The 144179-nt window shown below is 36.2% G+C and overlaps 1 long non-coding RNA gene across 1 annotated transcript; it reads right to left on the bottom strand.

Annotated features, from left to right (window-relative positions):
- Positions 1-44643: 44643 nt before the first annotated feature.
- On the bottom strand, positions 44644-113553 carry LOC115485299 (uncharacterized). Its single transcript, XR_003946049.2, has 3 exons — positions 113480-113553; positions 108201-108310; positions 44644-44929 (listed from the first exon to the last, which is right to left on the bottom strand). It is a non-coding gene; the product is annotated as an uncharacterized LOC115485299 (long non-coding RNA).
- Between the last annotated feature and the right edge of the window lie 30626 nt (positions 113554-144179).

Here is a 144179-nt window from a genome sequence, read left to right as displayed (position 1 = left end):
GAAGAATCTCTTTATAAGCAAAGAACACTTAATTAAGTCTCAGAACATCCATTTTAAGCAGAAAAGTAGGATCTGCTTTACAGATAGGGAATTTCATGAGTTCACAGAAGTAAAACAAGGTCATATATGGTCAGCTGTGGAACAGCCACTGAATTAAAGGTTAATCTCAAACTGTGGCAAAGCTCATGTTAAATTGAGAGGAGACAAATTTTACTGCAGTTTCCAGATTCACAGTGCCAGGCACTAACTTGTAATTACAAGGATTTTGAACTAACGCTGGCTTGGTCTTTTTTCTCCCAACATAGATAATTTCCATGTTCTTTAAAGTTTGCTCTCTTTTTCAGATCAATTACCCCCAAGCATTTGGTTAATCAGTAGATACCTGCTCTGGCTCTCTCTGCAAAGCAGTGAACTGTCAAATAAACTGCATAATTGCTACTTCCTGATCCTAGCACTGTTATGCTCCAGTTCTAATTTTGATAGATTTCCTATAGCACCTTACATTTACAGTCCGAGTTACACCAGTTATAAAACGACGTATCATTTAAGCAGGAATGTGCTTTATTGTCACCTGAAAGCACATAAACTTTTTTTAATATATTTAGATTCCAAAGGCAATTGTATCATTGATTTCAATTCACTCAGCAGTTTTGATATTCAACTCAAATTTTACTTTCATTTAGACATATTTTTGCAGCCTTATTTTGTGTTTCTTCTCAAATCACATATGTTGCCTATTTAATTAATAGGTTGCATTTACTAAGACTTGTATCTTCAGGTAAATGCTGACAATGTGAATTCCTCTCATGTGTAGAAATTGTCATTTCACTGGACCAAACTCAGATTTTATGTATCGGCAGTTTTGTAAGGTTTTAAGACATGAGCATGGTTTGGAATGCTCTTTAATAATAACCCCACAAGGGCAGGTTTATTTAGTTCCAAACAACATTAATTTCCTATCTCCCAGCCTCACATTATTAGTGGGCCATGCACACCAGTAAGCTCCAATGTTTCATTATGTTTACTTGCACGATATGCCATGGCTTCTCACTGAACAGTGTACAGAGGTGACTGACAGCCAATCTGACACCTGTACTATCACTGGATGGCTCTTCTCTCCTTATTGACATTACCTGAAACCTCACCAGAGGGTTTCAGCTGGGAAACTGTTTAAACACTTGCTTGTACTCTCCTCTAAGTCGGTGAGCCTATTAACCAAGCTCCTCAGTGTAGATAATAAGATTGAGGTGTGTACTCAAGTAGAGTGTCTAGTTAATTGTGCAGTGAAAACATGCTGCTAAACACCGATATCAAACCACTTGCAAATTCCAACTTAATTTTTCTTACTTTAGCTAAAGGAACTAGGATGGTTTTAACTTAGAGCCTGACAGAAGAGAGGAGTAAGTAAACAAATAGAAGTAGGTTTTAGCTTTCTTTTAAAACCAAAATAAAGCAAGCCTTTTAGACTTTCACACCTTCCAATAAAAAATTAATTAGTACTATCTAAATTGGCATACATAAATAGTGCAAAAGATTGCAATTGCATTTACTTAATTAAAAGTCAGGCCTAGTTTATAAACCAGACTTGAGTTCAGCTCAAGTGAATCCAAACTAATTGGAACTGGTGTATTTCCTATATTTATATAAGGCCCTGGATTAATTTGAAAAAATCCCTACTTGTGATCTCCACACATGATGTATTAAATGATGCAGCTATTGGCCATATTGTTTTGACAACTTTTAAGCAGAGTTCTCCCTTAATCATTATAAAACCTTCTATTAAGAAAAAAAAAATGGTTCCACATGACCAGACCTTTCAAGAGGATGTGGAGATAATTCTTTAGTTATTCTCCTTGGGCAACTCCTTATTCTCCACAGCAACTCATGTTATCTTCTGTCTCAGTTTATCAATTTCTTCTGGAAAATGCTATTTTTTGTCTCGCCTTCATAGAATACTCACTTGCAGGAAGCAACAAATGTAAGAATGGTGGCACAGGAATGGTTTAACCCTTCTCAAATTAATATGGCTCTTGGGTTAAACTTTTCTCTGTGTAAGCAAAGCTATACAGCATCATTACCTTTCTATGAGCTACTTAAGCTCTTTTTCTTTACACTGGCAATCAGATATTTTCTTCCCCTTTTTTTTAAAGAATGATGTTGACAATAGTCAGAAGTAAGTTCAGCAAAGACAATAACAAAATGAAGTTTTCCCATAGTTTTTTAACATTTGGAAAAGCCATTCTCACAAATGCAGCATGTGTCACAACACCAGGGTACCCAGAGCTCCAATTGGCTTACAATGATTTATAATAAACAATAATTCTGCATCCTAGCAGCTGCTGGAGCAAGGCTGTGCTGGAGGCCTTTGCATATACATATTGGAATTAATGAAGCAGAAGTTTATGCTGTTGCAAACAGCTGGGGGTGCTTAACTTGTTTTTCTCTACAGAACTTTTGGATTTCATTTGTTTCTGGCAGTTATGGAATGCAATAAAAGGAATAATGGTGAATGAAGAGAAATAGAACTATATAAACCAGCAAAATCTAGACCTAGGTCAACAAAATATGCTCCTCTGATAATACGGATACATTTGTTTTCATATTTTGCATTGTTTCATCAGTTCTACTTTCCCCCAAAATGCTGCATTTGATATCAGTAAGGTTAAAGATAGCTACACATATATCAGCAAAATATACCAGGCAGCACAAAACCAACCTTCCTCCTTTTGCTGATCAAATCTGCCTCAGAGCTAGAAGGAAAATAGAAATGGGATTTTAGCTGGGATGGCATGTTCTTCATATTGTTCTATTGTTTCTAGACCTGTGCTATTATTGTGTCCAAGGCTCTTAAAAACCTTGGAACTGCACTGTGCTGTGAAGATATGACACCTCTGGTTTGCCTTCCCTGGAATTTCTTTCCTCCTGAAGCCACTGCTGCAGATAAAGTGTACTCACAGCAGCAATTTGTGGGGGTTACTGTGGGCAGCCCCACGGCTCAAGTGCATTCTCAGGGCAGCTGCTATGTTCTCACTTTTAAAGTTCTTAGCAGAATAAAATTTAAAAGAAGAAATAATGGGGCAGTAAATGTAAAACAGTGCACCTGAGAGTGGATTTTAGTATCCAGTTGCTGAAGAACAGCCAAAGAGTCCTGAGCTGCTGCTGCAGAGCACTCGTTAGGATCAGAAAGAGGGAGGCAAAACGAGAGCTTCAGCAGCTGAAGGGAGGTTGAAGGGCAGCTGCAGAAACTGGAATGTACGTGATGCTTCATGCAGAGACTGTGGGATGTGCAGCTGTTTCATTCTCTATGGAACGTTCCTTCTCTCATGAATATTCCTTTATTCACTGTATCTCCTCCAGAGGGTTTGGCAGTGCCACATCACAGGATTCTGTCTAGTACTCTTCAGAGCCTAACTTGCTATCGCTTTTTAAGTCAGCTAAAGCTCTGAAATGATTGCTTATAGCTGGGGCATGTTTTGATTGCTCTCCTGTCTTCCTCAGGCTATTCAAATGAAGGCAGCAGCTGCATTTTGCCATTCACAGTCATTTATGCCTAAAGGCTCATGTTTCCTGTCAAAAGCTGGAAGCAGTCATTGTATATGATTTTTGTGCTTCAGTTTAATCGTACATCACCAATGTGTTCTCATAACATATTCCATCTAGTAATGACTTTATTGATCCACACTTCAGTCTTTCATCTTTCCATGCAGCTAAGCACATTGTAACAAAACTTCCACTGATCATTTTGTATCTTAAATTACACATAAATACATATTAGAGAGCTATTCAATAATCACTCAGTATCAACAGGCTTACTATACAAGGGCCCAAGACAACCTTAACCGTCACTGGAAATAATCACAGCTAAAAAGGAACAGAACTAGGTTGCTACCATCTGCTTGGGCTGTTTCCCATTGCAGAATAAATGAAAAGTAAAAAGTATAAATGAAAAAAAAAAAAGAAATTGGAAATAATAAGCAAACATGAAAGGAAAAGAAGCCTATGATCAAAACAGCAAACCATAAAAAAGCTTTCTTTTTTCTTAAAGATAATATTAATTTGTGTGCAGCAATTTTGACATTTAAATTTATTTGTTAAAAACATTTTTGACAATTAATAACTTTATATTCTTACATTCTAGACATCCTGATCAAGATACACTTCCATATCTAAAATACTTACTCAGATATACTGCCTTCTTTTTCTCCCGTATTTTTCCAAAGAATTGAACATATCTGTGTTTAAATAAATCTTCTTCTACTGCATCCATGCTTACGGTTTCTATCACATCCTATTGCCTCACAGCCCACAGTGCTGGATTTCTAATATTGCTAATATCACTTCCATAGCAACACACTAAGATATCATAAACTTGGCATTACAGCTTCATTCCTAGATTAGGTCTAAGGTGGAGCTGATTTCAAAAAGCAGCTCTTATTAAAGCATACATACACTTAATAATCAAAAGTAATTGCCATTGGGATAGGGATAATGGCTTTCAGAGTATTGCAAATCAATTTGTTGTCCCTTTTCAACTTTGACCAAGAAAAAAGAACTTGTTTTGTTAGTGATGTTTAGAATACATTTCCCCAGCCATCCTTAAAGAGAGAACCATATAATCATAGGGATACAATTACTGAAAAAGACAGTCTTATGGTTTTCACATGCTGGATTCAGTCCATTACACAGTGGATACAGCACAGTGTAAAATGAGGGCATGGTCTAGGTCCATCCTTTAGCTGCAAATCTTAAGTATGCACAAATGAATGCACAGAATGAATAAGTGAATGAGAAGGAATTCAACTTCAAACACTGCCAAAATAATTTTATCAATAAATCTCTTTACTTTTAAGCACAAAATACAATACATTAAGTAGAACACATATCATTTGGTCAGCGTTCTGGCATGTCTTATGATATATAATGACTAGGGACAAATGGGCTACACTTGTTACTTCCTGACTGGACTTCTAAGTAAAATTGTAAAAGAGTACAATGCAAGAAACCATATACAGTCTGTACTGCCACAGGCCTTGCAAATGGGTGAATATCTCAGAAATGCAGGATGCTATTTTAGCAGTAACTAAGTCTGCAGTGGTTTTGCTCAGTACAAGTTTCATTGGCATCAGGCACGATCACAGAGGAAAATACTTCTACTCCACCGGTCTCAACACAGGTTTTCTTTGAGGTTCATCAGGAAAACAGAACATCCAGATCTCTTGACTGAAATAGGATAGGGAAAAGAAAAATCCACTTGTCTATTTATGAGATATTCAAGAAAGTTCCTCTCACACCATTAGATAATGGTGAAGGCTCTGTAAGAATGAATTCAAAGTGGGGAAAAAAAAGCTGTAAAAGGAATGACCAGTTTTCAGCAGAGAATACCTCTGGATTTGTTCTAGTTGTTACTTGTTTAGTATACCCACAACTTATCTGAGAAGGTGAAGAACCAAGTTTCGCAATACAAGGTTATTGAGGATAGTAAGGAAGGAGCCAAATGTGCATAATTTCAGGGAGGAAGAAAGACTGAACAATTATACCATAAAATGGCAGTTAGAAATAGGTGTAGAAAGATAGTGATGCATATGGAAAAAAAAATCTGGATTTCACATACGAAATAATTAATGCTATGCTTTCTCAGGAGTGGTTTTCACTACTTTGGTTCAAAGCTCAGGAACAATGGAAAAAAAAAAGGAATTGAACTGAAGAAACAATAAAGAAAAGAGCAAAGTGGAATGCATCATGCACTGATGTCTGGGATACCGTATACAGTTGGATTTCATCTCAGTAAATTTATGGAGTAAATAGGAAGTTTCTCTGAAAAAATGGGAAGTCTCTCTGGAAATTTATGGAGTAACGGGGAAGCTTCTCTGGAAAAGTCCAGAGAAAAGAAATTGATATGACTTATAACTAGAATTCTTCAGTCTGGAAATGGCAGTTTACAGGAAGATGAACACCTGTATATTATTTAAAAAAAATGAAAAGAGACAAAAGGAAAACAGTAATTACCAACCTTTTCCAAGAATTATGCAAAATCAAATTAAACAAGGAAGCAGATAGAAAACAATGGTAGTGGGTTTTGCTTAATTTTTGTTGTTTGGTTCAGGGTTTTTTGGTTTAACTTGTTTGTTTGTTAGGTCTCGGTTTGTTTGTTTTGTTGGGTTTTTTTATAACTGCATGGTCACACAATTAAGCTGCGGAACTTCTTGCTGTAAGATCTGGAAGGCCCTAAAATGGAGACACAAAAATCGTACAAGGGTTATATCTCCCTAGAACTGAACAGTGCAAGGACTGTTAAAAAGCTGAGAAAATACATGGCTTAATGATGATCTGAGGCACAAACTGTGGGCTGGAAGAGGCATGCTTGGGAGCTCAGGCTAACACCCTGCCCTTGCCAATCTTTGCTTTTATAATACACCACTGCCAGTGGGCAGCATGGCTGGCATTTCCAAAGAGATCTAATACATTTTCCCAAAGGTCACTGGATGTCTTTCTGGGCTCCTGTGAAACTTTTAAGTGCTGTTACTTCACATATATCCTTTTTTTTTTTTTTTTTTTTTTAATAGCAATTTTCCCCTCTGCAGTGTTAGAATTATTTGTATCAAGCTCATGTATGCCGGAAGAACGTCAGGCCAGGTCCAATTTCTTGCACGTTTCCCCAAGGCACAGGGTCAAGCAAACACAAAACTGGAGAAGCACTGCAGTTTGTGCTGCCAGTACTGCAAAGTGGGAGAAGGGACACAGGCTGCATGCTACTCAAAAAGTGAGCGATGCCTACAAAACCTGAAATACAAGTTCTGCCTTACAAATTGTAAACAGAGGAGTGATTAAGAAGGCAAGACAGAACCAAGCCACAGCTTCACATCTGTTTAGTCTATGATTTGTCCTTAAAACATGGATTAAAGGAACTGACAACTCCTTACATCTTTCAGGAAAAAAAAACCAGTAATTTTTCACTGTCAGGGAGAGCATATTAATTAATTATGAATTAAAACATGACAAACAAGGATTTTAACAGTCAGAAATCTTCATATTAGTATCTGAGTACCATGCAGATGTATATATTGAAATTCATTGAAAAAAGTATAACTTAGAAAATGCCCTGGAAAAGGGAATTTCTACTTATGCATGTTAATAATCCTAATTGCCTTGGTTTGCAGTTATTATTTTATTTGGAGAAATAAAGAAAGGGTTGGGTGTTTTTTTTTGGCCAGTGTTCCTTCAAAATAAATATTTTTGTATAAGAAAGTGAGAACATGAATTATTGAGCAGGATAAAAAGATTCTTATCCCCGGTTTCTTATTTCTGCATCTTTGTGATATTCAAGCCCTTTTTATTTTGCTTTTCTATGCTCATAATTAAATATGTCTAATTTACACTTGCATTTACAGACATACAAATGGTAAAGGTGATCTTTGAATTTCAGATGCTACATGAAAAAAGCCTTATAGTTCACGTCATTGTATATATTAATTTAAAAATGAAATCTTAAAAGATGTTTTTTTCCTATCTGCATGGATTAAGTTGTTTCTGCAACTGAAAGTATGAAAGTATTCTGCCTAGATGAAAAAATAACACTTCGGGGGCTCAGCCTCATTCTCCACTGAGACACTATGCCTGATCTTGGTTGTGTTCCAAGGAACTTCTACTTTTATTTGATTGGGAAACATATCAAGATCTAAACCTGATATACTGAGTGCACTGATTTACCCAGCAGGTCCAGAATCATATCACTCCCATTTAAGAACAAGGTTATATGCTTAAATATGACATAATTCCAGAATTTGATAAAAAAACAAATCTGTAAAGTCACTCAGGGAGGTGTTAAGATCCAAAATTAACACTGCTCAAAGATTTATGACTGGTTACTGTTTTTGTCAAGCACCCAGTAAAACTACATTCCTAGACATTTCTTCTTTTGCAGAAGCAAAAAAATACCAGTCATGTATCTACTTTTGTGCTTCATTCACCAGAACCACTGTAAAGGACTATAGTGATTTTGAGATAATACTGTACTTTCTTTATCTCCTTCATCCATTGTGATCTAAATGTTATTCTAAAATATGCAGGGTTTTTGTCTTAAAACCAAGAAAAAAGGGAGGAGGGTCACACATGTGCTTTGCAATTCTATTTCACATTAAATACAGTTCTTTTCCTGCTTAAGATGTCAAATACTGGGTCTCATTTGTCACTACTCTCTCAGCATATTTAGTTTTCTGGACAAATGTTTTACTTTTGCAGATAAAACCATAGTTCTGCTATGCTGCTGAAAGGAGGTTTAAAATATAGATACATATTTTGCAAGGTTGTCATATATTTACTTTCAAATTCAGAGAAATAGGACTCTCTTTTCTGAATTTCACAGATATCTATGAGCTGTAGTCTCTTGTCCTCCACTCTTGTCCTCACTCATAGCTACAACAGGATAGTAAGTGGCTCAATGCCACACAAGTTACCATTTCAGATTACCATTTAAAGCAATTGCTTTCTCACCAAGACTTGCTTAAAACACAACAAAGAAATTCAGTTAAACTAATCTGCATTCTCATGACATAATATGTTATTTTTCTTCACCTTTTGCCTTTAATAGTTATTTGTTGCTTCTGTAACATTCAAGTGATAAAAGCATGTTTCCTGCATTTACTTGAATTATTTCACCTAAAATGCTCATGGCACTCCTTCAATTAGCAGTTGAAAAGTCCACTACAATAACTTATTTATTATAGAATTTTTCACTGGTACTGAGAAAGTGTTGTAAAACCTGATGCATTTGAGAGTTACTTTCTTTTTCCTGAAGAGGTGATTTTCCCCCTCAAATAGCTCAATACCTATTTCCACTTGTTAACAAAGTGAATGAGAAAATAGGTGAGCAGCTGAAATAAAATATCCTGCAAATGAAGAGTATCCTGATGGAAAAGCTCATTTAAACACCACAAGCAGATTTCAAAGCATGGCTCTAAAAATAGACTCACGCAGGACGAATAAGCTAAATATTTGAACTCCTGAAATTTATATTTGGTTTAAATATTTTGACAGACTTTTTAGTTTAGAATGATTTTTCTCTATTTCTGTGATAATGGAAATTGTAATGAAATACTTTATCTATCTTAGTGAGAAGGCTCATCTTGTCTGACTGGCTTTTGATAAATAGCGGGAGCACAGACTGGAAAAGAATTGAACTAATAGATAAACCTACTTATAGCTGGAACCTGGTACAAATCTTGTAACTAGAAGCTCTCATTGATACAGCATTCAAAAGATCAGGTCATTGAAAAAGTCTACAGTTTTCTTTCAATCAGAACAGTAATTTTTCAATATCTCATAAGAATTTTTTTTATGTTAACCTAGTCATCCCATACACCCAGACTCCAATGATATTTTCTAACTCAGGTACAGAATCAACAGATTAAGAGAAACTGCTCATAAATATAAACTTAAAATTTATTCTCTTCCTTATGCTGAACTATAAAAGACACCTCTTGCCAGACAGGATTAAAAAAAAAAAATCACTTTCAGTTTCAACTATTGCAATCAATAGTAAATATTGTTAAGATAGTAATACATTTTAGATATAGCACGTCTCACATTCCTATGTGTAATGCACATTCCTTTAAATATCTGTGGTTTAGTTTTCTTCAGTGGTTTGCATTTTTTGTAATAAATACATTCTTTCTACTAAGCATATTTTATGTGCAGCATAACTATTACAAAAGCTGTAAGACTGTAACTAAGCCCAGTTAGCCATAAAATGGGTGTTTTGGTGAATGTAAGAAAGCATGGAATGGAGAGGGTAGGACAGGAAACAGCCAGTGTTCTTCATTACTACTCACTTTTTCTTTTTTCTCTGGGTTCCTCTTTCCAATATCGAGGTCCAGTCAGTCCTGGATCTGTGTGTGGAGAGAACTCATAGAATGCCAACGAGTCAGAGGACAGCAGTTGGGGATGCTTATTATAGGGTTCAGTTCTTCAAAACTGACTGGTCTGATCCCATAAGAGCTAGAAACATGGAGGGCTTGTTGCTCAAACAGATATGACTAAGCAAGTAAAATTCAAAATATTTGCTTTATTTTCTAAAATATTTTATACTAACATCTGTATACCTTATCAGAAATGGGACATTGGATACAGTATTTTTTTAAATTAGAGTAAGTTATAAGTACAAACTAACTTTTCTACCATGCTATGTAGTACGTTAACATGTTATGATCTGAACAAAATAATTTTAAATTGTTCTGTGCTACCTCTACCTTTGTTACTGACCCACATGAAACAGGTGTGGCACAAAGCACAACCATTCTGAAAAATCTGATTATCCTGAAAAAAAAGTAGACAGGTCTTTTTGTAATCAATTCCTTCTTTGCCTAAACATAGGGAGGCATAACTGTAAAACTTTAGTTTTGCTATATATTCTATTTTTAGTTATAAAAATACAGAAGTTGCTCAATTTTCATTAAATATTCTGATACTGTCCTCATAAACCAAGCACAAAGTTAAATAGGAAAATTGTTTTAAATGGGCTTGCAACCTTTTGAGAAACAACCAGAAAAACCCCCTAAAACCCCACAAAGAGGATAAAACAATACCTAAAAAAAATTGCTTATATTGCTTTTTTCTATTAATAAATAGCATAAGAACTGAAAGCTTGATAAAATTGGCTTTGATACAAGAAATTAAAACCACTGCTCTTCTCAAGTAATTTCCTAAGCTTTTATTATAGCTACATAAATGAAAGAAGTTCCAGTGCCATATCTAATATATGGTAGATTACTCAATATATATCTTTGATGTAATAATATTAATACCTTTGTTTCCAGATTCATTCAATCATCTCCCTGATGAAAGAGTCTGCATGCTAATTTATAATCTGTCCAGAAGATTTATTGATTAAGCTAGATTTGTTGCTTGTCTCTTGCCTGTTTAGAAAAAAAAAATTGCTCTCAGGAGGAAACCTTGTGGCTATTCTACCATTAGTCATAGCTGGTTGTCTCCTACACTGGAAAGACATTCACAGCTCTTTGTGCTGCATATGGAATTTTGTTAATGTCGCTAGTTGGAATAGCAAAGACATATTTAACTCTAAGATATTTACTACTGTTGTTGGGTTTTTTTCCAGAATTTTCATCATTTGTGAGCATTTTTATGTGTTAAGAATAGTAATGACCATGGGAAAAGTGGAAATGATAAAAAGTATGGATTCTTCAGCTCTAACACAGAAAAGCTTTGATTAATTCCCATATATGTTTTCATGTGTCACTGAATTTCTTTACTTAGAAAAATAACTAACAGTAATAAAACCTTAAAGAATGGTTTATACTCACTGTGCTTTTCATTTGAACTGAAACATTTTGCCACAAATGCTTGCCAGAACACACATTCTTTAGAAGTTCTTGAACAGTTTGTCACAGTAAGTAGTTTCACGATGTTAATATCAGAGAATCACCACAGTGTTAATAACTTTTGATAAAATCCCATGTAAAAGGAGGGAATTGGGACACTTCCAAACACAAGTTACAAATCTTCAGGGCTATGATTCAGTTCAGTAAATAGCAATAGCACCATGTTTAGACATGGGAATATTTACAATGAGACTTCCTGATGAAAAGCTAAAAGCTAAATAATCAATGGTTCCTGCTGTTTCAGTAATAGGTGCGTGACCATGAAAGTCAGTGCCTAGTAAAAATAGAAAGATTCTGGCTGTGAAACAGAGAAAACATATTTTTTGCCAGAAGAATGTGTCCCACCACAAAAAAAAAAAAAAAAAAAAGGAAAAAGAAATAAAGTAGTGAAAATATGAAAATAAATCCATTGATTCACTTTAAAACTTCAAACATATAAAGCCATTTAGCTTGATATAATAAACAAAAACTGTCAATGAAAAAATTGTGTGTATTGCTATTCATTTGAATCTAATCAAAATGTCTTGGTTATACAAGTTCTTAAACAAATATTAGAGAAGTAGAACTGTTCCCTTCTCACTCAAAATTTTAGCCCAAAATACCATCTCCTGTAGAGAATATGAACGTCCGAATATGAACATATTAACTTATTTTAAAATCACTCTAAATTTTTCAGTGATTGGGAAAAATAAAGTACAAAACTCATATATTTAGCAACAGAATGCTTTCTTCATGATGACTTACTGAGGAGCTTGAAATCCTCATGGTTAATGAAACAGAATCCTAACTTATAGTTATTCTAGGCAAAATAATTTCAAATTTGATCTCTCTGAACTTCAGTGGATACCAACAGTCTTTGATTATTTGACCTGGTTCCAACAAAAATAACTTAGACTGAATTTTTTTTTAATTTAAACTGAATTTGATTCTACTTAATGATCATGGTAATTACAAGGCAGTGACAACAACACGGTGGTGATATGTGCTTTAATTCAATGTACACTCACTTGCAAAGCCGTATAGAAAACATAGCTCCTATAAAGTACATTAATACAGAAATCTGAAATGTATAAAAAGATCCTGTATATTTGCTTGACCTCTTAGGTTTTATGTTGAGACACTGGAAGGTCTTTCAGGCTATTGTACCATGTGTCCCTGTTTCACCAGCCATGAACTACTGCAGGAAGTTTGAGAGTACCTGATTAAATGCCTGCACGTTTCTCCTTCATCCTCTTTCCAAGAGTCTTCTTGATATAGATGACCATATCTATTTCTCTCCCTATTTTGCTACAAACATGTCCTTCCTCTAGAACCAGAGAAGAGTTGACACTGTTTTATTCCTGAATGACAAGTCATCAATGTTACTTGCATCATCTCGATTTAATAAGTGGGGTCACATCAAGTACATTATATCCCCCAGGCAGCAAAAATTTAACAGCTCCATAAATGTGTCAAGATGACAAAAACCTCATAAAGTTGATATAAATTTAATATGAGTGACCAGTATTCTAGATTTTCCTGCAGGTATCAGTAAAATGACTTTTTTTTCTTTCCTTTTTTCTTTCTTTATATTAACAGCTTCCTGAGTTACCACACAGAAGAATGCTTAAATTATAGTACAGTGCATTCTCACTTATCTTAGAAAGCATTTTAAATAAATTGATATCCATACCCTGTAAAACATGCTGTTGGCAGCCTTCTTTGTTTTGTTCAGTAGCTGAGGTAGACATTTTAAATAAGCAGAGCAATATTTCACAAGATAAGGACAAAAAAGTTTATTTATTTAGTTATTGAAAACACACAATAAAAAAAGTTGTATCTTTCGGAGCTTCAATATTGTCTTTCCAACTCCACCTGTCCCCCAAGAAAATAAAAGTCAATATTAGAGAAGAATACTCATAAAATTAAAAGTTAGACTTGAATTCCATAGCCTTTAGTAACAGCAAATGCCTACATGCCAAAGACACAAAGTTATTTCCTTTCTACATTTGTCTTGAGCTTTTTTTGTGAATAGTAAGGATTACTGTTAAAAAGAAATTGGGTATCCTGATAAGACTGTAGAAAATAAGGCATCTGAAAACAGCCTGAGATTTTTATTAAAATGAAGAGCTAGTATGGTATGCAACATCGTTTTCAGTTCCACACCAAATCACAGACTAATAAATAAGAGTAAGAGGTACTTTTCCTTTTCGTCCTTGTCTTTCCTCTTTTCCTTGGAATATGCCTCATGTTGTGAAGAATTGTGACAGCGGTAAAGAATTTTACTATTTTGTTGTCTCACCATTTGATTTCCAAAATCAAGACAATCTGGTGACCTTATCATAGAATCACAGAATATCCTGAGTTGGAAAGGACCCACCAGGATCATCAAGTCCAAATCCTGGCCCGGCACAGGGCAACCTCAAGAATCACACCGTGCACCTGAGAGCATGCACTTGTCCAAACACTTCTGGAACTCCGGCATGGCCAGTTCCCTGGGGAGCCTGTTCCAGTGCCCAGTCACCCTCTTGGTGAAGAACTTCTGAGTGAAGACCCTTGCCTTTGCCTTGCTGGTGATGCTGTGGGACATCACTGGTCCTTTTGGCTGCCAGGCCACTGCTGACATCAATTTGCCACCAACTAGGACCAGCAAGTCCCTGTTTGTGGTGCTGCTCTCCAGCCTTTCATTCCCTACTCCATCTGCACTTTCAGGGTTGCCCTGTCCCACATAGAGAAACTGCAACTTGCCCTAGCAATTTTCATTAAAAAATCTGACCATGTTATAACTCCATCCTCTTCAAAAGAGGTCTCTATTCACTTTATGAAAGTGACTGCATGGATCAAACCTAGATTATCTTAGATGTCAGTAGAACCATGATTTTACCTGTCTGCTTTTGTAGTCCAACTCCAATTTTCCTTATGATGATATTTAGTTACTATTTTATTTTTAAGCTCCTTTTGTTCTCTACTCAATGGGATTGACAAAATCAACAAAAATGTTAATGTTGCTATTTTGATGGATCGGTGAAAAGAATCTTGTCACATGAGCTACCTATATAGAAATACTTATTTCAAACAAAGCTGTTTAAAACAGATATTATTTTTTTAAAAAATGGCATAAGACTGTAGTTTCTATTATATTCCATTAATACCCCCATTAGCTCAGATGGCCCATTATTACTGCTGTTATGTTAACTATTTTTTGCTGCCAGACAAAATAAAACCAATTTCAATTTACACAACAGAAGATTTGCTGTTCATAGTAAGAACAATTTCAAGTTTCTCAGAGAAAAATAATGGATACTTCCCACAGGATTACCTGAGTCTTGACAAAACTGTTAGCAGGAAAAGAATTCAAGTGTAGCATATTGCCTTGAATTATTGGAACCCATCTGAATTGTAAAAGTAGAAGTAGGTGTCTGCTGCACCTGTTTCACACTTGCTCCTGGATCATTCACATTACTGAGGGCTCCCTATGTTCCCCAAATTTGCGTTTTCCATCATAGGCAAGGTCTTCATCTGTCAGATGCTCATTAGCTAGGGTTTATGGAATGGGTTGTAAAAGTTAATCCATATTTTTTGGCATTGCAAAGAGTTATGATTAAAGTGTTACCATATACCTCCTGAATGGAAGTAATTTCCTAATTTTTATACAACATGACTGCTTGCAATGATGCAATCAAACCTTCATGCAGATGCAAAATACTATGTGTATTATTTAAGTTAGACCTAGTAACTAAAGTAATTGAAGTCATTAAATGCAAATATTATGAGAAATCCACTAAAAATGGATGATATTGCAGTAATTACAGTAATGTTTTGTAAAGGCTTTTACGAAAAGAAATGCAATTGAAAAAAACCCCAAAAAAAAAGAAAAAAAAGGAGATTAAGGATCTACAAGAAAGTGGTCTAGGCGGAATAGAGGTGCAGTGCAAAGGAACAAAAAAAGCCAAAACTGACCTCAGAGCTGTTGCAAAAGCAGGGCAAAAATCAAGGAGGCAAAACCAACTTGGTGGGGAAGATAAGAGGGATATGGCATAGATACTTGAAAAAAAGAAAAAAAAGGAAAAAAAAATCTTGGACAACGTCACAGTCATCAAAAGGCAACGGGAAACAAAATCTTGCGATTTCAATGGGGATCAAAAGGGAAAGCTTTGGTGCAAGTCCCAGCACTTGATGGCTTTTAGGTTGGCCAAGATATTTTTTTTCCTTTTTTTCTTTTTTTCAAGTATCTATGCCATATCCCTCTTATCTTCCCCTCCAAGTTATGCCTGTCTCCTGGACTTTTGCCCTGCTTTTGCAACAGCTCTGAGGTGAGTTTTGGCCTCTTTTGGTCCTTTGCACTTCACCTCATTTTTGCCCAGACCACTTTCTTAGAGTCACTAAATTTCAAAAATTTTTTTTTTTCTCCTTCAATTTCATTTCTTTTGATGCTATCTCCATTCCAGAGTGTTTCTAAGTCCTTCCTATTTGTTTTGACCTTCAGTGGGGATCAATTTTGGCCAGCCTTGGTGTATGTGGTGCATGTCCCTGCACTTGATGGCATGTCATGCCTTTTGATAACTGTGACCTTGGCCAATTTTTTTTTCTTTTTTTCTTTTTTTTAAGTATCCATGCCATGTCCCTCATATCTTCCCCTCCAAGTTATGTCTGCCTCCTTGTGTTTTCCCCTGAATTTCCAACAGCTCTGAGGTGAGTTTTTGGCCTTTTTTGGTGGTTTGCACTGTACTTCATTTTGGCCCAGAGCACATTTTTGTAGTCACTAAATCTCCCCATTTTCTATTTTTTGGGGTGTTTTTCCAATTGCATTTCTTTTGATCATATCCTCTTCCTGCAGTGTTTGTAAGCCTTTCTTTTCAGGCTCGCAAGATTTCGTTTCCCGTCCCGAAAGGAAATTTCATTTCCTTTCGGGACGGGAAACGAAATCTTGCGATTTCAATGGGGATCAAAGGGGAAAGCTTTGGTGCAAGTCCCAGCACTTGATGGCATGTCATGCCTTTTGATGGCTTTTAGGTTGGCCAAGATATTTTTTTTCCTTTTTTTTTTTTTTCAAGTATCTATGCCATATCCCTCTTATCTTCCCCTCCAAGTTATGCCTGTCACCTGGACTTTTGCCCTGCTTTTGCAACAGCTCTGAGGTGAGTTTTGGCCTCTTTTGGTCCTTTGCACTTCACCTCATTTTTGCCCAGACCACTTTCTTAGAGTCACTAAATTTCAAAAATTTTTTTTTTTTCTCCTTCAATTTCATTTCTTTTGATGCTGTCTCCATTCCAGAGTGTTCCTAAGTCCTTCTTATTTGTTTTGACCTTCAGTGGGGATCAATTTTGGCCAGCCTTGGTCATGTGGTGCATGTCCCTGCACTTGATGGCAAGTCATGCCTTTTGATAACTGTGATGTTGGCCAAAATTTTTTTTTCTTTTTTTTTTTTTTTAAGTATCCATGCCATGTCCCTCATATCTTCCCCTCCAAGTTTTGTCTGCCTCCCTGTGTTTTTCCCTGCTTTTGCAACAGCTCTGAGGTGAGTTTTGGCCTCTTTTGGTCCTTTGCACTTCACCTCATTTTGGCCCAGACCACTTTCTTAGAGTCACTAAATTTCAAAAATTTTTTTTTTTTCTCCTTCAATTTCATTTCTTTTGATGCTATCTCCATTCCAGAGTGTTTCTAAGTCCTTCCTATTTGTTTTGACCTTCAGTGGGGATCAATTTTGGCCAGCCTTGGTGTATGTGGTGCATGTCCCTGCACTTGATGGCATGTCATGCCTTTTGATAACTGTGATGTTGGCCAAAATTTTTTTTTCTTTTTATCTTTTTTTTAAGTATCCATGCTATGTCCCTCATATCTTCCCCTCCAAGTTATGTCTGCCTCCTTGTGTTTTCCCCTGAATTTCCAACAGCTCTGAGGTGAGTTTTTGGCCTTTTTTGGTGGTTTGCACTGTACTTCATTTTGGCCCAGACCACATTTTTGTAGTCACTAAATCTCCCCATTTTCCATTTTTTGGGTTTTTTTTCCAATTGCATTTCTTTTGATCATATCCTCTTCCTGCAGTGTTTGTAAGCCTTTCTTTTCAGGGTCGCAAGATTTCGTTTCCCGTCCCGAAAGGAAATTTCATTTCCTTTCGGGACGGGAAACGAAATCTTGCGATTTCAATGGGGATCAAAGGGGAAAGCTTTGGTGCAAGTCCCAGCACTTGATGGCATGTCATGCCTTTTGATGGCTTTTAGGTTGGCCAAGATATTTTTTTTCCTTTTTTTCTTTTTTTCAAGTATCTATGCCATATCCCTCTTATCTTCCCCTCCAAGTTATGCCTGTCTCCTGGACTTTTGCCCTGCTTTTGCAACAGCTCTGAGGTGAGTTTTGGCCTCTTTTGATCCTTTGTACTTCACCTCATTTTGGCCCAGACCACTTTCTTAGATTCACTAAATTTCAAAAATTTTTTTTTTTTCTCCTTCAATTTCATTTCTTTTGATGCTATCTCCATTCCAGAGTGTTCCTAAGTCCTTCCTATTTGTTTTGACCTTCAGTGGGGATCAATTTTGGCCAGCCTTGGTGTATGTGATTCATGTCCCTGCACTTGATGGCATGTCATGCCTTTTGATAACTGTGACGTTGGCCAAATTTTTTTTTCTTTTTTTCTTTTTTTTAAGTATCCATGCCATGTCCCTCATATCTTCCCCTCCAAGTTATGTCTGCCTCCTGTGTTTTCCCCTGCTTTTGCAACAGCTCTGAGGTGAGTTTTGGCCTCTTTTGGTCCTTTGCACTGTACCTCATTTTTGCCCAGACCACTTTCTTAGAGTCACTAAATTTCAAAAATTTTTTTTTTTTCTCCTTCAATTTCATTTCTTTTGATGCTGTCTCCATTCCAGAGTGTTTCGAAGTCCTTCCTATTTGTTTTGACCTTCAGTGGGGATCAATTTTGGCCAGCCTTGGTCATGTGGTGCATGTCCCTGCACTTGATGGCATGTCACGCCTTTTGATAACTGTGACGTTGGCCAAATTTTTTTTTTCTTTTTTTCTTTTTTTAAGTATCCATGCTATGTCCCTCATATCTTCCCCTCCAAGTTATGTCTGCCTCCTTGTGTGTTCCCCTGAATTTCCAACAGCTCTGAGGTGAGTTTTTGGCCTTTTTTGGTGGTTTGCACTGTACTTCATTTTGGCCCAGACCACATTTTTGTAGTCACTAAATCTCCCCATTTTCCATTTTTTGGGTTTTTTTTCCAATTGCATTTCTTTTGATCATATCCTCTTCCTGCAGTGTTTGTAAGCCTTTCTTTTCAGGCTCGCAAGATTTCGTTTCCCGTCCCGAAAGGAAATTTCATTTCCTTTCGGGACGGGAAACGAAATCTTGCGATTTCAATGGGGATCAAAGGGGAAAGCTTTGGTGCAAGTCCCAGCACTTGATGGCATGTCATGCCTTTTGATGGCTTTTAGGTTGGCCAAAATATTTTTTTTCTTTTTTTTTTTTTTTTAAGTATCCATGCCATATCCCTCTTATCTTCCCCTCCAAGTTATGCCTGTCACCTGGACTTTTGCCCTGCTTTTGCAACAGCTCTGAGGTGAGTTTTGGCCTCTTTTGGTCCTTTGCTCTTCACCTCATTTTTGCCCAGACCACTTTCTTAGAGTCACTAAATTTCAAAAATTTTTTTTTTTTCTCCTTCAATTTCATTTCTTTTGATGCTATCTCCATTCCAGAGTGTTCCTAAGTCCTTCCTATTTGTTTTGACCTTCAGTGGGGATCAATTTTGGCCAGCCTTGGTGTATGTGATTCATGTCCCAGCACTTGATGGCATGTCATGCCTTTTGATGGCTTTTAGGTTGGCCAAGATATTTTTTTTCCTTTTTTTTTTTTTTTAAGTATCCATGCCATGTCCCTCATATCTTCCCCGGAAAGTTATGCCTGTCTCCTGGACTTTTGCCCTGCTTTTGCAACAGCTCTGAGGTGAGTTTTGGCCTCTTTTGGTCCTTTGCACTTCACCTCATTTTGGCCCAGACCACTTTCTTAGAGTCACTAAATTTCAAAAATTTTTTTTTTTTCTCCTTCAATTTCATTTCTTTTGATGCTGTCTCCATTCCAGAGTGTTTCTAAGTCCTTCCTATTTGTTTTGACCTTCAGTGGGGATCAATTTTGGCCAGCCTTGGTGTATGTGATTCATGTCCCTGCACTTGATGGCATGTCACGCCTTTTGATAACTGTGACCTTGGCCAATTTTTTTTTCTTTTTTTTTTTTTTTTAAGTATCCATGCTATGTCCCTCATATCTTCCCCTCCAAGTTATGTCTGCCTCCTTGTGTTTTCCCCTGAATTTCCAACAGCTCTGAGGTGAGTTTTTGGTTTTTTTTGGTGGTTTGCACTGTACTTCATTTTGGCCCAGAGCACATTTTTGTAGTCACTAAATCTCCCCATTTTCCATTTTTTGGGGTGTTTTTCCAATTGCATTTCATATGATCATATCCTCTTCCTGCAGTGTTTGTAAGCCTTTCTTTTCAGGGTCGCAAGATTTCGTTTCCCGTCCCGAAAGGAAATTTCATTTCCTTTCGGGACGGGAAACGAAATCTTGCGATTTCAATGGGGATCAAAGGGGAAAGCTTTGGTGCAAGTCCCAGCACTTGATGGCATGTCATGCCTTTTGATGGCTTTTAGGTTGGCCAAGATATTTTTTTTCCTTTTTTTCTTTTTTTCAAGTATCTATGCCATATCCCTCTTATCTTCCCCTCCAAGTTATGCCTGTCTCCTGGACTTTTGCCCTGCTTTTGCAACAGCTCTGAGGTGAGTTTTGGCCTCTTTTGGTCCTTTGCACTGTACCTCATTTTGGCCCAGACCACTTTCTTAGAGTCACTAAATTTCAAAAATTTTTTTTTTTTCTCCTTCAATTTCATTTCTTTTGATGCTATCTCCATTCCAGAGTGTTTCTAAGTCCTTCCTATTTGTTTTGACCTTCAGTGGGGATCAATTTTGGCCAGCCTTGGTGTATGTGGTGCATGTCCCTGCACTTGATGGCATGTCATGCCTTTTGATAACTGTGATGTTGGCCAAAATTTTTTTTTCTTTTTTTCTTTTTTTTAAGTATCCATGCCATGTCCCTCATATCTTCCCCTCCAAGTTTTGTCTGCCTCCCTGTGTTTTCCCCTGCTTTTGCAACAGCTCTGAGCTGAGTTTTGGCCTCTTTTGATCCTTTGTACTTCACCTCATTTTGGCCCAGACCACTTTCTTAGAGTCACTAAATTTCAAAAATTTTTTTTTTTTCTCCTTCAATTTCATTTCTTTTGATGCTATCTCCATTCCAGAGTGTTCCTAAGTCCTTCTTATTTGTTTTGACCTTCAGTGGGGATCAATTTTGGCCAGCCTTGGTCATGTGGTGCATGTCCCTGCACTTGATGGCATGTCATGCCTTTTGATAACTGTGACGTTGGCCAAATTTTTTTTTCTTTTTTTCTTTTTTTAAGTATCCATGCCATGTCCCTCATATCTTCCCCTCCAAGTTTTGTCTGCCTCCCTGTGTTTTCCCCTGCTTTTGCAACAGCTCTGAGGTGAGTTTTGGCCTCTTTTGGTCCTTTGCACTTCACCTCATTTTGGCCCAGACCACTTTCTTAGAGTCACTAAATTTCAAAGATTTTTTTTTTCTCCTTCAATTTCATTACTTTTGATGCTATCTCCCTTCCAGAGTGTTCCTAAGTCCTTCTTATTTGTTTTGACCTTCAGTGGGGATCAATTTTGGCCAGCCTTGGTGTATGTGGTGCATGTCCCTGCACTTGATGGCATGTCACGCCTTTTGATAACTGTGACGTTGGCCAAATTTTTTTTTCTTTTTTTCTTTTTTTAAGTATCCATGCCATGTCCCTCATATCTTCCCCTGAAAGTTATGCCTGTCTCCTGGACTTTTGCCCTGCTTTTGCAACAGCTCTGAGGTGAGTTTTGGCCTCTTTTGGTCCTTTGCACTGTACCTCATTTTTGCCCAGACCACTTTCTTAGAGTCACTAAATTTCAAAAATTTTTTTTTTTTCTCCTTCAATTTCATTACTTTTGATGCTATCTCCATTCCAGAGTGTTTCTAAGTCCTTCCTATTTGTTTTGACCTTCAGTGGGGATCAATTTTGGCCAGCCTTGGTGTATGTGGTGCATGTCCCTGCACTTGATGGCATGTCATGCCTTTTGATAACTGTGACGTTGGCCAATTTTTTTTTCTTTTTTTCTTTTTTTAAGTATCCATGCCATGTCCCTCATATCTTCCCCGGAAAGTTATGCCTGTCTCCTGGACTTTTGCACTGCTTTTGCAAGAGCTCTGAGGTGAGTTTTGGCCTCGTTTGGTCTTTGCACTGTCACCTCATTTTGGCCCAGACCACTTTCTTAGAGTCACTAAATTCAAAAAATTTTTTTTTTTCTCCTTCAATTTCATTTCTTTTGATGCTATCTCCATTCCAGAGTGTTTCTAAGTCCTTCCTATTTGTTTTGACCTTCAGTGGGGATCATTTTTGGCCAGCCTTGGTGTATGTGGTGCATGTCCCTGCACTTGATGGCATGTCATGCCTTTTGATAACGGTGACTTGGCCAAATTTTTTTTTTCTTTTTGTCTTTTTTTTAAGTATCCATGCCCATGTCCCTCATATCTTCCCCGGAAAGTTATGCCTGCTCCTGGACTTTTGCCTGCTTTTGCAACAGCTCTGAGGTGAGTTTTGGCCTCTTTTGGTCCTTTGCACTGTACCTCATTTTTGCCCAGACCACTTTCTTAGAGTCACTAAATTTCAAAAATTTTTTTTTTTTCTCCTTCAATTTCATTTCTTTTGATGCTGTCTCCATTCCAGAGTGTTCCTAAGTCCTTCCTATTTGTTTTGACCTTCAGTGGGGATCAATTTTGGCCAGCCTTGGTGTATGTGGTGCATGTCCCTGCACTTGATGGCATGTCATGCCTTTTGATAACTGTGACGTTGGCCAATTTTTTTTTTTTTTTTTCTTTTTTTAAGTATCCATGCCATGTCCCTCATATCTTCCCCTGAAAGTTATGCCTGTCTCCTGGACTTTTGCCCTGCTTTTGCAACAGCTCTGAGGTGAGTTTTGGCCTCTTTTGGTCCTTTGCACTTCACCTCATTTTGGCCCAGACCACTTTCTTAGAGTCACTAAATTTCAAAAATTTTTTTTTTTTCTCCTTCAATTTCATTTCTTTTGATGCTGTCTCCATTCCAGAGTGTTCCTAAGTCCTTCCTATTTGTTTTGACCTTCAGTGGGGATCAATCTTGGCCAGCCTTGGTGTATGTGGTGCATGTCCCTGCACTTGATGGCATGTCACGCCTTTTGATAACTGTGACGTTGGCCAAATTTTTTTTTTCTTTTTTTCTTTTTTTAAGTATCCATGCCATGCCCCTGATATCTTCCCCTGAAAGTTATGCCTGTCTCCTGGACTTTTGCCCTGCTTTTGCAACAGCTCTGAGGTGAGTTTTGGCCTCTTTTGGCCCTTTGCACTTCACCTCATTTTTGCCCAGACCACTTTCTTAGAGTCACTAAATTTCAAAAATTTTTTTTTTTTCTCCTTCAATTTCATTTCTTTTGATGCTATCTCCATTCCAGAGTGTTCCTAAGTCCTTCTTATTTGTTTTGACCTTCAGTGGGGATCAATTTTGGCCAGCCTTGGTGTATGTGATGCATGTCCCTGCACTTGATGGCATGTCACGCCATTTGATAACTGTGACGTTGGCCAAATTTTTTTTTTCTTTTTTTCTTTTTTTAAGTATCCATGCCATGTCCCTCATATCTTCCCCTCCAAGTTATGTCTGCCTCCTTGTGTTTTCCCCTGAATTTCCAACAGCTCTGAGGTGAGTTTTTGGCCTTTTTTGGTGGTTTGCACTGTACTTCATTTTGGCCCAGACCACATTTTTGTAGTCACTAAATCTCTCCATTTTCCTTTTTTTGGGTTGTTTTTCCAATTGCATTTCTTTTGATCATATCCTCTTCCTGCAGTGTTTGTAAGCCTTTCTTTTCAGGGTCGCAAGATTTCGTTTCCCGTCCCGAAAGGAAATTTCATTTCCTTTCGGGACGGGAAACGAAATCTTGCGATTTCAATGGGGATCAAAGGGGAAAGCTTTGGTGCAAGTCCCAGCACTTGATGGCATGTCATGCCTTTTGATGGCTTTTAGGTTGGCCAAGATATTTTTTTTCCTTTTTTCTTTTTTTCAAGTATCTATGCCATATCCCTCTTATCTTCCCCTCCAAGTTATGCCTGTCTCCTGGACTTTTGCCCTGCTTTTGCAACAGCTCTGAGGTGAGTTTTGGCCTCTTTTGGTCCTTTGCACTTCACCTCATTTTGGCCCAGACCACTTTCTTAGATTCACTAAATTTCAAAAATTTTTTTTTTTTCTCCTTCAATTTCATTTCTTTTGATGCTATCTCCATTCCAGAGTGTTCCTAAGTCCTTCTTATTTGTTTTGACCTTCAGTGGGGATCAATTTTGGCCAGCCTTGGTGTATGTGGTGCATGTCCCTGCACTTGATGGCATGTCATGCCTTTTGATAACTGTGACGTTGGCCAAATTTTTTTTTCTTTTTTTCTTTTTTTAAGTATCCATGCCATGTCCCTCATATCTTCCCCTCCAAGTTTTGTCTGCCTCCTGTGTTTTCCCCTGCTTTTGCAACAGCTCTGAGGTGAGTTTTGGCCTCTTTTGGTCCTTTGCACTGTCACCTCATTTTTGCCCAGACCACTTTCTTAGAGTCACTAAATTTCAAAAATTTTTTTTTTTCTCCTTCAATTTCATTTCTTTTGATGCTATCTCCATTCCAGAGTGTTCCTAAGTCCTTCCTATTTGTTTTGACCTTCAGTGGGGATCAATTTTGGCCAGCCTTGGTGTATGTGGTGCATGTCCCTGCACTTGATGGCATGTCATGCCTTTTGATAACTGTGACTTTGGCCAAGGTTTTTTTTTGATTGTTTTTTTTTTTAATGTATCCATTTCATGTCCATCATTTCTTCCCCTCCAAGTTGTGTCTGCCTCCTTGATTTTTCCCTTGCTTTTGCAACATCTCTGAGGTGAGTTTTGGCCAGTTGTCAGGGTCACAACTTTTCGTTTCCCGTCCCAAATGGAAATTTTAAAATAACAGTTCCAAATAAATGGAAAATTTTTAAATTGTGTGACTACAATAAAGTGATCTGGGCTAATATGAGGTGCAGTGCCAAGGGCAGAAGAGGCCAAAACTCACCTGACCGGTGTTGCAAAAGCAGGGGAAAAATCAAGGAGGCAGACACAACTTGGTGGGGAAGAAATGAGAGATATGGCATGGATACTTATAAAATAAAAAAAAAATAAAAATCTTGGCCCAAGTCAAAGCCATCAAAAGGCTTGGCATGCCATCAAGTCTGGGTCTTGCACCAACGCTTTGCCCCTTTGATTCCCATTCAAATTACAAGATTTTATTTCCTGTCCCGAAAGGATATTTCATTTTCTTTTGGGGATGGCGAACGAAATCTTGCGACCCTGAAAGGAAAAGCTAACAAACACTTCAGAAAGGAGATATGACAAAAAAAAAAGCAGTTGAAAGTAGCTCCAAAAAAATAGAATATAGGGAGATTTAGGGATACAAGAATGTGGTCTGGGTGGGAGATAGGTGCAGTTTAAAGGACCTAAGTTTGCCAAAAGTCACCTCACAGATGTTGCAAATGTATTACCTGAGTCTTGACAAAACTGTTAGCAGGAAAGGAATTTAAGTGTAGCATATTGCCTTGAATTAATGGTACCCATGTGAATTGTAAAAGTAGAAGGTTTGTTTCTGGTGCACCTGTTTCACACTTGCTCCTGGATCATTCACATTTCTGAGGGCTCCCTATCTTCCCCAAATTTGTGTTTTCCACCATAGGCAAGGTCTTCATCTGTCCGCTGCTCATTAGTAGGGTTTATTGAATGGATTGCAGAAGCGAATCCATATTTTTCGGCATTGTAATGAGTTATGATTACAGTGTTACCATATACCTCCTGAATGGAAGTAATTTCCTAATTTTTATAGAACATGACTGCTTGCAATGCTGCAATCACACCTTCATGCAGATGCAAAATACGATGTGTATTATCTAAGTTAGTCCTAGTAACTAAAGTGATTGAAGTCATTAAATGCAACTACTATGTGAAATTCACTAAAAATGGATTATATTACCTTTATTACAGTAATAATTTGCTAAGGCTTATGATTAGAGAAAAAGTGCACAAAGCCATGGTTTTCCCTCTACAAAACTATATCTGGACTGTGAGAAATTCATGAAGGTCCTCCATCAGTTCCAAAAGACAATCAACACAGCAAGAAGTAGTATTGTCACATCACTCAGTAGTGGCATGGGTCCTGACACCAAGGATGTGTCTGAATTAACACTGAGAATTAAATAATGTACCTAGTCATTAGCAACACCTCATTTAAATAAATGGGGGAAAATCCCTAATACTAAACTAAATACCTAAAAATAAATGAAATACTAAATTCATGCTAGTTATTGAAATAGAAATTATAGAAATAAAGATGCCACAGAAAGCATTTGATTTTTAAAAATAAGTTTCTGAATTCTATCTATCCCAGAAGCAGGTAATCTAAAGTTATATCTGATGGCATATAAAGTATTTTTTTCAATATTTTTCCCTCAGATATTTTCATTTGCCTCTATTTGGTTTTGAGCCTTCTGCCTCTGAATTTCTTTCCAAAGCGTTCTCTAATAATGAAATATGTAAGCAATCCCTCTTCAATTGCAGTGATACATTTGAAAGAATTGGTGAAATAAAATGCTCCCAGTTTTAGTATCAGAAGAGATAAAAAATGGCAGAGGTATTACAACATGAATGGTAATTTCAGGAGATGATTCCAAGTAGAAGTATAGTGTTCAACTGGGTACTTAGGTCTCTTATGCTGACCACTTCAGATAGTGTATCAACTCAATATACAAATGTTAAATAACCCTGGCACAGCAATTGAATACCAACTATTGCACATCCAATACTAATGGAAAAAAAAAAAGAAAAAAAATTAAATGGAAGGTTCAATTTTAAAGGATGGAAACCACCTTTTCTTGGTGTATTCAAGTGCATTTTGAAGACTTTCAGTATCTACTAATACTAATGTCTTGCTAAGTATATTCTACAGCTGGTTAATCAGCCTCTCAACCTGTACCTTTCTGCCTCTCATTCAGTGGAACAACATAAATAACTTGTAGTCCAATCATAAAAAACTGCTGGCCTGGTCTCTCAGCTTTGCTCAGCCCCTGTAAGCACCTCAAACCGCAAATCCCTGGAATTTAGTTTTCCTCAAGTCCCTCACTGGTTCAAAGTAGATAAGGAACTTTTTTTTAGTGGGATTGTAATATGCACACTTTCTTCCTTTCCCTAAATGCCACAATATCAAGAGAAAATACCGCAACAAGGACAAAGTCAAGCTTGCAGGCAAACCCTATGCTTATATCAGTGTTATTTGATAAGTGACCTGTTTACATAAAGCATGTGTGCTTATCAGCTCTTCAGATTGAGCTGCTTCAATCTAAAGAAACCTATTCCAGTCTGCTTTCCCTGACCTACTGCAAGGACTGTGAAGTTCAAGATAATAACACAGCCCTGCCAGCCAGGCTGTCTTAAGATATATATATAATAGTAATTCTCTGAAGATAACTTAAAGATAATGAATTGAAACTGTAAGAGGTACTTCTAGTAGATTTTCCTTACTTCCAACACTAAACTTAAATTCAAGAATTTATGGAATTTGACCCATGTGACCATTCCTCTTATTGCTCTGTAATTACCATAAGTACAGGAAATTTCAAACCATCAAAAATAAAATTAAGATGAAAATTAGTAACTTAATTTTAAATTATTCTAGATGTTCTCCTAAATAATTAGTCTGCTGATGGGAATATTTATTCACTTTATCACAAGAAGTGAAATGAAAAAGGCAATCAATTTTAAATATTAAGAACAAGAAGAAAGTTATCAAAACACAAAAGAAGACAATGACTAAGGAAGCATGTAAAAGACAGTTGAACTAATATCTTATTTTTAATTCTCCTTAGCAATTGAGCTCTTTCATCCAGAAATTTTAGTTAATTCATGAAAAGACATCTCAAAAATTAAGGACTCTTCTTTTGCATGCAAAAAATACATGGGAGAATTAAAAAAATTTTTGATAGGAATTTCATACATTGATGAAGGGTTAAAAATGAGAATGGCAGCTGATGAGATTTATGTGTTTTACATGAGCAAAGAATATGAAAACTGAAAAATACTTGCATACATTGATTGACTAACAAGAATAAAAGTGATGCAGCATTGCTGAGAATTCAATATAACTACAGTAAACACATATGAATTTAACCAATATATTAGAGAAATATTGCCAAGGCGATAATTTAGTTGCCAGCCAGGTGACGATGACAACGGGGGCGCAACAGATCCCCCTCACAAGCTCCTCCGTAAATCCCAGCTCCCAGCAGTGGTTCGGCGCAGGAACAAAAGGCAGCAGCACAGGTCTTGGGGATAAAGCAGGGATGGCTTTATTTACCCATGGGGAGGACCAAAGATCTCAAGAACGCAAGACAAAGACTTGAGGCAAACAAGAGCTTTTATAACTTCAGTCAGAAGGAGGGGTCTCAGGGTAACGAGCCAATAGGGGTATGGCTGGGGAGGGGTTGAAGGTAGGACATTTTACACTTAAACCAATAAAGGAGCAATAGGGAGGAACCTAACTTGGGTAAACCAATAGGGTGGTAAAAGACACAGGATAGATAGGGAGTTTTCCAGAAGGGAGGGCAGGTTCAAAGGAGGATTGACACTCTGGGGGAGGAAGGGACAAGAGGGATTGACAACTGGGGAGACTGGGTATCAACCTAGGTAGGGAGTGGCTGGGTGGCAAACAAGGAGATTGACACTTAACCGAACTGAATGACAGTAAGGGAGCAGGTCTAATTTTAGAAACACAAGATACAAAATGAGGCACCTGTGCCACTCCAAAGGGAGGGGGAGAACAATACAGGGGAATTACAGAACCAACAGATCAAACAGTGAACAAAAACCACAAATTAAGCAGCAAACCTGTCAAACAAAGAAAACACACTGCAACAAAATATATTAACTTAATTTCCAGAACAAACTCCTCAAGCTGGATGATTCCCAAATTCATTCACATTTTTCAGGATCCAAGTCCAGAATTTAACTTCTAAGTTAGCCATCTCTATAACCTGTAGCAAACTCACCATTTTTAATCAGGTTCTCTTTTACTAAGGAATTGAGTATTGCAAGTTAATTTCTGGGTACAGGAATTCCAGTCTCATTCAATTACACACTGCAAGACTGACCAGTCTGTTTAGCCTTAGCACTTGGCTTGGGATGAGTTACAGTCCATGATCACCAGCAGGAGCCAGGAAAAATAGAAGAAAGAGATCTGTGCTGTGCAGGGTGAGGGAGAGTTAGAGGTACTGCAGCTGGGATAGAGGGGGAAGGACACAGAACTGCAGGCAACCAGAACTCACTGGCTTTTGTGCCCAGGGAGCAGCTTCTGAGCCATTGAAGTTTGGAAGCTGGTAACCTGTTCTTGTCAATAAACTGGGCAGAAGGGTGAGTTTTTAAAAGAGAAAAGCAAGATACATGCAGACAAAATGCAAAAGTATAGAGACATTAAGCATCCATTTCACTTGAAAGGTATCCACCAGTAATGTTAAATTTTAAAGTAATTCACTTGCCTATATTCACAAAAAGTAAATTCCGTTTGCCTAAACCTTGAAGAAAAGAGTATGTAAAAGGCAAAAAAATAATTCCAAACAACTTCCTTGCCATGACTTAAAAACCCTAGCTCTGACCAGGACAGCAAAATAGTGTTTTGGATGCAGAAATTCAACAGACACTGGGCTTTCACAAGCTCAATTTTCTGTCCCATATCATTCAACAACGGGACTATACTCTCTTCAGTTTTGTTATTCCTGGTTTCTATTCACTTGTGAGAGGTTAGATCATGAAACCTTTGCAAAACATACTGTGCATCTTGTTCACTTTTTTAATAAAAGGAAAATATAATAACAGTAATAATAGCAATTTTAGTAGACCACAATAGTACTGGATGATAATATCACATATTTGAAACACAGACATTCAACAAGAAGTAAAACAATACAAAAAAAGAAGTCAGATCAGCAGCTTTCAATTGTAGTTTAAAGAGTTGGCCCAATGTGAGAACTGTGAATTATTTTTTTCCTGTTTTAAGGTCATAAAATTGCTGTTTCCCAGCACAAAGTACAACAGAGATATTTTTTTTTCTATCTTCAGTCTGTTTTTCTCTTTTTTTGAGAGTACTTCGATAGAGTAAGCTCCACACCTTCTGTTATTGAGGCAATACCAACTATACATCCTTTCATCTACAAATGCATAATTTAATCCACTGTAATCAATACAGTTAATGTTAAACTGACAGGAACTGAATAAAATGAATGTCATGTCTCCTATGAAGGAAAAAGTGCAAACATGGTAATCTTCAAAAATAATTCACATTGCATTTTCAAAAATAAAACCAATGCAGTATTAGCAATTGTATTGAACAAAAAAAAAATCTTTTCAACATTTAAAAAATCACAGCTTGGTTTATCCCTATTAAAGTGATTGAACTAGGAGGGCACATGCTGTACTGCACAGCTGTTGCAAATCTTTTTCAGTGAATATTTCTTGGCATTTTGGTAGGTAACTAAGTGATTATATACCCCAAAGACACCAACTAATGCTTTCTCTGTAGTTTTTTACTTTCTGCACAGTCTAACACTCAGACCACAGAGACCCAAAATACCATGAGACCTAAACAGGAGCTATTCTAGGCCAGTATTTAATTGACTGGAACTCAGAAACTAATTACAGATATGCACAAAACTTCACAGAAAAATAAAGGTTTAATGAAAGACTGTTTGCTTAAAAAGTAGGGGGTGGTTTTTTCACATGAAGCAGAGGAAATGAGTTGCTACTAAGAGTGTGAAGAGCAAATGGAAGCCTCTCATACAGCTTCCCCTCAAGGCCACCATCTTTGTGGCTCTCCTTTAGATGCTCTCTAATAGCTCTACAGCCCTCTTGAGTTATAGCTACCAAACCTGCACAGAGTAAATGAGGTGGGGCTACATCAGTGCAGAGAAGAGTGTGACAATCACAACACTTGACTGACTAGCAATTCATCCATTTAAAATCAGCAAGGACAGTTTTTGTGGCAACATCTGGATTTTTTTACTCAATATACAAACAAGGTAGGATGTTTATTGCTATTTTTTTCCTATTTGATTTGACAGAATCACTATTTTCTCCTACCTTCTGTGTCACATATATCTGTTGCTCAGCAGCTCCCAAGGACAAGGGCTTTACAAAGCATGAATATTATGGGGAGTGCAGGAACCTTGTCCAAAACTCACCTGGCACCTTTGTAAACATTCATTTTGGCTATACTTGAATTGATGGCATCCCTAGAAATAATTGATTGGTACACATGTTAGATATGGGGAGTGTAATAATTATTAGTTCCATGTATGGGCTATTCTAAACGTTAACAAGGAAGGAGCCATTCATCAAAAAATGGGGAACCTCTTCTAAGCACTAAGAAAAAGTTTGCAAATAATTCTAGGAAGGAAGAATTTAAAGCAAAGATACAAGGAAATCATTTGCAGTTGAAGAATGGAACCTTTGGAAATGAATACTTCTGAAAATAGGATATGTACAGATATTTTCCACTGGAAGAAAAGGATATGGGATCAAGAAGGAAATTAAACGTGTCACTGGTGATAACTATTAACTATTAATTCAAAATCTTAAAAATAATAGGGTTTTTTTTCATTTGTCAGTGAAATATGTTTGCCTGTGTTTATTTTTACTGTGTATAATTTGTGATGATGACAACCCTGTAAGAAGAAAAGAGCTAGCAGCAAACCTTTAATGTGGCTAAAAGATTACCCATATTAAGTTTAATTTGAAAATCTATGGCTAGAAAAATGAATTTAAATGATAGTAGAGTACAGTTAGGACTTCCAGATATGAAAAACTCCAATATTCCTTCAATGAACTTGGCAAATCAAAGTGAAGTGCTATCACTTGGTATTTGAAATTAAGTAATAAATACCGTTTTTGATGTTGAAAAATATTTCTGACTTCATGATAAATTTTCATTTTGTATCAGTAAATTATTAAATATACATTACAATCCCATTATATGGAGGAAGTATAAGGAAAAATGCACATAAGGAATCAAGCTGCATTGGTATTCTAAAGCATTGATTCTATTCAAAACCAAGAACTGATACTGGTTTTTTATTAGTTTTGTTACAAATAAAAACACTCCAAAGCAGATCATACATACACTCTGAGTGGATTTTTCAGTCCTACTTTAAAAAATTGCTACTTTCTAGAACTTGTATATGCAGAGATGCTACACAACCACCTAAAAAGGATCAAATTAATGTTTCTAAGAAATTGATAATAATGTTCTAAAAAATGTGACAATATTTTGGCCTGATGTCTCTAAATTCAAATAGAATCTAACATTCATTGAGAACTATCACAGATGACTTGAAGAATATACTGTGTTTATGAATAGTTATTACTTTTTTATTGAGTTTTATGTCTGCAATGTTTAGTATCTAGGTGACCAAAAAAACCTCTCAGGCAGTGCTATTATTTGAATATTCCTAGACACACCTCATGTGTGTTTTCCCACAGCAGCCCTCACAGTGCTGTGCTTTGCATTGGCAGCTGGAAAGGATTTGGTAACACCCCAGTGCTTTGGCTGCTGCTGGGCAGGGCTGGTGGAGCATCAGCGCTGTCTCCCAACATTGCCCAATCGAGGGGCTGGGGGTGGGCAGGATCCTGGGAAGGGACACAACTAGGCCAGCTGACACAAAATATCCAGAGGAGCATCCCATATCATATGACATCAGCTCAGATTTAAAAGCTAAAAAGAAAAGGGGTGTAAGGGAAGGCATTTGTTATCTGCAATGTTTGTCTTTCGGAGAAACCTCTCCACGTGCTGAAGTCCTGCTTCCCAAGAAGTGTCTGAACATCACTCCTGGATGGGAAGAAGAGAAAAAAACCTTTTTCTTTCTTTCCTGTTTGTTTGTACATGCACAACTTTTTTCTTTTGTTCCAGTGAACTGCCTTATCCCAACCTATAAGTTCTTCCCCATCTTATTTTCTCTCCCCAGGTCAGCTGAGAAGGGGGAGTGGCAGAGCAGCTTGGTGGGCACTTGGCATCCAAGGCCAACCCACCAGACCCAGCCACATTTTAATCAAAATGTATTGACGCTGTTGCACAAGTGGTCACAAAAAGACCCATTTCAAACAGCAGGCTGTGATTGGCTGTTCCAGTAAACAGTATATGGAAAAATATTTAAGATGTCAGGCTCCTCTTCCCTTTCCCTGATTAGAAAATCAGTCACAATGTCTGTAAACAAAATTCCCCTATGAAAGTGCTCCTTTCAAGTTAGACTACTTGAAGAAAAATGGGGTGTCCTTTTCCACTGTAATTAATATTCAGTTTCCCATATTATAATTTGTTCAAATTCTTTGAGCCAACCCACAATTTAAAGTCATTAAAGGACTTCTGCAGCATGGACAAGCCACCTTCTTATTAAAACCTTCACAGTGTCCATGTTTGGCTGTAGAGCTAATGGCTATTTTGAAGGAAAAAACAAAAAAAGGAAAAGAAAGAACAATAATTCATAAAACTTAGATCTTTCCAGAAAAAAAGGTACAAAAGTCAGGAAAATAGCCCACCACAAAGGCTAAGCAAAACTTAGTCATTTCTTCTAACTCCATTAGCCATCTAGTTCGTGGTGTTTCTTTCCTCTTACTATTCATCACAAGTATCCTCTTTATCAAAATTACTCATCTTCTTCTAGCAGTTTTGCAACACTAAATTCTAAAACTGCTTTTATGAATTTTAATTAATCTTCAGCATAAATAATCTAAGGCAGGCAGGTATTATTCCTAATTTACAAATGAATGAGACAGCATTTAGAAAAGTTTTTTACAGATTTGTTTCTGTAAAAACCTTGCACAAGTTTTTACAGAAACAAATCTGAACAGAAGCCAGGTTTACATCTCAGGAGTTTCTTTCAAAGCCTAGCAGCCATACCTCCCTTTTCTTATTTCTTGCTTATGTTTTCCAAACTCACCAGCTATTTGTGCTAAATATTTTCAAAACTTATTTTCAAAATTATATAAATTTCTGGGCTAGCATAAAGTAGCACCTTATTACTGTGTAATCAGTGAGAGTTGTTTGGGTTGTATTTCCATCTCATCTCTCTAAAGATGTAAATATTTTTTTTCCTAATCACTTCTTTGGATCCTCTGAGCTTGTGCATAGAGGAAAGTATGAGATTGTAGTTTCTGCTCACTGATGAAGCCATTTTTCTGTGCTGAATTGTTCACACAACTTGTTGTTGTATGTCGTTTTCTAAACAATTGCATTCAGGAATTGACCCAATATGCCTAAGGTGTTATCTTGCCTACACAAGGTAAATTTCGATTTTTCAATTCAGCAGCGAATGGATCATAAGCAAATCAGTAGACTTTGAGCTAGTTTTGAGACATGAATACTTTTCCTCCTCTAGTATAGTGGTCTGTTGGGCACTTACTGTTTTACTTGTCAGTACACACTTCAAAATTATATTCTGTGTAGTGAATATTCTGTCTCCTTCATATTATCACATATGTTTGTTTCTGAAAAACAGATTAAAGACCCTGCTAATAGCACAAATAGTGAAAATACTATTCCTACAAACATTCCATCAAGTTCTGAGATTTATTTCAGTTACAGTAAAGTTGCATTCTGTTATCCAACTTGGGAAGCTCTTTTCTTCTATCAGCTCTAGGGCCAAATGATTTTTTTTTCAAAAACTCTTTGTTTTCTGCTTTGTTTCTATGATGAAACCAAATTTTTTCAGGTAGCATCAGGAAAATAATAATAATCAAAAATACATCAGGACCCCACTCAAATCCATAAGAAGACCACTTGGTGAGGTGAGGTGAAGAGAACAAACATATCAGAAAGAAGGAGAAAAAGAGAGAGAGAAAAATTTAGGTTTAATGCTCTGAGTGTCAAGATGATAATTTCAGACAGTGTCTCCCTGGAACTTTCCTCTCCTTCTTTCTTGCATACAAAATCACTTCCCCGTTTCCACTACAACCTTGTCACAGCAGGTAAACGAGGAATAGACAATTCTTAAAGAGAGCACCACCAGATGTAGCACTCCAGAACTGAATGAATGTTATAGACCTAAATGTGTTTAGTCAAGGTCCATCTCAGAGGCTGTAAAACACATTCCAACATACTGGAACAACCCTTGTATACAAAGGATAAAAAACCAACCAACAAAACTGCTTCCACTCTAAGGAATAGTAACTCACATATTTCCAATATGCAGCAAAATCTTCAAGAATTTGTGCTGTAACTGGGGACATTACTGCATTCCCTGCTCTAACAATGTGCTGTTTAGCAACAATTGTCACCTAAGCCATTTAGGGCACATCACAGCAGACCATCTTCCCCAGGTTTAGAGCACACGTGTGGAGATGCAGCCGTGTAGAGTGTCAATGTTTTAATCTAAGCATTTTATAAATCAAGCTGGGTTTTTTCTTGCCTTAGTGAAAGTCAAGCAGTGCTGATTTTGGGTTTCTGTTTTACTAGAAATTAAATCCTCTTAGACATGCATTTCTTTGTGAACAAGGTAGTTTGCTCAATAGCAATGTTACTTAACTAACCCAAGATGAAATGGTAATAAGGTGTGTAAATTGAATATTTAGCTACTTTGTTGGCAAGGAAATCACTTCTATTCTCAGCTGCGAGATCAAGGCAGACTTCTGTTTACATTAAAATAAATGATGCTTTAATATTGGAGGAAACGTCAGAAAAAACCAAAGTAAACATACTTAATTTAGGTCTCCCAATCTAAGTTTTTTAAGCAGCTCCCAAAATGGATGGCATATATATCTCATCAAAACCTTTATGATGAGACAGATTTGCAAGCACATTTTGTTAAATCAGTCTATAATTAAAATAATAAAATCAATACACTATTCTTCTTGCTCATGTCAGAGTATCTGGTATTGTATTCTAGAACCTACCGTGACAGTTTTCAGCTCAATTCTCTAATTCATTTCCTCAAGCCTCCTGAAAAAATCCATTCTTGCTATAACAGTTTACTGACATTAGTCTTTAACCAAATTCTAATTTTGACATGCCATCAGCAATACAGAGAAAGTGCAAGCAGACTGCTGAAGGCCATAAATTATCTGTAGGTCTACCTGCACAAGGCACTTTGTCATTCTGCCCAGACCAGAGAAGTCTGTGACATGTATCAGTTGTAATTCAAGGTGACCTCTGTCCCTGCACTGTGTTATTCCCCACTCATGTAAAAATTAGATGCTCCATTCCCATCTTCATGCCATAACTACTGCCTATGAATATTATACCTACTTGGAAAATTTCATCGATTCCCAGGGGACAAGCATGGACATTAACATTCTTGTCAAAGAGATTATTGGATTTTCAATCTTCTAAATATGGAAAGAAATTTCAAGCAGATTGGTTTTGCCTCAGGTATGTATTCTGGTCATGAAGGTCTTTTATTTTTTTATGCCTTGCATTTGATTACTGCAATATATCTTTGAATATACAGCAAGAAGGAAAAAAAGAAGTCTGAAGTTGCTCAAACATCCAGTAACACACATATACACATATAAATATCACCTTTAGGTGTTCAGGATTTACTTCATATTTTAAAATGCTCAAATGAACCAAGGTTATGTTATTACTGGAGGCAATAGCAGAACTACAATCTTTGTAGACATACCCAAGCTAGTCTAAAATTAGCTGACTCCTGTATGCTACCATTGTTGCCATAGCAGCCTAGAGCTCAGGATTTGTTATCAATGCCTCGACGTAGTTTTGCAGCCACAGGGAGGCTCATGCACGTAAAGTGTGCGTCAACCAAAGTATTTTGAACATAGGTTTGACCACAACACATAATTAAATGTAATGCTACCATTTTTAAGTAGTTTGGGGTAATTCCTAACTGAATTCCTGTCTGGATTCAGTTCTCACAGTGACATGGCCTACTGAATAATTTTATAAACTATCCTGAACACCAGAAGTTCACTATTTTAGCCTGAGTTTTCATTAAAAAAAAATCTAGTCTCCTCTCTGCCATTTTTTTTTCCTTTCTAGACTGATTGTTACTATAAAAGATGGCTAAGTCATAGTTTGTAGTCTAAATGTACTCCTCCACACAAAGAAAGTTTTACTGACTTAAGCTCAAGCAAATGTAGTAGAACAGAAAAGCATTCATTCTAATTATAAATAGATGAGTCTAGCTGTAGTAGACCACGAGTGCAGAAATATTTAAATTTGTTTAGTTTTTTTGATTTCCTAGTTTCTAAGAGTCAATACTCAGGATAACTCTGTTTGCTTTGCCTAGGAAATTTAAGTAATTCATCATTAACCAACATTTCATTATAAGAGGTTTCCAGTCCCATATGCTCTTGGTAGAAACATGATCATTTTTTTTATATCATTCCAAAAAAGGAAGCTCCGATACAAACTTCCTGAAATATTCTTAGTAGTATGAAATCAGGAACGCATAAATAGAATTTTAAATATTTCCTGATGATTTCAGGAAATACTTAGTACTGCAATTTCAGCTAAAAAAGGCTAGTTTGGGAGAAAACACTGCAGCTGACTTTCAGTAAGCAGATATAGTAAGATGAATTCTGGATGTAGTAATTAAAAGGTGTTGCCTTCTGCAATAACTACTCTTTATTCTTCCCTTAACCATGGAATTACTGCTATTGCACAGACAACCTGGTAGCAATAAAGACATAAAATTTTTGAATCATTGGCAGGAATAAAAAATGTTAAAGAGTAAGGAAACTACATCTGCATCTCAGAATGTATCCCTGAATCTCAGGTCTAGCAAGACATTTAGAAACCTGAAGTTATCTGAAAGATTCACAGATTCTTGAAGAATAATTTTACACATTGTAGGAAAGAATCTGAGCTCCCCAAGGAAGATTATAACTTGCACCTACATTTTTCTTTGCAGATCTATTTCCTCTGAATTTTAGTCTGAGAGACAGTCATCTGCCCCTGAAAAGAAATAGCACTTTGATTTTCCATCTAGCAATAGAGACCTTCACACAAAGGCACCATCCTTCACATGGCAAGTGAAATACCTAGTGGAATTGCAGAAAATAATTGATGTGGAAAAGAAAAAAATAAAGAGATTGTCCTTTTTTTTCAAGCATTTCCTCCTCTATTACAGAAAAAACCCTAGAATATGGCAAAAATCTAAGATAACCTACAAGACAAAAGGTTTTCCCTGTGCCCTCTGTATTCTAGGTGTACTAGGAGTTCAAGCAGCATTACAAACACATCACAAAGATGCAATAAAGATGGAGAACCTGAAGAAGTTTGGCATTTAAAAATATAAACAGCCTTTTTGACATACTTATTAACTCAAAAAATAAAGAGTGGTTTCTTTTTATTTTTATGAAATTTGTTTTTAAAGTTTTAGGTTGCATTAAATGAGTTTCATGGATATGATATGAAATACCTTGCTTGTGTTATCACTCTTTCATTTCCTGTTTTCCTGAAGGTAGGCTATCTTCTGTCATATGTAGCAACAATCATTCACTTTTCTCAGGTATTCTATCAAATATTAATTCCTACGGCTTTATCATGGCATTAATCATCTGACATCCTTTGATTCGGGTTGAAAGAGTTCCCTGAAAAGTTTTTATTGTGTTTTCTTTTCCTTGTCTTTGTATTACAAAAATTTACTTTAATACGTTCTAGTTTAAGTCAGGTAACAGCATTTTGTCTCTTGATTTTTATTTATGGATATTATTAATGCCATGGCAAAGATTAATGTGATAAGAGTAATTAATGTAGATAACTGTAAGAGCGATTATTGAACAAGACAAAACATCTAATGCAACCAATATTAAACATGTGGTTAGATATCTCCTTTAGACTTTCTACTGAGCACTTGACTTATGTCTTACAGAGCACTTTTATACAGCCAATACCTTAAATAAGTTGCCAATGTTGAACCAATTAGAAAAAGAAATAGACAAGGACAATAATATTTACTTTTAACTTTGTATTTCTCCCTTCCAAGGAAAAGGAAATTTCAGGCTTTTAATCAGCCAGAAATGCATTCCTCCCATTGTGTGCAGCACAGTCCTTTTTCTTTTTATCAAAGTGCAGCACCAAATCTTCCTCACTTGACAAATGCTTTCCTTTAAGGGAAAAGGAAGGACTAAGAAATATATATGGATCTCTTTCCTATGTAGCATCGAAATTTTTTGTGGATAGTTTCTTATGATTTATTTTCAATACAGAGAAGACATGAGAGTTTGATTCTGAGATTTTTAGGGTTTTTCTGGGAATACAACATAGCGAAGCCAGTAAGTTTTGCTGTAATGTATCTAGTGGTTATGGTACTGCAATAAACTCCAGCAATCCATAGCAGCAATAATCTGGGGTGGTTTGCCCTTTATATCAGTGTAATTCTCTTTTGGTGAGGATGAAATGAAAGAGTCAAAAAGATTGAACAAAGATGCTCAACTTTCTGACAGCTTTCCAAGGATGCTGACATTCTCCATCTCTTTCTTTAAATCATGCTTACTATTTGCAATATGACTGCATACTTTTATGTACTATGAAAAAAAATGCAGTTCATTATTTCAAATTATATCTTTTTTTTTTTATTTTATTTTATTTTAGCAGATACATCAGCAAAGCTTTAAAGGAGGCAGAGTTCTCATACACTCACTAACACAAGGTAGCTGGGCTGTGTGACAAGTGTAACTTTTAGGCAATTACAGAGGTAGGGTTTAGTGCCCTTCATTACCTCATCATATTCCATCTTCTGAATATCCACCTGTGCCTAAATATGCAGAAACACCTGGACAATTGACACTTTGTACATCAAGGAGAGGCAGGACATCAAGGAGAGGCATGCACCAACACCAATGATAAACCACCAAGAACTGCCACAGAACAGACAGAGCTCTCATGAACAAGGGCACAGTCTCACTGTATCCAAAGGGGCTGAAATCCAGTACCTGTTCAGGGAGCTCAGCCACAAACAGCACAAGATGATCAAAAACAGGACTGAAGACAAAGCAACCTACAAGGTACTGTATGGTTCATTCAGGAAAATCAGTCAGCAAGCTGAGCCAGATCTAACACAGCTCAGAAATTATCTCCATGCCCAGGACATAAATGCAGGTCCTCAAATGAAGAGGTCAACCCAGCAATAGAGACTAACATCTCACTAGGCTTATGCCTGTGATGTCAAAAGTTTAGGAGAATTAAACTAGTCTAGCCTAGGATTAGGCTAGTCTAGCCTAGTATCTCTCATGTCAGTCTGAGAACTTGAACAGTATATGAGCACAGTAAATATGAAAAGATATATGCACAGCTGCCAGTGTGTTGCTTGGCTGACCAGAATTGCTGCTCCTTGCATCATGTAATTTTATATATCGATTTGTTTTTATTTATATATGCTTAGACAACGTTATGCACCTTTCAGAAACTGGATTTCTCTTTTGAGACTCAACAAACTGATGAGATAAAAACAAGTCTAGGCATCTATTGCAAGTGGTTACATTGCTGTTTTGAGCCTGGGTGGTAGCTACATTTTGCCATTTAGTCAGTCTTAATAATTCACTACTCATTTACAGATTTCTTAAAGAAATACTCTTGGAAGTGTCACTGAAGGTTTCAATTGTTTTAATTTTTGTTATTTTTTGTTCTGTCTAATAAACATTTGCTGTCAAGTAGAGGAAAAGAATAGTAGATTTGAAAACAAGATCTCTAGAAAAACTCAAGGCTAATCAATTACAGGGTGAAGTAAGGCAGGTCTTAGGAGTTCTCAGGTCAATTGAAGTTGCTATTTGAAAGGCAGCTGACATGAAAATAAGGTATTCTGTCACCAGATCATCTTGCCATGGGCTCAAAAGGTTACCAACTGATAAAAGCTTTCTGTGAAGAGAGAGGTATTTTCCAGGTTTTTCAATCCTTCTATAGATGAAACCACCATAACAGATAGTATTTGCAATGATTTCAATAGCAGACATTTTGTAGCCCTCTTCATCTTTCCTCACATCTACAAGGAGACAGGCAAGAACTCACATAGTGGATTTTAAGACTGCCTTTAAATTATTTCAGATGTTGACCAATATTCATCCACATGAAAGATTCTGTTCATTTCCCATTCAATTAAAAACGCACACAGTGTTCTGCTCTGCTAGTTCCCAGGTTTCAGATACTTTCTTTCCTGCCTTAGCAGAGGCAACTCTGGCTGATTAAGGAAATAGATGTTCATATTAAACATTTGGGACAAACATTATGATCCTCTGAGAGTCATAATGGAGGTTGAATGCAAGGCAGAACATTCTGCTTCAAGTTAGAACATGTATTTATTTTTCTTCTGCCTCACAAACTCCGTCCTAATTACACCCAGGCATAAACACGGTACCAGTAAAAGGTGGAGTTCCTGACTTTATCTGAACTTTTGAGTAGGCAATATTCTCTAAGAAAAAAACCCTCAAAAACAGCCCATAAAGGCATAATTTTCACTAGAATCAGGCTAGAGGGAGAGAAAACAAAGAATAAGAGATTTTGCTGTCTGACAAAACAGACTTGTACTTGTAGAATAAAAATAGGCCGACTACTGTGCGACAGCTCAGACATGCCAGTTTGGTCAGCATGATGCACCCTGAGCCACTCAGGAGAACAGCAGGGGACTCATGAATTTTCACTGCCTTCCCAAAGTGCCCATCTCAGCTAGACTATTAAATCCATTTTTAGCCATAATCTCACCATTAACTATCCACCCACACACCACCGTCTACAGGTTGTCATGTGAGATGCACATGGATGAAATGAAACATTGCAGTTTGCAAGAACAGCTGCTTCTGTCAGTTTTCATTTCCAACACAGAATATTTCTTAGAGTGTTTCTAAACATGTGGTAGTAGAAAATGTATGTATGGTGAAAGAATAAAAAGGCACTAAATATTATATACATCTTTAAATCATATAGCAACACTTCTAAGTTACACTTAGAGTACCCTGTATCATTTAAACATTCCAAAAGTAATAACCTCTATGTACATGTCTGTATTTTTTATTCTTAAAGTGTTGTTTATTCATTCTGTATTTAAATGTTGATTTCATGGAGCATACCCGTGGAGTGGTTTCTCCCTGAGCTCTGGGAATTAATAAATTACAGGGCCAGGGAGATCTTACTGAAGTTTAATTACTCTTTGCTCTTGGAGGAGCAAAGTCCAATTCTGGCAAAAATTCCAACCTCAGATCCATCTGTCTGACTGTCTGGAAGACAAAAGAACACTGAAAATGAAAGCCTGCAAATACAAATACACGTTAAAGATGTCAAGCAGAGTATCCCAATCACAGACATTTCTCCCTCCATCAAACTCACTAGTTTCCACTCCTCTGTCCCATTTTCTCTTTTTTTCCCCAACCATTTTGCCATTCTCCACTCCATTTTTTCTTCTCCGACATTTATCCCCTTCTGACCCAGCTTTTGTTGCTCCAGGCTTCCAAAGCCACCACCTACTGCTTTTTCTCTAACCGAAAGTCATTCAAGGCATTTGATTTTTCTGTTGCCTCAGTTATGAGCAGAGGAAGCAGAGACTTCTGACCTCCATCCATCTGCACTCCTGCCCAGCTCCTCGGTGGAAACAGAGCGTTGTCTTGTCTGCAGTGGGAGCTGCAAGAGAGCTTAGGGCAGCCACTCCCTGCCAGCAACAGAGCACCTCAAAGCTTTTAGCTCCTAGGCAAAGCACATGGAATTTTTTTGGGTTAGACACATTTGAGTAGATTCCACACAAGCCAAAAGGCTTTTTATTCACAAAAACCATTGCCCAGTCAAGTTTGAAATTCTCACTTCAAATCCACAGATGCTAAAATTATGTTGCATATAACAATAGGAAATAATCTAGTAAGAATAAAATATATTTTGCATTTAAAGTGAAATAATAAAGACAACTTCAAATTTTTTTTTCCTTACAAAAGAATTTCCTTTTTTCCTGGTTTCAAAATAAATTATTTGCAACCTGTTGTTGTGAAGATGACCCACATAGGTTACATTTTTATAAGTAGTTAAACTTTAGGACAGGTACATGACATGGAAGCCATCAACCCTAATGTTTAGCATTTGGCAATGTTACAAGAGAGAAAAGCCTCAGAGTGCTTTAACAAGAAATTAATGTTAATGGAGAACTTCAGAGCCCACCCTTCCAGTAACACAGAGATAGCTTTTATTCCTTGTAATCATTCTTAATTTACTTTAAAGGTTTGGGAAATAATTATGTATGAATATCTGTCATCTTGGCTGCTGCTTATCAGTAAGTGTCAAAAGATCACACAAAGTTTATATTTGTAACTATGATTTCACCAACATTGTGCAAAGCTGCTAACCATATAAGGGCCCTTGTTCTCATAAGCTGTATATAAAAATATCCTTAAACTAATTAAAATAGGAAAAGGAAAAATTTACTACAAAATTATTATTTTATAATTATATTAAATGTATTTTTCTGAATATGTTATTTGAAGAATAAGATGGAAGAAGTGTACTGAATTAAGAATTGGACACAATAAAAATACAGCTCATTTGCAAAGCATCATCTCTGCTTGATTTCAAACTGATCCATGTATGATGTGAACAATACCATTTTAAAAGTGCTGATTTTTAAAGTAACACATATGATATGTAAGACAATTAATTATGTCACAAATTATTTGCAACCTTAATACAAGAACCCTCAAGATGTGATTTTACAAAAAGGAGAGAATTTCAAGCATGCAATCCCTTCCCCTTACTCTCCCCTCCCAACACATCCTTGTGGAGTGAAATGAAGAGATGAGGAAGGACTAGCAAGAAAACAGAGTTGTAAAACAGAGAGTTTGGAAGTATAAAGCAACACAGTAAGAAACAGAAGATGGAAAAATCAAAGAAACTATTTATTAGGAGATAAATAAATGAAAATAAAAGTTTGAAGATGAGAATTAATATTACAAAACCGATAGGTTGGAGAAAATGAAATGGCAAAGGGATGGAAAGAGAGGATGAAAGAAAATTCTCATAAGCAGTACATGCTCTGAAGGACTGTTGAGTGATGGGGAGACACAGCAGACTAAAACAGATATTAAAAGGCAAATACATAATACATCACACTTTCTATTAATACTAAATGAAAATTGTATTTCCAAATACATATTGGCAATTACTTTGAAAATGTACACATAATATATCCTTGGAACATTTTTGTGTGTGCCTATAAATTTACTAGATGAATACTTGTACTGCAAGTACATGGTTTTAAGTCCTCTCTATGGATAATTAATATAGTAAGTGTCACTGCACATATCTGAAATCCTGAGCTACACTTTGTCTTAGCAGTGTCATTAAGTGAACCTAAAATAGCCAGTAAGAGGTGAGGGCATTTCACAGTAATGGCTTGTCCATACCCTGTTTCATTCTGTAATGCATGTAGAACTAGTGGTCTGAATTCTGAGGAGTTAAAGGGTTATCTTTGTAAAGGCTAAATAGATTGGAATTTTCTTTCATCATCCATCATAGAAGAAATACTTGGAATAAACCCAGGAGAAGGAAAAGATAGGTTATAAAAAACTAAATTGTTCATTAACATAACATATTCAGAATCTCCTTTTTATGACAAATATTTCAAATATCAAAATGGTATGCTGCATGTCACTGCACTCTTTGCAAAAGAATTTATCAAAACAAAGAGCTGTGGTGAGATATGACCCAGAAAATCAGACCAAACCAGCTTTGGTGAGACCAACCAAACTTGCAGCATGATAACAACTGCTTTAAGTAAAGGAGTACAATGATACCCCAAAGAGTGTAATTAAAAATTTCCACATTCATGAGGAATTATACTTGTTTCTGGTTGAAAAACATCTTATTGTTTAAACACTTTCAAAGAGGCAGATAAAATCTTGATCACTCTTTTTTCCTCATCAGTTAATTTCACACAGGAGAACTAAAGAAATAGATTACAATATGTTGACTTGCATGGATTAACACTGCTTCAAAAAGAAGTCGAGTTATTTTGAATTGTAATGGTTAACAAAGTAATTATCTTTTCTTCCTGCAATTTCAGGTCTTTAGGTAATTGATTTTGTCTGTAAATATATCTATCAGTTTTATTTTCCTTACTGTCTGGCATATTTACACTATTTCTGTTTACTCTCAGGGCCTGAAGTTTACACTCTTGCCTCCCAGGAGCACAGTGGCCTGGCTCAAGGACAGGAGCTAACCCAAATCCACACTACTGTGAAGGAAGAGCTATTCAGGAAAAACCTTATGGGTCTTGCAGGGACCTGCCCCTGCTCCATTCAGGAGCCTTTTCAGGCCATTCCATTGACCCTTGCTTCTGTGCCTTCCTTTGTCTGCCCGCACACCTTTGTGATCCAGAGCTGGCCCTACAGCTGTGATGAGAGATCTCTGGGCTGTGTCTGATCCTCGCCACCATCACTGGACCTGCAATGAAGAAAGAATCAGAAACCAATCAGACACAATGCATGAGCTCCACACAGGTGAAACAAACAGGTATTGCACATTTCTGAGTGTCATCTCCAGCACCACACTGTAAACCTGAGCTGTAAGATTCTCTGCATCACTTTTCATCTGATGTTCCTTGCACTGTCTTGGCCTGCCTGTTTTCATTTAAACAGAAGCTGCTTCAAGAAATTGCCAATGGCCAATTCTCCCTTGCTTCCTTCCTGACAAATAGGCAGTGACACTCTTCCATCACACCACCTCAGATCATCATCTGGGTATCCTTGTAGGCCACTGGAATGATTACACCCCGGCAAGGAGAGACTGAGAGACACCTGAGAGACTGTAAGACTGAGCAAGAGAGACACAAAGAGTCTGTGCATTTATCTCAACACCTAATCAAAACCCAAATTCTTGCAACATTTGGATATTTACCACAGCTAGAAATAGTATATTACAAAAAAGCTTCAAGGACACAGCTTACCATTCCTGTTTGTTCTGACACTAGATTCATAGGAGCACCACACATACTAGTCTTACATTATGCATGGTACCACACACACACACACAAAATAGACCTGAGATTTTAATGGTGATATTAAAACTGGTTTTTGTAAATTCTTGTAGTAAAAATGGTACCCTTTATTCCCTTTCCTTCTGTATCCCTGATGGATTATCACTGACATGAGTCAGTGTTTGTTCAGGCAACTGGAGCTTTGCTGTGCTGAAGTAGCAGAACACAACAGGAAAAGGGATGACAATAATATAATGAATATACAAGATCCACTCTTCAAACTGTAACATGGATTTGAAGTTAATTTCTTGGAGTATCATGATTTATAAGTTATGCACAAAATTAAACAATATAAAAAAGGATAAACTTAGAATAGCAGTACCATAAGAAGGGTGAGAACTCATTAAATCCAAATTTGTGGACATAAGTTAATGTTGATATCTGCTTTACAATATCTAACATTTTCCAAATGTTCCCAGTCCAAGTGTTAACAACCTGCTGTACTAACAGTAATCTCAGTAGGCTGAGGAAGAAATAAAAAGCTACAACTAAAACTTAAAGCACTTAATTCAATACCAGTTTACCAATAAATATGCTTGCTTAGCCCAGAATTGCCATTATCTACCTATTTATTTAAAATTTGAATTTATGAAATGAAAATACTGAATGGGAATACAAAGTCCATTTTTGATGGAATTAAGACTAAATTATTACCTCCTTCAAGCAAAGTATACGAGAGACATGTTTCTATACTCTATTTTTTAAAAAGGGTGACCTGTGGAGTTTCATCCTAGCAGACAAAGGAAAGAACTTACACCCTTTGCAGGCAGGGCTCTATTTTGTTTCCTTTAGGATAGTTCCATTTCTTTTGCCTTGCTTTGGAAGTCAAACAGAGCTTCCCAGCCCTGTGACCATTCTGATGCACTGCATCTGCTAGGGAACAGCAGAGCCACTGGCTCCACTGGCCCTGCAATGGGAAGAGCATCCGCCAGCTGGGGCTCCTGGCTCACAGGAATGCAAGGTTGCACCAAGGACCCCTCTAGGCCAGGGCAGTATTTTCAGCAGTGTCTCTGTCTCCATGACACAAATGGAAAGAATGGGGATGTATATCTGGCAGCACTTTTTAATTACCTTCCAGGCTCCAAACAGGACAAGGGTTTCCTGAGCCAGATGTATCTTTTAAAGTATGCAACCACCATTAATGTTTATCTCCTCCAAAGATTTGTCCAGCCTTCCCTTGAGCCCCTGTGAGCTTTCAGCACCTTCAGCAAACACAGTAGAAGTATTACACAAGTACCTCTACAAGCCTCTGTATGAAGAAGTTAATACATCCTTCCCAGATCTATACCCATTCCCCAAGGGAAAGGTTTCAAGGCAAGAAAACTGAAAATTGAACTTGATTAAATAAAAAAGTGGATGCACAGGAAAGAGTACAAGAAGTTTACTTTGAATTCTGAGTGTTAATTTGAAGTTTAGAAACAGGCTTTATGTATTTTATCTTCCAAATTTTGTACCCACAAGGCCTAATACTGTTTTATTACTATTGGTATTGCTTAACAACTCAACCTAGTCACAGAGAGCTGTAAACTGTCTCTTTTCACAGTAATTCTCAGGATTTTTGGTACTTTAATATTTTCTGCCCTTGTTTTTTACAATATTTTGAGTTACCTATATATAATTCAAATTAGTTTTTCTTTTCTTCCTCCGTATTTTATACATAAAAATATGCTGGAAATTATAAGACTGTTATCTATTTTCTAAAACATGTTTTTACTACCATCATTAGTATTAGGGACAGCTTTTTCTTTTCTTTTTTTTCCCCTTATAAAAGGTCTTTTCCCCTCCTAAGAAACAAGCCTTATCTGGTGATTCACTTTTGACTTGAACATTTTATCCTTACCAAGAACATGTGTATCATCTCTTTATGGACCTATTTGCCATGCAAAGCAATACATTCTCTTATTTTCCCCACCTTGCAGATGTTTCTGGAGCAAATTACAGCCACTAATATTCTAATCATGTGAATTATCCTCTGAGTGTCTCATATGCCAATTGAGACACTGTTTTGATCATTAATTAAGATTTCAGCTCTTCCTGTTTATTTCCCTTCTCAAATTAGTGCAGAAACAATTAAAATGTTTGGTGGATTGACATTCTACTATTGTGTTTGTCCTCCTTATGACCTTCGTAAAATCATCTCTAAACTCAAACAATTTTGAGTCATCTTCCCACTAATTATTGTATATACACATCTCTGAGTATTTGGAATCTCTTTTGATCCCAGTTTAAACATTTTGCCATTAGTGAGTGACCAAGACTGTGTCTCACAATGTTCATGACAGCAGAACTTTATTTTATTGATCAATGTTAATAAAGAACTTAGAACAGGTCATGGAATTATTCTACTGCTCAAAATAATTATAATATCAGGCTACTTCACAGTTTCCTCTCCTCTCCTATCCATGCATTTGCAAGTACAAATATAGTACAAAACAGTGTTAGCTGCTGATTTTGGAAGTTGTCCTGTATAAACATCACTTAATTCTTAGGAATTAGGAAATAAGACTTGGGAAATTCCTTTATGTACCCCCATGAGCAGATATCTCTCACTGAATACATCTGGTTGAACTAAATTCAACCTCATTATGTTACAGCACATGCTATTAGTTCTCACATATGCACCTGACAATTTTTTGAGCAGCAGGTTGCTCTTACTGAAGCTGAGAACTTTTAAACAAGTTCCTCTACAACAAAAGTGAGAAAAACAACAGTAAGAGCAGCCTGAAAAGAAAGAACGACTAGAACCGCTGGAGCTGTCCCAGCTCAGCTCTGCCCACAGGCCTTGCATTGCGCGATGTTGCTGGCACAGTTTCTGCTCCAACACTGGGCAGATTTCATCTTGGTTACAAAGTCAAAACATTCAAACCTGAGCCTGCGGTTGGAGCTTAAATTTCTACAGAAACACACCCAGAGAACCCAAGAAATTTGCAGAGTGCTCTTTGAGGTGATCAACATCAGTCAGTGCTGTGGAAAGAATTACCATGCATCAAGGCTCACCATTAGATTACCACACTGTTTTGGTAAGCACTATGACAACAATGTGAATATTATATTTTCAGCAAAAGATTATTTCTTTGTATAAAGCTCTCTCCTGTATTTCTTTCAATTGGTTCCAAAGCTTTCATTTGCTGTCTCCACCTAATATCAATTAGTCATTCCCAATCTTAAACCATACTTGCACAATTCTAAGGATTTTTAACCAGCATATTGAAGAGCAAGTGCATGAGAATCTAAAAAGTACCATCTTCTCAGCACCAAGGTGAAGTTCAACCAGCTGGTTATATATTTTTCCCTTTCTCTCATGTTTGTGTTACAGTCTTCATGCCACATACTGCTGAAATTCATGACAAGCTACTGCAGCTCTCAGGTCTATTAATAAATATGAAACAGAATCAAAGCACTCTCCTCTTCAGCAAATTCCAGGGCCACCTGATGGTTCCAATGTCTTCAGTGCTCTCTATCTGCATCCAAACTTAAGAAAAGTACCTAAAAGAGTGTATTTACACAGCATTTGCTCTTCATGCTGTAACTGCTTACCACAGCATGTAGTAAATAAAAACAAAAAGCAAGAAAGAAGTATTCTACAATAATTCCTAAAGCAAGAAGAAAGTATTCTAAATGGTCTCCACCTCCTATCTTAGAGCAAGTTACACAGTAAAACAGTATGTTGTGCTTAGCACCAGTAATTAGAGCTACAAAAATGATACTAAAAATTACTTAGTTTTCCATTACCAGAGTTTTAAAAAATTGAGTATTGACTTCAGAAGAGAAAATGTTATCTGACATATCCATCAGCACAGAAAAATCAATATTGGCACTTTCCTAATTTCACTAGAGGTTATGTATTGAAGACTCTGCAGAGGGTGGGGTAGGGATTGGAATCTATTGGAATCTATATGTAGAATGCTCTGGGACAAAATCTGCTGTTTAAATATATACAATACTTATTACTAGATATTTTAATTTTGTTATTAAAATAAATATAAAATAAATGCAAATAATTTCTAAAGAAAGACAAACAATTTTCCAAATCAATATTTTTTTTAACAGATACCACATTTTTATGCTTTTTAATTGCACTCTTTGAATAGATGGCAATTTTAAGTATCTCATCATGGTTGAGCATTTCTAATCTATATTAATACTTGTCAAAATGAAAAGCCAAAACCCCAGAATCTCTGGTATCTTAAAAAGAATTGGAAGGCAATTTTAAAAATTCATTCAACTATTTAGGTACTCGTTAAGCAATTAAAGCTTTGTTCAGCTCACAGTTTTTTGGTTGTTAGTGACCAGACAGAAAGCATCTGTTTTATTGTAACCAAAACCATCAAATATTTCTTTATTATCTGTTCAATGAAATGATCTGTCCTGGACATTTCATTAGGATCCATTCAGAGACTCTTTCTGCAAGGAATTGAGTTCTTTGCAAAAAAAATGCTGATTGTCCTCAGATCTTATTAGAGAACGTGAGAGTCCTTAATGCCCTGAAGAATTAGGCAAAAATACAAATTTTGTTTCATTATCAACACCATAGCTTCTCAGCTGGTTTACACAGGCTCCTATGGCTGTTGCTTTAGTCAAGTCTGGTTTTCTCAGAGCAGTTCTGAGCATTGGAGCTGGAACACAGAAATCAACATTTTTTTTAAAGGGAAGGAACAACCTGCCGTGAAGACGCAAAGATGTCCTTTACTCTCTAGTAATAAACACATATACATTTCTTCCTGAATTTTTGGCAGATATCATCAATCCCAAGACTTTGTCTGTGCTAATGTACATGGAAGATGTCTGGAAAGCAACACAAAAAACCATTTCCTTCTGTGGCAAGCTACTATCACTCTCAATGTTCTCAGCACTGCCAAGCGTTTGATCTATAAACCTGTGTTTATGCCGGCAGTTCACACTCACACTGAAAATCTGAAAATCATTCTGCCCAGCAGTCTTCAGTACATTAATTTGCAACACAGTTGGCAGAACATATAGTAAACATAGTGGTCATCCAGTTTCCTCCCAAGTTTACTTCACCAGCAGTGAGCATACTGTTTGCTTTAGCTCTGACGTCTCCTACAAACATGTGCCTTAAGGCGATGAGAGTCTGCTTTGTTCTCAGAAACAAAAAAAATGATAATAAAAAAACATTTGCAATTGCTTTCTGTCCTTCTCTGCAGAATTTTCAGGCAAAAAAAAAAAATCAGAGGTTTTTTCCTCCCTTAGTATTAGACTGTCTCTTATTTCTAAACCAAGTTTATTTTTTGAACATAACACTAACAGGTCTGTAATGGCTAAAAGGTAAACTAAACTAGATCCAAATGGATAACACAATTTTCAGGAGTTCCTTAAAATTAGCAAAAACTATTAAAGGGAATGTTTTGAGGAGAAAGATTTTTCAAAGGATATTTGCACAAGAATATAGCACTATAATAGTTAGCATAAGATATGGAATGGGTAAATATTTATTGCATCCTGTGTGGATTCTCTACCTTTCACTGCTTCCATCTTCTTCTGAATATATAGTGATACTAGTGATACCTAATCAAACAAGTATTTGATCTTCTGAAATTTTTAATTAATAGGGTAACAAACCTAAAGTTTGTGCAGAAAGTCCTTGAAAGAGTTAGCCCAAACTGGTGTACAAGGCTGAAAGAATTCCAGGAAATATAGGGCACTTGGGCAGCAGACCAAGAAGATGAGGAATGTAGAAAAATGTTTTCAGCTATGAAACAAAACCTATAGAGTAGAGTTTAAAATGAACAAATAAACAGATAACAGATGCCAGGTCCAAGTTACTGAGGACAGCAAGTGGGGTGAAACAAAGCTTGGAAAACACTGGAAGACCACTAGCTTTAGAGTCAAGGAACTGAAAACTGTGAAGTATTACTTCTGGAATTTGTTGGGAGCCCTCCAGTAAGTCAGTTTCCACAGGCAAAAAATGAGAGAAAGATGGATCTCTGTATGAGCAGAAGGATAGCAGGCAGATGCTGCCAGCTTAGGAAGAACTATCACTTGCATTTTGTCCTTTTGCCAGTTCTTATACAGGACTTAAACTGGAACCAGTTTCAGACATAATGGGTTTCATGCCTTCCTTGTCATAATCACAGACAGGGGAAACCACATCAAACTACATGTGGGTTCACTTCTGGGAATAGCAAGACCTTTTATTGTCCTTCATTTTTCTGAATAATAAACCATATTTACTCATTTGTATAAAGATGTTTGCTACAACCTTGTATTTTTAGTCCTCAGTAGGGTATAGTATAATAAGTTCAGAGAAAGGAGACAGGAAAGGAATAACCTTTAAATAATTTGGAAAATACTGCAGTCAATAAATTATACTTTTGTTCTTCCCTAGTGAATTTCTTCCACCTTGACATGCTTGACAACTATGCATTAGTTTAAAATTCCAATTTGTAAAACTGGCAGGTCGAAAAAAATTCTAAAACATGCTTGTTTACTGGGGTAGAAATCTTGAACTGAATGTGCCAGATTCACAGCAGAAGTGGTTTTTGGATGAAGGCTGATCTCTGACCTTGTCATGTAATCTCTGCTGAAATCAGTGAAACGTGCATTTACTAAGAAGCAAAGAAATCAGTTCAAACATAACATTCTTATCAGATATTGGAATTAAAATAGCTGCATCAAATCAAATATCCACTCTATTTTTGTCTGCCTTAGGTTGTCCTTGATACTTCTGAAGCTCAATCCAGCTGAGATCACTGGATCTAAAAATATTCATTTTTCTTTAAAAGCTCTATGTCCCCTTTCAGATCCCCTCTGAGTCATATGAGATAGGAAAGACACATTCTTGCCATCACTAAAGCAGTAGAAAATACATCAATAGGAAGGGGATGAACATAGACTATGCCTAATTTAGCCAGTAGCACTGCACAGTGGCAGTGAAATCTGTAGAGTGAATCATTCGCTGCAGAAGACCAGCAGCCCATGTTTCACACACACACATATATATATATATATATTTTTATATATATATATATAAAGTATATATATATTTGAAAGGATCATAGCTGACTAACCCCAATTTGCTCCTGTGAGCCAATGCCCATTAGGGGTCAGAGCTCATTAGCTGTGCTCTAACAGGACAGCACCTCTTACCAATTCAGGGCCATCAGGAAAGAATGGAGTTAGAGCATTCTGAAAACACCTGGAGGTGAAGTGAAGTACAATTGCAAAAAGATTCCTTATCTAATATTAAACACTAAAGTGGACACAGTTATAGATATTCTATCCACATTGTTGCTTAAGACCCCTCTGACGAACCATAAATAGTTCAAGAAATTCACAATAGTAGCACATGATTGCAGGAAGATATTAGGGCAGCTAGACAATGAAAAACCCCACCCCAAAACAGCAGGATAATCCACAGATAACAGTCTCTTGCCTGTAAAAAAATCTTCTGAGATCACACTGTTCATGACTGCACTGAGAGAATTTTCTAAAAATATAAATCTAAAACCTCCAGAAGCTAAACCCATTCAAAACAAGGGTACTACACAGCCATACTCATAGACTACTTGCTTCAGAGTTGTAGAGTTGCAGTTAGTATTTTTCCTTCCTTTTCTGCATAAGAGAAAATGTCAAAAAACAGAGTGCAATTTGTTCTTTCAGTATGTTTATTATTTTTTGTATTGTAAGGGCACATAAACAAATTAGGCCATATTCAGAGTGGAGTTTAGAATGCAGTGTTTTGCTCATTCTCTTTGCAACAACGATTTGGGGGTGGTTTTTCTTTTTGCTTGTTTTTATTTTGCTTTTGCTTTTGAGGCTTCACCTCAAATTCTTCACCTGCTATTTCATTTGGGAAAAGGTTTTGTGACCTTAAATACATATCCATAAAAACCTTATGAGATTTATGACTGTTAAAAAGTCAGTTATTACTGAAATTACAGAAACCTTGACTGGAAATACTATTAACACAAATTGAGCTATAAAAGCTATGCTAATCCCTTCTGGTAAATTTGAAGCATATTATAAACTGGTTTAATTTGAGGTATCTGACTTCTCACAGAGATGAAAACAAGATCCTTTGAAAAATGAATAATTAAAAAAAAAATCAATATTTATTTTCATGTGGGAAGATACCATGGGAAAAGCTGAAATACTTACGGATAATTTATTAGCAGTAACATTTCTACTCCCACCCTGCAATGCATTTCACTTAAACTGTCCTGAGAGTCTGATTCCACCCTGGCTTATTCATAGCAAGGATGGAAAACAATTTTGGGGTAAAACATCAGGAGCAGGAGGGGAGAAAGAAAAATAAGAAAATAAGTGTCTTGCAGCTCAAACAATAACTGAATAAAATCACTAGGAAACAGAGCTCCAAACCCCAACTACCTGAAAGCTTCATATAATGACTAATAAAACTTGTATTAAAAGGGAAGGTGGCCTTTACATGTTATTGATTTTAACCCCTCTGCTAACAGTATGAAGTATAGAAAAATGCTATTTTCATGTAGATGAGATTTTAGTAAGGTTTCTGCAATGTCAGGGGGTAAAATTTACTTCTGTGTGAGCCAGGCTATAAAAAAACAGGCTTCAATGACTACACCAGGAGACTGTATGGCAATAAGGCAGCAATATGGACATTAGAAAATAGCAGGCAATGAATCTAAAAAATCTTATCTAGACAAAAGGCACCTTAGGCCAGGGACCTAAGATCTGTGTTGTAAGTATATTTCAGCATGTTTTATTTTGGCATAGCTGTAGCCTGATTAAACAGCCATTAAGTATTAGGTCATCTTGTGTGTGCTACTATAGCCTTTCAAAAATTCTTCACTGTCATATAAACAAAAACTCACCTTGTGTACTGTAGGATCACCACTCAATACCAGGCTGGAAAATCAGGATGATCAGAATATTAGCTTTAAAAGCTCATTTCCAATCTGAAGTAAAAAATTAATAAAGATGAACCCATAAACTTCATAAAGTGGTTAATGTTGTTTGATACACCTACCACAGGCTGGATAAGTTATAGAAATACCACCTGGTTTCCTTTGGGTATCACACTTGGGTCAGATAAAGCTGCAGTTTCACATGTGCTTACTGAAGATGAATTGTGTCTGCTCTGGATATCAGGAGCTGTCCTGCCAACTGTGCAGCTGTTACCTCCCACAGGGTCCTGGGTTCCCAGGTCACTTCTGAAGGAAAAGTAGGAAAAAAAAAAGGTGGAACAATAGGAAACTCCATTTTCAAACCTGCCATGCAGCGGGTAAAGCAGGGACTTGAATCAGACACTTTCATATTTCTGACAGAGAGGCAATGTTTGTGATAGAAAGTTGCCTCAAATTTCAAATTTAAATCTAACAGAAACAGTGAAGGAATGCATTTATTTCCCTTGTTGAAGTGACTATGAATCTGAATCTGAAGATATTCATGACATTATTAAATTCCAGATCAAATAAAACCCAGAATGTTTCTATTTTACATGAGAATGTGAAGGAGACCAGAGGGCCAGAGACATGCTTTTTAAACAATATTAAATAATCTTTCACCACCCTCTTAAGAGGCTTCTGATAAAATGCTGCAGATTAAGTCTAGATATAGATAAGAATCTGGGTTTCTGGATGTAGCATGAGTTACACTTGTTCAATGTGTTAACCACTTGCATAAGTACTAATAAAATTCACTGTAAGATAAACAGGTCAGAATACAGAAATCTGCAAAAGTACAGGATTCATTAGAAATATGGGTAAAGCAAATTAAGCCATAAAACAAAGATATAGATAAAGATTTGAAAGACTTCTGAATAAAATTTTTATAAAAGAGTATAAGTTAGGACAGTAGTTTTTTATATGCTAGAAATAAAGATAAAATGGGTATGGAAGCAAAGAGTGGCTTTTCAAGCATTATTATGTCATCAAACAAGTCTGTACCACACAACACTGGTGACACTGCATTAAAAGCATGTCTTCTGTTTCAATTTCTTCTTACCAAAAAAATAAATGGGAGCATGTAGAAAGCAGAGTTACAAGAGGACAAGAAGTGCTTTTTATTTTAAAGCAAAAAATGCTGTATGAAACATAGAAGCAAATTTATCCCCACTGTATGATTGGAGAGGAGATTTCACCTGGAGTGAAATATTTCAAAAGCTTCCAACTGGTAAGATTTGTTAGACTGAAAAACTATGATGCAGTCCTTGAATTACTTGGGATAGATAAAAAGAAGACACAAAAATAAAGTATACACTAGGGATAAGTTCTTTGATGATAAAAAGAGAGATTAGCAAGATTTTGCACCTGTGAATGAAAAACTGAATATGACCCAGCTGTTTTGCCTGGCTTGGTTTCTAAAGCAAGTATTTATTTATAAAGTACTTGGGAAAAAACCTTTCAATCACATACACAGATTTTACCTTCATATATCCAAAATCTAAGTGAAGTGGTTAGCAGTGGGAAGTGGTTTTCAGCTTTTGCTTTTAAGCAACCTGAATAGGAATTCAAATTAAATTCAATAGCTCCGAAAAATTAGTGCAAGAGGATAACCTTATGTGCCAATTTGTCTGGCAGCTCATTCATTACTGGGTCATACTTTATGCGGTACACCCGATTTCTGCAAAGAGAAAAGCCTCTAATTATATGACAATACAAAGGGTCAAAAATCTTTCTAAAGCTGGTAAGAAACTCAGTTTTGCAGTGCTTTTAGTGCTCCATTCTTCTTGCTGATAAGTGAAAAGACTTCCAAGCAAACACCATGTAATGTACGTACCTGCAATTGTCATTTTCTCTGATGAAACATTGAGCTTGTCTTACCTGACAGATACATCTCATTATTATTTCAGAAAAATGCTGATTTTTGCAAAAAACCTGGCAAGATTCCACAGCATGTCATTTAGTCATCAAACATCATTCCAGAGCCTGTCATTTCTCAGCATGGGAGGGGTTATTTTCCAAGATATTTTTCATTTTGCACTCATACAAAATGAAGATTTTTCCCTCCCCCAATGGATAGGGAGTGTTTTTGATTAGAACAGCTTTTTGGTTTTGTTTCTCTCTTTTTTTAATTTGGATAGGAAAGGTACATGTTTTCATCAATAATTTGATTATATTTTTCTTTGGCAGCTGCAGCTCTGAGATGCCTAAAAGGCTGCCTTGTCTGAAAACATAATCCCTGAAAGATGCTCATTCTTCATAATTTGGAAAGCTTACTAAAAGGTCCTATAAATTGTCTATTTTAAGAGTTTAAACTTCTTTTATTGTAGTGTGTCATTTTTCATCTGTGTTTTATTACTTCCTCTATGGCATACAGCATAGGCATGATATGTGAAAGATTTTATGACTGTATTATTGTAGGAATGATTTTAAAAGTGTTTATTAAAGTATAGTGTTCAGATTATGTCCTCAGATAGATACTGTATATTGATAGAAAAGCAGATTTTAAAAATATATTATTACAAATTTTACTTTAATAAAATTCAGTATTTGCAATTGATTTTTTAAAACTTTATTTCAGAGTCAAACACCAAACCCTAGGAGATGGTAGAATTCAGGGTGCCCTCTGCATGCATGCAGTTAGTAGTTGAAACCTCACTGATGTTATCTGTTATAATTTTCTCCACAGGATGCTGAAGGGCAAATGAATTCATTGTCCATTAGTTCCTGAGATCTAATGGTAAATTGTTCATTAGAAACTGAGATGACATCTCAACTCCTTGACCTGGCTCTGCCATGCCTATGGAGCTCCCATCACATACAGAGGTCCCCACAGATCTTATGACATTCCCCCATCTTCTTCCCTTCCCTTCTGCCTCTGCTGAATACCATTAATTCAGTCCCTCACTTGCTGCAGTATCTGTTATGCAGCACAGCTGCCTGTGGGTAGCATAAAAAGTAGAGAAAAAACTGCTATTAGGAGACTTGTGCCAGTTCCTCCCCTTCCCAGGCTCCACTTTAAAACAGCTCTTTTACACACTTGGGAAGTGCAAAATCCCATCAGATAATTAACACTGTAAAACCAGTGACTGTTTCCATTCCTTAGACTCTCTTTAAGCATCAAGCCATCTACATTATTTATCTTCATTTTGTTGTGTGCCTTTTTGGTCATGCTGGACACAGTAAAAAGCAGAGAGCTGCTCAGGTGGCTGGAGAGCCCCTGTCCACATTCAGCTGTTGTGTAAAAATCAGTGAAGTACTTTAGGATTAGTGGCCCTCTTTCAGCAGTATTCAAGTGCAAGCAAGCCTCTTTTTAATGTTTCTGGCACAAAATGCATACACATTCTTCACTTACTACCCCTGGAGATTACTGCCAATTTTCTCTCTCTAGAAAAGTCCTCTTCTACTTTCCTGCATCTTGGGAAGCACATCCAGTGATAAGAGGTGCATGGAAAACCCATGCATTTCTAATCTTCTCTTCCTTGATGACAAGCCTCTAGGATGATTGCACTCTGTTACTAAACACATTAACTCCTCCTATTTCTATTATCTGCAAAATATGCAGTAGGACAAGTGCCAGACCCAATGATTAAAGTAACAGATTAAAAAAAAAAAAAAAGTGTGCCCCTTAATTCTGATAAATTCTGGTGCCCTTGGTACAGCATTGAAAAAATTAGAAAAATAAATTCCCTCAACATTCATTCTGAGAGGACTTCGGACAATTCTCTAACGCACTGATTTAAGCATAAATAAAGCACCAATAAAGACTGGGCATATGTACATCCGAGAGAAATTTTAGGATTTTGTATGGGGAAAAACATATCAAGAAAAATATTCATTCTGATTGTTCCAAATCCAGCTGAACACTCGTTATTCAGCATGCTGTAGTCAAACTTTCCTATGTGAGTAACAGGTGAGCCCAGTTTTCACTACAGCACTAAGACTATACACAGTGACAGTGTACAGTCTTTCCTTTTCCCAAATGCAGCCTTCTTTTAGCCATCCCTCTAATCCTGAGTTGGTTTAATTTTTGCTGGTTTTGACACAGCTAGTTTCCCAGCCATCTTAATGCAGATCACAATTTTGCTCCTCATTTGTTGTGAGTGATATTTTATTTTGTATCTACTGCAGATGAAGAATGCTAGCACAGTGAATTCCACCTTACATCTGCCATGATGCTAAAATGTCTCACCAAATTACTTCACCTGTCTAAGTGCAGATTGTTGTGGTTTAACTCCAGCTGGCAGCTAAGCACCACACAACCACTTGCTCACTCCCCCCTGGTGAGATTAAGAAGAATAAAATGGTGGGTTGAATTCATCCCTTCCCATGGTGTTCAGCCATCCCCAGGAAAGCAGGGGATAGCACAGTGTGTAACAGCTGCTTAGGAAGATAAACACTATTGCTCCAAACATCCTTCCTTCCCTACATCTTCCTCCTAGTTCATGTGCTGGGCATCATCCCACAGGGTCTGGAACACCCCTTTGGTCAGTTGTTTTCAGCTGTCCTGTCTGTGCCTCCTCCCAATTCCAGCACCAGTAAAACCCATGAAAAAGAACTCCCAGTACAACCAGGTGGGAAGGCTAATACAGCAGTCTTTCCAACTCTGCGAATCAGAAATCTGCTCCTGCACAGTGGGATGTCCACAATGCCCATGGAGAGCAGGGTTAAAAAAGCAGATGAGGTCCAACACAAGTGAACATTTCCTATAAAAGCATACTCAAAGGTGGTGTAAAGAAAAATGCTCTCCAAGCATTGCAGCAATAGAGTTGCTCAGAACTAAGAATTTTACCCTGCATGCTTCAAGTATCAGCAGCTCCACTTACTGCATGTTAGTGTCTCTTTTGGAGTGGAACTTTATAACTTTATTTAGTCTATGCTAAACAGTAAATGCATATTACACCACTGTTAGCTGCTCAGCTGCCTGACACATGCAGGTAGTTGTGAACATGAGAATTCTTCTTTCTTTTTCATTTAAAGAGACAGGTGCTACTACTTCTTTTAAGTGCATAAACCAGCCATATCTCTGCCTTTTTTTGGAAGAGGAAAACAGTGAAAAAAACCTGTTGCTTTATACACAGACCACAGTTACTGTAAGTTATTTAAATCATGGAATAAATCCTGCTCTTGACAGCTGCAGTAGCACCATAAAGAACTTAAAGTAGAGGCTGGACCTGTCCAGTACCACTGTAATTATGACTGCTAAGCATAAAAGAGAAAGGATTACAAAACTCAGGTGTATTTAAGTTTAGTGGTGGTACTTTGGTTGATGAGAGCTTTTTAATGTATATTCATTTTTCAGCACTTATGATTGGAAAAGGAAACAAAATAATACTAATAACTGGCAAATAATAATACTTAGAAAAACAGATAAATCCTTTATGTACATTTTCCAGGACAATATCTATTTCTCTCAGTTTTGTTTCCTTGAACACAGAGGGAAAAGAGCGGAATTGTCTTCAAAATTTTTGTTATAGAAAAAGTCCAGCCACACTACATAGAACAGTCTTAAATACTAAAATTTCAAAAATTTCTTTCCTCTCATTTACAGTAACAGAGAAGACCATATATAATCCATTATTTATGAAAGTATAATTTTTGTTGGAGTCCATGAAAGCAATTTATCAGAATAAAAAAACCCTTCAGGTAGAAAACTATCAATAGATACTTTTTAGATTTCTACAAAGATCAGTATAGGATTTTGCTATTGTGATATTTGTGAGGTTTTTTAATCAATGAAGTTCAGCAGCAGACTAGAATTTTTGTGAGATTTTTTCTGCATCATGGGACAGTGCTCATTTATACAACCCACAAGTAATATTTCGCTTGTTTCATTCAGGTAAACCTTTGTGAAAAACATTGAAAACTAAAATAGTTCTCAAAAGAGTTCTCTAAAAATCAGGCCAATCAGAACTTTTATTTTCTGAACAAGAATCTTCTAAGCATTAGTACAAATAAGAACAGCCAGCACATAAGTTTGCCATACAGGTGAATTTATATTGCTTTTTCATGGCTATAACAGATGAAAATGATGCAGTTGAGATAGCAGAAATTCCCCTTAGGCCAGGTAACATCCTTATGTATGATTACTGGAATTTTTATTTGAAATAACCTGTAAATTATTTCTAAGAAAAGAAAATGTAATAAAACTGAAACAAAAAATGCAAAAAAACGAAAGAGGAAGGAGGGTCTCTCTTCTAGCAGCTAAGGCATTCAGGTCTATTTATTTTCTAAACCATCACTGGTTTTCCTATTTTTCCAGGAAAATAGTCTACATAATAGTTTGTTTCATAAAAATGTTATCCCATACCTTCCCCTGAAACAAAAACTCAGTTGCTGTGTTTCCTGAAGATCAAGACCTTGTTTATGTTGAAGAGGTGCAATAATCTGGCCTGAAAAAATTGAAGAGGAGTGTCATCTAGTTATTGGATTCTGTTAGGGCTTAAGAAATGCTGAAATACTCTCTCTCCAGCTAAAGAGAAATATTTAAACTAATCAAGAAAGGATCTAAGTACTTTAAAACAGCCCTGAGCCACATTATCAATAAATTTAATATTTCTGAATAACAATTTTGGACTTGAAAGCCTAAATCCAACTTTAAAGCACTTAAATCCTTTACTAGCTCCAACTTTCAGTCTCACCTGTTGCCAGTGAAATTTAGATTAGGTAGTCAAACTCTGATGACCTGAATAAATATTTTTAATAATAAGGAACTGTGCAACTTTTTAATAAGCAATAAAAAAGCAGATCTTATCTATGATGTTTCTTTTCTAATATTACATATATTGATAACCTCTTCACTATTTGATTGACTGGTCTGGCTGGGTTGGCCATTTTTAGGTGGAAAGCATTATTTCACTCCTTCATCCTTTCATCAACACAAGCTTGATTTATAAACAATCAAAGCCAGAAAAAATTGTGCAGGCAGCAAATGTTGTTTCTATTAATGTCTTCCCAACACTGCAAACAAACATGCTTGAGATCACTGTTTCACACACCAATTTATTTCAGATCATGCAGCATTTAGACTACATCTTGCTTTTGTAAATGGGAAAGTGTTCACTTACACTGTAAATATATGTGCACATACATTCCAAACCAGCATGGCCAGGCCCTGAACACAATGCATTGAGCTAGAAATGTACTAGAAATACACCAAACAGGAAATTTCACTGTTTGAGAGTGATACCTGTCCAAGTTAATGTGTGTCATCATTAAGTGTCTGCAGAATTAGTAAGGACTGTGATGTGTATCTTCTGTCATCATTCCTTCCCAATTTACAGAGTAGTTTTGACAGCATTTACCATAAAGGTCAAATTATGTCCTCGAACAGAGTCCAAGGAGTTATCTCTGTTCATGTACAGTGGAGAGGATTTAGCATTTAACTATTTTTTTTCTTGATGACAGTATCAGTACCAAGAACAAAGGAAAATATATGAACAGCATTACTAAAGCAAAGTTAATTATTCCCAGATCTGCCTCAGATCCACAGGCTGAATAATTTTAACGTTGATTCTTACAATATTTTATTTAATTGTTTTGCTCCTGATGAGTTCATAGCAGGAGATAAAATAAAGTCAGCTCAACAAACTGAGACACTAAAGTCTGGTTGCTTTATATTCTAAAGTGTTAGTGGGACAAGTTAACATTCCATCTCAGAAATAGTATTCACAAGTCTGATGTTCATCTGCTGAGGCTCTCATTTGCATCTTCATAGCCCAGTTTTAAAATGCCACACCAAAAATACTCAATTTACTCATTTTGTAGAATAGTGCATCTGAAGAAGAAAAACTGAATTTAAATTAAGTGAAAGTTGAAGCTGCTTCAGTTAACTAAACAGAATAAACAGTTTGAAAAGAAAGGCCACAGATCAAACAAACTCTGCATCTGAGATTTACCAAGGACTGAGAAAACTGTCCTTGGAATGAGATTATATTGATGGCTAAAGGGACAGGATCCTGAAAAAAGCATTGTATTACCACAAAGGAACTAATTGTTGAAATATGGAGTCAAACTTTTCCTACCTTCTAAGGATTATCTAATGATCCTTAGCAAAAGTTCTCTGCTATTAATAAATTTCTTTCAGAGTAATATATTCTGAAATTTTGGCTGTACCTTTTGGAGTGAAATATTAACTCCTAAGTAATTTTCTAAGAAGCATAAACCATGCCTAAAGAATAAAATATAGAATTATTGTGAGAAAGAAAATGTCCTCCTGATCAGATCTGGTCTAGTGTCCTGAAGGAAACTGACAAAAACTCTATATTTATTGCTGTTTAGAGCCAGCCTAATAAAGCAAAAGTATGTATTCTCTAGGAAACAAGCTCATAGCTGCACATGTGACCTGGTACAACTTTCTCACCAATAAAAGAGTGAGGTTTTTTTACTAGTAATTACTTGTAAATTGTCTGTGTTAGCAAATGCTAGACATCCTTGCACAGCCCAAGTGACAGACAAAAACATTAAAAAAAATTAAACAAGGCACTGTCATCAATCATTATGCAGAGAAATTGAGAGCAATTTACTTATCTTTCATAAAGAGAATGAAAAAAAAAATAAAGTGAAAATGAAGGTGGACAGCCAAGCTAGTAAACACTGTGAAACAGCTAAATAAAGAAAGAAGTCCATTAAAATAAGGCATGACAAAAAACTGAGACCTGAGCTTGACAGGGACACAATTTAATTTCAATATTATCTTCAAGAGATTTTCTGAGGAAAAAAACCCAACGTTCCAAAGTATTAAATTTTCCAGTCCATACCCTGCTTCACCTTCTAGACCCTTGTTCTTTTTAATGTGGCTGTTCTTACTTTTAGAGCTCTGTACTTATGCATTTCACTTCAGGCTTGTCCAGGTATCATCTCTGGATTGACTGAGACTACACTTGAGATCACAGAACAATTTCCAGCAACTACAATCAAAAGGATACAGAATAGAAAGGAAAGGCAAAGTATTCTCAACTGCTCCCTCTCCACCCCAAAAATTCCCAAGCTGCCACATATGGGGAGCAGGTTCAAAGTTCTTATTCAGTAATTTCACCATATGTTCTTCAGCAGGGGCTCTCCAAACTTGTGTTGTCATACATGAAAGTAACGAGAGACACCAAGGGAATCATCACTCTGCTGCTAATATAGGAGCTAGGAATTTGTTCAGTGCTTTGGCAATTGCAGGAAAGCCCATTTGAACCCAACTTGTGCAAACAGATACACTCACATATTCTTCTGACTTCTGAATATGCATATTTTAGCTACCCTTAATAGAGACTAGGCAGGTTTTCCTCATGGTATTAACAAGTGAGATTTTACTCTTTCTTTTTTTTTTTTTTTTTAATTCAGTCAAAAAACCCCTACCTGGTTTCTTCTGTCTTTCATGTCTTCAGATATCCTGCATGGTTGTATAGTAGCTGCCAGACTTCAGGAGTTAGGATGAAAGACACCAAAAAACTGGGACACTGCTTCACAGCACGAAGAGCACTGAATCCTGTAGGATGCCATATGCTCCAGGTTCCCATCAGCTCCCAAAGGGTAGCACTTTACAAGTTTGGGCCTCAAAAGATTTTATTTCTTACTCATACAAGAAGTGAAAGATCAAGTTTACAGAAGGTAAATGCTATATATAGTCCCATTTTATGAAATTATATTTTTTAAAGCAAAGTGCAGTTCTTGGCTGAGATTTTTATAAGATACCAACATGTTTCATTTATATAGTTTTTATGAAATACATGTTTATTTAAATGAATAAATCTTTTGGTTACTTTAATATCCTATCTTAGGTGATGTAAATTGTATTAGTCTTGTTGACAGTTCTCTCATGTCTCTGTCTAGAGACTACCAAATTCCCTATGAAGGAAGAAAAGTCTTGGCTGAGAAAGATTTTTAATATTTATATTAAGAAAAACAATTTACAAATGTGCTGTCATTTTAATTGGGATAATATTATCATTTGTTTTTATTTCACTTAAGCAACCATTCAGTGCTAAAAAATCTTTATAAATAAATATTTTAAACACATACACTGTCTTCTTGAAACTTACACTGTCACTAAAAATCAATGTCAGCAGTCAACGTTTCTGTAGTGAGCAACAAAGCATATTTCTATGCTTGCTTTTTCTTCAGAAGAAAAACTAAAATAAATTTATTTTATTAAGCATTATCTGCAGCATACTCAAATAATTATGTGCAATGCTTTGCTTACCTGAGTTTTACACAAGGATACCATATGACTGATGTAATGTTTTTAACAACCTTTGGTTTTTCAATTGCATAAGACCTCATTCCATCTATACATATATAAATTACACAAATTTATGATGAATCCGTGGGACAACAGACTTTTCAGGTCACATCACTCATAATTAGAACTAATTAAAATGTGCCAAAGAAAGGATAGAAATTTATCACTGCTCATTAAACCTGTAAAGACTGTGTTAATTAGATGTCAGACTCAGTAATTCACACAAATATTTGCTGCCAGTCTAAATTTAGTGAAAAAAATAAACACATTTATAGCCACTGCAACAGGAAGGAGACAGGTACTATTGAATTGAAAGGGTTAAAGGGTTATAGGGTTATAGGGTTTTCTATACTAAAAATCACATTCTTTTATGCTTTTTTATATTTAAAACAATATGTGTGAATTCTTCTGCTAATTTTCCTCCAAACTTAAGTATTCCTTTGAATACAAAAAATAAAAGCAAAATGTTATGTCCCACCATAATTTTTCTAACTTCGTATTTTCAAATATTGCTTACATGAATTGTCTTACATTATTTTGAAAGAATTAATTGAAAATCAATATTTACAAACCATTACTACACCACTGCCTCACCTATGTTCTTCCTGAAGAACATTATACTGTTTTATCACTTACTGCAACCAGGAAGGGATTCCATTGTGTTCCCCAAAATTTATAGCCAAAGCCTTTGGTGGATCAACTGATCCTTTCCACAGCACATCTAAGATGTCAAACCATTTTAATACAAGCCATTGAATGCATTAATTAATTTGAAAGCAAATAATTAAGTCAAGACATGAAAATAAGTCAGAAAGTAATAGCATAGATCGTGCTATTGCAGATCAGCTGAGTGCATAACTTGTAGTTACAACTTCACTGGACTCTTCATAGGGCTACTGATCACTGAGAAGAGGAAGGTATGTTGATAAAAACTGAGGATTTTCACTTGTGGATTTCTAAAGGAGGAAAAAATACCTCATCCAGTCCTTTCTCATTTGAATAATTCAACTGCCAAAAAGGGATGTTTAGATAGGCACAACTCCCAGGATCAAGACCTAGTTACCTTGGTTAACCTCAAGTCTTCATAAAGCAAAGGAGCTACAATTAGTTTGAGTTTCAGGCATCAATTGACAGTATCATAGAGTCATTTAGGTTGGAAAATACCCCAAAGATCATTGAATCCAACTGTTAACTCACCACTATATTTGCCACTAAACCACATCACTAAGTAATACATTTACAAAAGCTTTTGATACTTCCAGGGTTGGTAACTGAACCTCTTTCCCAGGCAGCCTGTTCCTGTGTTGAACAATCCTTTTGATGAAGAAGTTTTTTCCTTATATCCAAGCTAATCTTCCTCTGGTGCCTCTTGAAGTAATTTCCTCTTGACCCATCACTTGTTAGTTGGAAGAAGAGACTGACCCCACATTGCTGTAATCTCCTTTCAGGTAGCTGTAGTGCACAATAAGGTCTCCTCTCAGCCTCTTCTGATTCAGTCATATTTTCTTTTGTCTTCTGGTTCAATTAATACCCCAAAAATGTTCTCATCCTGAAAGAAGATGATTTAGTTGCCTCCTTCCCCCCCACCCTCCCCCAAAATCCCCACCTAATTAAAACACCCAAAACATTGTGGGTTACTTGAAATATCAAGCTGCCACTTTTCAACAAACCAAACCAGCAAAGCAAAAACCACATAAAACTGTGAAGTGATGGTATCATCAGGTTTAAGTAACACATCTGTTCCACTCCCCACCCACAAAGTATACTTTACTTATATCTTCCCATCCTTTCCACAAGTCTTCTCTTCATCTGCACTATGACAGTGACAGATGCTCTTTTTTGAGTTGATTTTAGCTGATTGTTCGTGAGAGGCAAAGCACTCACAGATGTCAGCTGTTGTTCTATCAGACTTCCTGAAACAATCAGATACATTTGGAACAGACAGTGAAAGTTAAACCATGAATACACTTAGAACAAAGCCAGAAATAGTACAAAACTATTCTTTTCAATGTGAATACATGAGGTTTTATCACAGCAGCGACACAATAACATCACCAGTTGAAAAGACACACAGACAGCTCTCATTTTGTCTCATAGTCCCAGCTTTTGTAAACCAAATGACTGTTTGTACCAAAAACTGAACCTCAGTACAATTGGTACACTGTGAAAGAATGATAGCAGCCCTTGGTTTGATGATCACCCCTCAGAGCTCATGACAGCTGACAAAAGTATTTCCAGACATAACTTCCAGCACTTGACTGTGCAGAGACATTGATGAAGAATACAGGTGATTTCTAGTGCAATTTGCTTTCAAATGCCATTTGCATTGTGGAAGTGAAAAGCAAGGGCAATAATATTTTTAAATGTTTTTCCCTTCACCTTAAGCTGAAAAAATTATGGAGTCCTTGGAAATTCATTTTATAATGTAAAGGTACATCTTTTTTATAATTTTATAGCTCATCCTCTACTAACTGATGTTACAGCATTGCAAGTATCATAAACACTTAAAGAATGTGGACCTTGTAAAAATTTATTTCAGTAACATTAATAGTACATGCCATTATGGCAAACATGAGCACTGGATAACATAAAAATGTCCTGATGTTCTGTTAGAGAAGAATAAAACTCTAGAGTTCACTCTAAATTTACGTGCAAAAGATAGACTAAAAAAAAAAAAGTATATGGATTGCATGGTTACTAAATTGCTTTAAAATTATTGAAGAGTGGACAACAGCAAACACATAAAGGAGATTAAAATGCTGAAAACAGGGAATACTGGAGAGTTTTTACATGACTGTGAAAAAGAAAAATCTGCAAGGAACTGCCTGTTAATGATTTTCTTATCAGAGAGAAAATAGGAGGAGACATCTTTAGCAAAAGACGTAAATCATAAAAGGCAATTGACCTGAATCCCAAAGATACCTTCCAGGGGGCATGGCTTTGTCTTAGACCTCTGTACATCTGTTACCCAAATTGCAGGGTACTTGGTTTAAAATCTTCAACACACTGAATGTTCAGATACTGCACGTCACAGAAATGATGATCTGTGAACTGGTGTACACTGGAAAGGGGGAGAAAATCTTATGCACAAATGGCTTGCAAATATCGAGGTGAGCAGACAATTAGGGAAACATCAGTGAGAATTCAGATCAACTTGATTGCTAAACATCATGAAACAGTAGCAGATCAAACATGTGCCAGAGTAGTAAAGATAAAGAAAGTTTGCCATCAAAAAACTCAAACAAGATGTCTTAAAGTATTGGAAATTTTCCCAAAATACTCTGCAATTTTTTTGTCAGTCTCTCACTTCCCCCTCTCCCCCCACTAAAGCCTTCAAATCCTATAACATGGTGGAATTAGAGAGAAAGAAAAAAAAAAATCAGAGTTGTTTCTTTTTCAGTTAAAAGTTTCAAAATAGTCAAAAACTATCTTTAAACTTCTACCCTTTTATCAAATGTGTTTTCTTTCTGGAAAATTGCCCTGATATGTCTTACTTGCATCTCCTCATAATCTCTTTCCTTTTTTAATTTTGTGCTTTACCACACAGACAATCAAGGAGAACTAGAATCAACTTGCTCAGCCTTCTTGTAAAAGTGCATGCCATGAGGCTTAACACACTTTTTGTAACAATGCAAAAACATGCTCTTTATCTTGTGACAATTTCTTTTTTTAACTGAAGATTTTGGTCAATCTCTGCACCTCATGTTCTCCCACTGCCAAGCATGGGAGGGAAGCATTAATAAAATGAGTTTAAAACAATAAAATAAATATAACTAAAACCAAGCTCTGGTCCAACAAAACAAGGAAAATGCAGATATTTCTTGAAACCTTAAAACTTCTAGTAATAATTCATCGTATTTTTTCTGTTTTATTAAAACAGACCAAATAAATCAGGTGGGGTTTTTTTTCAGTCTTACTTGTGTAATCATTTGCTCTGCTTAGCAAGAACAATAAATTTTCATTATCTCATGAGACTACTTGAAGTTTATAAAGGGATTTTTCATTATATATTCCCAAGTTGCATGACTTAAGAGTGAAGCCATTTAGCTAGTGCAAGATAGCAGGCTACAGTATTAAACAAAGAAACAAAACCCCCACAGCAGAAACCACAGGAAATCCATGTGACTGCATGTAAAAATACACATTCCATATCCAGATACAGTTATGATCCTTTGTGTAACCTTCTAAGGTGAACACATGGGAAGTTCCAGCGGAATTTCTGGAACCAGCCTGTGTCATCCTGTCTCTGCACCAGGTGTCCTTACAGCAGGGCTCAGTTCAGATGGTGATGCACAAACTCAGCCTTGGGTGTTCAGGGGTATCCTCCCTGCTTTCTCAGTGCTTGTTCCAAAAAATTGTGGGTGACCAATAAATCATCATATATGATGATTCATCCCACAAGGATGTTTCTGGAGCTAGGAACACCATCTCCCACTAAGTTTTGTCTGGAAATTATGGCCTCATGATGTGTAGAGATTATGCAGTGCTGCAGGGAGGCATGGGCTGCTTTGTATCTGCTGATTGGTTGTTCTGCATATGAAGTGTACCTGGAACTACTGGGATATTGCAGATTTAATGGGTTTAAGCTTTGCATGCATAATCTAAATACATGCACAGGTAGTTCATCTGATGCTTTTAAAAGTATCTATCTTGTTAGATAGACATGGCTTTGCTAGAAATGGCCATAATATATAGAACTTCCAGATAAGCCCCATCCCAGTTGCTGCCATGAAGTTATTAACACCACCAGATATACAGAAATCCCAGATAAATGTAAACCTTTCAGGTAATTCAAGACAACTTTTCAGGGTAGAAAAAAGAGAGAGAGAATGTAAAAAAAAATTGAATTACACAGTTCAGATACCAGAGGTCAGAGAAAGGGGCTTGGAAGTAATTTTATTTCTGTGTGATTTTCTGAGTCTCTGATAGAACTAGAAAATGTAGCTGTTTTGAAATTTCTTCCTAAACCACATCCTTTCTAGAAATAGATTCTTCAGGATGAAGAGATTAAGCTTTACCTCACTGAAATAGTGAAACTGGTGCTCAAGGCTATCAAATCAAATATCAAATGCTACTCTGCACTAAAGATTAGAAAGCCACTGCAATTGAGATGAGGGGTGCTGATATTTACTAGAGGTCAAGAAGCAAAAAAGAGATTTTCAAATGTTTTTTTAAAGTACAGGATTGCTTGCCTAGGAGATCTGTTGCAATCTGATGCAGCTCTACACCTGTCCAAAATGTTCTGCCTCTATTGTGTTGTATTTCTTATGAAAATTTTATACAAAGAAGAAGCCTAGAAATCAAAAAAAGCTAACTGGACCACTACTTTTAGCCATACACTACATAAAACTGAACCTTTACAGAGAAAATATGCCAAGAACTACAAAATTATAAAACTATAATCTTTGTCATTTACCATAAACTAAGTCAAATATTTATACAGAATTGAAAGCTATTAGGTTTTTTAGGCTTTCTGCAGTACAATCTCATTTTGCAGCTGAATTGTGTAGTGTAAGTATTTAACAAGTATTCCAAATAATATAATCTAGAAAAATATTGCTTGTATTCCAGGAGAAAAAGTGGTAAAGCATAAATTGCTGGAATTTTTTCCTTCTTCTGTAAGGAAGAGCTTGTCAAAATATTCTCTATAGATAGTTCAAGAAAACAATGTTTTTTATTTTTCAAGTTTGGTGGTTTTTTTTGCTTCTTATTTTCTTTAGATACAAAACCTGCTTTAAACAAAATAATAATTGGTAGTAAATGGTATATAGTTAAATATAAATCATAAAATACCCAGCTGCAGAATTTCTTCAAATATGCATTTTCTCAACATCCTAATGTCTGTACAAGTTTTTCTTTTAGACCATAATGTGTTACAGGCTTTCACCATCAAGTGAAAACATTTCATTACTCTATAACAAAATACTGTTTGACTATTTCTTCTTTAAGCCCTTTCAAAAATTATACTGAGAGTATTTTACAAGAATTAGGTGTCATTGACAACTGTTTAATTCCTTCAAGATTATGGTAAAAAGATAGGATTTTTTCAAAGGCTATCTAGCCAAGATTATATATATGACAAAATGCAAAACCAAAGCCTTGCTGTCTTTTGTCTTTTCAGGGCACATTAACAAGAAGCTGAGAGAACTGGGCTATTTCTGAATAAAATCTGGAGTAAGCTGCACAGCCATATTGTTTGTTTACTCCTAATAACTTGTTTGTATGACTACTCATATCAAGAAAACATCAACATTAAAATTTAATACTTTGCAGTAACACGTCTTTAGATTTACAGAAACAGCATGTTTCATGCAACTATTCACATAATGTTAGCAGAGTGAAAAAGGCAACTGGAAACTCAACAGTAACAGAAAATTTGCTTTTCTGGAGTTTTATTTTCCACATTTGATAGTCTGCTTTGTTTATCTAAGGAAGCATATATACCCATAGTAAGTGATGTTATAACCTACTTTTGAACAAAAACACTGTAATAAATCAAGCTCAAGATTAGACTGGATTTGTGTTTTGCAGACTATTTACATTTTCACAGTTTTATTAAAAAGCAGCTTTGAAGACTGAGATGCCAAAGAGCCTGTATACAAATTTTCTTACAGACATGAAATAGTTTGTCTACCCATATGTTTGAAATACAAGATAATTGCTCATAAGAGGAGAAATGAACCTCCCCCATAAAGAAGGCAAGTAAGCAGTAGCAGAAAAGGTGTTCATTGATCTGGCTCTATTCCAATATAATTTCTCATCACTCTACGGATAAGAACAAATTCATGGCAGCAGCCACACACAAGTAATTCAAACACCATTCTCACAGAAATGTAAAAAAGTTTGATAACTGTCAAATCCCTGCTAATTTGAGAGCAAATGAGTAATGTAAAATGTATTTTACATTACTCATTTGCTCTCAAATCTTTCATGAACATATGCCTGGAAAATCTGAGGCACCGAGCAAGTGGAATGGTGGAACTCAGGTGAACAGCCCACAGACCAGAAAAAGGACAGGATTTTCTCAGTCACTGTGGGAGCTCAAAAAAGTCACATTTGGATAAAAATTTAACACGTTTATAAATCTGCCATGGTAGATTTGGGCCATAAAGATACTCTTTTTCTTTTTAAGTGCAATCTTGAGAATGCTTTGGTTTAAAAACCAATAATACTGTGTTATTTTAAATTACTCCCAGAAGTAACAGGCTACTCAGTTTCAAGCTGACATTAAGGAACTGGCTATTTTCCAGTGTTTCTGACTGCACAAGATCCAAACCTATCTGTACAACCACAGACAAAATGGTGCCTTTATGGATTGCTCTTCAAGGTGATGTACTCAATACTGCAAAGAAAGGTGGAATGCCAAACCTATATAATGTATACATTTTGAGGCTTTTTCAACAGAACAATTTATCTTGATTTCTTAATGGACCCGAATAAATAAAAAACCACCACCCTCGCTGTTCTATGAATTAAGAAATGAAGACTGTTTGCATCAGTAGCAATTAAGCCTACCCTTGATTAAATAATGTTATTCCCAGAACAGATACTGCTGACTTTCATCCTTCTAGGATAGCTGGGAAGATAATACAACTTCATTATAGAGAAAAATCTGTATTACGAAATTGCTTACTATTAGTAACTAACAGGTGTACACTTATCAGGACAGGTGGGCAACAGCCCTGCAAAAATCTAATTTGTGCTTTCACTAAGAAAAAGAATTTTTTTCATTACTTCCAACATTAATCTGAAGATACAAGTCTCACCATGGCAAGCAGATGACTAAGCAGCCACCATTTATCTTAATTAAAGTTCGTCTTAATCAAGGTACTGTCTGTGAGATATAATGCTACTTAGGGCTAAGATTCTTAGCATAGTTGCATGGCTCCCAGAGGGAACATCTATCAAACTAAATGTATAACTACAGCTTAGTCCTACTAAAAACATAAAGAAAGGAAGCAAAGAAATGCAAAAATTAATGAAATCCAACATAGATAGTTTCTTATCCATTGCTTAACTCCTTCAAATAACTACTATGCTACATTGCAAAGTCATTTTTTCCCCCCTCATGATAAACACACCATATATTTTCAAGGCCTTTCCCAAACACATATTCCTCTTTTAAATAAAACTGTTGCTGATTTCTTCAAAGAATAAAGAACAGAATTTGATCGACCCTAAAGATTTCAGTAAAACTGGAATTTAAAAATTACTTTGAAACATTACTTCTCCATTTATGTAGAAGTATGTTCAAGAAGTAGGAAGCAAGGTCACACTGAAAGAGAAGATATTTCACTTTCTAAGAAGTTCTTTCTTTCATCTGCTCACTTTGAATCTATAAACTACCTGGTTTTAACCTCAGAACTTATGAATCCTGTACTAAGAAAAGAGTTTTTACATGATCAGTAGATCCATTTTCAGAAGGATGAAAACCAGCTTCATTTGACCAAGAATTTGTTCCAAGTTTCAGAACATCAGCTGCTTACTAAGGTAATAACTGGCAAGGGAAAATTATTATTTTCTATTCTACTTTTAATTTCTTTTTCTTTTTCCTTCATTTCAGAAATCATATTAATCTGTGGTGCAGCTGTAAATTCACCCTTTTCAGTGAACTCTTAGCTCAGCCTATAGAAAAGTGTTCTTGGCTGCATGAGTCTAAACCATGTACCTGCTGTACATTTTTGAGAAGCGTTCCATCATTTTTAGGAACACTGGAAACAAAGAAGAGAAAATGTCAGAGAAAGACATTTTTCCTAGGGATGGGGATAGTTGGCAATTCAACAATGAACACCAAAGAGCCTTCCTGATTCTCAAGAGCTGAAAATAAAATAAGCTGATGGGACTAGAGCAAGTAAATTTCCACAAAGGTAAAAAGTCTAAAAGAGAAGGAAAATTAGATGAACACCTGAACACTGTGTATCTGTAAGCAGTGGATGTCAAAAAAAGATGACATTCAGAAAGTACCTACACCTCCAATAGAACATTTGGGAGCTCTCAGTGGGTTTAAAATTTTTAATTAATTAAGAATTGGAAACCAATCTTAAAAGTATTAGAAAAGGTTGGGGAAGATTAACATGAAAGACTACAGGAGCTGATGCTGGGGTTACAGTCTAGAATAAAATAGAAATTAAAAACAAGCAGAGGACAGATTACTGGTGTGTACACAATTACCCAGGACAAGACAATTGCAATTCAACCTGAAAAGGAACTTTCTACTAGAAAGGAAGCACTAGGCCTAAGCAAAGATTATAAAAAACATTACTAGAAATGCTGAAACAAAAGGAGACCTAAAGCTGAAATAAACACAGAGACAGATTAAAATCAATCTTTGCAGCTACACCTGTTGGAATAAGTGCAAGCTCATTCTAAATGTTGGCCTATGACCTCTTGTCATTACTAGAAACAAATGGGCAGCCCTACATTCTGCAATTTTCACTATATTACTGGCCTGGGGCTGCAATAGCAAGCAAAGAATAATCAGATAAATCTGACCTAAGTTGACCTATTTTCTTTCCAAAACTGTTCCTCTTTGAAGAAGGCACATATCTAGATTTACATTTAAAATTATGTTTACTCAGATTTGGTCCCTGATTTCCAGAAAACAGCTAACAGAGACACAGTACTGAAAGCTTCAGCAATTACAAAGATTTGCAGCTGTCATTGTTATTTCCCATTATTCGTCCAACATTGACCCACTGCTGCAGATCTAAAACCAGCTCAATATTAATTTCTGAAAGAATCATATTCCTCTACTGCTTTTTTTTACCCATTTTTCCTTCATTTAGACTTCACAGACACAGCAGAGGAGCTAGTGTCTCCTATTGAACTGGCTGTTTTTGAAAAGACCTGCAAAGAAACAAAGAGCAGCCACTGCCTGTTTAGGATGAGAAGACAGATCAATACTCGTATTTTGGCACTAGAAAAATTAATACAGGGATGATTATTTCCAGGGCCATCATTTCAAGAAGAAAGGAGAAAGACTTAGAGAACTGCATACATCAGGATAATGTATTGACCAGCAACCATTCATTTTTTCTGTTGGTCTGCATAGAGAGGGGTAAATTTTGTGCACCATAAGGATCCTCAAAACTGACAAAAATTACATAGTCACTAATTACTACTAATTAGTTAAATAAAAGAGGTGAAAGGAGGCAATACTTTATTACTGACTTTGGAGGCAAACCTCAAATTCACAGAGCTATGACTTTTAACATGAAAGTCCTATCAGAAAATTAATATTATATTGGAACGAATTCCTAGCAAATTGTCTGGATTAGCTGTGCCAAGGACAAGACTGCATAGATACTTTTCTGCCCTTCATTATATATTAAATAAATCATGAGGTTTTGAGACATTTAGGTGATTGACTTATTAAAAGACATGCCATCAGATTTCCCTCATGAATTCCTAAAGGTTATTGTGGTCAATAAAATATTAATTCAGAAATGAAATAAATACAGTAGCAGCACCAGTAATTTAAAATTAAGTATGTCCTTTAAACTTAAAAAAATTAATTTAAACCAACCAAATGCTTTAATTTTACTTCATTGCACTAGAATGAGGAAGTTACTATGGATGAAACTCAATAATATTGAAGCTTTGAGAAGCTGGCAGGACCTGGATTTGTCATGGGAAAAGCAGGCTTGGTGTTCAGCTCTGTGATGCAAACTTAATTTTTACAGCAGGTAAGTGCTGCTATTGCTATGGGGAAGCATAAATAAAAGAGTTTACAAGTTACATGATTTGCAATTCTTCTGAGGCCACAGTAAATATTAAAATAGGGACAGATTTCAGCTTTTATATTGTTGGAGATATTGTAGCACTGCTTAGTCTGTAATAACTTCAGCAACTTTCCCCACAGAGGACACCATCCTATTACTCAGTCTGACTCTCTCTACCACATCAATATCTCTGAACTTTAATATGTAGTCTGTTGCCTTGGCAGGGTGAAGAAATTAAAGAGGTAGAGGCTAAATATTTTTCCATTTTTAGCATAGGTATAACTACACAGTAATAAAAAATAGCAATAAAAGCTGTTGTATCCAAAAAATAAGTGCTCATCAAGCGTAGTCAGCAAGCCCTCACCCCCTTCAGATAAACTTTACCCACAAGTGAAATTCACACCCATTAAACTATTGGCTTGTTCTTTTTCCTAATTAGCCAAGGTCAGAGGTGATAATCTGGAGTAGTGAATAGGATTTCTGTTTCTGGGTGCTGTGGTATTCTGCTAATGTAAATAAGTTCTAAGACAACTGCATCTAAACTTCATTTTGCAAGGTAGAGACTGGCAACTGGAAAAATGCCACCATATCAGTATCATTCTGTGGGAGTAAAACTGATTTTCTGGATTAAAATCTGGTGGAAGGACTCAGCTATTCCTAGAAAATGGTTTTTGTAATCAGTCTCTTTGCTGACTGTAGAACAAAGGAGGTCTGATTTCTATTATGCTCTTCCATAAAATTAGGCTTTTGTTAATGCAGCTATAGGTATGCAAATATAAAAAAATGCAAGCACACAAAAATCCCCAGTGCACGAGAGGACAAAAAAACCAGTTTTTCTTAAAACAGGATTTCCTATATTTCTTAAAATTTAACCATCAAATTATGCAACATCTACTAAGCAGGGAATAATCACATTTGTATGGCCATTCTCTTTTGATTAAAACTGTTTACACTTTCATTTCCTTCTCAAATACCTTTTAACGTGCAATCAGTCCTTTCCTCCACCTCAGTGTTTTTTCACAATTTTTCCAGCAGCAAAAGTGAGTCACACAGACCAGTAAATTCTAACCTTGTCTCTAAGCTCAGTCTTTCATTCACCAACCTCCAGCAAATCCTTTAATCCTTGCCCCGACCTTATCCATATCAAAAGCAGTATTGGAGTTACTCACAATGTTACCACAGAAAGGCTTTAATTAGACTTCCTCTCCAAGTGTTGGAATCAATTTTTGTTGTATAGAAAAGGAAACAAACCAATCAATGACCAAAATTTAACATAAGTGTGCCCAGGGCCTTTGCCCAAGTTTTAGTTCAAGCAATTTACAAGTGCTGTAGTGAAGCTCTGGATGGGTTTCACAGGTACTTTTCTATGAAAAGGTGAAACACTTGGTGGTGTGCAGCTGGCTTGAAATTGTCTACAAAATTGGAGGGATAAACAGAAAAAAAGCAAATTCAAACTCAGATCATGTCCCCTTTTGACAGGTCTATTTTTTGTTACAGATTAGCCTGTTTGTGAACACCAAAGAATGTCCTCAATGTCTTTAGTACGGTATTACTTCATACTTTTAAACTTTCATGTGAAACATGTTGAGGCTGAGGTTTCTTTTATTACAGAACTGAAGACCGAGGATTTTTGTGCAACATTTCAGCACCTGGAAAACGTTAAGTTTTTTTAATCAGGAATGTTGCTGAAACCTGTACACTACCTCACCGAAGAGGATCTATGCCTGTTTTCTAAGCCATGTAGGAAGTATTCCAAAACCTGCTGGAGTCATGGCTGCAGTACCAGGACGGCCTGGGGGTGACAGGGCAATTGCAGACCTGGGCAGTTCCAGGTCACAGATCTAGACTCAAATACCAGAAGCAGCATCCAGGCAGCTCTAACTGAGCTCCTGCTACACTGTGCGAATTTTGGCCAAAGTTCTGGCACTGTGGTGGTGTTCCTTAGGATATTTCACTTACATGAGTCTCTTACATAATTTATATCAATGCTTAAGGCACAGAATGGCAGCAATGAATCTGATTAAAGAGAACTGAGACCTCAGCACGGTGAAAAGCAAAGAAAATACAGCTGGAAAAACGATAGGACATATAACTATGCTCAACCTGGAATCAAGTTTTAAAATTCTAAGTAAAAATGGGCTACCTTGAAAATAGAGCAGAAGATGAGCAAGAATTAATCTATTATTCTAATAGACCTTGGAATTATCTAATGGAGGCCATAGAAAAACATTATTGTGTATCATGATGCATTGAAACATTAGGAGATTATAAAAATGCAATTACAGCCAATATTTTGAGAGATTTTTCAGTGCTATGAAACTGCATGCTAATATTAGTAAGCTTGTTTCTTTTTAGACATTTTAGGAATATTTAATATCTTTTTCTTCAAAATGAACAGTGAACCATTTAATCTTAGTTATTAAAATGTATCTTAAACAAGTTTTACATTGAATGTTTCCTATTTTGATATAGAAGATATATATAAGTAATGACATATCCAAGAACTGGGAAAAAAAAAGAAATGAAATGTGTCAGATCAGATAAATTTGAAAAATCTGTCTTTTGAGCATGGGGTAGCAAACCTTTGATCATTGAAAACCAAAACTTAATGATAAATTATATTTTGTTTCTGTCTATTAATTTCATTGAATGCTTTTTTTCCTCTTCAAGGAACATGAGGCTGGGATTTTTTGTTTTTCCCCTGTTACTTGATTCAGGCCTTGCCAAGAAAAACAGGTACATCACAGTGGAAGAGCCAAGAGGAAATCCAATGCTAAAAGTCTGCTAAACTTCGCTAGCTCAAGAAAAGACAGTGTGGATTAGCTTTACAGATGCTAATCTTCCATTTGAATTGTGGTAAAAATTTGTTGAGAACCTGAATCACTACTTAAAAAATTGTCTTTTAGAAGTGGAGAGCAGGGAATCCTGCCTGCTTCAAAGCAGTTTGAAAAGGCTGAAATATGAAATCTTAAAGTATGTTATACCATTAAAAAAATAAAAACCCAAGAAAGTTGGAAAATATTGTCCTGAATTAATTTTACTAATTATCTATAAAAGTTTTATGGTATTTCTTAGGTGCATAACTATATGCCCCAAGAATTGCTCAAAGCACTGCCTTGTTACAATATGAAAAAAGTAGGATATCTCTGAGATTTATAACAAATGAGTACATCAAATCTACTTCTTTCAAGATCAAGTTGTGTGGATCAGAAAGAATCTCCATTATAATAAGAACTATCACTAGACTGTGAAGCCAAAGAACCAGGCAGTAAAAAATTCCATTTGTTGCAGATATTGACCCATTCTACGCGGATCAGGTCTACTCTAATATTACTGCTTTGCCAATAGAAGGCCTAGATCAGAGGAAGATGAAGCTGCTGGAAACTTTCCACTTTTAGAAGAGGACAAAGAACAAAAGCATTTTGTTGACCTAGATCACATGTAGCAGTCACAGCAAAGCAAACATGGTTTAAAATAAGCCCGCTGCCAGGGGAAAAATTGAGAGCAGAACCCTAATCATTCTCTCACCAAAACAGTGTCCCTGCTGAGTCTATTGTAAACTGGATGAAAAATTAAATACAACTCATCATGCTCTACTTACAAATTTGAAATCATATTGAAAGCTTACTTAGCTTTGGCTTTTTTTTTTAAAGTATATATTGTAAGTTAAGAGGTTGATAGCTGTTGCAAATTGATTCGTTTAGCCACCTGATAGTTAAAGTTGATTTTTATAAAGATGGAAAAATAGCAAAAAAGAAGAGAGGAGAGAGAAGGAGTCATAACTAAAAACATTAGTAACCTGAGGCCAGTGAAAAGACCCACTTCAGGGATATTGACTTTACAGAGTGTATTGTGCTGGCAACATAAAAATGACAACTGTGTATTTGCCAATTTATTTCCTGCTGAAAACAAGCGCCATCCTTAGCTTTCAAACTAAATCTGCCTTAGAGTGTTCATGGAAATAGAGTGCCTGTTCATCCATTTCTTACCTCCCATCCCATAAATTCTGATATTTGGTTCATTTCAGTCAATTTCAAAAGGAGGCAGCAGGAGGACACAAGTTACTGCAATGTATTTCCTAATGGAGTAGAGAGGACTTAGGTTTGTTTTTTCCCAGAAGGCTTGTGATTCAGGTTCAGTATTGTTATATTCTCTTGATATTTCAGTTAGCCAGTCACAGAACACACTGCTAATTACACTACAAGTGTTTTGGGGCATTCATGGCATTCACTGCCACTTACCATGGCAGTACTCAAGGAACAAGAGAAATACAGGTGAGTATGATAACAGCATTTATAGCTGAAAGGATCTGGAAAGGTAATGTTGTAGGAGGAGGAGAGGTTTGTGAGAGACAGTTGTTTGCTGCAGTAGACATAAATACACACAAAGTATCAAAAATATTGTTTAAACAGGATATTGCACAGGTGGATGGCACCAATACAGTATCCATACCAATTTCCCTTTGAAATTTTTCCAGTTCACTTCAATATAGAAAATTTATAATTTTAACAAAAAAAGGAGAAATAATAATTTCCTCTAAAATCTAACATAAATCTAACTGATTGTGAAAATCTGATTATTGTCCAGGTCTGATTTTCTTCAGGGTAGACATTCTTTACCCATACCCAGTCATATAGGATTAGAAGTAAGCTTTTCTTATGCATGTCAAGGGGCAGAGTTTGCTGGGAAGCTCCCATCTTCTGACTAACCCTAGAGTGGCACATCAATCATTTTATGGTATTTCCTCCCATCTGTGCCACAGTGGTTGTAATCCAGAACAAAATGCAGTCATTACAACTTGCCCTTAATAGAGCTGACTTCCACCAGACAAGTATGAGAGAAAGAAAGGCATTTCCTGATAAGAGCAAAATTAATCTTAAGGTCTCCAGCAATAACCATAACTCACATAATGTTATATAAATAAAATTCCCCATGACATACTCTTTGAAGACAAGAAACTTTGCATGCATTGCTTTCCCTTCTTTTTCTCTGTATCCTTGCCACAGCTTGCAAAGCTGTTTCTCCACTAAATATCTTTAATGTGCTCAGGAGCATCCTCAGGCACTGCCACTATCCTGGCACTAAACTGCTTTCTCTGTAAACTCTCTTATGCTTTAAGGGGAGGTGACTATTTCCAAACAGCTTTTTGGAAGCAGCCACTGTCAATGCACACCCTCATGAGGTACCTGAGAACCATCTGCAAGCCTGTGGGTCAAAACTGAGGCAAGACTGTTCCAACAATTTATCAACATGACAGTCAAGTTCCAGTGCCTGGAACATTTCAGTGTTTCATTTCCTCTTGTTTATGTAGCCTAAATTTTAAACAGCCTGGCTCAGGTCCACATTCTTTTACAAAGACAAGTTTTATTCCTAAGTTGTTATGTTTAACCGTTAAACAAATGCCTTGAGAAATACATTAAATAAATAAGCTTGATGACAGCAGAAATGTCACAAATCCATTTTAAGTAAAAATCAATATACAAAGGGGAAATCTTTCATGCCGCCCTTTAATTTTCTTGTATTGCCTTAGACTTATACTCTATGATTTCATGAGAATGAATTTCTTTTCCTGGGGCCCTCCACTGTAGGCTTTATCCTACTGATGGCCTATTGATAAATAGCCACTTCTGAATGTGCTGTTTTACTGAAGTTACTGAGCAATTTCAAGATCAAATACTCTATTGCCAAGTGCCAATGTAATTTTTATAATTCAGTAGAGAAAGTTTAGGAAATGAATAGTATAATTACTACATAAAACTTTCCTGCTGTCGGCTGGTGTACTAGCTTTAGAAAGTTGGAGCATAAAGAGGTAGCAAGAGTTGAAAGTTGTGCTGGATTTCAACCAGTCCTTTGGATAATTGAGAAACTTATTTCCCATTCAATAGGAAAAAGGAAGACTGATAGCCTTTGTCTTCTCTCCACTGCAGTTAGGAAAATTAAACAAACTAAAGATACTACTGATCCCTTTTTCCATATAAAAATAATGTGTTGAGGGTTTCAGAAAGCAGAAACCCTCAAATTATTTTAATATAGAATAAACAAAAAATAATTTTATTCTGAAATAATAAAAAGGGTTATTTTTCAAATGGGAAAATAGTCAAGATCTAGAGGAAAAAAGTCATTTTAGTGATTTATTTTTTTTACTAATCCCCCCCAATTTATCAAAACTTCTCAGATTCTAAGGTATGAATATTGTTAATCTATCAAATGCCATATATCAATACAGTAGTAAAATATAAATAAAGATTTGGGAAAAAATGTTATTTTTTACATAATTGAAGAGTGAAAAATATTAAATAGATGATTGCATCCATGAGCATTAAAGTGCAGAAGAATAAGCAAGGGAAGTGCACAGTGCTTACAAATATACAACTTATATCTCGCATAAATACTGACACTAGTAAGAAAGCCATATCTTACACAAAATATGACTAACATTTTCTAGATAATGATATAGGAACATATTCTATAATGAAACAGTATATTCCACTAGGACAATTCTAGCAGTAGTTAGTCTCATCATACTCCCCAGCCATGCAACCTTTTACATTGCTGCTGTTATTAGTTAGCCTTAATGTAAACTCGCCATACAAACACTTTTTTCCTAGGAAATTGATATTCACCTCATTAAGTGCAAAATCTGCTCATTTTCACTCAAGGTGTGGAACAATTCTTAACTGAAGTCAATTAAGTCCATTCAGGGTGCAAAGCAGGATAATACATGCTTTCAAGATTTTGACAAAGTCTATATCATCCTTTTTGGCCTAACCAAACTTGTCACTGATTTAAGATAAGATTTGCTGGGCTGTCTTGTATCTTCATCTTCTTGTATTTCTTAAACTTTAGGAATAATAATATAGATTTTTGTTTAGTTATGTAGAACGCAAAGCATAAAACAGATCAGAGTTTTTCTTGCCTCATACCAACTACACCTGACATGTTTAAATTGATATTTGTGAATTCATTTTCCTAAAACTCAAGTCTCAACCATTCAACATTCTGCTTTTTTAGAACAACCCACATAATGCTGTAAAATTCTTTGATATAAATCAAATTAACTGCCTGGCCATGCATAAGGAATACATTCTGGATCTTGAGCACGTCTGCTTTCTTTGGTAGGGAAAAGTATACCACATAAGAGGAAAAGATGAAACAATTTGCATTACCAGAACACCCTGACCCTGAATCCCAAAGTTAAGTTTAAAACCTGCAGATGATCCTATGCCACCGTGTCTGCAAATGCAATGTCTTCAGTGACAAAGATCACAGCTAAACACTAACCTATCCTTGGAGACTTTTGTTTACATCATATTTAATGTCTACTTCGTGCTATCTAATAAATGGGAAAAGAAACAAAAAAAAAATCAAACCTGAAGGCAAGAATAAAAGTATAAAAGAATATAGTATAGTTGATGTAGTACAGTATTATTTGCATAGACAAAAAAAATCCAACTAATTTTAAAATTAATTTGCATCTTCTAGAACATCATTTTAATGTAACTATGAAGAATACATTACAGAACCAGAGTTCTAGCTGTAAAAACAAAGACCAAAAAATTCAACCAAAAACCCCAACATGAATGGAGTCATCAAATTTTGAACGTTTAAAGCATTTAAGCAAGTATTTTACATATAGGCACTTTTCATATTCTGTTTTCATTTGAGTCCAAGACAAAAAAACCTAAACTCTAAGACTGTTTTAAAGAATGGAACTGCGATAAAACAGGCAGCCTATAAAAAAAACTTCAGATTTGTGCTTAACATACTTTATTTTGTTTCTCTCTATTGATGCTACCAGACTCCACAATGCATTTCAGAAACGTTCCCATAGAAAACCATCAAAATTCTGTACTCACAGTAAATTTTCACTATACCAAAATTTATACCTTTATGGTTAAGCATTTATTTAAATGTGTTTGAGATGGTTTCTAACAATTTTTGAAAATGATGCCATTTCATAAACACTTTACATACAACATTGCATTCTATGAGATTTGGAGATGTAATGTGATTTCCTTAGTGACAATAAACTATAGCTGGAAATGCAGCAACTCTATTCTTCCTATCATGTCACAAATAGAATCCTCAGCTGAGTTCTGATTGTGGAATCTGTTATCACTAGCAATGTTGATAGATGGAACTGTGAGGCAGCATCAGCCTCAGATCCTTGCTGAATTTGATAAGTGAGAAAACAACCTGAAGATATGAAATCTGAGGAAAAAAAAAATTAATGAAATCACTCAGTTTTCCTCACATACTGCTGAAATAATATCTCTCCATAGAAGAAATTGGTAAATGTTACTGCAAGTCAGCACAGAATTGAAGACAATTCCAAACCTGACATACACAAAGAATTAACTTTTTACTTGTATTTACTAAGTTAGACATTCTAGGGGCTATTTTTGTTACAAAATTTTACATCAGTTTTTATATTTTTACATACTAACAAAGTAGAACAAGGTGTATAGAAGTGTAAGTTAATGCAAATCCTTCAAAAATTATTATTGTTTCAGTGATATTTCTTGCTGTGAAGCCCCTTGACACCAGCTCCAATTTCCTTCTCACAAGAAGTATAAATACAGGAGCCCTGAGTATACTGTATCTATCAAGTACAATCTGACATGCTGCCATTGATTTTGAAATGTCATACCCAAGCACCTTCTCCAGTGTAACATGAGTTACAGAAGTCACAGTTCTGCAGCAAAAGTATAAAAGGATATAATCATTAAGTACATTTACAGTGAAACAGAAAAAAAAAAGTGTATAACTGATGAGTTTCAGTGACAGATGGATTTGCTACCACGCAAGAAGGAAGGATTTTCACGAAAAATTACAGTTTGCCATGTGATTGCACATATGCTTGAGCCTATGCTTAGACTAGCCTAGCACTCAGTGTCTGCATTTGCAGCCTCAACCAAAGGATATTACTGAGGCTAGAAGACTAGAGTGGCTCAAAAACAGCTGGACGGGGAGACAAAGCACAGTCTCTTAAAAAGGAAGATATTGCCTTTTGGTTCCATAATAGCTGAGCTACAAATCACTAGGTGTTGGGAGAGTGATTTTAAGGCAGTATCATTATATGTTTGTTCCCTAGGTATCTGCTATTAGCCAGAGGATACAGGCTAGATAATGATTTGTCTGAATCAAAACAGCTGATCTTATGTTCTTATTTTCTGGTGTTTGTTTCCTGAAAGCTCAAATCCTTAGAGATTATGTATGCTATCCTTTGAATAGAAATTGTTCCACAAAGTATAGTCTGGAAACAGAAAATCCTCAAAACTACCCTTGCTTTCAGAATTTAAAGCATTCACAACACATCTTCACTGCACAAATCTTATTTTGATTCCAGAAGCATTAATAGTAGGCTTTAGAAAGTGTTTTATTATATGATTAGAAATGCTATTGAATGCATTAATCTTCTTTTGATTCCAGAAGCATTAATAGTAGGCTTTAGAAAGTGTTTTATTATATGATTAGAAATGCTATTGAATGCCCAGGCCATGGGCATGGCAATGTTAGAAGATCAGAAAATCATCCAGTGAAAGAGCTGCTTTTTGTTACTGCTTTAGCTTTCCCATAGAGAACCTAAGATTGGTTATAAGTATATAGACAAAAAAGGGTTCCTTATTCTGTTTTACATAAATGATGCAGAGAGGAGGAACTTCAGCATTCAAATGGCAATACCTTAGGGTAGCAAAGCTGCCTATTTGACATGCTGTAGCTGTATGGTTTAAAGTACAGAGAATGAGATAATCAACTCTTAGGAGCAACCAGAAGAATATACAGAAATAATCACTGAGGTTCCTTCAGACACAGCAGAAAACCATGGTCAATAATGTGTTCCATGCACTGCAATCAGAGATATGTGGGGTGGGGAGAGAAAAGATCAAACACCAACCTAAATATATAGACCACAAATTTGACAGCATAAATGTATATTACAATGCTATAGTAAGTGTTCTACAGTCAATGCAGAAAGGCTCCTGGAGATTATGGGATATTGGTTCTGTGGTAAAGAAGGTCAAGAAAATGGTTTGGCTTAGTAATTTCAAAGGTCATTTTCAACCTAAATGATTCTAAGTTTTGTACAAAAAAATATAAAACAAATAGAAAAAACAAAGAAAAATCTTCCTACATATGCAGAAGTTGTCCACGATATTTGACAGAACAGAAGACCTCTCATCCAGAGCATACAGGGAAAACAAACAAAAAGCCCAAACACTCCCACTTCCTGTTCTACACTGAACTTGTATTTCACAACTTTCAGTCATGTCATTTCAGTACATATTTTTTGAGGATAGAAATCTTTTCTCCATCTTTTCTCCCCATGAAAAGCTACTTAAGCGCATTTCACTGAAATTGACAAAAATCCTGTAGGGAAGGAAATGACATTTTCTGACAGTTCTTGAACACTGCAAAAGGTAAATATCATTAGTGAAACTCTGGAGGGAAACTGCACACAGTGAGAGGTACATTTCATAAAAAGGATGTACCTTTCATCAAAATAAAATTGAATGGCCTATTTTTTAATAAAATTATGTCTCTTGAAGGAAACAAGAAATTAACTAAGCCCCTGAAATTTTTCAAGAGGTGTTTACTTCTTCCCTGTTTTACTAAAGCATGAAAAAACTCCCCACAGTTTCAGTTCTCAGGCATGCTGACACACATCATAATCTCAGAGTGCTCCCTGCTCTAAAGCATCAGTCATAGATTTTTGATTGTGTCAGCTGACATTTTGAATAAACTTTCTACTTAAGTGCTTCTTTTCAAAAAAAGAGGAAAGGCAAGTGTTGATGTGATGTGAAATGACAGAGTTATAAAAAACCTGACTGCATATGGTTGCTCTCAACCTGTGGTGGGGGCACCGTGCAGGATTGTGGCATGTAAATCTGCTTGAGGAGTAACAGCCAGCTGCTACATTACACTTTATGGAAATACACAAACACAGTTAAGTATGGATGATCAAAGGGAGCAGGAGTTAAAAACTAAGCATTTTCCCAGAAAACATGCTACAGCATCACTCTACAGAAATGGAATACACTGGAACTTGTGTCAGAAAAGCAACAGGAATGAGTTTAAACAGAACACAGAAGGAATGAACTTAAAAGAAACGAACCCATGCAGCAGTGTGCTGTATTCTGATCTCAGCTAAACGCAATTAAATGCAGAATAACAGCTCTGTTAACCAATTTTCCCCTAGATTCCCATAAAACTGTCATGTCTCAGTCACTCCACGTGGAACTTACACAGTTGATTCTTGTGTCACACTCATTTGTAGCTGAACCTGTCTGGAGCCTTTTTCTCCTTCCTAATTCCACTTATTTGACACGGTTTAACTCCAGACAGCAGTCAAGTACCCTGAAGCATTTCACTAACTCCCCCATCTCAGTGGGACGGGAAGGAGAATCAGAAAAATCCTCATGGGTGGAGATGTGAACAATTTCATATAACTTAGAAAAAACAGTAATGATAATAATGAAAAACAAACTCCAAGAAGAAGTGATGCACAATAAACTGTAATAACAATTATAATCTATGAAAATTCTTAATGGAATCAGTGAAAAAAACCTTGAGATTTCGTATAATGTATTCTCTTTAATTTACTTGCTATTTGGCTCATTTTCTATGAGGTAAAATAAAGGTATGTTCTCTGTTTTGGATGCCATGCTTTTATACTTATTTTTGCTCTGTCCTTGATTTTGTAGCTCATTTCTCCCTAATTCTTGTCTTTGAGAAGTACAAGGAAACAGAGAACTCACTCAGACAATTCCCAATCTCCTCTCTCATGCTCTAGAGTTACTAGGAAATTATTTCATGTGTGGCATAGCTCAGGTTCATTTCTACATGTTGGGGAGGGGGCACTGGATCTACACAGTTTGACCTGTAAAACACCAGAGCATTCAACACTGACATAAGAGAAGATACACAGATGATGTCTTTCAGTAAATTCAGTAAAATGCTATAACCATAACGTTCCCAAAACACTAGATGGAATAGAAATGGGGGATAAAGGTATTTATGCTGAATGAAACAAACTTCTTTCAGCCCTAGCCCATGACTATTCCCAATCTCATTATTACTCCTCTTTCAAAAAACAGTATAGAATGTTCACTATCTTTAAATTACCATGTTCTGAGCACAGCAGTTTATTTCTTGCTCACAATGACACAATACATGGAAGTATTAGTGTGATAACTTCAGATACCAGTTTTACTTGGATGTTTTTCATCCAAGAGCCAACTGTGGCCAGTGTGAATGGAAGACAGTATTCAGTGAAATGCTACTGCTGAAGGCTCTTAGTAACTTTCTCCTTTCATCTATGTTTTATTTTGATACAGGAAGCAAAACCAAAGGGATTATATATTTAAAGAAATAAAAGAAAACCTTCAGATATACTAAGTCAGGTCTCTAACAAAACCTAGTGGAATTTATTTGTGCTTTCAATTTCACCAGAGTGCAATGTAAACAACCATAGGAACCACACAGCCAACTTTCAAATTAAATCCTACAATGAATAATTTATATTTTTAAACAAGGATTAGAAGTTCCATTCAGTTGCAGACTATCAGTGGCGGCTTTAATAATTTACGTGCTTTCTAAAGGTGAATAAAATGCCCTCCTGAACAAAAACCAAAACAATGTAAATATTTTCTTTGTTAAAACCACACTGTGATTGACAAAAGAAAGGGCCACTGTCATAAAATTGAATGCATATTCTGTGGGAGATAGGCAGAAGAATCCAATAATCTTCAAAGTAGAAGTCTCTGTATGCAATTCCTACACTTAGCAAGAGGAATATGGAAAAATAAAACCCATTATCAGCAGGAAAAATCTGCATATAATTTTTGACCTCTACTGAAAACCTTGAAGTTCTACTACATAATTTTTTGTATGTGTGTGCTGGAGACCACATTGTTCCCTCACAGCAACTGAAAAAGAACTTTGGGTCAAATGTTCCCAGTATTACCAGGGTTGTGTCTGACCTTGCAGAAAGATGTTGAATATAAAAGAAACACACTCTGTGAAGCACCATTGCCTGGCCACAAAGAACACACTCTGACTTGAGAGGACCAATTTAAACTAGAGCCAACCTCACTGGAGTTTTTGTAGCCAAACTGGCTGCCTTTGCTGTAATTCACAGCCTGTGTTCTTTGCAGTCCTAATAAATATTCTCCCACTATCTTTACCCTGAACATGTGTACCCTGCAAAAAAGGGCAAGGAATATCGTACCTGATGAAATAGAGTGCACTTCTCTGGAGAACTCAATTCAATCACAGCATGAGTGATCTATATCTTTAATGCTCAGGCAGCAAAGTAAAATTTAATGCAAGACAAATGCCCAGTGATGCAGACATGGTTAATAAATTAAATACACATTCTCCTTTGGTTTTCATTTCCCTACAAAGAAATAGTAAAGAAGACAGCTGCTTTCTTCAAACATAAAATAGCAGAAACATTATTTGCAAAGAAATGCTCTGGACCAGGCAATTGTTTTTAATTTTGATTTAACACTTTAAGAACAGTCAAACATTCTTAATCTCAGCTCACTGTGATACTGATATTAGTTAGATCTCACATATGTCATCTGAAGCAATATACGAATGAAACAGTTTAATTTCAACCAAATGACAGTTTATAATAGACCATTGTAACAGAAAAAATAATGGCAGGAAAAAAATTATATAACTTCAAAAACAGGTGACAGTAAAGATGAGAGTGAGTCAAGCTCAAATCCAGTCAAAATTAAAATTTTTTAGGTTAAATAATAGTCATCGCCAACTTGAATCTAAACAGACAAATGAAGCAGAATTTTAAAAAGGCAGAAATGAAAGGTGGAAAACAAGTAACTCAGGAGAGCACCAGTAAATGAACAAAAATACCCTGGTTCATTATAAACAACTTCCTGAGCTTAAAGACCTAGTTATGAAGCAGGAATACTTGTAAGCAATCTCAGATATAAAGACAATGACTTTTAAATAAGTAACAGGCAAAAAGCTGTCTGTTGCACTTCCACTACTGAGGGAAATGGCCTTAAAATTTTGAATGCAACACTTAAACTAAAAGTAGTTTTTGAGGGTCCAGCTCAATAGTGTGATAGAGCACCAAGTCCAGTAGAAAAGATATCTGTATGGCTCTTACATATCATTCTTGATCTTTCTAGAGCTCAGATTAGTATACCTGCTGCTAATTACCTTGGAAGAATTTGTTCTCAGCTTGGTCTGGAGACAGGAAGGAGACAAAGATTCTGAAAGATATTTTATTGCCTGTAGATAAATAGATGTTTATTTCACCAAAGAATTAAAGCCCCAATGTTTCTATTGTTTTTACTCTCTTCCAGTTTTTTTTATTTTCCAAACAAGACTGCAGGAAACTTATTTGCTAAATTAGCTGCCAAAGTACTGAGCTAGGCTCTTCTGAATGCTGTAGCCACCTGCAATTTTGCTTAGATATCTAAATAATCTTAGGACTCAGTACTGCAGTGTACTGAAGCATTTTGTTCCCACTCATCTTTATCAAGGTCTAAAAAACCTTATAATTAACAGAAATAACACTTAATTCTCATATCCCCACATAGAGATTTTCCTCAACCCTAAAATGATGAATCAGCAATATGAGAACAGATGAAGAAGTTCAAGTGTGAACATCAGGACAACAAAAATTCTGCAGAGTGCATACACAGGAAGTGAAACATGCAAAGACAGAAACTCCAAACATCTCCAGTGTTCAGTAATGTCTGATAGGCAGAGGAGTTTTACCACTTTCCTTGCCTTGATTTCACTTTATCTACTCTTAGTCATGTGTTCTTTAAAACTTACCCCTGAAAATCAATTCTTTTTAGACAGAAAGGTGTCTGCACCAATGCCAAAAAATTAAATTATAGCATGATCAGAAATTTCAGTTATAGATAGAAAAAAATCTGCCACAGAACTATTAGACATTTCATTTTGTGTGAGTATGTGCAACTTGCAGTCTTCCTCAGTCAAGAATATGTCCTTATTTACTGTCCTTTTTCACAAAGAGCTTTAGTCAATATTTTATTCAACATTAGACTACACTGCTCCACCCATTAAATTATATCTGAATATCTCAACTGTCAGATAGCTCCTTTTATATGCTATCCCGTTTCCCTCTCATTTCAAGCCCATAGTATATTAACTGCTGCAATTTTTTGTGAAAAGATCTTAAATAACATTTTACCACTTTTATTCGCACCAAAATAGTTTAAGGGTTTAATTATTTACACAAGTTGTAACATGTCATGATGAGCTGCAATTTCTAAGATGGTATCCTCTACTAATCCTGATATTTTGAAGAAGTTTCACAGATCTTGTGAATAAGCGGAATGCTATGCAAGTCACTAAAACTATAATAATTTACATCTACTAATATATAATGGATAAGATAATATCTTAATATATAAGATATTAATTATGGGGTGGGGAACCCAAAAAACTCTTTTTATTTCAATTTGGGTAGCAGAGCCCATTGTACCTTAAACATACCAAGAAATCTTAACTTTCCACAGTCTTACTATGATAAGTTCCTGACTGTCCAGAATTCTTAAAACATAGAAATATTCTGTGAGAACAGTGATATTACAGTTGTTTTCAATTGGATGAGAAAGGTCAAGCAGCATTCAGAAGTAATACATTCACTAGTGCAAAAAAGATAGATGAGGGTGGTCAGGCTGAGGGGAGACAAATGGTTTAATATGCTTTCAGAGTCCTCTGCTGTGTGGTCAGAGCACAGCACCACTCCCATGTCTTTCAAATACAGTAATTTCATTGTGGAAAAATCTGACTGCTGTCTTGAAAACGGTAAAGTAGGAGGCTGATAAAGCTCAGATGCTTCCACCCAGTCCAAAATTTTGTTGAAAAACCTAATTAAGCCTGTCATACTGGACTGCAATTATTCTGAGTAGTCAATCTCCTGTCTGGATCATTTCCAGCTCAATATATATATAACATTCACTTAAGTAAAAAGCTCTCATTTCTCCAGGGAAAGTATTCTTGTTTCAAGTTATAAGACTTTTTATTATTATTTTTAATAGAATGTCATAGTCAGCTCTTTTTTTTTTTAAACTGTAATGATATACACAGTCTGTTAAATAAAAATGGAAGGGAAAACCTATCCTGCAAAGATCATTCCTCCCAGTAAAAGCTACAGAAAATTGAAGATGATAAACTATCCTTCCAAGAATATTCTCACAGGGGGATTGTCCAACTTCTCCTTCAGCCCTGAGCTGTGAACAAGCATAGGTAAAGCTGCCATGGGACAAGACATACATTCCCTTGTGCTAGAAGACAGGCTGACCTCCTGCAGTAACTCCAAAAATTCACCATATTTATCAAATGGTGATAGCAGAAAGAGAATTCCAAATTTATGTTGGCATATGTAATGCCATTTCTATTTCTAAAAAGTCATTCTGATCCAATAGGGAAAAAAAAGATACACAACTGGATTCATTTATCAGATTTTATCTAAAAGATATACATGAAAAACTGCTCACAGAAAATTTACAACCAATAAATTTAACCAAAAAAAGCACCCTGTAAATTAATCTTTGTGAGTTACAAGCAAGTGCTACACTGCTCAAGCTGATTGTTATCACATACAAATCTTTAGGCCCACAAGGAGAGAGAAGGCATTTATTCAGGAACTGGGCAACTTCCAAGCATGCACATCAGAAAGTTTGCTACAGAGAAGAAATAGCAGCTCTGAACATTTTTCCATTTGTGAACAACTGTCAGCAAAGCAGGAAACAAGTGGTGATCGAGGAAAATGTGCTAACCAAGGAAGCAGATACTAGTGACCTGTCATTGCTGAAACCATCCTCTTCCTTTCTTGCTACATTTCTTGCTTAACTTATTTCCAGGAGATTAATGAACATTAAGGTGCATGTTGCCATAAGATTCATGAATGTACAAGGAGAAAGTAGAGTACATTAATTTACAGAAGAGGATACCAAGGAAGGTACTTAGTGTAAATATTGCCATTTCCCTCATCCCTTAAGGGATGAAGCACTTTGTTGCTGTGTTCAGCTGAGTGGAGAGAGGAGAGGGAAGCCTCTGTGTTATGCACCTCATCTGCCTGTGGGGCCTGTCCCAGGGCAGACAGGGCATGATTCCAGTAGTCTCTTTCAGGCACCTGGGCATTGGCTTGTTCCCACTGAAGCTTTCTCCTGGTCTCTGTGTCAGCCATGGTGGGGGCAGAGCTGAGAGAGACCATGACTTTCTGCTGGATCAAGACCACTGTTCCCTGGTCAGGCTGGCTGGCAGAGCTGCAGGTCTGTCCTGCCCACCCTGCTGCACAAACTGCCCTACCAGCTCCTGTGTGCCTGCCCTCTTTGTGATGCTCCTGGCTGCTAATGCTCCCTAAGGGCTTCTGTCAGGTGTGGAGGGGAGCTTGGTCACCACTGCTTCTTTCCCTTTCATCCTCAGCACTGGTGAGGCTGCACCTCAAATAGTCTGGTTTTGTGCACTTCACTACAGTCAGACATTGAAGTCCTGAAACATGTCCAGAAAAGACCTTCCAAAGCACTTTGAAAGAGCAATCAAACTGGTGAAGGGTCTAGAGAAGAGGGAACTCAAGCACATGAAATACAGCAAGAGGAATATCAGTCTACCTTGCTTGTAACTAATATTAAAATCAACCTGAGTTAGAACAATCAATATATCTTCTGATGCCAGAACTTGTTCCACTTTCATTCACCACTGCTTTTCAAATGCCTATGGTAAAGTGCTAAACACTGGAAGGCAAAGTCTGGGAATGCAGAGTAGCTTTGTGCATTTTACTGGAGCTGAGAACTTTTAAATTTTATTCGGCTTTACAATTTCATAGACCATAATTTGAAAAGCAGAAAATCATTAAGGGAAATATTTGTATCAGGAATTTTTTTCTTTATCCCATAAGTGCTATTTTGAAGACCATGATGGCATTCAGATTTTTCCACAAAATATTTATCAAATGTATTTGGTTTTTTAAATTTTGTTAAAGACCAAGGTCCCCAAAGCCTGTAGAGTGTTATGGATGCAATTACTCATCATTATAATAATTACACAAGACAATTTAGTAAAAATTATAGAATCTGGCCCTTGTTTTTTAGTGATAAGCACAATTTCTATCTCAAGATAATTTACATGAGAAAAATTTGCAAATAAATATATGTATTGTCAAGTATTCAACAGATTTGCATGCAAACAATCCCAGTTAAGGGCATTATGACCTGAGACTGCTCCACTGCAAAAATACTTTGCCAGTGTCCAAAGAACATGGCAAACACCTGGTTGCTTATCTTCCTTAGTACAATGAGAATAGCTAATGGAGATATCAAAGGATGCCATGAAAAGAAAAGTTACATTTGAAGACAGTAACAGGAATAAAGACTGATGAAGAACTCATATTTGCTTCACAGTAGCATGTGAGCATCAGAAAAACAATTACTTTTAATTACACCAACAGGAATTTCCAGATCCTGGTGTTTCACAGCTAATTCCCAAACACTGGAGATGTGTGACCATCATTTTGGTTCTTTATACTCCATATAAAAGAAATTCAATAATGTAAATTTGGAAGAAGGACTTTCAGAGCTGTTGCCAAGCAGTACATTTTACATGCTGTAATGTTTAGGCATAGGCTTCTCCTGCTGAAGTTCAGTGAGAAAAATTCCTTTGGATCATTGCTTTACTCTTACTGCTTCACTGAGGTGAAATGAAAGAGAAATTTTAATTTATCACAAGCTGTCTGGTATCTCTAATCTCATGTTAACCTAGATCTCTCCTAGGCCCTCATCTTACATTAACCTCATCAGCCTTTATCAGCATTTCAAATATCTTAACTTTCAGAAATACTGAGACAAGATTTTGGATAACAACCTTCTAGTAAAGTGTTTCAAGCCCTGTGTGTTATCAGATGTTCCTGATGAGGAAAAATATTGAGGCCACTGTACCTGCTTACAGCATTTCCCCAAGACCCTAGGTGTTTGAACACTACTGAAGCAATATGCACTCTATTTCCCACTTACAAAATCTTATGATCCTTTTTAATATCCTAGGGAGGACAAGCCACCAATTTCAGACCATTTATCTGAAAATAAAATGTATGTTGCTGCCTTGCTTACTATCTGTACATTTTCTCTTCCTAGTCAATCACTCCAAAAGTATTTATTTCTCTTGACAGCTACTTTTGGAAAGGCATTTGGCATCAACATGCATCTGAAATCCTCTAGGGAAAGGATAATGTTATAAATAATATACATGGATCAAGGAAGGAAACATATGCACCAGTTCTGTTATACACTGGTTGCTCTAGAGATCAAATCTTTGATATTCAACTGGCATGATGGAAATGTAACTCATTGAAGATACACATGATTTAATTTAGAGCATAAGAGAGTCCCAAAGGGTAGAAAAACTAAAGACATAATTCCACAGTTAGTTAAAATATATTCTCTCCACGGAAAACTGCTTTTTAAATACTTATTTATTTCTTTCTCATAATGAACATCCAGCCCAGAAGTCCACTTTCTTTTTTTACTATTAATGTTAGTTTTTGGGCAGAATTTTTGTTTTGATTTTGGAGTGATTCTTTGTTACTCTGTTAAATTCTGTGATGCAAAGTCTTTATCACTTAAGCAATAAAAGTTCCTTTCTGTCATTTTGAAACTCTTTTGAGTTTACCTGAATAAAACTTAAGAACAGACTTTAGGATTGTACTTGTTGAATGTGCTCTATATTCCTTTAAAAAAAAAAATATAAAAATGTTCAATGCAAATATGGCTGTGAAAAATATTCTCGAAAAACCTTCTCAAAAATTTTTCACACATTTTAAAAGTAAATCCAAGTGTAAGAGGCAATCAAAATGACAGACTCTGAGACAAATCCTACATTTAGTACAAATGCCTACAACTTCTATAACAGTGCTGCAGTACCCCAACAGTCTTTGTTACATCCCATAAATGTCAAAATCTACCTATTTTCCAGAGGTAAAGTGTCAGCATACCACTGATGTTTATTCCTTGGATATCACAATTTTAACAAGAACAGGTGGGTAAGAGCACAGAGCCTACCTGGCCAGAGGATGCTGGGCAGAATTTTAAACCCTGGCATGCTTCACACTGCTGACCAAACCACATACTGCACTGCTTAAAACTGGTGGCAAAAGTTCTGTTTGGCTCCTAACAGCAAGTTCCCAGCAGCATCCTGATTTGTTACAAACTGTTCCATCTAATTGCTTTTCAAATCAGATTTTTTGGGGTTTTTGACACTGACTGTATGGTACCAACAATCAAATTGTAGAAATGAGACTAAATATGTGAATTCTACAGGTTGCCTGTCAAGGTGGATCACATGCATAAACCATTCCTTTAGTTCTGCCATAAGAAATAGTAAAATAGAGCAGAGTTATAGAGATTCATCCGTCCTGGAGGTATCACCAAGGTTATGTCAGCCTATGCACTATATCAAAACTCTCCCATTTCAAAAAAAAAAAGACATGTCATTGTCATAGAAGACCTCTTTCTGACAGGAACAACGTCTCAGGATCAATAATGTGAAGTTCCAGGTCCTGTACTTGAGTCACAACAACCCTGTGATCTTTGGGGCAGAGCTGTCTAATGGAAAAGAACCTGGAGGTGGTGGCTGGCAGTGGCTGAACATGAGCCAGGGCATGTCCAGCTGGCCAAGAAGGCCAGTGGCATCCTGGACTGGATCAGCAACAGTGTGGCTAGGGTAGTGATCATCCCCCTGTACTTGGCATTGGTGAGCCTCACCTTGAATCCTGAGTTCAGTTCTGGGTCCCTCTCTACAAGACAGACACTGAGATGCTGGAGCAGCTCCAGAGAAGGGCAATGGAGCTGGTGAAGGCTCTGGAGCACAAGTCTGATGAGGAGCATCTGAGGTAGCTGGGATTGTTTAGTCTGGAGGAAAGGAGGTTCAGGGGAGACCTTATCACTTTCTATAACTGCCTGAAAGGAGGGTGTAGCCAGGTAGGGTTTGGTCTCTTCTCTTAAGAAACAAGCAACAGAACAAGAGGAAAGGGCCTCAAGTTGCACCAGGAAAGGTCTAGGTTGGATATTAGGAAAAAGTTCTCTATGGAAAGGAGTGTCAAGCATTGGAACAGGCAACCTGGGGAAATGGTTGAGTCACTACCCCCTAAAACACATGTAGTTGTGGTGCCCAGGAACATGATTTAGAGGCAAACATGATAGTTCTGGGTTATTTGTTGCACTCAAGGTCTTTTCCAGCCTAAATGATTCCACGACTCTGATTCGGATTCTATCTGGCTTTCAGAAATGCAATATTCCGCATCCTAGGCATAACTTGCAAAAGGGATTTGACAATGGATTTGACAATGCAACGTTACTGCTAGCTGGGAACAGTTTCAGCCCCATTGTATGGGAGCAAGACATGGGATTGCTGAAGTACATTGTTTTCCTATAAGTTACCTCAAAAACCTTCCCAAGAGTCATTCTAAACAACAGTGAGTGCCCAAGCCCCAAGTTCTGGCAGTACCTCCACAGTAACAGCACTTTCAGTCTGTTGCAATAGGCAAAACCAGCTCTGTGGCACAGAATATTTTTCTCAAACATCCAGCTTTTATTGCAAGGGTTAACACGAAACAGGTATTATCCAGTTATCTTGTGAATAAATGACAATATTTTTAGCAATGTTCTTTTAAGAAAAGGTAACAATTTTTTGAAAACATAGTCAAATTTAGCTGAGCTCTTCCCTCAGCTTATGAAAAATAAATGTTTCTCAAAAGCGTTATTTTTTTCTGCAAAAGGCAGTGTAGCACTCTATAGTTGATTCTTTCTTTGGTAAGCAAAGTACTGCCATATTATACTTATTTTTTATTTTAATCACAAGACTTTTATATATTTGCTTACCTTACACAGATTACTCTCTGGTGAAACATGCTTATGCACTACAAGGTTCAGCAGGGGAAAGTTTCTTATCATAAATGGATTGCACAGATGGATTTCAACAGAAGTGGAGACTGTAAATATTTTACTAGTTTTGGTTTAGTGCTGTCTCTCTTTCAGTTCCTAAGTGTGCTCTGGGAAAAGGAGGCCACAGCAGCTCAGGACTGGTATGGTCTCCAGACTACTCGTTACCTTAAAGTACATCCAAATGGAAGGGCAGACTCCACTGTGTGGATAACTTCCATGCAGCCTCCAGCACACTGCCAAAAAGATGTTATATGTTGCATATATAGGTCCCTGAGAATAAAATCAATGATGCACAGAAATGGTAACTTATACAAGCATGAAAATGCTAAACATGGAGCTCACAAAGGAATTGCAATTTTCTTATAAGTTCTGCCTAGAGAAAGAAAAACCTCACACAGTTTTTTCAGAATGGAGCATTAGCAGAGCCCCATTAGGAAAAGATTCAACCTGTGTAACTAATACAGCAACTTAGTAAAGTGTCTAAGCAGTGAGTTGAAATATGGATATGACAGCATAGCTATCTTCTGTAGTGGTGGGATCATACTGAAAGACAATACAAAACTGCAGACAACATTTTTCTAAAAGGAGATTTAAAAAACTCATTACGCAGAGGATATTTAAATTACTACACAAACAGGGTTCTTTTAGCTAAGTGTGCCTACCTCTCAGGCAGACTTATTGAGAGATTAGAATAGTTATGGAATTTATGGAGCTTCACAGGGAAAAAAAAACAACCCAAAAGCAGCAATGGAACAGAATCTCTTTTTAAAAAAATATAGGAAATATTAACAAATGACTGAATGATAAAATAGGAAAAAATTAAATGGCAAAGGTATGAAGCTGTGTCCAGCGAAGTTCAGACTAGACTTTAGGAAAAGGTTCTTCCCTGAGAGGAGGATTGGTCACTGGAATAGGGTCCTCAAGGAAACAGTCATGACACCAAGACTGTCAGAGTTCAAGAAGTGTCTAGATGGTGCTTTCTCCATCCATCTCTGGATGGAGATACATACATAGAAATGTTATGAACCACACAGACTAACTCAACAGGAATTGTCAGCATGAAGACAACATCATACAGTGATTCTGGCAGCTTTAAAGGTCTTATTTTTAAAAAATGTTTGACTCAGAGTAATGTAAATTTTATATACTCATGGCTCAGACATTGAACCATTCTTAAAATTTCCCTTCCTCAGATTTATAGATGAAATCACTCTTCTCTGGGTTTATTGCTTTCCCTATCTCAGCACAATCAGCAGAAAATTCATAACTTATGTTCTGGTCAGTCTTGGTTTTGAAATAGTTCAAAATACCAAGAAAGTTAGATTGTATTTTATGATACTGTTATAAAGGAAATGATTTCTTTCAACCCACATCCTCAGCTACCAAAGTACTGCATATCAATTTTATATGATTGCTATCAGTTAGTTACACAAAAGAAGAACACTCAACCCAACACTCAGGTAACATCACAGAAATGTACATAAATAGCAACGCAAATAAGCTCAACAGCATGTTCAATTTTCCACCAATTCTGACCACATGGAAGAACAGTAACCTTTAACTTATGACATCAGGGGATCAGTCTATTTGAGAATCACTGAAACCAGAAACTAGAGATTCACCTATCTGGTCTAAGTTAATCCATTCCTCAAAAATATTCATTTCTTTCTAAACACGGGGGAGAAGGTTCTTTGTATTCTTTTCATTCTTTATAGCTTGGGGGTTTGAACTCAGAGTGGTTTCTTTTCCTCTTTCTCTTTAGAAACTGCCACAGCTCCCTGCTATGGAAGTTTTCTTAACTACAAAACCCACTAACACACAGTCCTTCCTACTAAAGTTATTCAAGTCCCTGTAGAAAATCTGAGGATTATCTGAATCCAAGTAAGTACACAAGACTACAAAAGTCTAACATTCTCCTCTGCTTCTTCAACAGACATTCATCAATGGATGGAAAGCTTGAGGTGTCTGGATCAGATTTTATTACTTATTAATTTATTATATATTTCTTATTGAGACCTGTTCAGAAAGGTTTTTCTCCAGAAGTGTGCTAATGGCCACAAAGTTTGCCATTATCTTTTGAGACAGAGAACTGGTCTGAAATTGCTCTCAGCAGCTCTTGACCCATCCCACCTAAGGTGAAGCTCCCTACATAAGGTAGTAGCCTACCTCAGTGACTAAGCAGCTATCCAGCAGGTAACCTTCACCCTAACCAGCTTTACTTTAAATCTAAAACACACACTATTTTACAGTATTTGTGCATGTCTGCAGAAAAATGATGGGAAAAGTTACTTAAAGAATCAGGGATTAGGCTGTTGATGGAACTAAAACCCCTAAATTATTAAATTACCTCCCATGTCTATAAAACCCAGAATTTAAATATCTGCCTAGGGTAGCCACAGTTGACCCCAATCAGCTCTACACTTTCACTTATATTCATTCAAAGACCTTATAGATTTTTTTTCCAAAGTAACTCTAGTTTGTGTTCCAAATCAGGAATTTATTTCTAATTGAAGGACATGTCCAGTGAATTTCATACCAGAAATCTGTCTGCCCACAATACAATGAAATAGCATCCATCACCTTCAGCATTTCTTAATTCTCTCAGTCTTTTCCACGAGTGTCCAGCCTCAAAACATTTGTACAGAATTACCTTTACATGTCACATCATTTTCATTGCAAACTCTGAAGATGAGCAGTGTCTAATATTTAATTATCAACATGGTATTCAGAAATAAGTATTGCTTATTAAAATTACAGTACAGGCAAGTCCCAGTTTGGAACTAGCCTAAGACTAGTCACAGCTAGGTCACAGCTGATGATCTCACTAGGGAAGGAAACACCATTCTGCATTTACTACATAGCCTTCATATTTCATAACATTTCTCAGCTTCTTTTTTAATTTTCAAGATTTCTCTTCATTTTTGAAACTTCTGCCAATTTTTCATAGAGTTTCTCCTCATTTTTACTATTATTCAATAAATAGAAACAAGCTTGTCTATCCACCCAGTGTGATAATCACACAATTCTTCACTGAGCACGCAAATTTGTTGAATGAAAGTATATCATGGCAGCGCTGAAAAACACACAAGTATTTCTTTAATTAAAATGTACTACCAAAAAGGCAGTCAACATGAGCAAAAACTGACTAGGGTGAAGCAAAGTAAAATGAGAAAAAGGGTGAAGTAATGCACAAAAACTAGAGCACACACATCTTCTGCAAGTCTTGTCTGTGTATGCCAAAAGAGAAGGGGGAGAGCAGCAGACCAATAGAGGGCAGAGTATATGTTTTTTATTTTTCACACATATTAGCTCCTTATGTTATTAACTATTTTTATATGTTTTCCAGTTGCAATATTTTAAGAGGTTGCAGTACTTTTTTTACCCTTTATTCTAATAATTTAATAGTACTATTTATGCAAAATAGAAGAAATAGGAGGACACTCAGCTGTAAAGCAGTGTATTAAAGTTTTGTTGGCCGAATTACCTTTTGCCTGCCACACATCTTTTTTTTTTCACTTCTAAATAGTCAGCATAGCAATAAATACAATCCCAACATACCATGAGGTTGAAGTTCCATTTTCTGTATGCCCATTTACACATGCTTGTCATTTAAGCATGTATTTTACATAGTGTATTTAGAGTAACTTGAGAAAAAGAAGAGAAAACAAGATCATAAAACCTACAAAAAAACTGCTGAAGCCTTTCTCACCTAGGAAAAGGTTTTAAGGCACAGCAGGTTTATACACATTCACAACTTTCAACATGAGCTGAAGCAACTTAGATGTGAGTGCAACTCTGTAAATCTTGTGAAAACTTCAGCACAAAACAGAAAGCAAAGAAAGTATTACACTGATAAGAGATAAGACTAACACTAAACACATTATAATTCCATTATATGAATTAATGAAACTGAAAGTCTCAAAGTTTTGTTCAGCTTGATTACCTGGTCTCTGAATGGAAAGAACAGAAATAGAGTAGTTCCAAAGAACATCCATGAATCTGGTTAGAGCACAGACAAGGTGCAAGCAGCGCTGCCAAGACATGCTGCAGCCCATCTATGCTCTGCTGCCCATCCTATGGGAGCTGTTGGTGCAGGGCAGGCTGGAAGCACCTGGCTTCCTGCTCCCTGCAGAGCTGCAGGTTCAGGTGTATTGAATGCTCTGGTCACTGGTGAGAACAAGACTTGTTAGGATACCTCCGGACTAACTTAGGCCAAATCTATTATCTGCACAACAGGGGAAAGGTGAGTGATGCAGGTGACTGATGAACAGATTAGAAGAGACCTTCAATTTTATCTATTTCTCACAAACAAGAAGTTCTGGATGATGTAAAGGTCAAGGGCAGCCATGGCATCAGTGATCAAAATACTGTGAAGTTTATGATTCTTCAGAATAGTGAGTGAGATTAACAACAAATTTGGATTTCAGAAAGCAGGTTTAGATTTGCAGAAAGCTAAGCAGGCATTGATGAATGTGGAGCTCCTGACTTGACCTTAGACACACAAAGGAAATATACAGGAGGTGAAGGCAGGAATAGGCTGTATGGGAGGATAAGAAGACCAATCACACCAAGGAAAAAGCCAAAGCCCATATCAATCTGACACTACCAAAAGAGATAAAGGATAATAAGCAAGATTTTTCTAAGTTCCTCAATAGCAGAAAGGAAGATAAGACAAATGTGAACTCATTGCTCACTGGGGCAGGAAATCTTATATGAGAAGAGATAAGGCTGAGGTATTCACTACCTTCTTAGACTCAGTTTTCATTGGTAAATCTTGTTCTCAGTCATCCACCGAGCAGAATCTGAAGCAGTGAAGCTGTACCCAGAGTAGAGGAAGAAAGAATTGTGGATTATTTATTGCCCTGTACATATACAAGTGTTTGGAATTAATGTTTATGGAGCTGGTTGTGTAACTGAGACTGTTCCCTATCATCATGGCAATCATCAGAGGTTCCTGATGGCTGGAAAAAAAAAAGGACCAATGTCATCCATCTTCAAAAAGCGCAAGGAGGATTCAGGAACCTACACATTGGTCAGCCTTGCCTTATGCCCCAGAAAGGTTATGGAGCAATTTCCCCTAGAAGTTATTTCTTAAAACAAGAGACAAGAGAGTGACTAGGAGCAATGAGAACCATTTACTAATGGCAAATCATATCTCCCTTACTCCACTGCTATCTAAGATGAGATGGATGGCAGTGTGTTTAAGAACAGAGCAGTGAAATCCATGTACCTTGATTTTTATCAAGTCCTTTGATACAGCCTCCTATAGTCCAGTTATGACTAATTCAGTGAGATATGAGTGGGATAAATAAATAAGGTAGGTGGAAACCTGAACTGTCTGACTCAAAAGTTACCATCAGTGTTTCAAAGCTCAGGTTGTACCCAGAATCTAGAAGTTAAGAGAGAATTAAGAACTTGACCATGGCTGTGACACTGTCTCCCTCATCTTTTTTGAGAACTAGTCATCCATTGAAAGAGGAGGGAGCCATACTTCTTAATTTATATGAAGAGATTACAGTATATTAAAGAAATCTTATATAGCATCAAACATGAGTTTCCTTAGAAGGAATGTTTGAATGAAAGGAAAAAAAAAAAATCACTCAAAATGGCAAAGATAAGACAAACAGAAGTATATCAATGGGAACAAAAAATTGAATTTGAAGTGATATTCTAAACAGAAGAAAAAAATCAAGATATTTCCGCAAAGCACTAAGCCTTTTATTGTTACCATTAAATTTTTCTTGTAAAGAAACACAACTATAAAATACTCGAAGTTTACAGTTAAATTGTGATTTTTCATCAATTTTATGCTCTTTAAAGAAAATAACAGTGATTTCTTCCTCTGGAAGATCTAATGATCCCAAATACTCCATTTATGTTGAATTTTTGTGATGGTCAAACTCTAGACTAGTAAAACTTAATGTGCTCTAGTCAAAGAGAATTGCCTTTTTTTAAAGAAAACAAAAAAGGCACATGCAAGGAGAGAGCATGAGTAGTATAAATGTAATTATTAATAATGTTCCTGAGTGTGAAAGGAAATGAACACATTAGATAAACGCCACTGTAAAGTGCAGATTATATAAAAAGCAAAGTTGTGTAAGGTACATCACCTCTGATTAATGCTACGTCTCCGTGACAAGGGAAAAACCAATCACCTCCACCTTCTAGTAATGCATAGAAGAAAAAGTTCAGTTCAATTTCAAATACCTGGAACGCCTCTCCAGAATTTTCAGTTCCCATTTGACCATCTCTCAGTCAGATAATTACATAACACTTGACAATTTGGGAGAAGAAAGCAGCTATTCATAGTGACGGTGAATGAGGACAAGTGATATCTTCTCTTCTTGTTCTAATCATTTGGTGCTAGATGGTTTATTATTTACTCAATTCATATTGTTTACATGCTTTATGTTTGGTATATTTTGTATTTTTTTACATCAGAACACTCATCTTGGATTGCATTATCCAGTTTCTTTAACACACTTTAGTCCTATTCTAATGAATTCTTTATTTACACTCCCTCACTTCTAGATCAGTTTGAATGGTTAATGCATTTGTCATGTAATTATTTTTGTGGTTTGGTTTTCTGTGTTTTTCTTACTGTACTGAATGTTTTAGTTCCAGATAGTATTTGAGACAAAGTTTACAGAACAAGTTAAGTGCTTTGCACTGTCATTTTAATCTAGTTAAGTGTAAAATTGTATCTACAGTAAAACCAAAGGGGGGAAATGAAGATACTGGATTGCAGAATAACAGAGTTTAGAGGAAAAAAAATCAGCAGTTTGAGTGAAATCGAGTGTAATGAAATGGCAGAGAGGAAACAGCAGAGAGAAACTGAAATGTGTATAATGAGATTAAAGTGTGCCCAAAGGATGTGGAATGCATAACATACAGCAATAAAATGAGGATTCTAAAAAGCCAATATGGCCAAAGGAGGGAAAATAGGAAAAAAACAACCCACACAGTAAGGAAAAGCAATACAGATACAACCTCTCTGAAATTAGGTATGAAAAGATTTGTGTGGTCACCTTGACCCACAGGTTTTAACAATACTGAAAACATCAAGTACAGAGAAAGATTTGAAGGAATAGAAGCAAGAGTTGTGAATACTAAAACTAATTAAAAAACAATCCTGCAGTGAAAGACAGCTGTACCCAAAATAGATTAAGCAAAACTACTTCAAGGGACTTCAATGTAAGAAATTGGAAGCACCTTTATTTTTCCTGCCTACACATGTTCCTATTGCCCATTAAACAACAGGAGCTGAGAAATTAGAGATATTCAGGGCAACAGCAATCAATGCATGAGGCCTCAGGCTTGAATTGGAAGTGAAAAAACCAAAAACCTGAATCTATGAACAACAGTAATTTCTGTCATTTAAAAAAGTACATTTTTTCAAGATTCTGATTTGGAGTGAGATAGGTAAGGACAAATTTTGAGTATATTTTTATAAGAGAGAAAACCCCAGTTAGGATATTTATTTTTAACTTGCAGATTTAAAGAAGTGTCAATGTTCAAATAAATCATTCTTTCTTTCTTTGAACAGTTAGGATTGTTTTGATTTTAAAATTACTTTTATTTTAAAATGACTTTAAACATTACTTTTTCCATAATAACCCACTGTACTGTGAAGACAGCTTGTTATCTAAACCACCCAATGGACTGGTCCTCTTAAAGGTGTCATGCAGAAAGTTGCTGAGGAAGTAATTTTCTCAAATTATAACAGCAAATCTTGATCTACAAACTCTTACAGAGACTGAAAATTCAAATAAGTTTTGAAACTACATTTTACTAGACCTTAAAAAAATTTTATGTCAAATGAAATATTTTTTTATAAAAGCTAGCAGAAATCAGCACAATTCATTTATTTTAGTTATAGACAGTAAAAGATTCTTCTGGGGAAAAAAAGTAAGATTTTCAATTTCATTGAAGAGTATTTTCTGTTATAAACCAGCTCTGAAATATTAACTTCACAAATACTATCACAATTAAAAAGCATTCAATAAAAACCCACCATACCTCCCCAAAAATATGGTTTCCATCTGAAAAATACAAGGAACAGGTCTGTCTATTGTATATACCTTTCTCTCTACTTCCTTCTCTTTACCTCTCTGGCTTTCTCAGTCTGAATTTGGTTCAGGTTCTTACATTACACTGGTGACTCACCCAGGTATCCTCACAAATTAAAAGGCTACTCCTTGGTCCTGTAGCCTCTGTAAGTGAGGATGGTAGGTTTCTGGAAAGGTAGTTCAGAAAATCTAAGTTGTCATCCATCAGTGAATTGTCTTTTGAGAACCTTGCTGTTTATGAGTCTAGAGGGAGCCTAAGGAGATTAACTGAGTAAGTCAGATTCCTGAAGCTGAACAGGTTAACAATGTTTTGTTTTCCTTGTGCAGTCACCTATCAGACAAGCAGCTTATCAGTAAACTTCAAGGAACAAATATTTTATGCTAGAAAGTAAGCATCGAGACATTAATATAGCTGTGAGCTATATGTAACAAGTTGAGACAAGATTTAGTAATTTTTTTCAAATAATGAAACAAGATCTTTTCAGACATAATACTAACCAAGTATTGAAGCAAGTGATTGGTAGTAAGAGAAGTTTGGGTTTCATAGGATCCTGATTCATACATTTTTTCCTGACTGACTGACTGCTGACAGAATGAGACTACTGAGCTACTTGACCCAAGAGGAAAGCTAAGGGGAGAAAAAAAAACCACACAATGAAATTAGAGCACAAGAGAGAAAAGGACTAAGTTTGAGGGATTTACAGTTCAAGTGTCATTTAGATGTAACATCTGTTTCTGGAAATAATTTATCACTGTTGCTACCAACAAGAAACTTTCCAAGTATACCTGTACCTCTGCAATCATGAGATTATACTTTTGAGATTCTTGTAGAGTAAAGCAACTCCAATAATTGCATAGCCCTGCTACTGTTTTCTGGCACTGTAGCACCAGTATTTAGAAAGGAAACCGACCCTTAGCCACTTTGAACTATCATCCAGAATACTTCAGAGATAATTTAACAAAATTAACCTTGAATGTTTCCCCATGGGAGGAAAACAGTGGTTTCTAGTAATTTGAAACAAATGATAAATATGATTTTAGCAATACTGATTTGGGAAGGGGGGAAGCTGACAAAGCTAAATTGAACTAAAAGCTAAACTCAATTTTTTAAGCTAATACTGAATCCAGGTGGTTTTTTAGGCATACTACTAATTCTCAATTTTATGCCTGTTACTTATCATTATTTAAATGAGAGCCTGACTGAAGACTGAATTTCAAAGTTAGCTAATCATAAACTGGCTGCCATGCAAGTTTCTCTTCAACTTCAGCATTTCTCAGCAAACCCTCTTCTTAGAAATTTAGACATAGATTTCTATGAAACAGAATAACCAAAAGTGAATTTTAAGGGTGTGACCACATACTTTGTTTTCCTCCTTTTATGCTACCAATTAGGTCATCAGAGCAGCAAGCTGATCATTCTTGTTTTGATCTTCTGGGATTTTGTATCATAAAGGAGCATAAAGAGACATTCCAAGCTGAAAACTGTCTATTTTAAAAGAGGAACAAGAATCCAGGTAGCTAAGTGATAAATGCATCTCTTACCAACTGCACACTAATAGACTTCAGAGTGTTATTCACCACAGCAAAAAAAGCAGAAATAAACAAAGAATCAAAAGCTGAACTCTTATATAAGATATATAACTCCCTACAAAACACGTTATGATAGTGGACAAAATCAATTGTGGTGAATCAAATGCAATGATTAGCAACAACAAAAATAAGCAGTCACTACAAACATTGTCTTTAGTTGCACAGTCTCAAGAACTCTTATTGACTGCTGCAGACTTTATACCTCTTCAGTGCCAAATATTTCTGTGAAGGTCAGTATTCTCAAAGCACTTACAAAAACTACAGAAGGTTTTGAAGATTTATCTGGAAGTTCTTTAGAAAGTGGAATAAAACAAACAAAAAAATCCCCTGAGAAGGTTTCTATGAATGTTGGAATTCTATTCTGTTATTAGCATAGGATGAGATTATTCAAGGTCAAACATGTCTCAACTACATGGCTTGCTCAAGACCTGGGAGCTGTCAGAGCTGCCTGATAATTTATTCTGATGGAGACCCTAGACATACTAAAGGCAATGGGAGAAATATATCCAAGACACAGACTTTGTTATTCCATCATATTATTGCCTTGCTGTTGAGTCTTTCATTAGTTCAGTGATACCCTGATACTAATTATGCACAGAATTCATTCTCACTATTACGGTGTAAACTTAAATGTAATGACTTTCACTGTGACCCTTTCCTACCAAAATGAGAGATGGTGTTTAGCTCTCAGGATCTAAAAACTTTGAAAACAAGAATTTTGTAACCAAACACCTCCCCCCCCAACAAAACCCAAACCCCCCCGTCCCCCCCAAAACCACCAAAAAACAAAACCAAAAATCTCAACCAAAACAAACAAAAAACCAAATAAAAACAAACAAAAAAAATCTCCCCAAAAAACAAAAAATAGCAACATAAAAAGCCCCTTCAAACAAAAAACCCTTGTATTTCTTCTTAACAAAGAAAATGATGATGAAGAGAAAAAAATCAAGTTGATGCCACAAAGAGTAAAAAACTTTTAGGATTTTAGTACTGTCAAATCACATATGTTCTTTTCCATTTCACTCAGTTGTGCTTCTATCTGAGCTGACAGAGCTTCACTTTTACATCTGCCAGAGGTATTGCTATTGTAAGCTTTTCTAGAACATACTATGCCGTATCCTAGTTGCCTGTCTTACACTTTGAATTCATGTTGCCTTAAGCAGAACACAAACCTGATCTCAGAATGGCAAAGAATAAAAAAACCAAAGCAAACGCAACCAAAAAAAATTGTCTTACTTTGATCCTCAGCTGCCAGTATTGCAGCCTGAACTTTTGGTTCTGTGTTCTCCAGTAGAGAGACCAAACCACACTGATGTCAGTAAGTTCTGCACAGGAATCTGGAAGCACTAAGAGATACAAAAAAAGGAACTGTGAAACAGTTTCCATTTAATACAGAAACAAGAGATTCATCACCCAAAATCCATGTTGATTTATGTTTGACTCAAGTCTGATTGCAGGTGGGAGGAAAACGTGAAAGCAGGCAGCAATATGGGAACTGCTATGCCTAGAACACACAGAAATAATCTCGATCTTTGCATGTAGAGACTTGATTTTAGGTGCTTCACTTCCAAACTTCCCATGAAGAAGTGGCCAAGAGATTTGTTAGATGGGACAAGACTTTGGCCCTCACTGAAGGCAGGTTGAAGAGGACATGAACAGCAGTATGCACAGCTATTACAAAAAAAGTAGTAAAAAGGCAAGACATGTACATGTAGCATGTGGACCTTGTCTAATATTACAACAAACAGCATAGTTACAGAAATATTGGATGATGTGAAAAGTTGAATTCCAGTTGGAGAATTGGGAAAATGTGAGAAGAAGCATTGAACGTATTAAACTAGTACATTTATGCTTTTTTTTCTGAGGGAAAAAGATGTGCTGTTCTGTTAAGATGTGCTAGTCTGTTAGTTGTTCAAACATCCAGAAGAGGTTGGTTCGTACATTTTGTCAGCAGAATGACAGACAAAGCATTTGCTCTAAACTTGTACACCGGAACATACTTTGGGAAGAACAACTTCACCCACTTGTACACACAGAGGTGCATAACTAATTCAGAGCCTTTTCACAGGAGAGATTCAAATGTCCATGTGGACACTAGAAAGTGGCTGCTTAGCCTGAATAGACTCAGATAGGTCTTGAGAACAACACAGAAAGTTAAAAACAATATCTGAAATCAACATCTCAACAGAAACCAGCCTACAAACTCACTCATTACTTATGTCCTTCAGAGTTCACATCACAAATGAAAAAATGCTTCTTGCAGACTCAAAGTTGAAATTGCAGCTTTCTATCTGTATGTTGGAGAACAGTTTTTGCAAGACATAATGAGGACCAAGTCTACCAGAATAATAATTCTGGGTCATGTCTCTGTGGAGTATTTCTCTTTGTTTTCTTCAAACTCTTTTTTTTTTTTTTTTGCACATGTGCTGCTTGTGTATGTGAAAAGAGCACCAACGCAGACAATATTAATGTACATTGAGTTTGTGTGATTTTTTTACTGATCAGTATAAGTAGCTCTGTCCAGAAACAAGGTTTTGAAAGAATCACTGAAATTATTTCTCTTTTATGATTTATTGGGAGAGTTAAATTGTCTTATTATTAGGAAGTAAAACACTGTGAATTTATTAGGCATACAGCAACTTAGTTTACATAACTTTGTTTTGTTAAAAAAGGCTATTGTGTATTAAACCAAGGTTGGGTTTACCATTCCATCAGACTTACTGCAGAATACAAAGATGACTGGAACAAAGATACAAAGATGACTTCCTGACTGGAAGACAAGGGAGAAGGAGAGGTGTGATATTTTCATTTGTCTGGAGCCATGTAATCATGTCCAGTTATAAATCTGTTGTCAGTTCCACTGATCAATAATGGGTAGCAATAAGCACTACTAGTCTCCAGCTTGACACTGATGAATGGTATAACCAAGAATGGGATAAATCTCCTGATAACACCATCTAGATTCAAAGTCATCCATCTTCTTTCTTTCTCCTGTCCTTCATCCCAAGAACTTATTGCTCTACGTAAGTACTACTCCTTTTTTTACCCCTGTCTCAAGAGGTGCTTAGCCCTAATTTTGCTCCAGGGCTGTCTTGCATATATTCATCTTCCTATGCAATCACTAATTACTCCATTCTTCCATAGCAATTTCTAAAATTAAGAGCAAGAGCTTTAAGTACATAAGTATTTTTGTTTCACTACAATGAAATTCAGAAGAGAGAAACAATAAGAAGTCATGCCATCTCATAGACATTGCAAAGTTACTTTTTATTTTATCTCACATCTGTTAAACACACAGGAAAAATTCTCAATGACACCCTCTGAAACTTCCATTGATTATTGCTATACTCAAAAATTCTTCTAAAGTAGAACTATTGTAGTCCCAAATGGATCTTGTAGGAAAGGGGAAAATGTATTATGGAGAACAAGACACATCACAATAGCCTATTATTATGGCTAACACCTGCTTAAACAAAAGGCACTATCAACTCAAGTCTTCTGCCAGATTTTAAATGCACAATCATGCCTAGATAAGCTTACCTAATTTTAACACAGCAGTACACATCTCAGTGTTTTTGACACACCAAGTAGCCCTTAAATTCTTTGGCTATCTACCACTCACACACAAATAATTTTATGGCCAACCTGCATTTTATATCACTTAAATATTTATTCAACCAATGAAAGACAGCTGTCAATCAATTACAGAGTGGACTAGATATGTAGCTGGACAGAACCAAAGCAAAAATAAGATTATGGTCATACTTTAAAGAGGTCATACCTCTAAAGCCTTGTAAAAATATAACGACAGGAAAAATTCAGCTGGAGATGTTAAATGTTCAGATAAGTCCTGCTGTCAATAGTCATGATGGCAATGAAAAGAAGTACAATGATAACACTGGATCGGTGCAAAAAATATATGTATGCTTGCTGGTTTTTTTCTTTTTCTTTTTCTTTTTTTTTTTTTCACTTTTTGGCCTCTTCCTCACGTTATCTTTTTAAATGAGAAATTTGAAGCACTAAATATCAGATCTATAACCACCCTTCAATACAGCCTGGAAAAGTGAATTAATTTGTTAGCAGTACATTTCTCAGTAATCATGGTGCTGTCAGGAAATAATGCTTTCTAAATTCATTTTTAAAACATTGTTACACTTCCCTGTCTTTCTTTAGTCTTCTATGAGATGTTCTGGTGCAATAGCAATTATTTCTCTAGCTTTCTCACCTGTATTCTCTAAGTCTCTGGAGAGTATTATGCATTTCCTCTGGACAGACAGGGAATAACACTGCAAAAAGCACTTTTTCTATGTGCATTTTTCTTACTGTAACACTCAAACAATACAAGCACATTGGTATATGATCAAATTTAACTTGCTGTTTAATATGTTAGAAGTCAAATGATTAAAGACACAAGAAGGCATATTACCTACTAGTATGCAAATAGATATACCAGTAGTATCTTGATTACTATACAGAGTTTAAGGAAAACACTGTGGCACTATATTTAAATTTTAAAAACATCCTTATTTTGTATTTATGTATTTTATATTAATTGTATTAATGTAATTAATAGTAGTATTTAATAGTAGTAATTAGTAGGAAAATTCAGCACTTTGGTAAAGGGATGTAAAGCCACTCTTGTGGACACTAGGACTGTCATCCACTGGGTCAGGCTGGAACTGAAGAGCCTGGCAGGTTCACCAGGTTGCTGATTTTCCCAGAGCACTGCTTTTGTGGCTGTTGTCTGTTCTGTCCTGCAATGCTGACAGTACCCACCCAGCAGATCTGTCTTTCCAAGGGCACCAGAGCTGAGAACAGCCCTGCAAGAGTTGTGGGGAGAAGCTCTTACCCAAACATTGACCAGAAACTCTCCAGAGCATCCCTTTTCCAGTCCACAAGATGCTTGGCGTGAAAAGGGAAGAGGCCAATTAGTCCAATGGATAAGGTTCTGTAGGGATCCCATCAGGGTTCTTGGAGCTCTCCGTCCTCTAGACACTTCTTCAGAGACTGGGGGTCTCCTGTCGGTTCCTTGGCAAATTCTTTAGCCTAAACCAAGGTCTCATGCCTCAGGATATGCTTGCAGGACATGTTTCCCTCCCACTGGCATGAATTCCAGTGGAACTTCTCTGGGAAATCTGGAGCTCATCCAATCTCTTTATTGGGATCACACTGCTTTGCAGTCCATGGGGGGCGTTCACTTCCTTAGTGCGAGCTGAGGACATGAGATGACCTTGTTTGGAAACGGACCTCTTTCTCTCCATGCAAAGCTTTGACCTTTGCCTTCTCCTGCCTGATACTGCCACTGTCATGTTATGCCTGTCCTACAGCCTCCAGTGCCTCTCTCAGAGCTCCTGCCAGAGTGACAGTACTAAAGAAACCACCAATTTTTAGATACCTAGCTTCTGCACCACCACCACAAAGTGCAACTGCACAGCTGAGGAAGCTGAAATTAAGTAAAGGTCTCCAATTTCTTCAGATGGAGTCCTTCCAAAAGTCCCCAAAAGTAGACTAGTGGGAGTTCTCCATGTGAGTAGAGACTGAGTGGGCAGAAAAGAAATCCTAGTGGGATTGTGGGTGTATGGGTCTTGTCCAAGATATAGATAAACAGAGTCAGAAAGCACTAATCAACTCACAAAGGCAGGATTTAACTATAATTATTAAGAATATCTTTCTTATGTTTGATAAAGTACACTGATTATAAACTAGTACATCCACCAGTATTAGATCCCTGCAAAGTCATGTTGAATGGTGACTGTTTTGGCAGAAAGAGCTGGCTTTCCATAATTAGTTCAAAATGGCAACCTATGCTTTTAATTAATCTGAAATAAATCTTGGGCTTGTCACTATTTGACTTAGAGGATTTGGAAATTAAAATAACTTTTCAAATAATTTCTTAGTTAAAACACATATAAAAATAAAGTCAGTCCAGACTCTGCACTCCACAGGTGTCAAGCTACTTCATGAAGCAGATATGAATATTAATTCCAAATCCAAGAACAGTACATTTCTAACACAAACATACAACCATTCACATACTACATCCCACTAACTGATTCCTTAACATATCACTTTTCTATGGCATAAGATGAAAAATCTTGCAAAGGTTCAGTACTTAATTTGAAAAGCAGAACCACACATATACAAAACTGCAGAGCTTCTAAGAAGAATATTATAATTTAAGATCCTGTTAACTTGAAAAATTTCATGCCTAAGGTCAAATAATAACTGTAAATAAAAAACCCAAAAAACAAAACCCCAAAGCAAAAACACACAGGCCATACCACTACGCCCTTCAAGAAAAACAAGCCACAAACCCAAAACATTTGCAGTATGCAAATGCAAACAGTATGCAAACCTTCTTGTGACAGCATTTAAGTACTTGGCTGAAATCACTATAAACTTAATTCATTATTTCTCTCAGTTCTACTTTGTTTCTCTTGTGTCATTGCTTTTCTAAAACTGTATTACTTTGTATATGTACAATTTTTTTCTGATGTACCAATTACTGTACTCACCCTGTTGCTCTTTTGTGAACCCCTTGATGCACTCTGACTGTATTCTCTCTTCTCTTTTCCTCTTACTATAACCTAAAGCCTGAGCTCAACAGATGTTAATGTCTTTAAACTCATACTAGTTTTTTGCTTAATTTCTCATTTCTTTCTTAATTTTTTTAATGAAATGTTACGGAAGCATTTTAATGGAGTTCAAGAGCTCAGGCTAATGAACAGTTATGAACAATTCATAACTGCTCTTCCTGAAGACAAACCATAAAAGAAGGTTTTCATCAGATTTTCAGCCTCAGGATAGCAAAGGACAGTGGGGACAGCTATAAAGGGAATTAAATGTATTCCCTATTATTATAATGTTTCTCCCTGCTAATTAAATTCACCCAGGGGTAAAGATCTTCCAAAACCATCGCATTTTAAACTCTTCCACATATTGTGTAAGCATGATGAATCTTGGAACCCCAAATTCCTTCCTGCTTGTGCTAACATACCCTCATATACTCATATACTTATTGTGGATTTTCTTGTCTATTTGGAAGAAATCTAGTCTTAAAGAGCTGATGACAAACTTTTGAAAAAGATTAAAGCAAAAAGTCAGGATCCAGGTTTCTATACAGCCTGCTTAAAATACAAAGCAGTGATCCTTTGAAGTTTCTTAAACAAAGCAGAGTTGGTGCCTACCCTAAATTCACTTTTAAAAGTAAAAATCAATTTTTAAAAAATCCATTAAAATGAACCCATTTTTTTCCTCTCTGGATTGCTTTCTTTTCATATATTCAATGTTTCTGACAACATTTAAAACCTAAGAATTTTAAGTACATTAAAAAGTTCAATAGATGGCTTTCTCAGTATGCAATGTCAGCTGAGCCACATAACAAAATGCAACAGGATAGAGGGATTTTTAAGAAAAAAAGAAAATTTATAAAATGCTGTAGTAAAAGTTTTCCTTTAAGTACTGTTTATCAGTATATCTGTGGCAGATTACAGTCCAAGTAGATGCAATTCCCACCTCGTGTTGCCTGCAAAATGAATTACAGTGTTGTATCTTAACTCAATTAATACGGGAAAGAACTCCTTTTAACTGAGCAGAATTTAGCCTTGAATAAAAGGGTCATGCTGTCTTCTTAATTAGCCATTTCTTCAAAGCAGTAAGTATAGATAACATTCAGTCAGTCTTATGTCTCAAAAAAATTATTCAAACTGAAATAATACTACAGAAAAAGGCATTTTTATTAAATAACAATTGGCTGAATTTTATCAATAATGAGTCTTCCATCTCCATTAAACTCTTCATACTACCACAAACACAGGTGTGAGTACTTTCCCCTCCATATCCCCTACTGATATTACATTTTTCATTATATGAAACAGCAAGGAAAAGAACATATTGGGGGAGGGGGGAATCAGTCACCACCTTTTCATTCAATTGAAATGATGAGAAAAGAAAGACTATTTATCTTAATTAATGTTCATCTGAATCAAATTCCTGCCTCCTGAAAGTAATACAAATGCTCTCCAACCAGAAGGAAAAAATTCTGGGTTTTTAAAGAATAAAAGCAAGTCAAATAATATATTTTAATAGCCATAGCATCCTTGACATGCAGTTCTTGGACTCAGCTAAGACTGATAAGAAAAATTAAAAGGAGATGCCAAGCAAACAACAAACAAAACAACAAGCAAGGGACAAAGAAAACAGCATATCGATATTCCAGCAGTTTTAGACCTAAGTGTGACATTAAGACAGATAAAGAAAAGCAGAAAAATACATATGGCCATTCTGAAAGCACATAAAGTACCTTCATTTAGCAATAAACAAAGAATTTTGATTGATTTGAGACTTTGGAAGGTATTTAGCCCAGAACAGTCTTTACTCTGCAGTCTAAGAGCTCTTGCAGACAGAAGGATGTATATATGGGAGCTAGGAGGGAAGAAAAGAGACCTGCAACCACTCCTGGCTGATGACCAAGATGAAGCCGAAAAACAGCTTTTACTTGGAGAACTCTCCAAAAACCCCTTTGTTTCTAGAATACTGCATTTTTTGAAACTGAAAATGCTGCAAAGGTCCTGATTTCCCTACCTTCTTAAGATCCAAGTAATTTCCAGTGATGTGTTTGTAATAAAAAAAACTAAGGTTTTCTTAAAGTTCTTCCCTTCTTCTAGCTCTTTCTGATAGACCATTGTGGGGAGAAAACATCAGTTTGCCTTACTGGAATCTGATTATTCTAGTGAATCCTCAGATTCACTGGATGAATCTGGTGTCCTACAACACCAGAGAAAAGTCAGTGCTCTCGTTCCAAAAATGGCTGAAAAAGGGAGTTTCAGACTTTCCCACATTTCATGCCTTTTATTCATTACTTTAAAGGAAATCAATCACAAAACAGCTCTCTGTTTCTCTAGAAGTGCTAAAGTACCTAAAACCCTTCATCTATAATACTTTGTTTTAAAAAAGAAAAACGCCAGGTCAAATAGAACCTTTCATCCTGGTATCTTCAGCTATCTTCAGATATCTTCTGGACAAGCTGGAGCCTGGCCTTTCTATTTTACCACATTATTAAGTACCATTTGTGACCTTCAATCTAGCCACAGCAGATTAAACTTGTCAATTAGTTTGACCCTTCCCTTGCCCTTCAGCCACTTTAGAACACTGGGCTTAAGAAACATAGTATTAAAATATATTGTTAAATGAGTATCATTAATCTTTATTGTAAAAGAACAAGAAAAGTTCATCAGCACTCTGTTCTTTTCTGTAATGGGGTAGGAAACTAGTAGCAACAAGCTCAGGATATTACCTACAATCTATAGGATTTTTTATGTTCTGTTTTGGCTTAAGCTGAAGATGCTGCTTCTTACTATCACCTGGGCTTCACATCTTTATGCATTCAAGCTGTTCTAGTATAAATAGTTCTGTAGCCTTTTAATATCTAGGAATATTCATATTATCTTCTATTCTTAAAGCTCTGTTAATTGCTATTTTATTCAGGCTTATGCTTTTAGTATGGTAGTTTAGAGCTGAACCCCAGAGAGAGCATTCTAAAATAACATTATACCTTTTTGATTTGTGATTTTTTTGCCTTTTGTTACAGCAGCAACCATGCAGACAAATCAAAATGAAGTTAGGTATTCATGCCAATGTGTGAAATTAGATGCAGAAGTCCCAGGTATGACCAAAATTACCTTTTGATGTCTGTTGACTTCTTTCTCCTTTACCACCCGTTGAAAGAATCATTGCATTGTGCATTCTAGCCTCCCATGTCACAGTAAGACTGATAGTGAAATTAATATTGTAAATGAAATACATATTTATGTTACTTCAGTAACCTTTAGAAATTCTGAAGTAATATGGTAACTACTGTGAAGCAGCATCTGAGATTTCTGAATGGCAAAGGCCCACACTTTCTGAATCATAGTGTGTATTATACTAAAGCAGATCAGTTTCTTTACTATAGTCTGAAAAACAAGGATCAAGAGGTTTAAATTCACTCTGCTGCTGGGCTTTGTTATCTCACAACAGAGATAACAAGCAAAAAATTTAAATGTGGTCTTTAAGTATGATGTCCTAAAAAAATAAGTATTTTCCATTAATTTGTCTGTGAGATTTCACTTTTCACTCCATGTTCCAAAAAAACCAAAAACCCCTCGACAATATGAAGACTAACATGCCAAGAAAGAATGGGGAGAGATCCGAAGCAAATAGGAGCCTCTTCCCTGCAACCATTTCAGAGTGAGAGGACAAGTTAGAACCAGAGTAGCGATGACTGTGAACATTTCACCTGGATAAGGACATTTTTCATTACAAAGTTTCTGATATAGCACATATCACAGTGCTTAAAATTCAAAGCTTCTCAGAATGCATTCCATCCAGTGTACTTGTTGGTTGTATTTCTTGGGTATGTAGTTTACTTGACAAGCAGAGTTTAAATGCTTTAAAATAAACCATTGTACCAAGAACAGATGCAGTGTTCTTGGTACAAGTGTAGTAACAGAGCTTTAAGTTTTACTGGGCTTTTAAATGCAACTGGTTTGTTAGGGTGAAATCTTTAGAAATGAACCCTAAAACCTCTAACCAGAAGAATCCATTTACATTGCCTTTTTCCCCTCCTCACTGAACCACTCAAACCTTTTCCATTATTCATATGCAGAGGCTCCTGTAACTTATTATCTGTAGTGTAGAAGGCTTGCCCTGCTGCTGTGACTGCAGCACCTATGGTTAATCTATATCTGGGGTGAGCACTGATGAAAACTGCAGTCAGCAAAAGATTCTGCTGAAAACATCAAAAGAGATTAAAACATTACAGTCTTTTTACACCTGCTTATCCCACTCTCTATTTCTTCTAATATATTAGGTAAACTAAAGTATTTTGTGTTATGTTTGTTTGTTGTTGTTTTAATTTTTATTTTACCAGTACTTGAAAAATAACTCTGTATCCCCCAAACTCTGTGATGAAAGTTGCCTCACTTAAACAAAAGTTGTATAAATACATTCTTAAAATGGAAGTCTTCACTTAGAAGAATCAATCATGAGCTTGATTCTTCTAAGACAGATAAACACCCTAAAACACATAACTAGTCTATTATTTCTCTCAGAAAATAGCATATCCCATTCCACATTTCAAATATTCCAACAGGATAAGTTATGTGATATGGTTAATGATTGTAATAAACATATTAGAGTATATAAATTCTGAAACTGCAAAGGAAAAATAAAAAGCAAAAATAGAGTCAAGGAGATGAAATTAAAAACTTCCATGACTATTTTGTTATCTCACAACAGAGTTACATAAACAATAAGGTTAAATATCATCCTGGTTAAGTGGCCTAATTTTGGATACCAACTGGAAAAAAAGATGGCAGTATCAATTAAACCTCCAATTTCTTTAATACATACTTCATGCTCTAAAATGTTTCCTTCTCCTTCTTGACTTGCTGAGAAAGGCTTTATAAATTTTTTCTTTTTGTATTTCAGTTGAGTCAACAATGCTTGTCAAGGTTACTTATTTCTTTTCTATTCATTAAGCAACCACTCAATTTTATTGCTAGATGAATCTGTGGGGATTTGCAAGCTTTAATATTTTTTAATTTTAAAACCTAGATGCTTACAGATAACTTTTTTTGAAAGCCGATGCAAGGTTTAAAAACCTAAACAGAAATAACATGGAACTAATCAATATTTTGAAGTACCAAGTAATAACTTATGAGGAAAGAGTCAGCTATTAATTTGTAACACAAAGAGGTGGAAGCCATACAGAAATGAGCAAACAAAACTGATTATATGCAAAGGTTTCTGGTCTGTTGTGGGCAAGCCTCTGGATTAAATAAAAGACCTCAGAGGCAGACTGTGAGTGGAGGAGGTGAATGTATTGGTCAGTTCCCAACCCTTGTTCAGTTGAGACTGGCAGGTTCTGCAAAAACTCCTCATATTTTATGGAAACACTGTTAGAGACCAACTCTAATATTTAACTTCAGTATTCACAGTGCAAGTAGAGTTTCACGAATATATTGAAAATATTGAGATGAAATCATCACGTGGAAAGAAAGATATTTTAAACTAATAAAGTTTTACTGCAAATTCATAACCTTAACAGAGAAGGATTTTCTAGTAAACTTTCTCATGTAAGAAGTTGTTAGACCTATGATGAACTCTAGGTCTCAGTCAGATGAATTAAGTATCCTTTGCCAAGCAAACAGCCCTTCTATTCCCAAGCTGTGGAAATCATCTAGACATGAGTAAGAAAGTGCACCATTTTCTGGCAGATATCTACAGTTTAAGCACAGACATAATCCAAGCTGTTACTGATTTCTCTGCCCTTGCCTCCAGAACAGGCCAAAGCAACATGAAAGTGACAACACCCTGCAATTTGCTGCTTAGGTCTAAGAATGGCAACTTCTATGCAAATATATGCCAGGTAATCAAGGCAAAAAGCCCCCAGGATGGAGCAGGAAATTCCACAAGCAAGCAAAGGCATGTTCATATAATGGGGGAGCCATGATACTTAAAATGCTAAGGTTTACACTGGCCAGACAAGACACAGAATATTTGGCCACAGACAGCAGTCAGAAAGAAATGAGCATAAGACATTTCTTTTATGTACAGACAGGGATGACCAATGTTGAACAGAAAAATAAATATAATGAATTTGAATAAACTGTTTCCTTTGGCTTCCACAGACTTTAGAGCAGGACCAGATAAAGGAAAATGAAGATCTTTTGTGAGAGGAAGAAACCACAGTTATTTTAATTGATTATCTGTACAACATAGGATAATTAGGATAATAATCTGGATTAATTGCCCCTAATAGTACTAATGACTGGGATTTTTTTTCTTTTCCTTAAAAAATATCTTCAAACTTTTAATTATTCAGCAAGTTCTAAGTGTAAAAATTAATCTCTAGAACTTAAATCAGGAATTGATGCATTCACTAAGAAAATAAAATCAAGGAAATTTCTCCATCCATTTTGTGGAGTAATGTATCATTTCCAGCAACATCCTGAGAAAGCCAGAATTCCTTACCCTGGTAGAACATATTTCCAGGGTCCTCACTAAAATTAGTAAATATACCAACACACAGGAATGAACTCCTGATTTAAATTAAGTGTACAAAATCCCATATGAAGTTTAATCCTCCCAGCTAATCATCATACTGGCCATAAAGCCTAATACAATGCTCTATTAGGAACTCCCATTTCTTTTGCTGATCCAGTCTAGCAAGTTTTTCTTGTACTGAGAAGGTATAAATTTGTTCTACATTGCATCTTGCACTTTACTTTGCCTTGCCTCACATATCACTACCTGAAGAACTCTGAAATTTCTTACTAACCACAAGACATTCCTTCTTTTATGCTACATTCCATCAGTGACTTTATAATAAAAGACATGTTCAGACATAAATATTTAAAACAAGTTATGGGTACAGAAAAAAAACCCTGTTGGTTTTTAGGCAAACACTTGAAAGGCTGTTTTAGTGAAATCAATATTGCTCTACAAGAGGCATAAGAAACCTTAAAATGATCACATCCCAGTCTCAAGCCAGAAATAGATCAAGACCAGTTACTGGTTTGTTTTGTTTTTTTTTTTTTGGTCAGTAATGGTGGTCTACAAGAGCTAAGATATGCATCACTCATCTGATGGAAAAGGAGTTTTTCAAATTAACAGGGTACATTGCTTTTTTGAGATATCACCCTCATATACTATTAATTTTTCTTCAGCAGTATGAAGTACTAAGCTGGTCTTTAGTTAACAAGTACTCAGCTGACAAATACATGAAGGAATCCCAGAAAGAGTCAATAAGTATTTTATTTAAAGGGATTGCATTTTTCTTACATGAGTTCAAATTTCTGCAGAACTGGTATATCAAGATGATTTGTAAAATGTGCTCAAGATACATGTATGCCTGTGCATTCACACTTCATAGTGCTGCTACTCTGCCTTATCAGTGAATGCTACAATGAAGTAAAATTTAGGGATTTTCCAAGCTACTACCAGAGGAAGACTTGACTTTAACCCAATAGTAGTCTCAAGTACTGGTGTGCACTTTCAAAGCTATCTGTACTTTTTAACTTAAAATATACATCTCTAACTAGCTATATTAATTATCTATATATCATTTAGCTGTACAGATAATGAGCACTTTCTCTCAGAGGACTTGAAGGTAACCAGTGTTGACTATCAAAGAACGTTAGTGAGAAAAACATTGATAGATTCTGAATTCACTGCTGTGTGCATTTAGTTTGTTTTGCAAATGATGTAATTTTCCAATTTGAGAGAGCAAATCTCCTAGTCCACTCTGTCAGTGTTTCTAGTTCCAAAACCAGTACCTGTAATATCAAGGGCATGAGACATCGAGGATGCTGAGATCAATTTCAAATCTAACAAAGTTTAAACTGGATCCCAGCTATCTTTTATAACATAACACAACCTAGGATAGCATCACATTGTATATTCTTATGTCACAGAATAAGCTAAAGTTGGAAGGGACCCACAAATATCGAGTCCAGCTCTCTGCCCTGGACAGCCCCATCCCCAAGAGTTACAACATGTGCCTAAGAATATTGTCCAAACCCTCCTGTCCTTCTCCTTCCCCCAATCCCACATCAAGAGAGAAAAGCATTGGTTCATGCCATATCAGCTAGAGCACAAAGTGTACTACCCATCTTCAAAAAAATTTAATATCCTGTAATACATTTTTCTTTCCTTCTCATCTGTTCCTCTCAAGGATCAAGCACAATCAAAAAACCCCCAAAACACTTCAAGAAATGAGTTAGAGGGTTTGCTCTTTCACAGTTCATCAAACAAATGAAGAACTGAAGATCATGTACCTGTGATTGAAAATAAGATTTTAACAAGCAGGGAAATGAATAATTCATTTTCAATGTGATCTTTGGACTGGGGTCCCCTGGTTCTTCTCAAACTCACTACTTCAGAAGAATTACTCTGAAGAGATTTCACATGACACAAAGATTCCTTTATACTTGTCAGAGAGTGAAGGTGGCCTCCCATCAACAGTATGGCTTCAGGTTGATTTTCTTTCTCCTTTTCTGAGTCCATTTCCCTCTCCTGAATACTGATTAGGACCTGTATCTTCTGTGTTCCTGTGACTTTTAATAGAATCAAACAAATTCAACTTTGTGAAGACATTGACTTGAAACAGTTTTAGGCAGGACTATGTGAGCTCTCTAAGATTGAAAGGATTTTCTACTTCCTCACATGCATTTTCACCATACTGACCTCAAAATTGGTATGAATAAGATGTATTTCTTCCCTTCTCAGAAACATTTTTTATACAACATCTGTGACAAGAGCAACAAGATATTGATTTTTTATTATAATTCTCTTATCAGTGCATTATAAGTGGAAAGCAAAGTCAAGATAATATATCATGGAGCATAAATTACAGATTTGAAATTAAATACTTTAAAAAAGCAAAGTTCTTGGATGACAAGATATACTGACATTTCAAAATATGCCCTTGACATGTTTCTTTATCATTCCTGTGTGAGTATCAGTTGCTTTTTTCAGAAGGAAATACACTTTGGCAAGTATTTCTTCTGCTTATTTTTAAAAAGATATATCTTATATAGACCTTATACTTAGTTTTCAGATCAGTAACAAGGTCTTCTAGGAACCCAGCATTACCTGTTTTCTCCTCAAATGCACAGTGTTTTGGGCTAATCACTATCAGAATGATAATATTTAGGAGAGGCTGTATTACTGATATTTTCTATTTAGGACACCAGCAAGACATGGGGTTCAAACAGCTGGAGGAAAGACAGGCTTTTCCTTTGTGAACAAAATCTTCCCAATATTCCCATCATTGACCCAACACAAGGAAGAAAGGAATGCAGATTTTTTTTTTTCCTGAGCATTGATTTAAGGGATTTACCTAGCAAATCAAAATAATCCATGGCAGAAAAGACTGAAGTAGGAAAGAACCTATCTCTCCTAGCAAGCAAGTATTTACTTTCCCTAAAAAACTGAAAAATCTCTTAAATTTTGGGAAAAGTGAGCTCACAGAAATCAAAAGGGAAGTGGCTCTGTATTTAATAGGCACTAGAACATCTGACTGGGGAAACAATCAGGAATCTGTTTGTAGAACAGGCATGTTCCATTACTGAGCTCCTGTTAGTATCAGAGAGAGCTTACCCTGAAAAGCAAGCTACTGAATGGGAACAAAAACTATCAAGGCATAACAGACCATGCTTAGTTGATTATTTTATATATTAGGCAGGATTTCAGAATTATTTTGATTATTAAACATCTAGAATCCCACACTATATCAATACAGAATCCACATTAGTTGAACCTTTAAAGGATAGTTTGGAGCAAATAACAGAATAAACAAAATACCTGTACTCCTACAAACATTTCATATAAGACCTTGAAATGAAAAGAGCTGAGACACCATAAGAGCAGGTGTTCTTTATACTGAAAATCTGTATAAACTGACAGCACAGCTTAATAAAAAGCTGAATGTTACCAGAAATTATGTAAGATCAGATTCACTCTACAAGTATAAAATTAAGCATAAATATTTTTCAGATACTTTCAATTCTCTGAACAGAAAGTTTCATCCTAATACAGTCAAATTATTCAAAGTTATGCTATTAAAGAGAAATTCATACAGGCAATCACTTTTACCTCAAACACCAATGGTACTTAGGATTAGCAAAGTGATACTGAATTAAAATATCCTCCACTCTGATAAATCTTGAAATGGATAGGAGTTATGTAGAGGAAAAGACAACAATTACAGAGGGCACAGAGACAGCGGGGTGTTAGTGCTAGGTTTCTGAAGGACTACCAAAGAGTGTAATTTTGCTATTTCTTCTCTGCACAAAATAAACACTCCCCTCTATCCCCAAGATTCAAGTCTGCACTGTCAGCAGTGAAGTGACAAGCAGGATCTCTTGGTTCACCTTCAGTCAGTGTTCTTTATTACACATTAAATTTGCCTAAAACAAAAAAATAATAAAAAAAAACCCTATCAAACAAACATCCCCAAAAGAGCATGCCCCTCCCCAAAATGCAAAAAAAATACCAAAAAACACCAAAATACCAAAAAACCCAAAACACAAAACACCAAAAGCCCCGAAAGAAAACAAAACAACAAAAAAAAAACCCAAACAAAAAAACCCAAAAAATGCCAACAACAAAAAAAAAATTAACAACCCAAAACCAGAAACAAAGAAAAGGCCTGCTAAGACGAGCATTAAAATAAATGTCTATCTATGGTTTTCAATATATATAAAATATATATGTATTATATATATATATATATATATATATATATATAAAATACACAGGCATATGGGCATTTATCTCTTCCACAGTACTTTTTGAGAAGGTGATCAAAAGAAATCAATGTAGTTTTGCAATTCACAGACACTGTTAATATGTAGCAGTACAAAATAAACTGTCCAGCTCCTTACACACATCTTGAAGTAGCACATCTGAGTGGGAGCACATATCAGCCTTTGAAATGGAATTGATTAGACAGTGTTTGTTCCTCTAGTCCCTGGAGGACTACAGACCTATTTCCACATCAGTAAATTCAGTGGGATCTTTCTTGCTGACACAGAAATTGGGACATTAGTGGGAACACCGTAGGCTACAGTGTGACTCCAGGCAGCGTTGAGAGATACAGATAGTATTTTAGCTACTGCTCTTCCTAGTCAAGAGATATATATACCTGGAGACATCCTAGTCCAGAAAGACACATCAATATCAATTGCTCTGTCTTGTTTTCTTCTTCTTCAGCACAGACTTTGTTGTTTTAGAAAGGACTCTTGGCAATTTACCATTCACTCCATCTAACCTCAAGCCAATCTGGTGAGGAAGCAGGGCAAGAGGCATAAAAATAAGTATTAGACAAGGGCCTAAGTTGGAACAATTCAAATTATGGCGTGATATGGTGGGTTGAGGCACTGGCTATGTGAGGAATTGGGAAAGTGGTATGAACCAGTCGTGGAGAAAGACTGCAGAAGCTACAATATGCTGGTTGTATGGATGTGAATGCTGAGTAAACTCAGATTCTGTCCCCTGTATTTCATGTCTCCAGAGATATCTCATGCCCTGAAGAAGCATAACAACTACTCTGCTATTTTGTTTTCTTAAGGTTTTTCCTTCTATTTCTCCAGAGAGAAGTTAATTACATCCAAACGTACTGTCATATAAAATTACCCAAAGTAAGTTATACCACTACTGAGGAAAAAATGATCCAGCTGTAATGCAAACAGAAGAAACTCTGTTCTTGAGCCAAACAAAGTTTTGTCTCACTGTGTGCTGATATCTAAAATGACTCCAAAAGTCACTCATCCTAAATTAAAGTGTACTAGTTAAGGAGGGGACCTGTGACTTGAGATGCTTCTCACCTGGGCTATCCAAGCCAGAGTCACAGGCTCACACCCTAGGAGAAAGAATAGAGGCAGTGCCATGCTGCTCCATTACAGAGGATGAAATACTACTCTAAGTGAAAGGCAATGTTAATTTTTCTGCAAGTAGAACATAAAGGCAGAATGAAAACACAGCTTATACAGCTGGGAGGAGCTGGCCTTCAGTCAGGCTCTGTCTTGAGTCAAGGTCTGTCTCTGTGCTGCTGTTATTATTCTGTGTGTCATTCTCCTCAGTGTAGCCTTCACCTCTTGTTTCTGAGGATGTGGAACAGAGGGTTTGGCATGAGGATCATCAAGGTATAGACCACAGTGGCCACTTAGTTTTCATCCACTGAGCAATGGGATCTGGGATGCACATAAATAAAGACAACAGTCCTGAAGGACAGACAGATCATGGTCAGGTGGGAAGCACATGTGCTGAAAGCTTTCAGCCAGCATCAACAGAGTAAACAGCAAGGTGGATTATCAGCAGTTGATGACTAAGTTTAGTAGATAAAGACAGTGATGGTGTTCAGGATACTGAGCACAAAGGACAGAGTGAAAAGCACTAGCTTGCTACTGAGACCCTAAGCAAGGGCAAAACTTAGGGGATACTACAGAAGTGACAGATTACATTGGTGGCATATTCCCCAGCACTGCTCATTCCCATGCACAGAGGTCTCCCCTGGAAGCACAAGTCCCTTATCACCACTCCCAGGGCTCTGTCATCTTCCTGCTCCTTAGAATGTTCCTGCCTGCATCACCAATGCCCACAAACAACAGAAATGGTTAATGGTTACTTTGAGAAGTTTGAAGATTTTGCTTGAAAAGAGCTTTTGAAATCAAACACTGAATTCACTTTTTAGCACTTAAGTTTTACACCTAACAAACACTAAGAATGAAAATAGTAACTGCACTTCTCTGACCATGCAGTTTTTCATAAAAAGTACCTTAAAAACTCCACAATTGGTTTTCACTGCTATTAATCTGAATCACCCTTTAGTGCTTCCATGTAACTGACATTGTTTTATGTCCTTTGCTCAATGTTCTTTCCATCACTGTGAAGAGATGGGTAATCATTAAATAGTCAGAGGTTGCATCAGGTTCAGGGTGTTTGAACAACCTGGTCTAGTGGGAGGTGTCCCTGCCATGGCAAGGGATGAAACTAGATGATCCTAAAATCTAATCCACGCTGTTTTATGATTCTGAAAGCTTTTTGAAGGGTAGTATGAGTAATAACAGCCTGGGTTAGGGAAGAACTTCCATCACAAATTTCTAACATTTACTTTCCAACAGGTAAGTAATAGGATATACACTGTGTGCTGTTATACCATGGCCAATCTAGCACCCCACTAAAAAGCACAAGGGAACTGAATTCATACAGCTGACAGATTTTCATCAAATAAATTTGGTTCATGTTTGTATTTTTTTCAGAAGATGGCAAATAATAAGCAGAATAAAAATACCTATGTTCAAGTTTTATTCTTAAATATGCTTTTTTAAGTTCCTTACATGGTTTTCCTATTTTTTAAGTGTACATTAATAAAATGCAATTATACTCTGTGAGAAGTATAAAGTTATTCCGATGGATCACAGATAGGGTTAGGCAATTCCAGTCTGATCTGGGGTTAATACCAGCAAGAAATGCAAAGGGAAATAAGAAAGGATTCTAGAAATACATAAGCAGCCAAAAGAAGAGCATGGAAAAGACTGAGATACTCAAAGTCTTATCAGCCTGTCTCTACTAGTATAATCATCTTTCAGGAATCCCAGGCCCTGGAGACCAGAGGGAAAGCATGGAACATTTTTTGAAAGTAATTTATGCCCAGAGGAACATCTTACACAGCACTTTAGGATAAGTCCTTTGAAAAGCTCAATACCACTTTGCTTTAACTCCACCATTTTGAAAGAGTGGTATCTAATGCCTCCCTTGTAACTTAATTATTAAATCAATTAATTTGAAATTTTATTTGTTGTATTATTCTTCACTAGTCAGGAAAAGAATCCTTGTTTGTCAGTAGGAAAAATATCTTTAAGGCTCTCTAGATGTAAACTAAGTTAAAATAAAAGGATGCATTTTATTAGAATGCTTTGTATTTAACTTAAGTAAACTAGAAATGGAGAGAACAGAAATGTGAGTGATTCTGACACAACTCCTGCACCCACTCAATGCCATTGAAAAGTGGATGCAAAATGCTCAAGGAACTTTTCCACAGACCTCAGTTAACCTGTAAGACATGGTGGTGGGATACATACTGAGAGAAGTTCCAAAAAGCAGTAACACTCAAAAAAGGGTTAGAGATTTTATGTATAACAAAAACATCTCTAAATGCGAGTTAAGATATATATATACACACACCAATCATTAGGGAAAACTCCTTAAAAGGGAATGTTATGTCCTTGAAAGATAGTTATACTATTTCCAGTATCAAGGGAAATAATTTTGTCTGGAACAATAACTACTCATATTCTAAGCAAAGCAGGATAGTCCTACACATTGTAGCTTATTACCCTAATTGATAGGATTCATCTGGATTTACAGCTACAGGTGGGAAATAGCTCATCTGGTGCAGGAAACAGAACTATAACTATGGATTCATCAATTTATGTAACTGTAAAGGATTATAAGTGTCAACATAACATCATGGTAGCAGCAGCACCTTTTCTTCCAGTATCAGTCCTCTAAGTTATCTTACAAATATATCATACATCAGTGTAAAATACAATCTGTGAGGGTTTTGTTAGCTTTATTAGTTAATATTTACATCTACATTTGCACTTTGAGATGCCCCATCTGAAGTATGAGGGAAAGACCCAAAGTTACAAACTTGCACATAGCATTTCTCTCAAGATTCCTACACTAATAATGTAGAAAATGAAGCATGGGTAAGTGCATATTAAATATTTCTTCCTTTGCTTTCCCTTTATTTTTTCAGATGGAATCAGACACAATAGTCAAAGCCTATCCAAACACATTTTACCAAAGGGAATCCTGCAAGTGACTTTTCTTAGCTGCAATATCAGAGAACTTTGTGGAAGGTAATCAAGCAGCAAGTTATGCAGGGCACTGGGTAGGATTAGCTAAAATTTCTGTCATTTCTGAAGAAAGGGGTCATGCAAAGGAAAAAAAAAAACCTAAATCTAAGACTCAGCTGAAAAGTGTTTGTGCAACTTTGATTCACAAAAACATTCAAAAGCATTATTTTCATTCTCTGGTGGAATGAATAGCAATGGCAAGACTTTGCATGTTAACACAGATACATTCACTGTCCTTAGGCAGGCAGACTGAAGTCAAAGCCTAGGGGAGCCTGAACTCTTGCCTCCCACATCCTTCTTAATCTCTGGTTCTGAAAGGGAAATGGGGGATTCCCTTACAGGAAAATACTGATTTACTAGATCATTTAAGTCATATTTAAAAAGAAAAAAACCCAAAGTTGTTAATTTAAGTTCATAAATGAAGAATGTAATAGTTATAATAAAAAATTAAAGATAATTTTCATCTAATCACAGTAAATATATTTAAGTAGCTTCTATAGGAACATGCTACCAACTTTATCTAATAGCAGAGAAGTGTTAATAAAACAAGATGGATTTTTTTCTCCCTTGAAGTGTGCTGTAAATAAGCAGCAGCATTCCCACAGCTGAGAGGAGAATTGAGCATGAATTATTTATACTGCCTGGAATAGATTTAGATTCTTTCAGACACTCAGTGAGTTTTGCAGTCTAGATGCAATCTCTCAATAATTCAAATGTGATCAGAAAAGAATAAGAAGTCGTGTTTGGAAGCATCATAGTAAATAAGTTTGAAGTGTTGAAAATATACAACGCAAGGACAAAATAAAGTTATTGTTTAGGTGGCATTTGAATTAAATTGCTTATATTATTAGGTTGACTATGAGGTACAAAATAAGAGATTTTAAAATGATGCTGTCCTGTGGAGGAGTAGAATGAGCTAGCAACATTTATGAGTGTCAGATAGAGATGTCCTGAATGTAAATGTTAATACTGAGAGAATAAAACCAACTAACATCATTTGTGCAGATCACCTTTTTGATTTTAATTCAAACTAGTTGTAAGATACTTTTTTTGAAGTTAGATGCTGTTTTTCAAAGCTCAGAAAGGTTAACTATAAAATTTCTACTGTGAAGTCTGAGTATATGAAATTATGGACTGATTTTATCCAGTAAATAGCAATTTTTTTTTTTTTTTTGCTAGCATGGTAATTCCTGATCATATTTTCCTATTTCCAGTAATCCTTAATCTTCCCTCAAGTATGACTTTGAGGTAGAATTGTACCATATTTTCCCTAACAGGAGTTCAAACTACCTTAGGTGTTCTTACTCTCTCAAGATTACTGTCTCAGTGAAAGCGAAACAAGAGCCTTCTAAACAACAAAGATGACAACTCATTGATGAGAAAAATAAAAATGTCCTCTGTCCAGTATTGCCTATGACCCTTTCTTCCAGTTCTATTTTCTAGTGTTGATCATTTCAGTGGCTCTCATGGTTGAATTCTGAGTCCTCTTGAATCCTTTTAAAAGTTTCATTTCTTCTGCCTTGGAGCAGCTTAGCTCTTGGTCTGCCCAGAAGCCCATGTCTCTGTCTGCACTGCTCTTGTGGTTGCCTGTTAGTTCTATCCCCCTCTGCATGCTCAAATCCACACTTTAGGAATATCCCAGTCTTAGCACTCACAGCTAAGAGGCTCCTTCTAAAAAAACAGAGTTAAAGTAGGAAAAGAGCAAAAGTAGCCTCATTGGTTCTAAAGGTACAATTACAGTTTTTCAAAAATACAAAAAAAAAAAAAAAGCATTAGCCCACTGAACAAGGCAACAAGTCATCCATTTGCTACACATGCACTTTTATAATCACATTTAATGACAATTGACCTTTATATATTTCTGTAGCATATACATATATACACATGTATGTAGCAATAAGAACTTTGGAAAGAACCAAACTGCACTGCTGCACAGAAAGAAGAATAGTCGAACCAGGCATCCCTCTCCATCCTCCCATTCCAGTTAGCAGGACTGGGGTCAATGTGAGGGATCCAGGATACAAATAGATCACGCTGAAATGATGGTCAAGGTCATATTTTATCCTCACAGAACCTAATAGGCAAGTTTGTTTTTTTAAAGTTGGTCCATTTATACTTAAATGATATCCTTGTTTCCTTCACTCTTGTATTTAATTTAAGTGGCTGATGCTGTAAAAAAATGTTCAGTCTCAGTGGTAACACAGTGCTTCCAAGTGGCAGACACAGAATGGGCACACTATAGTGGTTGTTTTCACCTCTGTTTCAGGCATCATTAACAGGAGTGAACATCTGCTGGGTTCCAGAAATAGTAATTCTTATAAGCCCCATCTCTCACAAGACTGCAGAATGTCTAAAAGGTTTTTATAGAGACTCAGCTGACAGCACCAGTCACAGCAGTGTTTTATCTGATCAGAGACCCTTGATTTCTGGTCTGCTCTATTGGTAAGAGGTGGGAGGAGAATCTGATTCAAAACTAGCCTGCCAACAGAAGTGCTAGAAGTGCCTCCAAGCAATGAGTTGCACAAACAAACACACACACATTTTCACAAATGATGGCTAGAAAACACTGTCCATTCCTCACCTGAACTGTTAGTCATGTCCATTTTTACCTCAGCTGAGAATATGCTGTAGTAATTCCTGAGCCTGGGAACTCTGAGTGCAACACAGAGCTGAGTGTACAGGGAAGGGAACTAAACTGTGGCATAGAAAAGCAGGCACCTCCAGTGTCAGATGTTTGCTTTGGGTAATCTTTCTGTCCTTGCACACTAAGGTCCTTTGAGTCTCACTTGTCCTTTTTTTCCCCCAATCTATTTTTTCCTTCAAAAATAAACTGGTTATCACTAAAACTGCAAGAAAGAGCAAACTCTATAAAACATGTAGCAATTTCAACCCAATGGGTTTTTTTCCTAAACTGAGTAAAAGTAAATTGAAATATGTTAAAATAAATTATCACACAGTCCTCAGGTATAGGGAGTGCTAAATGGGAACATTAACTGAATACTGACAGCTTGAAAAAATATTCATTACATGGTGTCACAACAGTTTCTGGAGCACAGTAGTGGAAAGATACACACTAATAATATCCCAAGGTCCTTGTAACCTCTTGCTGGTATGGGGCAGATTTCATCAACAGATGCAGAGAGCAGTTATTAGGAAACTATGCCTTAATGCAGAAATAACAGAGAAAGGCTTCCCCTTTTCTTCAGGAAAAAATTGTGTTAAAAGGCTGGAGCAAAATAGAAACTACAGAAAGGGTACACACAACTACTCCAACATAGAGGAAAAAATGACATCTCAAATTTTGCCAGAGACAGCAGTTTCTTTCAACACCAAAAATTTCTTAAGAAAAGTAATGTAGTCTGAGCAACATGTGCAGTGTTCCCCTTATCTCTGCTCACATGTTGATATAAGCCACATCTCTAAAGGTACACATTTCAGTGTGGTCAGGTACCCAAATGCATCTTCCCCCATCGGAAAACCATCAGGATCTTGCTTAAAATATAAGGACCACAAGAAAGTACCATACAACTTTCTTTTAAGACAATCTCCAAGTCTGCTTTTTGCAAAACCTAAAAATTTTGAACCTCATCACCTCTACTGGCTAACATGAATTTCAGGTTCTTCCGGCTTTTATGTTGGACTATGATCCTAAAGACATTTTTCTAACCTACATGACTCTATGTTTTGGGATGGTTTTTTTTGCCAAAATCTTAAATGTTACTGTCTCAAAGTAATTTTTCCTTAAGGAAACAAATTTAGAGAAAAAAACCAAACAAACAATAAAACTCAAGAGTTATCCGAATTTATTTTCTGAATTAGGCACACCTCTGTAAATATAAACTTTGAAGACAAAATATTTGATGCTTGACACCTGTATTTCTTAAAAATTGGTATACAATTTATTTGTATATTTGCTCATTTTATTTGTAATTCCTTCAATTATTTCTGTGTGCCCAAGATATTTACAGAAAGGACAGAGCCATGATCACCCCAAAAATAATTTGAATAACTGTTATTTGGGTAAAAAGTCTTGCAGCAGTACATCTATTTTAGCAATAGAAAAGTTTCTCCCTCTGTAATAAATTAACGTGGTTACTTTCAGGTCTAATTTCATAAAAAGATGGGCACCATTTCATCCATTTTCATTTCCCCTAAAGGATGAGAGTAGGAAGAAAGTGGGGGAAAGACAAAACCATGTAACAGAAGGTAATAACAAAGACCAAGGCTGAGAGGTGGTGTTTGAAGGGTACTTCAAAACATTGAAATGCACAGCAAAAATCCTATTCTTACAAGTGCAAACATAAGCATTTCTGCAGCACTCACTGGGAGTACATCCCTATGTGTTGATCAAGAATATTATTCCTTTTGTCAAAAGCCTTACTGAGGCTCTCTAGGCAGTTATTTAATTTTCAACAAAATTTGCTATGAGAAGCATTTCTGTATTTCTTATTTTTGTAGTTCTTATTTTTGTTCTGTTGGAAATTAGCATTGAAACAAGTTCTTTTCATTAGAAGCTTATTCTTTACCTGGAGCCATAACATTTCCACTGAAAAATGACAACGATGTCACAGACACAAATGCAAAGAGGTGATTCTGTTTAAAAACTGATGATTACAGGGTTGTTCTAAAAGTGAGCAGGTATCCCAATGATTGTTTCAAGATGGAGCTTCCCATGTCCTAATTTTCTTAAAATGAAAACCAGGTTGAAATGTTAGAATTCTTTCCTTTGCTCTGTATACACACCTTACCTATAGTGTTACCCACCGCACAGCCTCTGCAATTCCTGCAGATTTATGTGGCAGGGAACCCCACCAACTCCCTCTGATCCATGCTACTGAAAAGAACCCTTTCTGAATATGACTTCAACACCTTCCTGTAACAGAAGCACAGACTGAACAGCTACTGGCCTTTTCTTCAAGGTTACTCAGGAGAATCAGCACTGAGTGGTCAGCAAAGAGCAACAGAGCCATCACTGCCACGTAAATTAGGCCAAGTACTGAGACTAAACAGTACAATCATAGCAAATGAAAAGGAACAAGGGAAATCACAGACTAAATAATGTTGCTGGACTCTCGAAATTCCAGAAGTTTAAAATTATTTTGTTTCCTAAACCAATGTCACGAAATAGCCATTAGAATGGGGAGGAATTATGTTTGAAGTCACATGTTTTCACAATTACTTTTTTAGCCTCTCCAAAGCAACAGAGAGCAGTTGCAGCAATCATGTTTAGGAGGGCTAGGACAAGAGCTGGTGAATAAAGGAAAGGGAAACTATTGAAAGCTGCTACATCAATAAAATTGTAATGATAGATTTCTAGAACAAAGAATGCTGAAAGAAGCATGCATATGACCTCCACAGCACAAGAGATTTCATCTAGGTCAGAAGAAGAAAGCGAAATTTGAGATATAAGTAGACACCTTAGAATCCTGAGGTTCAAATTAGAATCTGTACTTGTTCCACAAAAGTAGCATTCTGAGCCGCTAAAGAATTCCTTTTATGAAAAAACCTGGAGATCAAGTCATGTTTTTAATCTTACTACATCACATCCACCACAACGTCAGGCTAATAAAGGCAGCTTGAATATATAAAACTAAACAATTTGGCAAGTACAGCAAAAACTCAAAATTAAGCTTATTTTACAGTCTATTCATATGTTTAAATCAAAGATGTGTCTTGGTATAGTAAAGAACTTGGAAAAAAATCACATCCAGAGAGTGCTGGAGTATTCAAATTAGGCTATCCCTGTGGCTATCTGGAAATATTCAGAGCAAAGACAATCTTGGCAGGAAAATCTTATGGGAAAATTGCATCTTCTCTTCTGAAAGTTTCTTAGTATTTTTGAAGTATTTCAAGATTATTCTCCACCCTATCTCTTTTTCTTTTTCTTCTCCACATTCTTACAGCAAGCCATTAGGCAAAACCAAAAGCAAACCCAAACCAAAACAGAATTCATCAAGATTTGGAAGCTGCCTTGTTTGATAGAAGGTGTGGAGCTGAGCACTGCATGGCCATGGCCAAGCTGTTGTTCTACACCAGGCACCTTATCATAAGGAAGGGGTGGTTCCAGGAGGAAAAGCTGGCTGCCACTCTTGAATTGTGAGATCTTATTTGGAGTTTAATTTCTGGCTGGTGTCAAAACCAGCACAGAAGTGAATCTCTCCTGTCCCCAGGAGCCCATATACTTAAAATATAACAACTTACCTTTCTAGTGACTCAGCCTTAATAAGCAAAATAACAATCAAACAACAAATTTAAAGCATCAGATACCTCTGAGCCCCTTCTCCAATACCACCAAGCTACATTCAGCCTTCTTACATCAATGGTAACAGTCTCTACATCACCTAGATGTGTTGTCTTCATCTTCTTTCTAACAAGAATGCAGAATAAAGTACAATACCTTATCTTTATGGGTGGCTATGTCTATATTTAAGGGGAAAATATAAGTAAGCAGTAACATAAAAGAGCTGTGAAAATATCACCTTATAGTATTTCTTATTGTACTGCAAGTTGTGAGAAGTGGATAAACAAGGGCTAAATGGGATCCAATTCCATTTCCTACACTGCAGGGAAGTTAGCAGGCAGCATAAGATAAATTACCCTAGTCACAGGTCATCTTTAATGTTTATAGAGTACTTTCCTTGTGAATGATCACAGAGTGAATCATGAATGTTATAAACAAATTACATTAACATGCACACTGGCTTGCACTTGACAGAAATACCAATAAAAGGAATTCTGTATGCAAGTAATACATACAGTTTCTTGGCTAAATAAGAATTTTGCTCTTGTAGACTGAAAAATTACTTCACAAAATCATAAACGGCCAAAATTTTATCAATCTCTACAATCTCAAACAGAAGTTAGTACCCATCTAAAAGAGTCTCTGGCTCCTGGCCAAGAGTCACTACCTCTTTCCTTCCTAGCCTTCAGCAGAAGTTTACTGTCCAGTTTAATCACCAGATACAAACCTTGAGTTACTAGTGTACTTTAAACACCCTGGTTATTCACACTGGAATTTTCAGCTAGTTACTGCTAACAAGTTGGGCTTTGTGTTTTGCTGTTTCATTTGTTGTTTTGTGGTGTGTTGCGTCATCCCTCTCCCAGTTTCACAAACTCTTACCATAGAACTATCATAGAGATGCACCAGACAATATTGATTTGGGGTTGTGGGGGGTTGTGGGGTGCATGATATGGTGTAAGGCACACTCTTGGGAGAAATGCATTTGCTTTCTATCCCCTCTCTTCTGAAAATAACTTTTATAAACTTAGAATCATTCTACTGGATTCTGACCAAGAAGCAACTGTAGGTTGTTTACTAAACCAGGTTTGGTGTGCTCCCATGTAAATTCCCACCATCTTCTCTCATGCATGCCAGGAAATCCAGCCATGAGAATTGAAGCCATATTCTGGCTCATCCAGTTTCCTGAAGGGTTGGTGTCTCAATGAGTCAGTCTGTATTTTCAAGCACAGACCCACAAACCTGGCTAGTCATTCAGGCTAACGGGTGTTTATATTTTCATAGTCTCCACACAATCAGAGCCTTTGTGCACAGCTACATCTGTTACCCTTTTCACATCCCTGGTAATGCTCTGTTCCAAAGCCTTTGCAGACCAACTGACCATATCCAGACATGTGTCCAAGCTCATTAATGAAATCCCACATTTCAGAAAAGCAGCTCCATTTCATGTTGCAGCTTGGATACCGCACTTTCACTGAAACAGATTTCTGCTATTGGAAGAAAGATCACTGTCACAAGAAAACTTTTTGTTCAGAGGACTACTGTGGAAGAATGAAGTTTGAACTTTAAATCATGCAATTTCCAGCACAATTCCTGATTTTAGTGTAACCACACAACAGAATGGAAAGCAGAGTTTTTTATGTACTCTATGACATGCCTCTCAGATGTATAAAAGACAGCTCTTGTTCAACAGCCTTTACGTTTCACTAAGACAGTGTTAAATGCCCTTCTACAAAACAGCCAAAAGTTTAAGTAGATTTTTTTCAGTTGTAGTGCTTGGAGCCTATTCTTGCTTAGGGAGATAAAAAAAATATATTAAAAACCAGACACAAAAAAGGGGAGGAAAAAAAAGGTCAGTTCCATTCCTATTTTTCACTATAAAATTTCAAACATTCATTTCAAGTTGTGGATAATTTAAAGGAAGTTAACTGTGGAATAATATTACTGCTTTCCTTAGGGAAGTTTTTGGCTCTTCTATATTATAACATAAGCATCTTGCATAGCATTCCCATATTCCTGACCATTCAGAGTTCACTCATGTTCTAAAAACAAGATTCAGTGCTTTTTCTTTTATTATTCACTCAATTTCTGCTTCATAGATCTCAACTGGTTGTCTTAAAATCATCAACACCAGTCAAAAAAGAGTAATACAGAATGTCAGAGATGAGAGAGGACGTTGATACAAAACTCTCTGCATTTGTACTCTTCTGCCTGCAGTGCACACTGCATTAAGTTTTCATCTATATGAATACAGCATTGAAACACTTTTCTCTATGAAAACATGACAAAAATAAAAGCAGACCTGATCAGTGCATATGAAATATTTTGAATTTTTACTTTCTTATTTTGCTGTTTCTCTGTAGAAATAAAAACCTCTCTAGTTGTTAGTGCAAAACAAAAGCAAACAAAATAACCTGTGTACCCTTAATGCATAATACCTATGCTGTTACTAGAGGTAATACTGATAGTCCAAGCAGAATTGTTTTTAAAATATCCAGTGCAGATAAGTTTATTCAACACCTGCTATTATAATTGCATCATCATAATTTATTGAAATCCAGGAACTACCACCTGCTAAAAGTAGAGTCTCTTCCAAGTGCAGCAGTGTGTTATATTAATCTTGAAATTAGAGGATATGCATACATTGAAAAAAGTCTGATACTAATTTGAAAGAAGTTAAAGTATGCATAGCTCAAAGCAACTCTGGATGTTAAAGATATTTGACTTTCTGATTGCTCGGAATAAAAGTAAAATACGTTTTTTCAATTTCTCAAATGAAGCACAAACACTTCTAGGTTCATTTTGCTAGGTAGCTTCATTCGCAAAAAAAGAAACCTCTCCTAATTAATATAGGGAATATATCTGGATAGTATACTTCTCCAGAATACCAATTAATTGTACCATAAAGTAATACCAACAGCAACATTTTCTGATTTTAAAACACTTTAACTGCAAGAGCATGCTGAGTCTATATCATTGCAGATTACCTCACCTCACAGTTTCAGGTGCATTAAAAAAAAAATCAGAAAATCAATTTTAAAATCCCAAAGACCTCAACACTAATATGTCTGACATTAATCCAATCTGAAATTAATCAGTTTTGCTTGTCACAGGAAACTAATCTGGTAGCATGGTCACTAAAAATAAAAAAAAAACCTAAAACATAACTACATTACCTAACACTACACCTCCAGCAAGAAAAGGAGCGCAACAAATAGGTGGAAGATCAATTATCAGGACAAAACACACGGAGGGTAAAAACAAACCCTCACATATTTAAGAACAATTTATAATGAGCAACACATTCAAAGTAGCAGTTAAATCCATAGTCAACAGAAGCACTCTTAAAAACCTGTCACTTCTTAACCAAATTGCACTACATCTTTCCCCACATTCTCATCCCTGAAGAGAAACAGTAAGCTCAACATTTGCCTTTATTTTAATGCAGACTGCAAAAGTAAACCCTAAAACTAATGCTAATCAAGTAAATAGTTTTTCATTTCAGATGCCCATAGCAACAAAACCAAATGGCCAGCAGGCCCTATGATAGCATTCCAAAAAGCAATGAGTTTTTAGACAATGAAAAAGAAAAAGAAATACACAAGAACTTACTAAATCAACATAAGATGATGCAAAAGCAAAGAAAAAACAAACCCCAAAGCAACAAGGCTACAAGTACACAAGCATATATTAAGCAAACAATACAGCCCTCTTGTTTCTATTTTTTACCTTTCTTCACCTTTTTGAGTGTAGTCCAAATTCTCAGGAACATTTTACTCTCATTTCTTCCCAAAGCCACAAAGGCAGTCCTACTACCTTTAATATACTTTTTAGTTTCTGATCTATTTTTTACTTTTCTTAAAGAAAAAAAAAATCTTATTGATAGGGATTTATTAATAAATTACCGACTCAAAACCCTGAACTTGAAATAGTAAAAAAAAAAAAAAAAAAAGTTTAAGAAGCTTAATTACATCCCTACAAAAAAAGAAAAAAAAATAATAAAAAAAAAAAAAAAATGCCCTTTCACATCCCTAGGTCTTATCCCACTAAAAAGGCCAGAGAAAGGAAAGTACTTCTATTAACTGCAGCACATAAAGCTAATTAAGTTCAAACACAAAATAATTTCAGTAAGAAGACAAAGCAGTGAGCAACTAAAAAATGCAGTGCAACTTCTCAAATGTTTTATGGTGGCTCTAACAGTGCTAAGAATTACCTAACTCCTGACAGCTGAAAGTCATCAGAAGTTATCAGGACAGCTGGTTAGCAGGTGCTAACTATTCAGAGATCAATGTATCACTCTTTTAAGACCCAGGGAGGTGCTTCATAACTCCACCAATCTAGCAGATAAAGGGCCTGAAAGTTTATTTGTTTAATTTAGACAAGGATCCAGAAACAGATGTATACTGATTTTTTCTTAAGTAATTTAGGATACTTCTGTAAAAATTGAATTTATTTATAGTTGCACCAATTTCCTTTTATTCTTTTGTAGACACATCAAAAGGAATCGAGATCTCGAAGTGAAGTTAAACAGGGTAGGCAGTGTATGTACTTTATTCCTATGAATTAGATTGCTAAAGTGCTGCAGGTGCTACTCTCTAAGAGTTTCAGACTAACAGCAAGGAAATCAGATGTGTTATCTGTTTAGGGTTCCTGGAATCCACTTTCCATGATGGTATTTAAAAACTGGAGTGCTAAATGTAGCACTGATCATTATTGCCCTCAATAACAGTATTCTGAGATTCCCAGGTAGCTCAGTGGGTGGGGTTTTAAGGCCTTTTTTTCTGCTGCCAATGTCACAGGTGTACCATGTAAACAGTGGGGTGTTGCTAAAAACACCATTATCAGAAGGATTTTATGTATATGATAAGCTATGATACTCATATATTTTCTGTATGTAAATAGCCATCAAATTACCAGGACAACACAACACAAATGCATGAGGATATTAATGAATTAAATCTTCATTTTTCCAACAGAAATCAGGATACCCAAGCATCTGAAAAAAATACAAGGTTTTGAAAAGGAAAGTGAGAAAAGAACCACAATTTTTTTTTGTAAAAAGTAATAACTCATTTTAATCTGCAGGTTCATTCTAACAGAGATTGGTGACTTTAAGCAGGTCACCTAAGCAGGCTCAGCAAGCCAATACAGCTTGTGGACTAATTAAACAATCAGGTCATGAATGTAGTCAAGGTTTACCTGTAAAAGTGTGATATGACAGCAGAGCAGCCAACAGTTTTAATCATGGGCAGATGAAAAATGATAGCATAGGAAATAGTCAAACGTGATAGCTAAATGGGATAGAAAGCATGGTTGATGCCAACTGCATACCTGAAGGGACGCTTACCTGTCAGTCATGGTGCCATTCACTGCTGCATGCAGGAAAAGCAGGATGCATCAGAAGCATTACACTCTTTTTCCCTGGAAGAATTCCCAGAATCATGATTCTTTTTGATGGCCAAACTTTTTGTTTATGGGAGAACAATATAGAACTGAACAAATTTGTCCTTGTGTTTGTATCAGCCTACTGTCATTGGATAATCACAGATTTTAATTACTTTTAGGTGTGTAAAGATAGATGCAAAAATGCATGTGTGCAATGTTTTTTTTAGAGGAATTATTTATTCTCCTGACCTGTTCATGTAGGGTAGCTTTTCATGTGCATCAGTAACACTGATGTGCTTTGAGCTATTTTCTTTTAAATTATTAAAAAAGTAAAAATGGACTCGTATTACCTGGTGTGCATCTGCAAAGTTTAAGAGAGCAGCTCCATGAGACACTGAAAAAGAGATAGGCAGGAACTACACCAGGGTCTGACCCCCATTAACACAAAAATGAGGTGTTATTACTATGGCAACTGGCTTTGCTTAGGAGTGGAGGTGGTTGACATTATTCTTCACTGCAGTACCCCTACAGGCCACATAAGAACTGAGGAAAATACATCTTTTCTGGAGGTACAGATTTGTGTTTCAAACCCCACAGAGCAATTTCATCCATCATGCAGCATTGTTATCCCCAGCTGGAAGCCCAGGACATACACACTGCTCACTCACAAGGGTGGCAGGACGCCCCCCAGTTGGAGGGCTTGCATTCATTTTCATCGACTGAGAATTCCAGACAATCTCTGTGGTTATTGCAAATCAGAGGGTAGGCACAAGACCCTAAGCTACAATTAATTTTTTCCTGTTTTGTCTTTTCAAAGCCTCTTTTCAGTCCTTCTCTTTCTATTTTCCCCTGCACTTCATGAGAGGAACTAAATACCACTGAAATAGTTGGTAAACACTTTCCTGCAAAAAAGGCACATGCACAGGCACACATTTAACAATTCTTCCTTTCCTGGACAGAGTTAAATGCCCTATGAGGTATATTGGCTTTATCCTTGTGAAAATGGGTTTATTGGTGTCTTAGCCAAAACAGTGAGAATGTGTTACATTATTATGGAAGGTACTACCATGTAATTTATGAACTTCTTCTTAAATACATTCACATCCCAGAGACTAACTTTCAGAAATTATATAAATTTTCACAGAAAACAGAGGATCCCACAATAACATCATATTTTTGAACACAGCTTTGGTATTGAGTAAAGTTGATTTCAACTGTGAATGTTGAATAAATTCTGATTCCCTATATTAAACATACACACATTTCCTCAAAGTAGCTTAATTGCTCATTACAAAATGAGTTCTGCATGATGCAGGCTGAAGTTTGGAAAAGGAGTGTTTTGAGTTTTCATTAATAATATAACATTTCAGTTAAATACTATGTTTTTCAAGAAGACATGCATAACAAAACCAACAAATTTTCAAGGAAAAAAAATCTTCAGCTTAACAAAACCAGGTACTGAGAAATTAAATTCAAAATTTTCTCTGAGAGAAACATATTTTATTTTGCTGCAGATTTTTCTTTAACATTTCTGCTAGCACTGAAGTATTTTCAGTGAATGAGGATTCTAAATGAATTCTAAACCTAATTCCCTTGTTCATTGGTTAGTCCAGGATGCTAGACAGGTAAATTTAAAGTAACCTGCAGGGTTTTCTCCATTGTTTTTCGTTTGGCAATTCTTCTTTTATAAGAGTCATAAAGGCAACAGTCTGTAAAATCTGTTTCAGGTTTTTTTGCTCAGTTGTTCTAATCTTGGTATCTTATTCTTTTTATCAGAGGCTTGTGTCTTTCTTTTTTCAATTACAATTCTCTGAATGATTCTTCATGATGTGGAAAGTCTTCATCTCTTCAAGGAATCTGATTCAGTTAACCTAAAGTGACCTCAATTTTGAACACAATAGAAATAATTTGTTTTCTTTACCTCTACTTTTTAACACAGTCATGCTCAGATGATCTTTTCTGGTAACCTCAGTAAGAACTTAAAAAGAGGATTTAGGTAAAACATTATGGGAAGAGAAAAGCTAATTGAAATTTCAATAAAAAATTAATTGCCACATCCCACTACAATAAAGAGGTCAAATCATCCTCTTACACTCATTGTGCACATTGTCAGAAATACTTTGATGCAGAAAAAAGACCAGTAGTGGTACCATTGATCTTGCATTCATTTGCAGTTGGGAGAAGGGTAAAACAAAGCATTTATTAACCCTTTTCTCATCCCAGCACTGTGAAGGTACTCAGAGATATATGGAATGTCCAGTTGTAAGATATCAGATGTACACTGTTTTGTATATATTTTTACAGTCATATAAAATGTAATTTTGGGATACATCACATTATGAATTTCTATCAAATAAGTCAAGAATGGTCTGGAAAACTCCCTGGAAGTTTTTCCTGTATTTCCATATCTTTTAGACACAGTATGATGGGTCTTTTCTTCCTGGATGTAGTTTCTCCTGATAAAATACATGTTTGTTCATTGCAGAGGATACTTTTGGGAATATCTCCACAACTCTTGCTGTTTTTCCTGACCTAAACTAATCCCACTCCCATGGTAATGTGATATCCTTGACACTGCTGTTGGATGTTGCTGACAGGATTTCTGATGGATGTTGATATATTTTTCATATAGCAAATTCAGAAGAGAAGTGTTATCTCTCTGTAATACAAATGGTCTACTTCTACTACAACCCGAATGTAGAACATCTGTGACTCATTTCTCATAACTCAACCAGTTACCTTTTAATTTTGTGCTAATAGAGTTCTATCTTTCCAGCTTGATTAATCTGCTTACAATAAATGAACAGCTGTGTAATCAGTAATTTTACCAAAGAATAAACTTTCTTGAATCTTAACTGTATCAAATTTGCTGATGACAGATACAGTTTTTGTGAAATAGGTTTTCTTTGAGATCCTTTCTATCCAAATGTTAATGTCTAGATAGAGCTAAATTGTTTGAAGTGTATGAATTCATTTTCCCAAAATGTTATAAGAATCTTGACATATAGACTTGCATTTAAACTAAATGGTCTCTGCCTATTGCAAATATGAACTTCACTTTGTTGTTCGGTGGAAAAAGAAAAAAGTTTCTAAAGCTATACTCAAATTCTTACGCTGCCTCTGAAGACATGCTCCAATATATTTTAAAAAACCCTAAAGACACTAAATTCAAAAACATACCAACTTTATTCTATACTATTACTTTATTGTTTCACACAACATGACATGTTTCATGCTGCATTTATGTAAGGCACATTTTGAATTAGTTTGTTAAATGTTTGGGTTTTAAACAGCCTTTTTCTTTTTCTTTTTCATTTAATGTAAATTACTACGCAATGTTCCTCTAGAAATTTATGTTCTGTGGTGTTAGAAAGCATTTAAAATTGCAGCATCTGTAATTGTCTTTTGCAGGGAATGTGTGAAAAGCACTGCCTAGTCACAAGCATCATGAATGCATCATTGAGTGGAGTTCCATGTCCTTGCACTAATGAGTTCTATTTCCTTTTAGAACCTTATAGAACTGGCAAATATGCATGTTATGCACAAAGAAACTAGATCTGAACCATCAAGGTAACAGAAACTTATTCTGGATCTAACTGATGCTGAAAATTAAAATAAGACTATATTTTTTAGTGTCTTAGAAATTTTGCCTAAGTACTTTTAGAAGGTGGACTGCATCTAGACTGTGGCATACAGATAGTCTAGAAACATCCTCTTGAAAAATATTGTTCAACTTTTCGACGCATGGGGTTTTTTAAGCCACCAGAGTACTTTCAAACTCTATTATTTGTACAGTCAGGATTCATGTGATATACAGAAAATCACACACAGTTCTTAAATCAAACAGAAAAGACCAGAGGTCAGAGTGTCATGGCTTAACGACAAAAGGACCCCTCCCTCTCAGGAGTCAAGAAGAACTAATTAAGAAAAGCATTTTCTTTATCCTGTTTGAAGAAAGTCTGATGTGTTTTGAAAAGGGTTGAGCTGAATAGCATTGAACTTTGAGTGAAATGGTATTCAAATTGGCGTGTCATTTCCAGCTTGGCATTCAATACTCAATCAGCAGCTAATTGCCTGGTATAGCAGCACCCCATGGGGAGGGCAGTAGTGTGCTTTGTGGGTAAGAACTTTTCCAGAGCTAAGGAACAGGGGCAGGAGGCCAACTATTGGAATTAGCGCACATTT

Source organism: Serinus canaria, chromosome 4, assembly GCF_022539315.1.
Source record: "Serinus canaria isolate serCan28SL12 chromosome 4, serCan2020, whole genome shotgun sequence".
Lineage (NCBI taxonomy): Eukaryota > Metazoa > Chordata > Aves > Passeriformes > Fringillidae > Serinus > Serinus canaria.
The sequence above is the reverse complement of the archived record's forward strand: the minus strand, read 5'-3'. Positions and strand labels throughout refer to the sequence as shown.